A 135,542-nucleotide genomic window follows, 5' to 3' on the forward strand; every position below is an offset into this window, starting at 1 on the left:
AAAGCTCAGATGGACCAATCAGGAATCTTCTCTTTATGAGGTCATAAGGAGCAAGGTTACCTCCCCTTTCTCTGCTTTGCCCGCCCAGAGAATGTGGCCCACCAATGAGAAAGAGCAAAGTGGCAGAAGGCCACACCTCCATGGCAAATATTCACATTTGAGAAGCTGGAACCAGAGAATGACCAAAAAGTTCAATTGATACATTTCTAACTGAAAATAAGTGTTAGTTTCAGCCCATATTTCCTCACATTAAGGACTGATTGAAACATTACAAATGTAACAGATGGAGTGTAATAACACACTTTATTAAAACATGCTGTAAAAAGAAATCTGAAATAAATTAAACCCACAAACTATAACAGAATATTGCACATGAATGAAAAAGAATAAAAAGTGAGCTCACACAAAGTCAAAGTGCTTCATCTGCTCATCGTGTACTGAAAACATGTCGTGTGATAAATCAAAGCTTTTAAAAACAGATCAAACACTTTGACGACAGAACACAAGAATGCTGGTTAACTGGTCTGAACACGACGACAGCACCACTTTAATGTCCGTCTATAAATAACGATCAATATGACCAATACTGTACACATCATGTCACATAGTTCAGAGGATAGATGGTACACTTGACTCACTACAATGACACAAAGACTCCCCTTCTTTCAAAACCAAATCCAATAAAAAACAGGGGGCACGAGATAACAGTTAAAAGACAAAATCATAGAGATAATGTTTAAAACATTAACCTTTTGAAAACATCAATATTTGATGGAGGCCATATGTGGTGGACAATTATCCAGGACATCTGCCACTAATTTAACTGGTTATTTTTTAATTCATGGTTTCAGCAGTGAGTGCACTTAACGGTCACCTTAACTGAAGTTATTGCTGGTTAAAAGTAGTGAAAAATAATAATAATAAAATTTAAAAAAACATTTTAATTGCATAATATTTCCCTTTTTAGTTGATATAGTGCACACATTTCACAAATCAGGGTGAGATCCTTAATAAATGTTTAAATGTGTGAAGAGAGTGGATCTTTGTACAAGCCAGTGAGCAAACAGCAGATACAGCAACACATGACATATACAGACAGACAGGGACCCATAATGACCGAGGATCGGGTCCTGGGGTGATAGTACATCAATAACGTTTTACAATATTTGTCTGAGGCCTTCTCTTTTTATAGATGTGATTTTCCATTTTAGGAGTTGGGGTTACCGTCACACAGCGAGGGGCACTAAGCCTGGGGAGGAGGCAGCAGGAGGGGCGGTGATGGCTGTCAGGGTTCCAGGTTTCAGTCCGTTCACCGTCCTGCTGCAAAAAAAGTTACAAGAGTTACATTAAACCAAGCAGCGATGTGCCCAGATTAATACATGAATTAACCCACGACCAGCCAGATATACTAAGAGAATGTATTGGAGTAAGTTGAAGATAAAAGCCTTCATAGAATTTCATTGAAAGCCACTTAATTAAAGCAGCAATAATAAAACAAGCTGATAAGTATGGAAGCCCATTTCTGCCAGGAAAAAAAGTTAGGAATGACAAAAAATATTTATGGTAAATCAAAACTATGAGATACATTTTTACACAAAACTAAAAAAAGTTTGCCATTTCTAAAAGTGGATCATTAAGTCCAGATGCTTATGATAATATGGAGATTCTGGGTTAAAATCACAAGTATTTTCTCATTGCTAAATTCGATTCAAAGTATAAATTTGATTTGGTCATTACTGCACGGCAGAATACTCGGCATGCAGCAAACTTCTGTGTTGTGAAGAGGTTAATCCAACCTTATTTTTTTCTCGTAAATGTATGCCTTTATAATCTCAAATATTTTTTTTCTCATAAATTTAAGACTTTCATCTCGGAATGTAACCCTCCTTCCTCAGCTCTGTCATTTATTTTTTACATGCAATGTCCTAATACGCTGTCGCAATAATGAACCATCAAGCTCAAAAAAAAAAAAAAATGAACATAAACCTTAATTAAAAATCATTTCGTTACTTGGGTTAACAAGTTTAATTTTATTTAATGAATGAATGAATGAATTGTCTAAAATATTACAAATCTTTGATATTAACATTTGCTTATAAAGTCAGCCGATCTACACTCTATTTTCTATTTAACTCCTTTACCATTAACTCTTTCTTTAAAAAACAAATATAATGATGAATGACACTGTGAATTACCATATTAGGTTACCTTTCTTTTCCTGGCAGTATTGGACTCCCATAATAAAAGGTATGGAAATTGGAAATGAAAGAAAAAAACTGCTCAAATTGTCAGATAAAACTCTTCATCCTCATTATTAGCATCATCACCTCATACACAGAGGACGCTGCAGCTACCAGACAGAGATGACGTGTTTTAAACAATGTTATGCGTCTGTTGCCAAAAATGGAACTTGAAAGTGGGAAGGAAGTTGCTGAGTTATCCTGAACAACTGGTTTCTCTTGTGGGTCATAGTCCAACTATGATCAGTATCCCTTGTTTGGTTTAGGCCTGAGTCATGACTCTGGAAAGCACCGCTCAGAGTATGAATGAAAGACTGCTTTAGTACAATTCAAGAAAATGTCAAAGAAAGCAAATTCTCAAGCCAGGGCAAAACAAAATACGTAAGTTTCTGAATCGATACCCAATACATTTTAACTTTTGACACCTTAGTTTAGGGAAGATAAACATTTTAATTCCTTATGATTTATCAAAATATGCCAAACTTCTAAATGCATCAGTGTTAAATAAAAGTTTAAAAGAAAAAGTCTAAAAATGCAGAGAAGTTCCCTGTTTTAGATCAGGAAATATCTGATCAATGAATACGTAAACAATTTGGTGAGAATCAAGGTTTAACACTCAGCTCTATTCTCTATCACCGGCAGTGAGACAAAATGCCTGTGGCTTCTCCAGACCTTCCTGAAGGTGAACGGTGTGCATAACTAACGCCCTGCTCTGACACCAGAAGGAACAATAACCTTGTTGCGTTGCATCTCGATATGCAGCCTCACACAGCAGAAACACACTGCCAGTCTCTGCTCGCGCCACCAGCCTCACACAACAACAAGTAACTGCTGTCAACACAGAGTGATGCAGCAGAAAAAGTGACAGAACGAAATACGATTGACTTTTAAAGGATCAGTCTACTGATATTCTACAATTCCTTTATGCCAACAAGATGCAGTATATCTCCTTCCTTTATTGCAACAAGATACAGTATATCTCCTTCCTTTAGGTCAGCAAGAAAGATCTTCTTCCTTTATGCCAACGACATATATATTCTTCCTTTATGTCAACAAGATACAGTATATCTCATTTCTTTATGTCAGCAAGAAAGATCTTCTTCCTTTATGCCATAACATAAATATTCTTCCTTCATGCCATATAACTTGATTGGTGTCCAGAAACTATTAAAAACACACACTAGTTTATTTTGACTCAATCCCACACACACACCGTCCTGCTGCCACAAATACTCACCTTTGTGACTCTGAACTTTTTTTCTGTAGCGACAACAGCAGGTTTCATTTACTTATCCAATGAAATACATCGATATTTACTTGATGAATTGGCACAATTCAGTACAAACATTCATGGTTTCCAGATGATGAATCACACTGATTTTGGTGATGCTCTAACTTTCCCTCCAGCGCCACCATGAGGTTAATATTTGTGCTTTTGAGTAATATTAACATTTTTTCTTATCCAATACTTTGATTTATGACTAAATACCTGCAAAACTGACCCATCAGCCTCAGCGGTACTTCGTGTTTAGTGCTAAGTGTTAGCATGCTAACACACTAAACATTAAACCTGCTAAACATCAGCATGTTAGCACCGTCATTGTGAGCATTTTAGCATGCTGACATTAGCATTTAGCTCAGCACAGCGTCACAGAGCTACTAGCATTGCTGTAAACTCTTAATAAAAATGAAACTAAACATTTGTGAATAATTTTTAAAAGGTTTGCATCTTCTGTCGAAGCTAATGGGCTTGGAGCAAAGTGCCACAGACAGAGCAGGGAAGTCAGAAAGTATTAAGAGACGCACACTTTTTTTTTTTTTTAATTTTGTTTCTGTCAGTAAATTTAATTTTTGTCTTCAAGTTTCTCTTCTGACAAACGTTCCCGACGTCATTCATAAGATGAAATACAAAAAATTGCTTTAAACTTCACTTTGTTAGTTATAATTAATGGTTTGATCTCGGGCCAAAACAAAAAAACACAACAACTCACACTAGTAGGAAAGAGGTCTATGGAGGTCAGCTTAAGAGTTAAAAAGACAGCAGGAAAATGTCCAGCACCATTAAACCACCACGAACCCTTTAGCAGTTAGTGGCTGGGACGTCATCTAGCCCACAGTTGGTTATTTCTATGAGCTCTACATGGAAAAAGAGGCCTGGCTAAAATAAGCAGCAGCATGCATGAATGCTCCCCAACACTCTCAGTAACAGAAGGAGCTGCGATTACCCAGAATCAATGCGGGGAATGTGACCATCTCTGTCCTGCTGGGAAGAAATGCACACAGGTCACAAACTCTCCTCCCGAATCATCCACCACATCAGACACAATACAGATCACATAACCTTCGCTTTTACCACACCGAACGCATCTCGTTAACACATCTGACTGGAATCAGACGGTGACATAACATCACAAGAGTCATTAATCATTCCTCACTGAGCACTAAGACATGAAAGACGTTTCTAAGGCAGTAGGGTTTTAGGTTTCACTTACGCTTTGTCAAAATATGATGTGTGGAGTGATTGCGAGTAGTTTGCGGTGTTTGCGTTGAGCACGTTGCTGTTGTCGAGAGAGTACGCCTTCCTCGCTTTCTGGTCCTTGGCAAAGTTCCTGCAAGCGGCGAGCTTTGACTCCAGGGCCTGCGGTGGACACGTAAACAAAAGATGATGCAAAGACAGGGCAGGGACTTTCTACATCAAGCTTGTGATGTAGTGAGAGAGAAAGGGAAAGACATGAAACCTGGAAACAGAAATTCAGAAGGAGTGACTCACCCCAACTTTCCGGAGTAAATCACTGACGATGTTGAGGGCCGATATTCTGGCGGAGGGAGTCAGCGGGGAGTTGCTGCCAAAACCGTTTGATAGGACTGTACAGGAGAGAGTGAAGAAAAAAAAAAAACGTGTCAATTTGCATTGAGTTTTTATTTTACTACATATACATCTCATCAGTGGATGGATTACTGAACAGGCCTACCAAGCCCGGGGGCCCAAAGTGTCAGGGGCCCCCTGACCTTCACCTGCAAAATGTAATTTCAAGTGACACATTCTGACCATGAAGAGATGCAAAATGACCACAAAGAAACATGATAAATAACTACAGAGATCACAATGAGCAACAGCTTTCTCATACAAGTAGATGTGAGGTCCATTATGAATATAAAAATATTGATTAAAGCTGCTTAAAGAATGAAAAAGCCTTAATTAAATATGGTCTAATACATTACATAAAAGGAGGAATAGAAGGCAAGTGTACCGATACTAAACATGTTGAATAATGTACTATATTTGCCCAAATTTATCAAATACTTTTTGTGTGCCTGACATTACATTATTTTTATGCCACATCCTCCTAATAGTTAAATGCATACTTTTGTCCCATCTGAGAGCACCAGAAGACAGACACAACTGAGTGTCCCTGCATTAAAAAAAGAAAAAAGAAAGCAGCAGAATGCTGCAAGTGGTTTTAATAAAGAACTCCTCAGATTTCCCCGTCTGTATTTGCATTATGAGAAGGGGGGAAAAAAGCCCTTTAGGGACAGCAGGCTGCAGCTACCTGTTGGGTTGGCAAAGGCGTTGTCCAGACCTTTGCTCAGTGGTGTAGCAGGGAGAGAGAGGGAGGCCTGAACAGCAGTGTCCATCTTCTCATTGTCCTGTGTGGGCGAACTCGGAGCGGACATCCTGGTTACATCTGACTGCCTCTCTCGTACGGCCAGCTCCTGCCGCAGGTCTACAAAAAAAATAAAGGAACATTTTGTAGCTCTTCCTAGAGATCAGGTAAAGACACACACCGAAGAAACTCCTACAAATCTGTGGGAAAATGGATATTTTAAATCGTTTGAGGGGATCTGCAGCAGCTGTATGCTAATGAGCTGCAGCGAGTGATCGACGGCGAGGCTCTTTAGTAAAAACCTAGTCAATAACCACCTCTGGCTTCATCCTTTAATCTTTGCACAGACTCCAAAAGCGACTCCTTCTCATCCAGCTCGCTCTCCAGGAAGGCGTTCCTCTCGATCGCCTGGTTCAGACGCTGCTCGAAGTTCTCCAGGGACACGATGGTAGCTCTGAGGAAGAAAGAACCACTGAGATTGACGTTTCTTTCATTAAATATCTTCTGGGGGATGGCTGCCTTCTGTAGGTCCTATCTAATTAGTAATGATTATTCAAGTATGAATAAGGGATCAATATCTGCAGCATTGATTTTAATCTAACTCAATGAAAGCAATTAATTAAATTTGAGCCATTTGCTAATTGCAACAAATTTCCATTTAGATTAAACCGGGATCACAAAGTAGCTGAATTTAACGATAAAAAAAACCCACCTTTGCATCTTGTGGGAACATTTAGTTTACAATATTGTCCATCCTATATTATCCTTATTATGAAAATCTTTAGTGACAAAAATGAGATTTGATATAGCATACACACTTTCAATCCATCTTATTATTCTTAATTGTTATCAGTCATTGTTGTGTGTGTGTGTGTGTGTGTGTGTGTGTGTGTGTGTGTGTGTGTGTGTGTGTGTGTGTTATATATATATATATATATTTTTTTATTATTATTATGCGTTTTATCCCTTAAAAGGCCTAAAATTAAAAGTCCAGATTAAAAAAGTCCCATACACATAGCATCAGTTGCATTTTATTTAAATGTAACAATGCCTTTGTGTAGTCCTGGTCAAATAAATGAATAAAACTAAAAATATATAAATAAATCTCGTCTATCCTGCATTATCCTTATAATAAAAGAAATAAATCATTTAGCGACCCATAAAAATGAGCTTATCTCACATGCAACTCAGCAACATCAAACTCTTAGTGGAGAAACCATAAAGACAAGAATGAAGTGATGCATTTTATTTTGGCGAGCATTTAGAGCCCATTCAGACCTTTTGGCTCTCTCCAAGTCGTCGTTGGACTGTTCCAGCTCTCGGACGTATTTGTGGAGCTGCTCCTTGATGCTGCGCGTTTGGCCCAGGTCGTCCTCCAGCATGGAGATCTGCTTGTAGCTCTGAGTGTACTGCTGCTCAACCCTCTCCTGAAGAAGAGGAGGAAGAGCGAAGGACAGGATGAAGACAGACACAATATTGATCACACGCGTTTAATCTAAGACACGCTGGGCGGCAGAGCTTTGTGGACATGATTTAACCGCTCCCAACGCACACAACCTACATGTTTTCATCCATTTTTCAGTGCTCGCCTCATTTTTCCTCCCCGGCATGGTTAGGGAGCGGATGTGAAGTGTGACCTATATATCCACCAGCTCCGGGACATTCAGCTCAATAAGTACCGCTGGGCCCGTCTGCATGTCTGACCTATATCTGCTGTAACTGTGGCGTCTGACTCAACTGCGGTCACGCAACCCTCTGTGTGCTCCCCAAAACTCATTCAGCACATCCCGTTAACATGATATTGAAATATATAACAGTTAAAACTGTTTTAATGCTGTGATGTGATGTTTGTACGGTGGCCTTGAGGTGCAAAACACAAACAACATTGAACATTTTTGTTACCGTTTGATTTGTTGGTTTATCTTTGTATGAAGTTGTAGACGTAGTTTTGAAAACTGTCAACAAAGAGTGAACGTATCTAATCAACACGACAAAAACAGAAAACCTAACCATTTGCCCAAGTTGTGTTTTGTGTCGGTTTTTCCTCTTCTTTTTCTGAAAATAATGTTTGCACCGAAGACCGTCATCAGACTGAACAAACACTATTCTATCATGACGATCAAAAAAAAGCAATGCATCCACTTGATGTGTGGAACCTAAAACCTGACAGACACTTTGGCACAAACATCTCATCCCTGCTGGAACCACGGACACATAAATGTGCCTCCCGCCTTTCGGTAATTATGGAGCGAGAATGAGACTGAGAGACAGAACCTGATGCATTATGGATGAGAGTCATACAGATCAGCTGTGTCAGAGTACAGCCAGTTTAGGACAGAGCAGGTGTTGGTTGGTAAGTGCAAAAAGAGGGGTGCATCAGCATCTTCCAGAGATGAGATTTACATTTAGATTGCACATGAATTCATGGACTGTATCAAAACTCCAGGACTTCAATCCTCCCTGAGGCAAAAAACAAATTATAACTGTCTGATTGAGATTCCTGCTGTAGTATTGTGTAAAATTGTGTTCTGTATATTGTATGTACAGGTAGCATTTTTGTACTTTCCCCAACTGGGATAATAAAGTGACTGATTTATTTCATTTATTTATTTAAAAAAGGGACAATGCTCATTAATCAACAGCAAAGCAACTGTAAATGAGCCAGAGTTAGCTCAGCAGGCTAATTTGCATCTGTTGTCCCTGGCCAGTTTGAAAATGGCAACCTAAAAAAAATTAAAAAACAAATACTATAAAATGACAATACAGTCAACACATAAAAGCAACATACATGATACATACATGATAACTGTTGGGTTTCTGATCAAGAACGTTTAGAATACGTTTATATTAGAGTTTCAAGTGGTTTGCTTGTGGATTTGTTAGCCGGAGAAAAAGTTAGTCACACAATGAGTAAAATGTGAGATAATCATGGCTCTCATATACATAATAGCAGTTTTAAAGCGGAGTGATTGTCTGATAAATCCAAAGTTACTCAAATCAAATCTAATTCTTTTGCATATACTTTTAACATGAGATTTGAGATTGAGAACTTTATTCAGTTGTGCATGGGACGCGGTTTGATCTCAATAATCCTGTGACCTCTGACATATAACCAGAGAGGCAAAGCTGCAGACCCACAAGAAAAAAATAAAAAGACTGATGCATCCTGTGGAGCAGCAGCTGCTACAGCGTGACTTCACGTCTTCTCACAAGAGACTGCACTCAAGGACGAGTGGTGACATAAGAAATAAAAGCATCAAATATTAATTTCAAGGGGTCACATGGAGACACGCCATACTAGCTTGGTTTAGAGCTTACTGTACAGTACAGTGAGGTATCCGATTCGAGATAATGATAAGTTGGTCTCGAAAAAAGTCACAAGATGGTGAAAAATGTGGATCAGTGTTTCCCAAAGCTCAAGATGACGTCCTCTAATGTCTTGTTTTGTCCACAACTCCAAGACAAAGATATTCAATTTACTGTCACACAGGTCACATTTAAGAAGCTGGAATCAGAGAAGGTTTACCTTTTTCCTTAATTGATGGCATTTAATTTAATAGTTGACAACTAATAGATTCATCTTTGGAGCGCTAGTTAAGTTTAATAATCGTTTGGCTAATAACACTGATATTTTCTCTCTTAACATCAGATCAGAGGCACACATCAATAGACTAAGTCTGAGTCACAGATCGTTTCATTTACCAAACTCCTGCACTTACCTTGAGCGTTTCGACATCTTGCTTGAGTCTGTGGTTCTCAGACTGCAGGTCCTTCATACGAGTCTCGGCCTGGCCCAGCTGTGCTTCCAGCTCGGCCTCCAGCTCCCTGCTCCCCTCCTGAAACTCCAGCAGCTCCTCGCGAGCCTCCTGGCACCTGGCGGCCGACAGAAAGACGAGAAGCCATTAGACAACAAGTCGAGACAGAACGAGGTCGCTGTGCACGGGAGGGAGCATGCACCATATTTTATTTATTTTTTTAAATCTTTATTTCATTTGATTATCTGGCCACTGACCCAGATAATATTCCATCTACGGTAGGATGTCGAACGGCTGGTTCAGAGGATTTGTAATTGTCATAGTTTTACTATCGATGTCCAAATTTTAACATCAGCAACACTGCAACTGATTAACTGATAAAATAAGCTCCACCTCAACCAGCTATAACATTAAAGTACTATTACATAATGACGTCACACTGACAGAGTCCATTCTGACAAACAAATACTTTTACTTATGATGAATAAGAAGAATACATGTTTAAAGATTTTCAGAACAGCAACCAGAGGAATTTCTTTTTGCAGAAAAATGCTTGAGACAAGTGGACATTTTGACCTGTTGGTGGCGAGAGATGAAAAGTCAGCGGATCACTGAACTCATTGTTTGGACCTGAATGTCTGCAGCATATTTCACAGCAGTCCATCCTGTATTTGAGACATTTTACTCTCCATCCAACAGCAGAAAACAACAACTGAGAGACTGACCGACATTTCTGTGCATTTAGTTTGATGTCTGACTTTGCATCCAGAACAACCACATGAGATGTGCGGTCACTGAACAGCTTTACCACAAGTGCTGGTTATGTAACCGACACACACACACACACACACACACACACACACACACACACACACACACACACACACACACACACACACACACACACACACACACACACACACACACACACACACACACACACACACACACACACACACACACACACACACACACACACACACACACACACACACACACACACACACACACACACACCCTCAGGTAGCAGAAGAACATTTCAGGAGATGAAAATGCTAATTTCTGCTTATTTAACACAACTTTTCTCACATATCTGTTCTAGTTTGTTGAGGTTCTTATGGTTTACAAAACTAAAAACCTATTGAATGAAGTCTTAGGGAAGAAATCCTACCAGAACAATACAATATCTTGTTCTTTTCTTACTAGAATGTTAAATCTGTAGATGAAGATCGTGCAATATGATCGAAAGCTCCAGAACAGCTATCAAATGGACCTTGAGAAGGCCAACTGCTGTTTCCAAGGTACAACCAAGAAGAAAACACTTGTATGACATACTTTCCAGGATGTAGCCTGGACTTTAAAGGAAGCTTATTGTCTACAGACTCTTACATAACTGGGTGTGGGCCAGACTTTGTTTCCATTAGTGTTGTGATTTTAATCTTAATCAAGGGATGTGTTGGAAGATAAGATTTCTTAGCTCTTAGTAGGAGCTAATCTATGTTGCCTTTATAAGAAAGAATATGTTGAGCAACAGCAAAAACAGCTTCTGCATCATTACACGAACCCTTTCAAAAGATGAGAGGACAAAGACACGACTGTCTTATATTCACTGTGAAACATGAGCCGTCGCTTTGGTAAACAAAGGGAGAGGTTTTCACTGGAGCTTTCACTGCTTGTCCCACACATTAAAGTGTCACTGGATATGCCGACGCTGGCTTTTTTTTTTTTAAAGAGTGAAGAATGGGTGACTGAAACCCAATGACAAGACAGGAGATCAAACATTCGTCAGCTGATGTATTCCTGCGGTCGTTCCCACAGACACAAAGAGACTGTGCTGTCTCTAGCCGAGCTTGTGATCGATGACAGTAACTCGGTGGCACAAACTGGGATTCAAAATGTAGTTCCATTTCATCCCAAATGTGTTGGGTGGGGTTGAGCTCACAGCTCTGTGCAGGACAGTCAAGTTCTTCTACAACAAACTGGAAAAACTGTTTCTTTATGAAGCTGGCTTTGTGCACGATTATCGTGTTAAAACAGGAAAGAGACAAACAAACTGTTGCCACAAAGCTGGAAGCACTCGTATCGTTGTAGCATTTGAACTTTTATCCAGTAAGATATGGTAATTGGGGGTAATTGGGGGTTAAAATGGCCAATTATTCCTACAGTTAAAGAATACTCTAAATATTTCTTATGATCGACAATAGCATGAAAGGACAAGATGTTATTCTTTTAGAAATGGTCACAAATATACAGTATAGTGTGGCTTTTGCTGCTCAGACAATACTGGTCAGTAGGAGACATTTGTTGTTGGTTTAGGTCTTTAAATGGGAGTTGTTGACAATAAGACAAAAATATAGAACAATGTCAGCCTGAAGGAGAGAAAGAGAAATAGTCACAATATGAGCCTGTTTACGTACCCTTCCTTGTACTTGAGAGAAAGAGCCTTCCAGAAGTCAATTTCCTCGTCTTTTGAGGAGAATTTTGGTATCATATCCGTTTCCATGGCAAACTAAATCTGGAGAGGAACAAAACAAGAGTGATTAGAGAGAGATAAGCTAGAACGAATGACAAAAAAAGGAAGTTTTCCCTCACCATTCAAGGTTTCTCCTTCAAAGGGAGTTTTTCCTTGCCACTGTCGCACTAAATGCTTGCTCTTGGGGGAATTACTGGAATTTTTGGGTCTTTGTAAATTATAGTATCTGTAAAGTGTCTTGAGATAACTCGTTATGATTTGATACTATAAATAAAATTGAATACAATAAGAGGGCAATTCAATCTGTTGTTCTGAAACCAACTCACTTAGGGTTTCTTATAGTCTGACATCTTAGTCCATAAAAAAAGTCACAAGTGAGGAACAGATTTAAAAATCAGTGATTTAAATCACAGCTGGGAATTAATCATCAAATAAGCTCCCTCTTGACTTCCAGAAAGAAACCCTGAGGAGAGCCACATACTCTTCTCTCCAGAGTTTGAACAAAACGAAAGCATTTTCGATTTGATTAGTGGCCCTCTTCATCTTAGACTGACATAAAATAAGAGCCTCCAGACATTATACAACACTACAAATCTGTGGTTTAAAATGCAGCACACGATGCTTTATTTCAAGTTAGTGCTTGATGCGCCTACATACTAAAGTAAAAAAGTAAAAAGAGTACCCAGAAGACACTCTGTGACAGGAGCCTTGTTCATCACGGACTCATTAATAAACCCCTGAACACCAAACTAGTGAGCAGCAGCAGCAGATGGGAAACCAACCGAGAAACCTAACTGAAAAACTAGTACATTTTATTCAGTCCACATTTATACACTCCCTCTCTGACTTAAATAGGCTTCAGATAGAGGGAAGCTCATGACCCAAACAATGTTGGACAATAGATTAGCTCAGGAGGGAACCTGTAAACCCAACAGTCAGTTGGCATTCAGTCAGTAGCCACACTTTAACCCTTTTAAAGTTGTTCCTGTCTATGTTAACCTGCCTAATTTGGCCCATAATTGGTGCAATTCCAAAAATGCCATCCAATTTATTTTTCTTATGTAGTGGTTACCAAACTCTTGGCACATTGATGAAAAGAGGCATTGAACTAAAGGTTACAAGAGGAGGAACACCATTTTCCTAAACTCTAGAAAGCAGTAATGTAGCCATCGAGAATCACGCATAATAAGGGTTTCCTTTTTATGTAACCATCTCAACGCAAAAAACAAAGTCTGAAGCTGGTTTTAAAGAAATGGTTTGAGATTTAGAGAAATATTTGCTTTCTTGCCAGAGTGCATGATAAGATAGATATGCCTTTCATGTGGCGGGGGGTGTCAAAGGGTACAGATGACCCCCAGCCTAGCCCAGGGGGGGCCCATGCAAAGGTCTACAGAGCTGGAGTGGGTTGGATGAAAGACACAATTTGGAAAATGTTGTCCCCCCTGTCCATAATTTCTGACAGCAGGCCTGTAGGACAAAAATTGAAGCTGGAAATTGAAGCTATGTTGAATTGGTACAGGTCAAAAATACCTGGTGTCTTTACTTGAAATTGTCAAAAGTGCAGAAATACTTGTGCTGGAAAATGATCATCAATATAAACGGTGAGCGAGAGGATTAAACGTTATGAGAAAATAACAGAGACAGAGAGGGAGAGACAGGAACAAGGTCAACAGATGCTGCTCTTGTGTCAGTGTCACAGTAAATCATGCTGACCTCTTCTCTAGCATCAAGTTAAAGAGGCACGTGTCTACTTGACAATTCTTAAAAACTACCAGCGATGAGAAAACACAATCTCAATTCAACAGCTAAGTCAAACAGAAATCTTAATAACCTTAAAGAGAGCTTGGCTGCTCTTGCGGTCAATGACTCTACTTTGCCCTACAAAAATCTCTTTCTGTGAACCATGAATAATTCATCATCTTCAGATTATATTAAAGCCTAGAGGGAAACTCAAATGTTATTACAGTAGAGGGAAATGCAACACTGCCCATTTTAGTGGGCCTGCTATGCATCATAAATTAAAAATTAAAAAAAAACAATTAAATAATCTGAAAAATCACTTTACCTTCATGTAAACTGCATGAGCTTGATCATTCATTTATATAACAAAATTCATATAAACTATGTTTTGAAATGTGGAATAAGTATAAATGAAGAAAACTCCTGAATATGTTTTACTAGACTACATTACATTAATTCAATACTTAATGAAAATGGCCATGGTATTCCAGAAATAAATAACATTTTCAAACTATATAATATAGCTAATTAAATGCACTGTCCATACCTAAAATTGGCATTGACTTATAACACAAAACAGGACCAGAAATGACACCGAGATTAGCGACTGAAAGCAGAAACATGATGCTGAGCTCAGCTGTCAAATCTGGGTGTGCAAACAAGCCTAGAACCGAACAAACAACCAGCCGAACCCGACGACATGCTGGCTCTAGTATTTTAGTTTTACTGGTTTCACAACACATATAAAAGGCAAGACATTGTAATGAATTAAGTACCTGAACATCGCCCCAAACAGTGATGTTTATCAGTCCATTCTGCCCGCTGCTGAGAGCTGCTGAGGCCGAGCTTCTCCTCTGATGTCTGGTGATCTCTGATGGCTCCTCTCCGCGGGGCGTTTAAAGGAGAGTACACCCTAAATATGAATATTATCTCTTCTGATATATGAGCTTCAAGTTTAATTAAAGTGTCAAATATTGAACTATTTAATTTTGTTTCCCAGCTTGGGGGAAATACGTGGATAATCACAATAAAAAGTAGTTAAACACCACAGTGAACACAAACAGATGTTAGGGTGGAATTTCTCTGTATTCACGTGTTCTGTTGCGTTCACGAGCTCCATTGCTGCACACAAACTGCGCATGACAACATAATTTTGGCACTTAATGTTAAATTAGCACCATCTGCTGGCTACAACAACGTTTAGAATCACTGAGTTTAATTTTCATGATGTTGTCAGGGACAGTTTCACAATAAATGGATTCACAAAATGTATAAATAAATAAAGTCTAACACTAGAAAGAAATTAAAACAGGTTAAAAAAAAAGTCAAATGCTATCACAAAATTAAGTAATAAATAAAAAAAATTGGGATAATCCCAGTACATAAAAAAAGATGTTATCAATGAGATGCAGGTAGAGTATAAATGTGTGGAAGCCCATTTACAGTAAAATAAATAAAAAAAAAGATTAAAAGTCAGTCTCATGGTAAATAAAGATCAGGAGTCGAACTCACCTACATTGCCGGTGACGTCAAACGCGTCTTGACCTACTTGTTGCCATGGTAACTCACAGAGAGCGAAGGGGACCCCCCAACAATCTAGATTAGCTAAATTGAGCCATGGCTACTTCACAGAAAATCCAAAACTTTTCTTGGGGAAGAGGAGACTCAGAGGACGAGGAGAGCAGCAGGATGACCATGTTTGATGTGCTTCACGGGGAAATGAGAGAGGTTTGTTCTGGTCCGTTTTCACGGTGTAGCTAGCTAACCTTACAGTATGGTAGAGTATGGTAACGTTAGTTAACAGCTAGCTACGAGAGTTAATTGAGATAAGTAGCTAGCTATAGCTCACGACAGGCCGTTTTCGTGTTCATATCATCCAGATCCAGACGCGAAGGTGTTGTCCATATGAACACCAAGGTGCCTATAGGGGCAGAGCTGACGGATTGGTTCATCATTTATGACCTCTGATACCCTCTGACCCGAGTCACGACTATGGATGCACCGATTCAACTTTTTCAGTCCCGATACCGATGCCTGAGCTTTGTGTATCTGTCGATACCCGATACCCGATAACGATAGCGTGGTTGAATTAATAAACTGTATACCTTCCTTCCACCATGTGGAAGAGACTAACGGCACCAGACTTTCCTAACTTAACATTACTTTCCTAACTAAGACAAAATAACATTTGTAATGTATTGAATTATTATGTATTTGTGCACTCAACTCTTCCAGCATGCGACACAAGTGTGGGGAAAAACAAAACTGGATCGGCCCGCATCCAGCTATTTTGTCAATATCGGGACCACTATCAGATCTTAATATGGGATCGGCAGGGGCGTTGCACAAGATCCTAGGCCCTATGCATAGGCAGTCCTGATGGGCCCCCATGTTCCTCACCCTCCCAAAAAAAGAAAACCAATCAGATCTTATCTTTCTCTATGAAGGATACATTTGATATTAACCTCTTATCCTTATTGTAACATAATATAATAAAACACACTAAGATGTTAGTGTTACTTAAAGAGCAATGTGCAGGTTGAATTCATAACTGAATTAATACTTAATGTTGTCTGAAGAGGTCTTTTAAAAACACATAAGTAGAAATTGCTATGTTACACAAACCCTAAAGCAGAAACTTTGATGAAAGGGTGCCCATTTTTAAGCTAGGCTCTGAAATAGCCTTTCCCGCTAGCAACGCGTCATATGACGTAGGCAGAGGTAAACAATAGGTTTCTTCTCACGCTACAGTGGTGAGAGAGAGAGAGCTATAGAGAAAGTTTATGTAAGTCATAATGGTAAATTATTGTGTTTGTGCTGGTTGCACCAGCCTGTCAGGAAATCGTGTACATAATTTTCCTTGTAGGAAAAGCAAGGTTTTTCGTTTTTGGGTGCGTTTTGTGCAGGTGAAGTGAGCAGACTTCACTGCCGCGTCTGTCACCACACTCGGTCGTTTGTGGTGCTCATTTCACTCCGGAGAGTTATAGACCTGGAGATTTGTTGGAGTCTCGGATGGGATTTTGGAGTAAGGACAATGTGAGGCTTATTACCGATGCTGTTCCCTCGGTGCACTCGATGGAATCAAGTCCACCACCATCAAAGCTTTCACCTGAATCTGGCGCGGGAAGACTGGAGGACCAAGTGCTAGCACTTGCAGAAATTCCATGCACCGAAAAAGAGCTCCTAGCAGAGTAAGTCTTACTTTTAATTCTTGTAACTCTTAATTTGGCTGATTTCGTAATGTTTTAGTCTAATAATTTCAGAATAAAGAAGTGATTTGAGCGTGTATGTATTGGGCAATCCACCATCTAACTAGTAACATACGTGTTAGCTTGGCTATTGCATTAGCAAACATTTGGTAGCTGATGATTTGATGACAGCTAGCTAAAATTGCGTCTGAAATCATTCCCTCATCTGGATTAAAAATGCGCTGACTGCAAAATCCTAGCATCAGGGCTTCAGTATACAGAGAGAGGGAGAGACTGAGCTTTAGAACAGGTTTTCGTAATTGTCTGCCTTGAAATCAATGCAGTTTGCATTAAGCTAGCTGTGAGCTGTTGGCAGCTAGCTAGCCCAAACACCCCCGTTCTCCCCTCATTTTATTAAGCTAGCTGTGAGCTGTTGGCAGCTAGCTAGCCCAAACACCCCCGTTTCTCCCGCATTTTATTAAGCTAGCTATGAGCTGTTGGCAGGCAGCTAGCGGGCACAAAACTCCAGTTTCCCCTGCATTTCAATTCAGACCATTCTCCTGCACGATTTTGTATCCCAGTAGGCTACTCTCTGGTAATTTACAAAGTCCAAAATAATATATTAATCAATATGCTGAAATCTCCTAGATTTTGCCACTAGAGGTTTTGACACGTCAGAGCTGCTTTGGTTTTATTTCTCTTTTTTTATTATTACTGATCCAGTTGGTAACTGAGCTTGTATCCTATTTTTGTGAGTGATTTTGAACCCGTGCGTTTTTCACATTTTGGCAGAGCGTGCAGCCAGTAATGAAGGGATAGATGCACCTGACAGAGGGCTTCTCTCTACAGGATCCTGGGCCATTAGTGCTTCGTCGTGGGTCACAGTGCAACATCAGATGTCTGAAAAGCTCATCAGGTAGTGTAACTTGTATCTATCATTAGCTGTATATGACACAAACATTTACAAATTACTTCTAATGGTAGGAAGAAGACATTTCATACTGGACTGTATTAGGTTGTATGTGTTGTGACCACTGACTATGTGATGTTGTGCAACTCATTTTTTTTTTTTTTGCTTTTCTAGCAGTTTTCCTTGGACTAGGGTGGCCCCTAAATCATGGCTGCAGCTGTCGCCGTGGTCCTGCTATGCACGTCCTGCTACACCATGAACTACTGCAACTACTATTTATACTCGTAGTTCAATTATCTTTATTGTGACTATTATCGCCACTGTTCATCACACCCCCAACCGGCACCGTCAGACACCGCCTACCAAGTGCCTGGGTCTGTCCCAGGTTTCTTCCTGAGAGGGAGGTTTTCCTCGCCACTGTCACACTGAATGCTTGCTCTTGGGGGAATTACTAGAATTGTTGGGTCCCTGTAAATTATAGTGTAACATCTCCAAATTATAGTGTAAATTATACCTACTCTATTTGTAAAGTGTCTTGAGAGAACTCTTGTTATGATGTATTAAAGTTGACAAAGATGAGACTTTATTGATCTGGTGGTGAAATTCACAAGCTACCTGCAAAGTCAAACTAAAGTAATGCAAAGGTAGTGTAAAGCATTACAATTCAGAGACTGTAATATAACTAATTACTCTGAAATGACAATAACTAGTAATCTATAATGAACAACATTTTGGAAGTAACTTGCCCAACACTCCTAGTTACTATCAATGAAATTATGAATACATTTTATACAACAAGACACTTTGTGATTGTGTTCATTTTTTGAAAAGAAAATATATTTATTGATTGCCTCCCTTCCTCTGGAAACTGCCTCCTGATTGCGGCCACAACACAAGCTGGTATTGCCTTCCTGATCTCCCTGCCCAGAAACCCATATGTCTATCGGACCACCTGCCTGTAGGCTGTGTATCGGAATTGCCTAGAGAATGATATGGGTGCAATGTTGATATTGATAATCCTGTTAACAGTCAATATGATCAAGAGTGATAGACTTATTTGATGTAACATTTTCAGTTATTCTATTCCATAAAGGTATGTATGCACATCAGAGTTTAAAAATCTGCTAATCCCTCAGCATCAAAAATGCACATTAGATTAGATTATACTTTATTGTCATTGTGCAGAGAACAAGTACAAAGACAACAAAATGCAGTTTGCGTCCAACCAGAAGTGAAACAAAATCAAATATGTATAAGTGTAAGTAATGAACATGTACAGATATGTGCAATGTAGTAGGAGTAACATAGTAGTAAGAATATAGATGTATATGCAGGGTATTAACAGAATATATTATAAGAAAAACGGAATAAATATGGATATTCAGTATGAACCATATAGACAGATATGTGCAGTGTGGTAACAGTACCATTGTAGTGCAGAAACGGTAACGTAAGAATAAGTGTACTGTATGTGCAGGAGGAATAGTATGAAGAGCAGTAGAATATGGCTATATATAAGTAGTTACAGTATGTACATTAATTATTTTTGATAGTTTATTTGTTTAGAAAACTGACGACTATAATAGAAGTGTATAATAATATAATAGTTTTATAAATTACTCTGATCTAAACATACTCTGGTCTGTTGGCTTGGAGATGGCCATACTCCTGCCTGAAGTTGAGGTATGCTACCTGCAGCGAGAATGGGTTGAGGCAGTAGGCATCAAAGCCGGGATGGAGCGTCAGGCAGGTAATGTCCGTGGCCGGGACTAAACCCTCAACTAGTGCCCAGTAGGCATTCACCTCTCGACAACACATGCTGTCCACCGCCGACGCCATAGCCTCACAATGTCCGCACTAAACACCTAGCCAACAAAACGACTATGTGCTAGTGCTAACCTGCTTCTCTTAATACATCCTTGGCTCTGATGGACTCCACAGCTGTCTGAGCATTAAAATCTTAGGTTGTAGAATATCACAAGACAAAACATTGCTGGCTTAAATTAAGACAATCTACATGTATGTTTAATCTAAAACATGGTCGAAAGTATGTTTGCTAAAGCAGATTTTTTGTATAACACCGATGTACTAGCCTAGATGAACCAGAGTTAGCCACCATACTACACAGTAACTCACAAAGTCACTTGCCCTATTCGCCACTGGTTCGCAACTCTACTTCTCTCTTCTGCCCATTTTTCCTCCCCCTGATCTCCCCCCTTATCTCCCCCTGACCTCTATCTCTTCTAGGAGGCTCATAATTATAGGCCTGTGTGCCATCATAGGCATGCTCGCCAACGTTGGAGAGCTCGGTTTCTTCATCCACGTCCATTGTAATTTGAGCATGAACTTGACCAGACTCCCTCGCGTTACGTCACTTCCGGTCAGTGATAGATAGATGCGGAAGTTATTTTATCACAATTTTATCTCAAAATATCGTTTATGGCGATTATATATTCCTCCAGTTTTGAAAATATAGTTGTTTATCATTAATATACACTATGCTGTATAGGGGTGTCCAACCTGCACATTGCTCTTTAACACCTTTCAGTCAAAATGGCTAAACATGGTTTGCTTTAATTTTGATATAAGCTCCCCTTGGCTCAAATCCAAAGAGGAGGATGAGGGGTCTGTTGCTACTCCACTCCCTGGTGGGACACCAATTTTGTCTTCTCCTGTCTTTCCTTTCGGTAGCATGATTCAGCTTTCTTTGAGAAAGACATTTCTCAACTGAACTAACAAAATGCAGATGCACTAAACCATTTAGCACATCATCAAGGGGTGGGTGAGACCTTGGATAGTCTCTTGTAGACAAAAATGTAGTCAACCCTGTTGTTCGGCCAATACACTAACTTTACATTTCATCTGACATGAATTATGAAATTTGATTAGAAAATGAAAATCTCCAGGTAAAATAAAATATATTCCAGACTTTTCAAGGGCCCTGGTAATCAGTTTTGGTTTTACCCCCGGTCCAACGCCCCTGGTGAATCAGTGCACCTCTAGTCACGACCAAGGGGGGGGGGGTAAGAGTCTAAACATCCTGTAGCTTCTATCGCGCCATTGATGCCTCAATGAAGAGTCCTTCTGTAGACCGTGGCTGCAGCATGGAGAGGTGTAGTCTCGTCTCCATTATAGCAGCCACGTGTGTGACACACGCCGAACCGTACAGCTGCCAGGACACAGACAAGCTGCCCCAGTCACTCACTGGAATAATGATTGAGTGCAGGTCACTGCAATTACACAACTCAGTTAGTGGCAGTCTGTGAGCCAATGAAATCCCTGGTTTATTAACATCAGAACAGGGTGTTGATTAGTGGCCTATTTTAATAAAGCTCCATTTCAGAAACACAATTCAATAAGTTTATTTCATGTCAGAATCAGTGGTTGACAAAGGATTCACACTTGTTTTGAGAAAGTGCACTTGGATGTTGCAAAGAGTAATAAACCGTGAAGTGGCACTTGAGTTCCTGAAATATAAAACGCAAACAATTAGTGCATCATGTTAAACATTTGACATAGATGTACTAGGGCAGACAAGTATTGGGCTTTAAGGTTTTTTTTTGTTTTTTTTTCCCCCTGAGTTTCATGCACAACCTGAAATCTTAAACTTGCCTTGGGTTCACAGTGGAAATCACATGAATCGTTAGCAGTGTTGCCTTTCTTGGTTGTTGTACATCGCAGGTGCATTTCCAGGATGTAGTTAAATGCTGGAATAAATGCTCGAATACTCTAAAGTTACAGGAAACAGGACTCATAGGCATGAGGTTTATCGTAAAATGTCATTGAATATTGAAGAGGATCAGGGCCATTGTCAAAAATGTATTGGAGTTCTGAGATTAAAGTCACAAGTTTAAACTTAAATACATTTGACATTGGCCCTAATCCTCCTCCGTACTAGAATAATAAGGTGTAACGTTACCTGAATTTCAGCAGATGTTATTTTCACAATTTCGTAATCAAACATGTCTTCTGTGTTGGCTTTGTTGAATTCAGCCACAGCAAACCGTGCTGCATCTAAAACCTCAGGGTCGTTCACCGGGACTTTTTGTGGGACACCGAGCAACGGCTGTTGTTCAGTTACAAAGCGACCGGTCAAAGCACAAACGACAACACAAAGCCAGACAAACATCATGAACCAAACAAGTTGTTCTGCGGTAGCTATTAGGAGTCCTGTTATCGGTTCTGAGTGGCCTGGTTCCCCTTCACAGCCGAGTTAATATACTATGTAGAGCAACATACACACACCTGTTTCCTATCTGTTGATGAACACATGAACGTCTGAACTGAAAGGCCCTGAACACCACACAGGTGTTTTCAGTTAATCTGGCTGATTAGACCTAGTCCCAGGACTCTGTGGGTGTCTTTAGACTGACTGATCCTCATCTTTCTGAATCTCTTGTTAGCTCAGCTGCACCTGTTAGGTCAGGACAAATGACACCTTTACCATTCTTATTGGTCAAAAAGATATGTGACATGTGGCTGGGTTTGCTCAGTGGGTAGAGCAGGTGCACATATACTTGGAGGTTTATACCTCGATGCAGTGGGCCAGGGTTCAAATCTTACCTTTGCCAATTTCCTGCATGTTTTCCCCCTTTCTCACTTAGCTGTCCTGTCAAAATATAGGTGGAAAAGCCCAAAATATAATCTTAAAAGAAAAATGATTTGTGAAATAAGACATACCAATCAAACCTCTGGCCCCTCTACACCTTGATGCAAAACTACAAAAACAATTTGTTTATAATATTTCATATTTTTGATTGTAATTTAAATCAGTGTGTTTAAATGTGTGCTTGAAACAAGCAAGAATAAAAATAACATGTTGCTGCATTAGAACTAAGGAAAATTAAACTTGATTTTTCGAAAATACTTGAAACAAGTTGATTTGCATTGAAAATAGGTTTTAATATTCTTTTTTCTAGTTGTCACAATCAAAAGAGTGTAATGAAATGTGTTTGAGTACAGTAGATCAGTGGTTCTCAACCTGGGGGTCGGGACCCCCAAGAGGGTCGCAAATAAATTTCCAGGGGATCGCCAGATAGTTGGGGAGAAAAATTAATGAAATAACATATTCTAGAGTGAGGAATGGTTTTGACATTACCGAGTGAGTTTGGCACCTGGAACACAAAAAAAGGGTCTGAAGGTGGGTCGGGTAGAGAACAAGTCACAAACCATAGAAATACAATGGATAGAAAGGCCATTGAACTGAAGTATTAAAAAAAAAAGTATTAGTTGTCTGGACAAGCCCTGCCTCAATGAAGAGTCCTTCTGGAGACCGTGTTGCAGCGTGGAGAGGTGTAGTCTCGTCTCCATCATAGCAGCCATGTCTCAGACACAAGCAGAGCTTTACAGCAGACCTTCAAGGTCCTGGCAGCAATTATAGCAGGAGCCACTGTTAGCATGTTAGCGACAGCCAGACCCCAGCATGCACCTCTAGTTCACGAATCATCTCAGGTGTGTATTGATTTGGGTCACAGCGTAGTTGCCGGGTGGGGCATTAACAGCCAAGTAAAGTAAAAAGGTAAGCCTAATCACAGTAAAAGCACACAAACATGACTTTTACAGTAGATGTATAAAGTGTTACTCCATGAAATCCCTGGTTTATGAACGGCAATACAGGCTGTGGATAGTGGCCTATTTTAATAAAGCTCCATTTCAGAAACACAATTCAATAATAAGTTTATTTCACATCAGTGAGAATCCGTGGTAGACTTTACACTCAGATTGGGAAAGTACACTTGAATTTTCCCAAGGGATTACACATTTGAGGACGTCATCTTGGGCTTTTGGGAAACACTGATCCACATTTTTCACCATCTTCTGATGTTTTAAAAACCAAACAACTAATCGAGAAAATAATCAACAGATTAATCAACTATGAAAATAATCGTTAGTTGCAGCGCTATAAATGGTAACCACATAATAATGAGTCACTCAGCAGAAAAAAACATCAGCAAGGCAATAATCTATATCGATTTCATTGCCGGGATAGACTATCTGTAATATTTTAAAAATATTTTAAAATCAAAGGATGTTTTTTTTTTTTTTTAAAGAAGCTTTGTTTTATGTGTAGGGGAGTTATCTGAGTTCACCAAAACTGGTTTGACATGAATAGGTCAAAAGGTCAGGCCGCATAATAGATTTATAGCATTTCTTAATATTAAAAAATATTTTAAAAATCAAAGGATGTTTTTTTTTTTTTTTTAAAGAAGCTTTGTGTTATGTGTAGGGGAGTTAGCTGAGTTAAAGTGATGGTTCGGAGTAATTTACCCTAGGGTCCTTTGCACCATGACCTCGAGCCAAGCTTTTTTCACCTGGGTCGAACATTGGGCGAGTTAGCGTAGAGTAGCGCTATCAGCTGAATAGCTTAGCGCAGGGGCTAACGGACCCACGTTTGTATCTTGTAAGTTACCCCACTAATAATGCCCGAAATGATACCAAACATCTACAAGTAGTACAAATAGGTTATGCTCTCATAAAACGATGGATTGGAAAGTTTGTAAGTACACCAGAAGTTTATGAACACTTGCCTGCTCTCCTCAGCTCTCTGTTGCTGCTGTTAACGCGGGCAGCGTCTACAAATTACTACACCGAAAAGAGATACAACAAAAATATTTATTAATTCAATGATTACATAAGGTAATGTCTCCAAACTTACCTCAATTATTACTTGTCTCCTGCTAGTTATACTACAGCACTTACTTAAAAAAAAAAGTTAAATTAATAAATATTTTTGTTGCATCTTTTTTCGGTGATGTAATTTGTAGACGGCCCTAAGCACTCGTCTTACAGCAGCAACAACAACAGCAGAGAGCAGAGGGGTATTGCACAAAACCAGGATAAGGGATTAAGCCGGGATATTCAGGTTATCCTGGATGAATTTAGCTTTGACATGGTTGCACAAAAGCAGGTTGAATTAAACCCAGCCAAGTAACCATGACGATTTATTCTTTGCAGCTAGCCTGGTCCAGAGCAGGCTAACAGCCAGGCTAAGATTAATCCTGGAGTCTGATGTGTTAAATCAGCTGCCGCTCTGATCCGAAATAAACGTGTTCAACAGTTATTCCGTTGTCTTCTGAATGTGTTCTGCTTCATTTTATTAACATGCATTCTTGTCACTATTGTTGTCACGAGTTTGATTTAAATCCTACTACTGTTGTTGAGATGGTAATGGTAAAAAGTGGGACGATACGGAGGAAATGGGCTTTTCCTCCGCTGCTGTCCCCGTGAAATGTGGCCCCGCCCGTGCAACGCGGGGAGGCAGGGGGATCCTCCCACACCGTGCAGCGGACTCTAAAAGCGGACTTTTTGCATCAATAACGACGACAATGGCACCTGATCAAACGTCCTTTTTTACCGAATGGGAGTGAGAATGTGTTGGAATGCCACAAAGCTTCTTAATCATTTTATTTTGGGGCTGTCACTTGTCATCTTGAAGCTTGGGAGTGAGAAAAAAAAAAACATGAATAATAACAGGCTACATTGTTTTACAGAAATGCTTACTTATTGAAGTCACTTCTTTTTCTAGTTTTTGTCCAGTCATGCTTGTTCTGTATGAACATATATTGTAGAAAGATATTTAGAATTAGACATAGCTTATGGAGATCTGTGCATATGCTTGTACAACATATTCTCGCATTATGAATAAGCTTTGAAATTAAGCCTAGTCCTTATAAATTTCCCAGGAATGGTTTTTTTTTTTTTATTTATATACAGCTTTACAGGCAATAATGTGTTTCACATCATCATACTTCCACAAGAAGCTACTCAAAGACACTTTACACTAAAACCAGCACATTTAGCGCATAAAAACAGATACAGCAATAAAACCAACACATAAAACAAGCATATTAAAGCAATTAAAACGTGGAGTGACTAAGTAGATTTTTTTTTTTAAATCCATTACGTATTCAGTCGGTCCGCTATTGTCTGTCGGGCTTTTTTTCCCGTTTGATAACAGCCGTATTTCCCTTTTTGCATATTATGTTTCACCTCCTCGTAAATTTCCATTAGAAGCTGCTGCTCAGCGGGTGAAGCTGCACACGTCTTTTCCATTTCTGCATCAGTAAATCTGTGATCGATACCGTGGTCTATTTAAGAAATCCGTGAACGTGCACTTATCCCAGCTACGTACACCGGGCTTGACATAGCTTCACCTACTTATCCTGGTTCGGCAAATGTGCAACCGATTGAGCCACGATGAGTGGATCACACTAAGTCAAGCTGCGCTATTTCACTTATCCTGGATTTCTTTATTCTACTTTTGTGCAATAGGCCCCAGAAGCCAGCAGGCAAGTGTTATTTACATAAACTTCTGGTGTACTTACAAACTTTCCAATCCATCGTTTTATGAGAGCATAACCTATTTGTACTACTTGTAGACGTTTGGTATCATTTCGTGCATTATTAGTGGGGTCATTTACGAGATACAAACGTGGGTCCGTTAGCCCCTGCGCTAAGCTATTCAGCTGATAACGCTACTCTACGCCAACTCTCCCAATGTTAGACCCAGGTGAAAAAAGCTTCTGGGGGGTGTTTGGCTCGAGGTCATGGTGCAAAGGACCCTAGGGTGAATTGCTCCGAACCATCACTTTAAGCTGCATTTTTTAACCTTTTCCCCAACATGTCACTTTCTTTAAATGTTATGAAATTGAATAAAACACCCACATTCAATGAAAGTAGCCTAGTGAACTGATCATTTTCCTTGAAGAGCGTTGTACGCAACCATCCACGTTATTGACAATTTGGTTGAAAGAACCCCACATTTTAGACTTTGACCCGAGGACAGCGGGTTAAGTCGTAACAGCAAACTGTACATAAGTATAAAAGAAAGAAAAAGTATTCCTTGTCTGGGTAGTTGAATCTGTAAGGGTGCTGACACACACGGCTGATTATCGGCCATTTGGACAGTCTGGCGAGGTCAGCGACACGAATCTGTTCGGTGTGTCCCGTGCCGTCGTCAGTCTGGGGGGCTGTCTGCGTTCATTTTGGCCGACCTGACATGTTCAGTCGGCGGCAGGGCAGTCGGGACTCACCCGGAAATGACGAGCAGGATGAACGTGACTAGAGTCTCTCAAAATCTGACAAATCTCTTAAACTGACCTTTGTTGATCAGAAATGACGACAGTCAGCAACTGCATGCCTTATTTTTCTTAAAATGTTTTCAGAAACATGTTTCAGTGAACTATTTTAGTACAATATGAGATCGTATTCTGAACGGCCACCATTACAGTCTGGCCTTGACTTTCCAGAGAAACCCATGTGATGCGTTCATCCAATCAGCTGCCGGTTTTCATTTCCTGGGCAACAATACAGATTAGCACCACCTGCTGTTAGATGTATTACATCTCATCTTTTTGGTGTGTTCTGTAGCACTTTTTGGACCAACACAGGGAGACTGATCATTTCGACTGTCTTTTCTGTCAATTGTCGGCTAGGTGTGTAAGCAGCCTCAATGAGTTCTGGGACCATGGTTTTAGTGTGGAGAGGTGTAGTCACGTCTCCATTCAGCGGCCATGTGTGAGACACTCACTGCCCCAGTCACTCACTTGAACAATGGGTGAGTGCAGGTCAATGCACTTCCTCAACTCAGTTAGAAGCGGCATATCTGTGAGCCAATGAAATCACTGATTCATGATTGAACATCAGTACAGTGCGTTGATAGTGGCCCATTTTAATAAATCTCCATTTCAGAAATACAATTCAATAAGTTTATTTCACACTAGTCAGAATCAGTAGTAGGCTTACACTCATTGTGAGAAAGTACACGTGAATGTTCCCAAGAGACTTCATAAACCGTGAAGTTGCACTGAAGTTCCTGAAATACAAAAAAGGCAAACAATTAGTGCATCATGGTAAACATTTGACATCGATGTATTGGGGCAGACAAGTATTGGGCTTTAAGGTGCGTTTTTCAGAGTTTCATGAACGACCTGAAATCTTAAACTTGCCTTGGGTTCAGAGTTGAAGTCACATGTTTGGTAATCAGCGGCAACGTTCTCGCTAGCAGCAGCGGGCCAGTGGTGGCGCGCCCCCGCCAGCAGCATAGGTGGTGCCGTTCCCGCCGCCAGCGCTTCGCTATCAGCAGCGGTGCCGTTCCCGCCATCAATGGCGGCGGTGCGTGCCTCCGTCAGCATAGGTGCTGCCGTTCGCCAGCAGCATAGGTGGTGCCGTTCCCGCCATCACCGGGCGGTGGTTGTGCCGTTCCCGCTATCAGCATAGGTGGTGCCGCTTGCCCCAGCAGCATAGGTCGTGCCGTTTCGCCAGCATACACCTGTTTCCTATCTGTCGATGAACACATGAACGTCTGAACTGAAAGGCCCTGAACACCACACAGGTGTTTTCAGTTAATCTGGCTGATTAGACCTCGTCCCAGGACTCTGTGGGTGTCTTTAGACTGACTGATCCTCATCTTTCTGAATTTCTTGTTAGCTCAGCTGCACCTGTTAGGTCAGGACAAATGTCACCTTTATCATTCTTATTGGTCAAAAAGATATGTGACATGTGGCTGGGTTGGCTCAGTGGGTAGGGTAGGCGCACATATACTTGGAGGTTTATGCCTCGATGCAGTGGTCCAGGGTTCAAATCTGACCTGTGACAATTTCCTGCATGTCTTCCCCCTTTCTCACCTATCTGTCGTGTCAAAATATAGGCGGAAAAGCCCAAAAAAGAATCTTTAAAAAAAGAAAATAAATACGATTTGTGACATAATACATACCTTTCAAAGCTGCGGCCCCTCTACACCTTGATGCAAAACTTATACAACAATTTGTTTATAATTTTTAATATTTTTGATCGTAATTTAAATCAGTGTGTTTAAATTTGTGCTTGAAACAAGCAAGAATAAAAAAAACATGTTGCTGCATAGGAAAATTAAACTTGATTTTTCGAAAATACAAGTTGATTTGCATTGAAAATAGGTTTTAATATTCTTTTTTTCACTGATAAAGATTCATTTTAGGACTTTGTTATGGACTAAATGACTTGATGAGAAGGGGATTTCGTGCACTGAACGATGCTTCATATTTTATAAAGTGATCACATGTTTTGTGTGAAGCATAATAACTTTAGTTGTCACTATCAAAAATGTGTAATGAAATATGTTTGAGTACAGTAGATCAGTGGTTCTCAACCTGGGGTTCAGGACCCCCATTGGCCTTTCTATCCAAAATGGATAGAAAGGCCATTGAACTGAAGTATTAAAAAAGAAGTATTAGTTGTCTGGACAAGCCCTGCCTCAATGAAGAGTCCTTCTGGAGACTGGCAGCAATTATAGCAGGAGCCACTGTTAGCATGTTAGCGACAGCCAGACCCCAGCATGCACCTCTAGATCACGAATGATCTCAGGTGTGTTTTGATTTGGGTCACATGTGTACCTGCCGGGTGGGGCATTAACAGCCAAGTAAAGTATAAGTTAAAAAAAGTAAGCCTAATCACAGTAAAAGTACACAAACGTGACTTTTACAGTAGATGTATAAAGTGTTACTCCAGCCCCTGGTTTGCAGTTTGTGCACTCTTCTTCAGTGATCCAAAAGATTTACTCATATTGGTTTCAATATTACAGAGTAGAAATTATCCTACCAAGTGGTAACTTAAGGTGGTAACTACCAAGTGGTTATTTAAGTGGTAACAGCAAAATGTACACAAGGACATTTGTCTGGGTAGTTGAATCTGAGCCCTGGCTCAATGCAGAGTCCTTCTTAGGACCGTGGTTGCAGTGTAGAGGTGTAGTCTCGTCTCCATTTAGAGGCCATATGTGTGACACACAAGCAGAGCTTTACAGCTGCCAGGACACACACACACACACACACACAACACACACACACACACACACACACACACACACACACACACACACAAGCTGCCCCAGTCAATCACTGGAATAATGAGTTACCTACTCAAACTCAGTTAGAAGTGGCATATCTGTGAGCCAATGAAATCCCTGGTTTATAAACGTCAATACAGGCTTTGGATAGTGGCCTATTTTAATAAAGCTCCATTTCAGAAACACAATTCAATAATAAGTTTATTTCACATCAGTGAGAATCCGTGGTAGACTTTACACTCGTTTTGACAAAGTACACTTGAATTTTCCCAAGGGATTACCAGAGGTGGGTAGAGTAGCCAAAAATTGTACTCAAGTAAAAGTACTGTTACTTCAGAATAATATGACTCAAGTAAAAGTAAAAAGTAGCCATGCAAATAATTACTTGAGTAAGAGTAAAAAAGTACTCAGTGAAAAAAGTACTCAAGTACTGAGTAACTGTTGAGTAACTTCTGATTTATTTTTTAACATAAGCATTCAATCAGACGGACAAAAATACTAAATAATCATCTTTAGGCAAATTATAGTTCATCCAATCAGTAAAATAAATAAAAATTAATTAATTACAAAATAGCTTACATTAAAATAATCCAGGTAAATTCAAGTACTTAAAAAATAAAATCCATAAAATAATAATACATAAAAATAAATAAGCACAAGTAACACAAATTTCCAAACCTACTTTTTTTTTACCAAGCTCTGCAGGCAGAACTAGAATAAGGTAATGTAGCTGCTGTTTGGCACTTTTACTAAGGTAAACATGCTTTCATTATGAGGCCAGAGGCCTGGACTACGAAGCAAGATTTGGCGTTAACAAGCTAACTTCAGGTTCACCAGGGTTTTCTGTATCGAAGGTGGATCACTTGATACCGGGTTCAATCGCCGTGGTAACTCATGCTGGACGCCTAACCTGGTCGGGAGCAGGTTATGTTGGAGATCAGAGATCAACGGGTGTAAAAGCACCACCTACTGACCAATCAATAGGCCTACTCGATTGATAACGGCATCACCGTTCTTATAGAAGATCAGGCGGAGCTCGGTGCGGAGAGGGAGAGAGAGAGAGAGAGAGAGAGAGAGAGACGGGGGAAGAGTGCGCTCATAAAAGTTAAAACATTTAGAGACCGACAACGCCGTAAACATTCCCTGATGGGTATATTTATGAAATATATAGATTTGAATGGGAGGGAATTACATATCGGCTATTTATCTGCTTCTTGAGCCAATGTGCACAGCGGTTTGAATTATGTTTTTTATATTTTTTATTTGCTCTCACGATCGCTTCCACTGGCAGGATTGCAACTGAAATAATAGGCTAATTACGACAGTTTATGGAAAGGACGAGTGTAATTATGGTCAGATCTAGGTCCTGACTGATGGGGAAGTGATATTGATAAGTGTTGATTTATGCATCAGCGTCGCCTATTTTTTGTTGCCAGCTGACGAGACTGGACAACTACGTTTGATTGGTGAACAGTCACGTACGTGGTAGAGCCTTTGGCGGAAGTCTCTCTCTCTCTCTCTCTCTCTCTCTCTCTTTCAAAATAAAACATTAAAATGAGGCATAAGCGGGGGGAATACAAACAATGACGCGTAGAATACCAAAGAGGTAAAAAGAAAAGTAACGAGCTCATTGTAGCCTAATGTAGCGGAGTAAGAGTACAGTTTCTTCTTCACAAATCTACTCAAGTAAAAGTAAAAAGTATAGTGATTTAAAACTACTCCTAGAAGTAGAATTTTTTCAAAAACTTACTCAAGTAAATGTAACGGAGTAAATGTAACTCGTTACTACCCACCTCTGGGGATTACACATTTGAGGACATAATCTTGGGCTTTTGGGAAACACTGATCCACATTTTTCACCATCTTCTGATGTTTTAAAAACCAAACAACTAATCGAGAAAATAATCAACAGATTAATCAACTATTAAAATAATCGTTAGTTGCAGCGCTATAAATGGTAACCACATAATAACCAGTCACTCAGCAGAAAAAAACATCAGCAAGGCAATAATCTATATCGACGACATTTCATTTCCGGGATTGATCCGTTGCCACCGGAAAATTCTGCAGAATGTCCCTCATTTGGGCCGGACGTCCTCTGTCTCTGTGTTGGCGTTCTAACCTCCGGTGGATTTGTGAGGACTATGGTTAGCTGCTCCTCAGATCTCTGCAGGGTAAATCCAGACAGCTAGCTAGACTATCTGTAATATTTTAAAAATATTTTAAAATCAAAGGATGTTTTTTTTTTTTTTAAAAAGAAGCTTTGTGTTATGATTAGGGGAATTAGCTGAGATCACCAAAACTGGTTTGACATGAATAGGTCAAAAGGTCAGGCCGCATAATAGATTTATAGCATTTCTTAATATTAAAAAATATTTTAAAAATCAAAGGATGTTTTTTTTTTTTTAAAAGAAGCTTTGTGCAATGTGTAGGGGAGTTAGCTGAGTTCATCAGAAGTGGGTTGACATGAATAGGTCAAGCCGCATAATAGATTTATGATGATTGGCATGATTTTTCGAATGTGTCGAATATCCAATGTCCAATATGAAACCGGTTCAACTTCACAGCTCGTTCAGTTCAACATAGAACCAGTCCCGGGTCTCTCTGGTCCCACTGGGCTCCTGAATATGGCCATACCTGAACCGGTTCTAACACGTTGAGCTGAATAAAGCTCTGCGGTCACAACTGGGTCACATCATTGTCACAAACAGCAGAAAAGTTTCTCAGCAAATCCCCCGCCGCTGCAGGACCCACTGTTAGCATGTTAGCATCTTAGCATAATGGCATGTCAGTGAGACCTTATATACTGTCTATGGTCAGACCCTAGCATGCACATGTAGCTAGTCCACTTTACGATATCATCTTTTATGCCGAACTTTCAAGCGACTCCACCGTCGCAGACTGGAGTCTTGCTAGAGTCGGGGCGCTGCCGTCGTCTCCATCGTTTGGTGTCATAAAGGTGGTCATAAAACTTAGTCCGAGAGTCTGTCTTTTTCCCGTCTGGACGTTCAGACAAAATCAAACGTGTTTGATATTATCGTAAGTCTAGGTAGTGAAGTTAAATCATGTGAACATTGTCTTCAAGCAATGGGTTCTAAGAAAAACTGATTTAGTAAAGATAACTTAGTTTATCTTTGCGCAGAATCGATCACCGGCGATCGGCGCCCAATGCATGCCGGTTAGATTTGTGTCCGACTTGATCCCGACTTGCTCTGACGTCATGCACACGTGGGCAACGATAATCTCACGAGACCAAGGCGGCCGCAGTTCTGAGACGCAGGCAGCGCAGTCGCTTTCCGCCGACTGCAAGACCCCAGGCGGGCCCAGGGCATGCTGGGAAACGCCTGGTTGGTTCAGAATCGACTCAACATGATGACGTTTTATATAAACCTTTTATTGATTTTGAATCGGAGGGATTTTAACTGCGATTTGTCTGATTTAAAAGCTGATTCCTTACAGAACACATGTTGTGAGGCTGATAGTTGTGTTTAGAAGTCAGAGAGACTAAATCTGTTCAGATTACAGATCACCTACAGTCTGTTGTTAATTAAAATCAGCAACAGATCGCATGTAGAGAATTTTGACAGCTACTCTGTCATAATAAAACCAACTGGAGACTGTGTAGGAGCTGATATATGGGTCTGATAACATTTTATTAAATCGGAATCGGACCCGAACGGACCACAGTGTTTGTGTCACTTCCTGTTCAGCCTGAAGGCTGCTGGAGTCAGCTGGAAAACTGTCCGACTTGAGAGCGGACTTTTGTCGCTGCTGCCGCCTGCTCTCGTCTACTTTACGGGCGAGGCGCAGTTCATCTCAAACGAGCCTACTAAAAAAAGAAGAAGAAGAACCAATGGGTGCACGGTGCGCTCATAGGCAGTAGGGTTCTGTTATGGTATGGTATGATATGGACTGTCTATGCTTAATACCTCATGCACCAAACAGGAAGCAGCAACAAACGGCTACAGCCCATAGACTGCATGTAGGCTACGGGACGAGAAGAGAAAATCGCGGTAGCTAGCTAGCTTGGTTACATTTTTCAAAACCTTTAACATTAGATGTGAGATGGTGTCTGGTGATGCCTTCTGGTTCCCGCCTTAATCAGCCATACGTCAAAACAAATAGATATAAATTTTCCTTTGTACCCTCTGCTCTCTCTTTGATAAATTCTGAAAAAAAGAGGTAACATCTGCACTGAACTGAATTTTGAATTTAAATGTTAGTGGTATTAATATATCAATTTGTCGGATGTGTATTGTAAATTTTAATGATGTTGAATGTTTTTTATCATGTATTGTTTGGGTACTACTAAAATTAATTGCCCTTCGGGGACAAATAAAGGTCTTGAACTTGAACTTGGACTTTAGTCTTTTCAGAGTCTTCTAGTGTATGGTAGACATTAGGTGTGTTTGATTTGGGTCACTCAGTGTGCCTGCCGGGTGGGCCATCAGGCAGACAGACCTGCAGCTGATTTATTAGGCCCCGAGCACGAAAGAGCAAGGCCCCAACGGTGCCTTGCACTGAAAGTGCGAAGGAACCTATTGTTTTTCGTCAGATTATTTTTCCGAGTCCATCGTCGCATTTTTGAGGGGGATAGCATGCACGAAAACTCACAACAATTTGCAAACATGTCACAACTGGTGAAAATTGCAAAGATTCAAAATAATTACTCATATGCACCACTAGGTGGCGCTATTGCAGAAAAACCCGCGTTTGGCCCTATAACTCCCAAGCCGTACATCGCACATTCAAAAACCATATATCTTCGCATTCCCTGGATCCAGCTGAATCTCCTGATATAGGCCACGCCCATTTCCGCCTAGACTTTTATGCGTGAAAAATGGCAATTTATTGAAAACCTAATTGCCGAACTCCTCCTAGACCGTGCGACCGATCTGCATGAAACTTGGCAGGTAGCATCTCTAGACGGACCTGACAAAAAGTTATCCAAAGAATTTTTATAGGATAAAAATTGCACATATTACGTACAAACAAATGTGTGTAGCTAAGTATGAAAACACCAACTTTGCCATATCTCAACCAAAATAATTGCTATTAACGCAAAACTTAAGATTCTTGTTTGCCATGACCCTCTGGAGGTGCCCCACACATTTTACGAACATTGGCCACTAGGGGGCACTACAAGTACATAAAGTTTATACCTCATGAACTGCTCATCCGATTTTTACAAAATTTGATGGGTACCATCTAGGGCCACTCATGAGGCCACCCCTATAGTAAGGTACGGACTGGTCAAAGTGGGCGTGGCCTATGTGACCCTAATTGGTTTTAGCCCTTGGGCACATTTTTGACAGCCTCAATATATACAAAAACTCACAAAAATTGGCGCCCACATAAACACCTGGGGGCTTTGCGATACTGTACAGCGATTTGGCCCATACCTGTAAGCGGGCTCCACAGCGCCCCCTAATGCGTATAAGGCCTTAACTTGGACATAGTTGCTCCGATCTTCACCAGATTTAATACCCATATTGCTCTAATCATTGCAGACATATTTTCCATTTACATTCATTAGCTCCGCCCCGGCAGGCGCCATTTTTAATTATGCATTTTACATTCTTTCGAACTCGTCCTAGGCCGTGACTTCAATCTTCTTGAATCTTTGCAGGAAGTATCTGTTGACCCTCATAATGAAAAGTTATCCAGAGAATTTTGATAGTTGAAAAAAATGCGGAAGTTATGGTGGACCAACTTCCTGTAGGGGGCTGTCGAAACAGGAAGTTGCGTATCTTAACAATCGGCCATTTGGACAGTCTGGCGAGGTCAGCGACACGAATCTGTTCGGTGTGTCCCGTGCCGTCGTCAGTCTGGGGGGCTGTCTGCGTTCATTTTGGCCGACCTGACATGTTCAGTCGGCGGCAGGGCAGTCGGGACTCACCCGGAAATGACGAGCAGGATGAACGTGACTAGAGTCTCTCAAAATCTGACAAATCTCTTAAACTGACCTTTGTTGATCAGAAATGAAGACAGTCAGCAACTGCATGCCTTATTTTTTCTTAAAATGTTTTCAGAAACAGGTTTCAGTGAACTATTTTAGTACAATATGAGATCGTATTCTGAACGGCCACCATTACAGTCTGGCCTTGACTTTCCAGGAGAAAACCCTGTGATGCGTTCATCCAATCAGCTGCCGGTTTTCATTTCCTGGGCAACAATACAGATTAGCACCACCTGCTGTTAGATGTATTACATCTCATCTTTTTGGTGTGTTCTGTAGCGCACTTTTGGACCAACACAGGGAGACTGATCATTTCGACTGTCTTTTCTGTCAATGGTCGGCTAGGTGTGTAAGCAGCCTCAATGAGTTCTGGGACCGTGGTTTTAGTGTGGAGAGGTGTAGTCACGTCTCCATTCAGCGGCCATGTGTGAGACACACACTGCCCCAGTCACTCACTTGAACAATGGGTGAGTGCAGGTCAATGCACTTCCTCAACTCAGTTAGAAGCGGCATATCTGTGAGCCAATGAAATCACTGATTCATGATTGAACATCAGTACAGTGCGTTGATAGTGGCCCATTTTAATAAATCTCCATTTCAGAAATACAATTCAATAAGTTTATTTCACACTAGTCAGAATCAGTAGTAGGCTTACACTCATTGTGAGAAAGTACACGTGAATGTTCCCAAGAGACTTCATAAACCGTGAAGTTGCACTGAAGTTCCTGAAATACAAAAAAGGCAAAACATTTAGTGCATCATGGTAAACATTTGACATCGATGTATTGGGGCAGACAAGTATTGGGCTTTAAGGTTCGTGGTTTTTTCAGAGTTTTGCGAACGACCTGAAATCTTAAACTTGCCTTGGGTTCAGAGTTGAAGTCACATGTTTGGTAATCAGCGTAACGCGTTCGCTAGCAGCAGCGGCGGCAGTGGTGGCGCCGTTCCCGCCAGCAGCATAGGTGGTGCCGTTCCCGCCAGCAGCGTTCTCGCTATCAGCAGCGGTGCCGTTCCCGCTATCAATGGCGGCGGTGCCGTTCCCGCTGTCAGCATAGGTGGTGCCGTTCTCGCCAGCAGCATAGGTGGTGCCGTTCCCGCCATCACCGGCGGTGGTTGTGCCGTTCCCGCTATCAGCATAGGTGGTGCCGTTCTCGCCAGCAGCATAGGTCGTGCCGTTCTCGCCAGCAGCATAGGTGGTGCCGTTCCCGCTATCACCGGGTGGTGGTTGCCGTTCCCGCTATCAGCATAGGTGGTGCCGTTCTCGCCAGCAGCATAGGTCGTGCCGTTCGCCAGCAGCATAGGTGGTGCCGTTCCCCTATCACCGGGCGGTGGTTGTGCCGTTCCCGCTATCAGCATAGGTGGTGCCGTTCTCGCCAGCAGCAGCACCGCCTGTCTTGCACGTTGTACGTCCCAGGGTCATTTCCAGGATGTAGCTCAATCCTTGGACAACCTAAAGTTACAGGAAACAGCAGAGGTCTGTACTATGAAGCAGGATATGTGTTAACGAGCCAACTTCAGGTTCAACCCAGAGTTTTGTATCACGGAGGGAATTAACATATAGGCCATTTGTCGGCTTGTTGAGCCATTTGTTGCAATGCGCTCATCGGTTTGAATTATGTTGTTTTTTTTGCTCTTATTGCCTACCACTGCCAGGGTTGCAAATGAAATGAAAGGCTAAAGCAACCAAAGAAAGCCAGGGCATGATGATCTTGATTTGTAGTACAGGCCTCAGGACTCCAAGGGATGAGGTTTAGCATAAAATAAAAGTACATCATTGAATAGGTTAGAGGATTAGGGCCAATGTCAAACATGTATCTCAGTTCTAAAGATTAAAGTCACAACTTTAAACTCAAATACATTTGACATTGGTCCTAATCCTCCTCCGTACTAGAATAAGTAGTAACGTTACCTGAATTTCAGCCGATGTTATATTCACAATTTCGTAATTAAACAGCTCTTCTGTGTTGGCTTTGTTGAATTCAGCCACAGCAAACCGTGCTGCGTCTAAAACATTGGGGTCGTTCACCGGGACTTCATATGAGGCACCGTCAATCGGAGATTGTTCGGTTACAAAGCGACCGGTCAAAGCACAAACGACAACACAAAGCCAGACAAACATCATGAACCAAACAAGTTGTTCTGCGGTAGCTATTAGGAGTCCTGTTATCGGTTCTGAGTGGCCTGGTTCCCCTTCACAGCCGAGTTAATATACTATGTAGAGCAACATACACACACCTGTTTCCTATCTGTTGATGAACACATGAACGTCTGAACTGAAAGGCCCTGAACACCACACAGGTGTTTTCAGTTAATCTGGCTGATTAGACCTCGTCCCAGGACTCTGTGGGTGTCTTTAGACTGACTGATCCTCATCTTTCTGAATCTCTTGTTAGCTCAGCTGCACCTGTTAGGTCAGGACAAATGACACCTTTACCATTCTTATTGGTCAAAAAGATATGTGACATGTGGCTGGGTTTGCTCAGTGGGTAGAGCAGGTGCACATATACTTGGAGGTTTATACCTCGATGCAGTGGGCCAGGGTTCAAATCTTACCTTTGCCAATTTCCTGCATGTTTTCCCCCTTTCTCACTTAGCTGTCCTGTCAAAATATAGGTGGAAAAGCCCAAAATATAATCTTAAAAGAAAAATGATTTGTGAAATAAGACATACCAATCAAACCTCTGGCCCCTCTACACCTTGATGCAAAACTACAACAACAATTTGTTTATAATATTTCATATTTTTGATTGTAATTTAAATCAGTGTGTTTAAATGTGTGCTTGAAACAAGCAAGAATAAAAATAACATGTTGCTGCATTAGAACTAAGGAAAATTAAACTTGATTTTTCGAAAATACTTGAAACAAGTTGATTTGCATTGAAAATAGGTTTTAATATTCTTTTTTCTAGTTGTCACAATCAAAAGAGTGTAATGAAATGTGTTTGAGTACAGTAGATCAGTGGTTCTCAACCTGGGGGTCGGGACCCCCAAGAGGGTCGCAAATAAATTTCCAGGGGATCGCCAGATAGTTGGGGAGAAAAATTAATGAAATAACATATTCTAGAGTGAGGAATGGTTTTGACATTACCGAGTGAGTTTGGCACCTGGAACACAAAAAAAGGGTCTGAAGGTGGGTCGGGTAGAGAACAAGTCACAAACCATAGAAATACAATGGATAGAAAGGCCATTGAACTGAAGTATTAAAAAAAAAAAGTATTAGTTGTCTGGACAAGCCCTGCCTCAATGAAGAGTCCTTCTGGAGACCGTGTTGCAGCGTGGAGAGGTGTAGTCTCGTCTCCATCATAGCAGCCATGTCTCAGACACAAGCAGAGCTTTACAGCAGACCTTCAAGGTCCTGGCAGCAATTATAGCAGGAGCCACTGTTAGCATGTTAGCGACAGCCAGACCCCAGCATGCACCTCTAGTTCACGAATCATCTCAGGTGTGTTTTGATTTGGGTCACAGCGTAGTTGCCGGGTGGGGCATTAACAGCCAAGTAAAGTATAAGTAAAAAAAAGTAAGCTTAATCATAGTAAAAGCACACAAACATGACTTTTACAGTAGATGTATAAAGTGTTACTCCATGAAATCCCTGGTTTATGAACGGCAATACAGGCTGTGGATAGTGGCCTATTTTAATAAAGCTCCATTTCAGAAACACAATTCAATAATAAGTTTATTTCACATCAGTGAGAATCCGTGGTAGACTTTACACTCAGATTGGGAAAGTACACTTGAATTTTCCCAAGGGATTACACATTTGAGGACGTCATCTTGGGCTTTTGTGAAACACTGATCCACATTTTTCACCATCTTCTGATGTTTTAAAAACCAAACAACTAATCGAGAAAATAATCAACAGATTAATCAACTATTAAAATAATCGTTAGTTGCAGCGCTATAAATGGTAACCACATAATAACCAGTCACTCAGCAGAAAGAAACATCAGCAAGGCAATAATCTATATCGACGACATTTCATTTCCGGGATTGATCCGTTGCCACCGGAAAATTCTGCAGAATGTCCCTCATTTGGGCCGGACGTCCTCTGTCTCTGTGTTGGCGTTCTAACCTCCGGTGGATTTGTGAGGACTATGGTTAGCTGCTCCTCAGATCTCTGCAGGGTAAATCCAGACAGCTAGCTAGACTATCTGTAATATTTTAAAAATATTTTAAAATCAAAGGATGTTTTTTTTTTTTTAAAAGAAGCTTTGTGCAATGTGTAGGGGAGTTAGCTGAGTTCATCAGAAGTGGGTTGACATGAATAGGTCAAGCCGCATAATAGATTTATGATGATTGGCATGATTTTTCGAATGTGTCGAATATCCAATGTCCAATATGAAACCGGTTCAACTTCACAGCTCGTTCAGTTCAACATAGAACCAGTCCCGGGTCTCTCTGGTCCCACTGGGCTCCTGAATATGGCCATACCTGAACCGGTTCTAACACGTTGAGCTGAATAAAGCTCTGCGGTCACAACTGGGTCACATCATTGTCACAAACAGCAGAAAAGTTTCTCAGCAAATCCCCCGCCGCTGCAGGACCCACTGTTAGCATGTTAGCATCTTAGCATAATGGCATGTCAGTGAGACCTTATATACTGTCTATGGTCAGACCCTAGCATGCACATGTAGCTAGTCCACTTTACGATATCATCTTTTATGCCGAACTTTCAAGCGACTCCACCGTCGCAGACTGGAGTCTTGCTAGAGTCGGGGCGCTGCCGTCGTCTCCATCGTTTGGTGTCATAAAGGTGGTCATAAAACTTAGTCCGAGAGTCTGTCTTTTTCCCGTCTGGACGTTCAGACAAAATCAAACGTGTTTGATATTATCGTAAGTCTAGGTAGTGAAGTTAAATCATGTGAACATTGTCTTCAAGCAATGGGTTCTAAGAAAAACTGATTTAGTAAAGATAACTTAGTTTATCTTTCGTTCTCACTCCAGTCCAGTTATTGGCGGAAATGCACCTTTAAGTTTGTTTGCCAACCGCCAATAAAACATTAGGCTCGTTCGAGATGAGCCAGATCTGCGCAGAATCGATCACCGGCGATTGGCGCCCAATGCATGCCGGTTAGATTTGTGTCCGACTTGATCCCGACTTGCTCTGACGTCATGCACACGTGGGCAACGATAATCTCACGAGACCAAGGCGGCCGCAGTTCTGAGACGCAGGCAGCGCAGTCGCTTTCCGCCGACTGCAAGACCCCAGGCGGGCCCAGGGCATGCTGGGAAACGCCTGGTTGGTTCAGAATCGACTCAACATGATGACGTTTTATATAAACTTTTTATTGATTTTGAATCGGAGGGATTTTAACTGCGATTTGTCTGATTTAAAAGCTGATTCCTTAAAGAACACATGTTGTGAGGCTGATAGTTGTGTTTAGAAGTCAGAGAGACTAAATCTGTTCAGATTACAGATCACCTACAGTCTGTTGTTAATTAAAATCAGCAACAGATCGCATGTAGAGAATTTTGACAGCTACTCTGTCATAATAAAACCAACTGGAGACTGTGTAGGAGCTGATATATGGGTCTGATAACATTTTATTAAATCGGAATCGGACCCGAACGGACCACAGTGTTTGTGTCACTTCCTGTTCAGCCTGAAGGCTGCTGGAGTCAGCTGGAAAACTGTCCGACTTGAGAGCGGACTTTTGTCGCTGCTGCCGCCTGCTCTCGTCTACTTTACGGGCGAGGCGCAGTTCATCTCAAACGAGCCTACTAAAAAAAGAAGAAGAACCAATGGGTGCACGGTGCGCTCATAGGCAGTATGGTTCTGTTATGGTATGGTATGATATGGACTGTCTATGCTTAATACCTCATGCACCAAACAGGAAGCAGCAACAAACGGCTACAGCCCATAGACTGCATGTAGGCTACGGCAGAAGAGAGAAATCGCGGTAGCTAGCTAGCTTGGTTACATTTTTCAAAACCTTTAACATTAGATGTGAGATGGTGTCTGGTGATGCCTTCTGGTTCCCGCCTTAAACAGCCATACGTCAAAACAAATAGATATAAATTTTCCTTTGTACCCTCTGCTATCTCTTTGATAAATTCTGAAAAAAAGAGGTAACATCTGCACTGAACTGAATTTTGAATTTAAATGTTAGTGGTATTAATATATCAATTTGTCGGATGTGTATTGTAAATTTTAATGATGTTGAATGTTTTTTATCATGTATTGTTTGGGTACTACTAAAATTAATTGCCCTTCGGGGACAAATAAAGGTCTTGAACTTGAACTTGGACTTTAGTCTTTTCAGAGTCTTCTAGTGTATGGTAGACATTAGGTGTGTTTGATTTGGGTCACTCAGTGTGCCTGCCGGGTGGGCCATCAGGCAGACAGAACCTATTGTTTTTCGTCAGATTATTTTTCCGAGTCCATCGTCGCATTTTTGAGGGGGATAGCATGCACGAAAACTCACAACAATTTGCAAACATGTCACAACTGGTGAAAATTGCAAAGATTCAAAATAATTACTCATATGCACCACTAGGTGGCGCTATTGCAGAAAAACCCGCGTTTGGCCCTATAACTCCCAAGCCGTACATCGCACATTCAAAAACCATATATCTTCGCATTCCCTGGATCCAGCTGAATCTCCTGATATAGGCCACGCCCATTTCCGCCTAGACTTTTATGCGTGAAAAATGGCAATTTATTGAAAACCTAATTGCCGAACTCCTCCTAGACCGTGCGACCGATCTGCATGAAACTTGGCAGGTAGCATCTCTAGACGGACCTGACAAAAAGTTATCCAAAGAATTTTTATAGGATAAAAATTGCACATATTACGTACAAACAAATGTGTGTAGCTAAGTATGAAAACACCAACTTTGCCATATCTCAACCAAAATAATTGCTATTAACGCAAAACTTAAGATTCTTGTTTGCCATGACCCTCTGGAGGTGCCCCACACATTTTACGAACATTGGCCACTAGGGGGCACTACAAGTACATAAAGTTTATACCTCATGAACTGCTCATCCGATTTTTACAAAATTTGATGGGTACCATCTAGGGCCACTCATGAGGCCACCCCTATAGTAAGGTACGGACTGGTCAAAGTGGGCGTGGCCTATGTGACCCTAATTGGTTTTAGCCCTTGGGCACATTTTTGACAGCCTCAATATATACAAAAACTCACAAAAATTGGCGCCCACATAAACACCTGGGGGCTTTGCGATACTGTACAGCGATTTGGCCCATACCTGTAAGCGGGCTCCACAGCGCCCCCTAATGCGTATAAGGCCTTAACTTGGACATAGTTGCTCCGATCTTCACCAGATTTAATACCCATATTGCTCTAATCATTGCAGACATATTTTCCATTTACATTCATTAGCTCCGCCCAACCGGAAGGCGGCCATTTTTAATTATGCATTTTACATTCTTTCGAACTCGTCCTAGGCCGTGACTTCAATCTTCTTGAATCTTTGCAGGAAGTATCTGTTGACCCTCATAATGAAAAGTTATCCAGAGAATTTTGATAGTTGAAAAAAATGCGGAAGTTATGGTGGACCAACTTCCTGTAGGGGGCTGTCGAAACAGGAAGTTGCGTATCTTAACAATCGGCCATTTGGACAGTCTGGCGAGGTCAGCGACACGAATCTGTTCGGTGTGTCCCGTGCCGTCGTCAGTCTGGGGGGCTGTCTGCGTTCATTTTGGCCGACCTGACATGTTCAGTCGGCGGCAGGGCAGTCGGGACTCACCCGGAAATGACGAGCAGGATGAACGTGACTAGAGTCTCTCAAAATCTGACAAATCTCTTAAACTGACCTTTGTTGATCAGAAATGAAGACAGTCAGCAACTGCATGCCTTATTTTTCTTAAAATGTTTTCAGAAACAGGTTTCAGTGAACTATTTTAGTACAATATGAGATCGTATTCTGAACGGCCACCATTACAGTCTGGCCTTGACTTTCCAGAGAAACCCATGTGATGCGTTCATCCAATCAGCTGCCGGTTTTCATTTCCTGGGCAACAATACAGATTAGCACCACCTGCTGTTAGATGTATTACATCTCATCTTTTTGGTGTGTTCTGTAGCACTTTTGGACCAACACAGGGAGACTGATCATTTCGACTGTCTTTTCTGTCAATGGTCGGCTAGGTGTGTAAGCAGCCTCAATGAGTTCTGGGACCGTGGTTTTAGTGTGGAGAGGTGTAGTCACGTCTCCATTCAGCGGCCATGTGTGAGACACTCACTGCCCCAGTCACTCACTTGAACAATGGGTGAGTGCAGGTCAATGCACTTCCTCAACTCAGTTAGAAGCGGCATATCTGTGAGCCAATGAAATCACTGATTCATGATTGAACATCAGTACAGTGCGTTGATAGTGGCCCATTTTAATAAATCTCCATTTCAGAAATACAATTCAATAAGTTTATTTCACACTAGTCAGAATCAGTAGTAGGCTTACACTCATTGTGAGAAAGTACACGTGAATGTTCCCAAGAGACTTCATAAACCGTGAAGTTGCACTGAAGTTCCTGAAATACAAAAAAGGCAAACAATTAGTGCATCATGGTAAACATTTGACATCGATGTATTGGGGCAGACAAGTATTGGGCTTTAAGGTGCGTTTTTCAGAGTTTCATGAACGACCTGAAATCTTAAACTTGCCTTGGGTTCAGAGTTGAAGTCACATGTTTGGTAATCAGCGGCAACGTTCTCGCTAGCAGCAGCGGCGGCAGTGGTGGCGCCGTTCCCGCCAGCAGCATAGGTGGTGCCGTTCCCGCCAGCAGCGTTCTCGCTATCAGCAGCGGTGCCGTTCCCGCCATCAATGGCGGCGGTGCCGTTCCCGCTGTCAGCATAGGTGGTGCCGTTCTCGCCAGCAGCATAGGTGGTGCCGTTCCCGCCATCACCGGCGGTGGTTGTGCCGTTCCCGCTATCAGCATAGGTGGTGCCGTTCTCGCCAGCAGCATAGGTCGTGCCGTTCTCGCCAGCAGCATAGGTCGTGCCGTTCCCGCTATCACCGGCGGTGGTTGTGCCGTTCCCGCTATCAGCATAGGTGGTGCCGTTCTCGCCAGCAGCATAGGTCGTGCCGTTCTCGCCAGCAGCATAGGTGGTGCCGTTCCCGCTATCACCGGCGGTGGTTGTGCCGTTCCCGCTATCAGCATAGGTGGTGCCGTTCTCGCCAGCAGCAGCACCGCCTGTCTTGCACGTTGTACGTCCCAGGGTCATTTCCAGGATGTAGCTCAATCCTTGGACAACCTAAAGTTACAGGAAACAGCAGAGGTCTGTACTATGAAGCAGGATATGTGTTAACGAGCCAACTTCAGGTTCAACCCAGAGTTTTGTATCACGGAGGGAATTAACATATAGGCCATTTGTCGGCTTGTTGAGCCATTTGTTGCAATGCGCTCATCGGTTTGAATTATGTTGTTTTTTTTGCTCTTATTGCCTACCACTGCCAGGGTTGCAAATGAAATGAAAGGCTAAAGCAACCAAAGAAAGCCAGGGCATGATGATCTTGATTTGTAGTACAGGCCTCAGGACTCCAAGGGATGAGGTTTAGCATAAAATAAAAGTACATCATTGAATAGGTTAGAGGATTAGGGCCAATGTCAAACATGTATCTCAGTTCTAAAGATTAAAGTCACAACTTTAAACTCAAATACATTTGACATTGGTCCTAATCCTCCTCCGTACTAGAATAAGTAGTAACGTTACCTGAATTTCAGCCGATGTTATATTCACAATTTCGTAATTAAACAGCTCTTCTGTGTTGGCTTTGTTGAATTCAGCCACAGCAAACCGTGCTGCGTCTAAAACATTAGGGTCGTTCACCAGGACTTCATATGAGGCACCGTCAATCGGAGATTGCTCGGTTACAAAGCGACCGGTCAAAGCACAAACGACAACACAAAGCCAGACAAACATCATGAACCAAACAAGTTGTTCTGCAGTAGCTATTAGGAGTCCTGTTATCGGTTCTGAGTGGCCTGGTTCCCCTTCACAGCCGAGTTAATATACTATGTAGAGCAACATACACACACCTGTTTCCTATCTGTCGATGAACACATGAACGTCTGAACTGAAAGGCCCTGAACACCACACAGGTGTTTTCAGTTAATCTGGCTGATTAGACCTCGTCCCAGGACTCTGTGGGTGTCTTTAGACTGACTGATCCTCATCTTTCTGAATTTCTTGTTAGCTCAGCTGCACCTGTTAGGTCAGGACAAATGTCACCTTTATCATTCTTATTGGTCAAAAAGATATGTGACATGTGGCTGGCTTTGCTCAGTGGGTAGGGTAGGTACCTGTATGCGGGCTCCATAGCGCCCCCTAATGCGTAGAAGGCCTTAACTTGGACATAGTTCTCGGATCTTCACCAGATTTAATACCCATATTGCTCTAATCATTGCAGACATATTTTCCATTTACATTCATTAGCGACCCAACCGGAAGGCGGCCATTTTTAATTATGCATTTTTCAGGTGTTTTACATTCTTCGAACTCGTCCCTAGGCCGTGACTTCAATCTTCTTGAATCTTTGCAGGAAGTATCTGTTGACCCTCATAATGAAAAGTTATCCAGAGAATTTTGATAGTTGAAAAATGCGGAAGTTATAGCAACTTACTGTCTAAACAGGAAGTTGCGTTATCTTGACAACAATTATTCCGATTGCCCCCAATCTTGACAAGGATGTTCCTCCTGGCCTTTTTAGCAACTGTGCCAAAGTTGGCTGCAATCGGCCATTAGATGGCGCTGTTTTAATTTTTTTTATTTAATCATCAAAATATTGACATATGGGAAGCCTACTTTGTCTAACTACTCCTGGGACGTGAGTCCGATCGGCACGAAAACTTGCATATACACTCGGAGGACCCTCGTGACAAAAATGTATCAAAAGAATATTGATAGCTAAAACAATGCGCAAGTTATGGAGGACCAACTTCCTGTAGGTGGGAGTGGAAACAGGAATGGTTATATCTTGCCAACGGCTATTCCAATGGACACAAAACTTAAGAAAGTTGTTCCTCATGTGACAATGAGGCTGTTTGCCAAATATGTCGTCAATTGGCCTTTAGATGGCGCTGTTAGAATTTCTTTTATTAATTATTCACATCGCGATATATGGGAAACATACTTTGTCTAACTCCTCCTGGGCCGTGAGTCCAATATGCACGAAAACTTGGATATAGACTCGGTTGACCCTCGTGACTAAAAGTTATCAAAAGAATTTTGATAGCTACCACAATGCGCAAGTTATGGAGGAACAACTTCCTGTAGGTGGGTGTGGAAACATGAACGGTTCTATCTTGGCAAAAGTTTTGCGATTTACATGAAACTTAGAATGTGTGGTCTACATGTGATGTTGCATTTGCCAGTACCCCCCGGGGCAAGAAGCGAGGGCCCGTCATCGCTGCTTGCAGCTTTAATTCATTTTCTTTTGGGTGTTTTTTCGGTTTATAAAGTACACAAACATACGACTTTTTTACAGTTATGAGAGTAAATGTAAGCTATCATTTTTTTCACCCCTGGTTCGCCGCTTAGTGCACTCCCTTCTCCAGTGGTCTAAGATATTTACACATTTAAATGTATTAATACCACAGAGAAATAATCCTTGTAACAATACTGAAGAAGTAGCAGCAACATGTACATGAAGTTAAAAAAAAAAAAAAAAAAAAAAAAAAGTATTAGTTATCTGGACAAGCCCTGCAATCAATGCATTCATAAAAAAAAAATAAAAAAAGTAAAATTACTTCAAGTAAAACCATATATAAGAAACAAGCCAGACAGAGCGGCGTCAATCTCGCCAGCGTCCCCGTTACTAGGCAACTTTTATTTGGCATTAACAGCCAAGTAAAGTAAACAAAAACAGTAAGCCTAATCACAGTAAAAGTACACAAACATGGTTCTTACACTACATGTATAAAGTGTTACTCCAGCCCCTGGTTTGCAGTTTGTGCTCTCTTCTTCAGTGATCCAAAAGATTTACTCATATAGAGGTTTCAATACCACGCAGTAGAAATAACCCTTCTAACCGTAGAGGCTACTTAACCCTTGTGTTGTCTTCCTGTCGGCCATGCAACTTTGTTTTTCTGGGTCAAAATTTAAACCATAAGAAGCTTGTGTCGCTTTTCCCAGTGTTTTGATGTTTGTTTAAAGTGATGGTTCGAAGTAATTCACCCTAGGGTCCTTTGCACCATGACCTCGAGCCAAACACCCCCCCAGAAGCTTTTTTCACCTGGGTCTAACATTGGGAGAGTTAGCGTAGAGTAGCGTTATCAGCTGAATAGCTTAGCGCAGGGGCTAACAGACCCACGTTTGTATCTCGTAAGTTACCCCACTAATAATGCCCGAAATGATACCAAACATCTACAAGTAGTACAAATAGGTTATGCTCTCATAAAACGATGGATTGGAAAGTTTGTAAGTACACCAGAAGTTTATGAACACTTGCCTGCTCTCCTCAGCTCTCTGCTGCTGCTGCTGCTACCTGCAGTTAGACGAGTGCTTAGGGCCGTCTACAAATTACTACACCGAAAAGAGTTACAACTAAAATATTTATTAATTCAATGATTAAATAAGGTAATGTCTCCAAACTTACCTCAATTATTACTTGTCTCCTGCTAGTTATACTACAGCACTTACTTAAAAAAAAAAAAGTTAAATTAATAAATATTTTTGTTGCATCTTTTTTCGGTGATGTAATTTGTAGACGGCCCTAAGCACTCATCTTACACCAGCAGAGAGCAGAAGCCAGCAGGTAAGTGTTATTTACATAAACTTCTGGTGTACTTACAAACTTTCCAATCCATCGTTTTATGAGAGCATAACCTATTTGTACTACTGTAGACGTTTGGTATCATTTCGTGCATTATTTGTGGGGTAATTTACGAGATACAAACGTGGGTCCTTTAGCCCCTGCACTAAGCTATTCAGCTGATAATGCTACTCTACGCTAACTCTCCCAATGTTCGACCCAGGTGAAAAAAGCTTCTGGGGGGTGTTTGGTTCGAGGTCATGGCGCAAAGGACCCTCGGGTGAATTGCTCCGAACCATCACTTTAAGCTGCGTTTTTGAACCTTTTCCCAACATGTCACTTTCTTTAAATGTTATGAAATTGAATAAAACACCCACATTCAATGAAAGTAGCCTAGTGAACTGATCATTCATTTTCCTTGTAAAGAGCGTTGTACGCAACCATCCACGTTATTGACAATTTGGTTGAAAGAACCCCACATTTTGGACTTCGACGCGAGGACAGCGGGTTAAGTCTTAACAGCAAACTGTACATAAGTATAAAAGAAAAAAAAGTATTCCTTGTCTGGGTAGTTGAATCTGTAAGGGTGCTGACACACACGGCTGATTATCGGCCATTTGGACAGTCTGGCGAGGTCAGCGACAAGAATCTGTTCGGTGTGTCCCGTGCCGTCGTCAGTCTGGGGGGCTGTCTGCGTTCATTTTGGCCGACCTGACATGTTCAGTCGGCGGCAGGGCAGTCGGGACTCACCCGGAAATGACGAGCGGGATGAGCGTGACTAGAGTCTCTCAAAATCTGACGAAAATCTCTTAAACTGACCTTTGTTGATATGAAATGAAGACAGTCAGCAACTGCATGCCTTATTTCTCTTACAATGTTTTCAGAAACATGTTTCAGTACAATTTGATTAAGCTCAGTTGAGTTATGTTTAGGGGAGCGAGCATGTTAATTTTGATTTATCTCGATGCAAGATTTTGTTGGATTGTTTTTTGTGTGTGTGTGTGTGGGCGCGTGCGGTATGTATGATGGTTTGCTCTCATATTGTCCTTTCCCTAATCACTTCAATTATTGTAAATCAGCCATGGCCAGTTGACTTTATTTTGGAATTTGCTTCTCAAACTGTAAGCAATGGGTAAAGGTCTTCATGTAATTCATTTAAACATTCGCAGTTTAGTTCCTAAAATTGATCAACTAAGGGCATGGCTTGTTTATAATAATCCTAATATTATAACATTATCTGAAACCTGGCTAAATGAAAATATTGCAGACTCCAATGTTAAATTGGACAACTACATCATATACAGGTTAGATAGAGGATCCAGGGGAGGCGGGGTCGCCACTTACATTTCATCAAATTTGAAATCACAATTAATTATTCCGAAAGTGATTCCTGAGCTTTTTGAAGGTATCTTTGTAAAGGTTATTCTTCATGCAAACAAACAATAATTGGCAATATATATCGCCCACCTACATCTCCTAGGATGGAGTCTGTTCAAAATATCCTTGCCACTGTTTCATCGCTTAAGACCTCAGAAATTGTGCTGTTGGGGGACTTCAATTTAAATTGGACTGATCCTTGTACTCTGACTGAGCGTAACCTGTTCAATGGTTCAAATTTTACACAAATTATTAAAGAGCCTACAAGAATCAGTCCAAGTAGTAAAACTCTTCTTGATTGGATATTAGTCACACACCCCAACAGAATAATAAAATCTGTTGTTCTCTCGGACTGTTTCAGCGACCATTCAATCATATATTGCATTTGGAAGATTTTCTCCTAAATATATTAGGATCTGTGACAGGAAATTATTTAACAGTGATTTATTTATAAATGATGTGAGTAGGATAAATTGGAATAGATTTTGCCTAATTCCTGATGTGGAAGCTGCATGGAATTTCTTTTATACAGAATTTATGCAAGTTATTGATAAGCATGCCCCATGGACAACTATTAAGGTTAAAGGTCATCATCTACCTTGGGTAAATGGGGATCTTATCAGTCTGTTTAAACAGAGGGATAGGGCTTGGAATAAACATAAACATACAAAACTTGCTAGTGATTGGGAGGAATACAAACGGCTACGAAACACGTGTACCACCCAAAGAAGAAATGCTAAAGCCAATTACTACAGAAATAGTTTGTCCAATGACTTCAGTAATCCTAAACAATTTTGGAAAAAAATGAATACCTTACTTGGTAAGTCCAACAGTACTACGAGTAACATGACAATCAATAATGAAATTGTTAATGATCCAGCAGTGATCCCCAATGCATTTAGTCTGCATTTCTCCCAAACACCGCAGGTACAGTCATCGCTCTATCTTTCAAAGTCAACTGTTAATCCTCAGCCCTACGATAGTTCTTTTACATTTAAACAGGTTAGCTCAGCTGATGTCCAGCGGGCCATTAGCAAGCTATCCTCTAGTAGTGGACCTGGCCCTGATGGCATTGAGGGTAGGTTTATCAAACTTTCTTCACATGTCCTATCTTCTCCATTGGCTGAACTCTTTAACTTGTCATTTTTAACTTGTGAAGTGCCTCTGGCATGGAAGTGCGCAAAAGTCATTCCATTACATAAAGGAGGGGACACCCTAAATATGAACAATTACAGACCTATCTCAATAATTAATAGTATCGTAAACATTTTTGAGAAAATTATCTTTGATCAATTATCTAACCATTTGTCTCTTAATGATTTACTATCTCAATGCCAGTCAGGGTTCAGGAAACATTTCTCAACTACCACTGCTCTTTTGAAATTTACAAATTATATTTTTTTATAATATTTTTTCTAGTTTTGATAATAATATGTGTACTGGTGCCATCTTTTTAGATCTTACAAAAGCATTTGATTTAGTTGATCATTATCTGCTTTTGGATAAACTATATTCAATTGGCCTCTCCCGTACATCTCTTCTTTGGTTCAACTCCTATTTTCATCATCGCCGTCAGTGTGTGTCCTTTGGGGGTAGTCAGTCGAATTTTACAGGTATAGATAAAGGTATACCCCAGGGTTCTGCACTTGGCCCTTTATTATTTTCCATTTTTATCAATGACTTGCCACTCTGTTGTTCAAGATGTGACATTCATCTTTACACTGATGATACAATTATATAATGCTCTAAACCAAATATATCAGACATTAATTATTCTTTACAACATGACTTTGATTCTGTACAGCAGTGGCTGTCATTTAATAAACTCTTGCTGAATAAATCAAAATCTTACTGTATGCTTTTCCAGAAGAAAGATAGAAATGATCTTAATCTTCATTTTTTGGATTCTTCTCCACTTGAGCCAACCAAAAAATTTTAATATCTTGGTGTTTGGCTGGAAACTGATCTTTCATTTAAAGCTCATGTACATGCGCTTAACAACAAACTTAGCTTTCGGCTTAAAACATTATATCAATCAATAGGCTGCTTTAACTATCAGGCTAGGAGAAGAATAGTTTCTCAGTTGTTGCTACCTATTCTGGACTATGCAGATATTATATATGCTAACACTACTGCCACTTGTCTACATTCTCTTGATGTGATAAACAACAGCCTGTGCCGATTCGTTCTTTGCTGCCCCTATAGGACACATCATTGTGTAATGTATGAAAAGCTGTCCTGGCTTGCACCCTCAGCCAGAAGAAAATATCATTGGCTTCAGTTCACTTTTAAATGTATTTACTTTCAATATCCATATTATTTCTCGCAATATTTAGTGCCTTACAGTTCACAATATAGCCTTCGTCACAATGGACAGATCTTCTTTACTGTCCCTAGAGTAAATAGAGAAGTTAGGAAGTATGCTTTCTGTGTTAGAACTCCTTGTGACTGGAACTGCCTTCCTGCATCTATTCGCTCGCTTACGTCTTTTCCTCGGTTCCGAACTGCTCTGTTAACACATCTTCAGAATACTTGTCTGTTTCTAGATTTTCAGATTTGTAATTATGTGTTATGTATTGTATGTGTGTAGGCTATATATGAATGAGCTTATGTACATAAATGTCCATTGTAATGTCAACTTTGTGAGTTATATGTGGGAATATTGTGTTGTTAAATTAGTCGTTTTTCCAGACATTCTACATGTGATAGGGATGGGGTTAGGGATATTATTGAGAGCTTATGTGTGTAGAGTGTGCATGCATGTTTTTTTTTTTCCTATTTGTATCTACTCTGTTCTGTTGCTGTATACACGATCCAGAGGACCCCCATGAAAACGAGATGTTGCATCTCATGGGGCTGATCCTCTAATAAATGTTCATAAATAAAGAGATTGTATTCTGAACGGCCGCCATGATAGTCTGGCTTTGACTTTCCAGAGAAAACATACCAATGTGATGCGTTCATCCAATCAGCTGCCGGTTTTCATTTCCTGAACAACAATACAGATTAGCGCCGCCTGCTGTTAGATGTATTACATCTCGTCTTTTTGGTATGTTCTGTGGCACTTTTTGGACCAACACGGGGAGACTGATCATTTCGACTGGCTTTCCTGTCAACGGTCGGCTAGGTGTGTAAGCAGCCTCAATGAGTCCTGGGACCGTGGTTTTAGTGTGGAGAAGTGTAGTCACGTCTCCATTCAGCGGCCATGTGTGCAACAGCTGCCAGGACACACACAAGCAGTCACTCACTTGAACAATGAGTGAGTGCAGGTCAATGCACTTCCTCAACTCCGTTAGACGCGGCATATCTGTGAGCCAATGAAATCACTGATTCATGATTGAACATCAGTACAGTGTGTTGATAGTGGCCCATTTTAATAAATCTCCATTTCAGAAATACAATTCAATAAGTTTATTTCACACTAGTCAGAATCAGTAGTAGGCTTACACTCATTTTGAGAAAGTACACGTGAATGTTTCTGAAAGTCTTCATAAACCGTGAAGTTGCACTGAAGTGCCTGAAATACAAAAAAGGCAAACAATTAGTGCATCATGTTAAACATTTGACATTGATGTATTGGGTCAGACAAGTATTGGGCTTTAAGGTGCGTTTTTCAGAGTTTCATTAACGACCTGAAATCTTAAACTTGCCTTGGGTTCAGAGTTGAAGTCACACGTTTGGTAAGCAGCAGCGGTGTCGTTCTCGCTAGCAGCAGCGGCGGTGGTGGCGCCGTTCCCACCATCAGCGTAAGTGGTGCCATTCCCGCCAGCAGCGTAGGTGGTGCCATTCCCGCCAGCAGCGTAGGTGCCACTCCCGGCATCAATGGCGGCGGTGCCGTTCCCGCTGTTAGCATAGGTGGTGCCGTTCTCGCCAGTAGCATAGGTGGTGGTGCCGTTCCCGCTATCAGCATAGGTGGTGCCGTTCTCGCCAGCAGCAACGCCGCCTGTCTTGCACGTCCCAGGGTCATTTCCAGGATGTAGCTCAATCCTTGGACAACCTAAAGTTACAGGAAACAGCAGAGGTCTGTACTATGAAGCAGGATATGTGTTAACAAGCCAACTTCAGGTTCAACCCAGGGTTTTGTATCACGGAGGGAATTAATAAATAGGCTATTTGACGGCTTGTTGAGCCATTTGTTGCAATGCGCTCATCGGTTAGAATTATGTTTTATTTTTATTTGCTCTTATTGCCTACCACTGCCAGGGTTGCAAATGAAATGAAAGGCTAAGGAAACCAAAGTAAGCCAGGGCATGTTCTTAAACTTGCCTTGGGTTCAGAGTTGAAGTCACACGTTTGGTAAGCAGCAGCGGTGTCGTTCTCGCTAGCAGCAGCGGCGGTGGTGGCGCCGTTCCCGCTATCAGCGGCGGTGGTGCCGTTCCCACCGTCAGCGTTCCCGCTGTCAGCGGCGGCGGTGCCGTTCCCGCTATCAATGGCGGCGGTGCCGTGCTCGCCAGCACTATAGGTGGTGCCGTGCTCGCCAGCAACGGTGCCGTTCCCGCTATCAGCATAGGTGGTGCCGTTCTCGCCAGCAGCAGCGCCGCCTGTCTTGCACGTTGTACGTCCCATAAATAGGCTATTTGACGGCTTGTTGAGCCATTTGTTGCAATGCGCTCATCGGTTAGAATTATGTTTTATTTTTATTTGCTCTTATTGCCTACCACTGCCAGGGTTGCAAATGAAATGAAAGGCTAAAGCAACCAAAGAAAGCCAGGGCATGATGATCTTGATTTGTAGTACAGGCCTCAGGACTCAGAGGCATGATGTTTAGCATAAAATAAAGTACATCATTGAATAAGTTAGAGGATTAGGACCAATGTCAAACATGTATCTCAGTTCTAAAGATTAAAGTCACAACTTTAAACTCAAATACATTTGACATTGGCCCTAATCCTCTTCCGTACTAGAATAAGTAGTAACGTTACCTGAATTTCAGCCGATGTTATATTCACAATTTCGTAATCAAACAGCTCTTCTGTGTTGGCTTTGTTGAATTCAGCCACAGCAAACCGTGCTGCGTCTAAAACATTGGGGTCGTTCACCGGGACTTCATATGAGGCACCGTCAATCGGAGATTGCTCGGTTACAAAGCGACCGGTCAAAGCACAAACAACAACACAAAACCAGACAAACATCATGAACCAAACAAGTTGTTCTGCGGTAGATATTAGGAGTCCTGTTGTTGGTTCTGAGTGGCCTGGTTCCCCTTCACAGCCGAGTTAATATACTATGTAGAGCAACATACACACACCTGTTTCCTATCTGTTGATGAACACATGAACGTCTGAACTGAAAGGCCCTGAACACCACACAGGTGTTTTCAGTTAATCTGGCTGATTAGACCTCGTCCCAGGACTCTGTGGGTGTCTTTAGACTGACTGATCCTCATCTTTCTGAATCTCTTGTTAGCTCAGCTGCACCTGTTAGGTCAGGACAAATGTCACCTTTATCATTCTTATTGGTCAAAAAGATATGTGACATGTGGCCGGGTTGGCTCAGTGGGTAGAGCAGGCGCACATATACTTGGAGGTTTATACCTCGATGCAGTGGGCCAGGGTTCAAATCTGGCCTGTGTGAATTTCCTGTATGTCTTCCCCCTTTCTCCCTTAGCTGTCCTGTCAAGATATAGGCAGAAAAGCCCAAAAAAGAATCTCAAAAAAAGATTTGTGACATAATATATTACTATCAAAGCTCTGGCCCCTCTTAACCTTGATGCAACAACAATTTGTTTATAATATTTCATAAATTGTCGTTTTCCGCGCAAAATATGCGGGGCTTGCATGATTTCATAATCCCCGCATTTTCGTTACAAAAAAGTCACATTTTCCCCTGTTGCCATGGGAATGTTATGAAGTGACGTAATTACGCGACGTGAACATCATTGAAAAGCAGGGTGGTGGGGGGGGGTCACTTTTTTTTCTTTTTCATCAAACCGCAATTTTTGCAAGTTCCCGCAATTTCATCGCATAAAATTGCTTAAATATCATATAGCATATTCCATGGCATTTTTTAAGAAAACGTGCCACATAATCAAGGATTTTTGCCCGCAACAATCACAAAAAAACTCTGGAAGGACTGTTAAATCAGTGTGTTGAAATGTGTGCTTGACACAAGCAAGAATAAAAAAAACATGTTGCTGCATTAGAACTAAGGAAAATTAAACTTGATTTTTTGAAAATACTTGAAACAAGTTGATTTGCATTGAAAATAGGTTTTAATATTCTTTTTTTCACTGATAGAGATTAATTTTAGGACTTTGTTATGGACTAAATGACTTGATGAGAAGGGGATTTCGTGCACTGAACGATGCTTCATATTTTATAAAGTGATCACATGTTTTGTGTGAAGCATAATAACTTTAGTTGTCACTATCAAAAGAGTGTAATGAAATGTGTTTGAGTACAGTAGATCAGTGGTTCTCAACCAGGGGGTCGGGACCCCCAAGAGGGTCGCAAGAAAATTTCCAGGGGGTCGCCAGATAGTTGGGGAGAAAAAAATGAAAAAACACATTCTGCACTGGGGAAAGGTTTTGACATGACTGAGTGAGTTTGGGAGAAAGGCCATTGAACTGTTTCCCGTGGTCATTTAATTGGTACACAACAAAATGGCGATTGATGTTAGTTGTCATAGTGACAGTACGCGTCAGTGGGGCTGTAAACTGTGTCGCAGCTGGCTGGGAAGAGAGCCACCGACGCTCGGGAGATGCTCTCGGAGTTGCAGGGAGTGACGAGGGCCAGTTAGACCCAGCGGCAGTAGGTCAGGGGACCGCTAACATTAGACCCAGCCCGCTGTTCAGCTCATTCTCTGTAACCGATGCAGGGCCATAGCACTAAATTCTGGGCCCTGTAGAAAGGCTTTGTAGAAATTTTCTATGGGCCCCTCCCCGCATCCACAGCTATGGACCTTTTTCACAGCAGACATTTTGACTTGTCATAATAGGAAAAGCACAGCTGAGATTGATAACCTTAACGATGGCTCAATTCCATCAAGTGTCCCAGTAAGATATTTCAGTGAGTCAGCATGCACAATACCAGGACCTCTCCTAAGTGGAATGCAGCCATCAGTAATGGTTTAATACCAGGGCCTCTCCTAAGTGGAATGCAGCCATCAGTAATGGTTTAATACCAGGGCCTCTCCTAAGTGGAATGCAGCCATCAGTAATGGTTTAATACCAGGGCCTCTCCTAAGTGGAATGCAGCCATCAGTAATGGTTTGAATACGCCTGTGCTTTTCCTACTATGACATGTCAACATGTCTGCCGTGAAAAAGGTCTGTTCATTCTAGCATCTTTTTGGGCCCTCCTCACATGGGTACTCATGGGTACATGGGCCCTGGGTACTCAGTCCCCTTTTCCCCCCCAGTCCGAAGCCCCTGAACCGATGCAGCATAAAAGCACGGCGGAGCCAGCCAGCCAGCCAGCCATCCGGTGTTAGTTGCTCACTCCGCCCTAATGTAACCCCCTCGCCACATGGTTCACAGAAAACGAGCCGCAGCTGGACAGTACGCTCAGCCATCACCGGAAAAGTGCTTTGAAAATTGACTTCACTGGTCTCCATCGAAGTCTATGGCATCACTGTGTCCATTTCTTTCACTTTCCATGATAATAATAGGCACTTCATGTTAAGTTAGCACCATCTGCTGACTACAACGACGTATAGAATCACGTTTAGAGTTTAATTTTCATGATGTTAGGGACAGTTTCACACTAAATGGATTCACAAAATGTATAAATAAATAAAGTCTAACATGAGAAAGAAATTAAAACAGATAAAAAAAAAAAAGTAAAATACTATAATAACAAAATAATAGTAAATTGTGATAATCCCAGTACATACAATTTTTTATCAATGAGCTGCAGGTAGAGCACGGATGTGTGGAAGGCCATTTACAGTCAAATAAAAGTTCACCCAGCCACAGGTGCACACTTGAAGTGAAAGTCAGTCTTATGTTAAAAATATATATGCTCATGGTAAATAAAGATCACGACGAGTCAAACTCACCTACGTGGCAGGTGACGTCAAACGTGTCTTGACCTACTTGTTGCCATGGTAACTCACAGAGAACGGAGGGGACCCCCAAACAATCCCCCAAACCTCCTTTGGCGCCATTTTGATGCTAACAAGCCATCACCCGCCGTTAGCATTCATTGACTCCCATTCATTTTGACGTCACTTTGACAGCGAATAACTTTACATCTGAGGCGTTTAAAGACTATTTGTCCATTCTTCATTACTAAAGAAACACGACAATGTATAAAAGGCTCCATTACCTTGTACCTCACGTTATGGCTCCGTAGCAGACGCTTTTATAAAAATAGGCTAACGGTTGGGTCATAACCACGAGACTAACTGTCGCACAGTAGAGGAATTATCGTATAGTACAGGAGAAGCTCTCAGGCAGTTTGGACTTCCATTAGCTGTTTAGGTTTATTGACTAATGTTAACTAGCATGTTAGTGATCAGTAATTAGCCTGTGCCTATGTTATCTCCTTACATATACCTACGCTCTCCGTCTCTGTAAGATTGGGAATGATTGAGATTTCTCTCGGCACAGCTACCAGAAGACTTCACACTTTCAGACAGGTTGCTCACGTCACATCTACGTCTTCAAGCTCAGTTGGAGGCTGCTCAGTAACGCTCAGCCAGCACCAGGAAAGAGACTTCTGATGTCCTTCACTGGTCTCCGTCCAGAGCAACAGGATCTGTTGGTCAATTTATTTTACTGTCTATGATTATATCACGGCTATGAACCAATCAGATTGCTAGATTTGATTGCTAGATTAAACAGCCTCCTTCAACAATTATTGAAGTAACGGTTTGCCATATTGATCACATTAAATTATTATTTTATGAAATAGCATAACAGTGTCCTTATATATCAAATAAAATAAGATTGAAATCGGTAAATAGAGCACGTTTTCACTATTTTGGTAATATAGTCAAAATGTTCCAACATGGGTGTTTTGAACGCATAAAAGTCTGTTTTTTACACTCACAAAGAGACCTCCTAACTACATATTTTAATGTCAGTTCTTGTCTACAATTGTAATTGAATTAGTTTTAATAGGAAATGTCCTATATGAGTGTAGTGTATATGAGTGAATATCTAGCAAGTAATGAGTATAGAGGCTGACACGACGAACTCACATAAAGTCTAAGGGTTGGACTTGGATGACATTGAAATCAAATTGTGTTTAGACTAAACCAAATCAGAAATTAGAACATATCAAACACATCAACTATCTTAGCATGGGAAGAGACCAGCTAACAGTTTATGACAGGAATACAATTCATCATGTGGATGCTGTGTCCTCTGCCATCCCCATATGTACACTGCCCACTCCTATTGGCCTTCATTACATGAAATACAAGGCTGTCCTGGCCTGGGATTGGCTCCTGTGTTTACCGTCTATATATATATATCTGTAATTGCATCAGAGTGCAGCAGGCTTCGTTTTATAGCATCTGGGGAACAATGGGTTTCTAGGGTATAAGCTTTTACAAACACTGCCGGCACGCAACTCGCTAAAGCTTCACTCACTCAGTGCCTGAATTGGACATAGAGAAAGTAAGATGGAGGAAATGAAAGCAGAGGAAGAGATAGAGGATGAAACTGGGACTAGTTTATTTCATCAGCTTACGGCGCAGAGAAACGATCGGGAAGAAGATATGGTTTGTATTACATTACAGACAAGAGATGAAACTGAAAGTTTTGTTAAGTTAATGTTAATTGTTTTGCTATTGAATTCACAAATCTAAGATAAATAAATGCAATATACAATATTTCAAAGAACTATATGTATATAGAGTATACATTGAAATCTATCCTCATCCTTCCTTTATGCATGTATGTTCCTACCTGTATGTGTGTAGTGTAATTTGTGACAAAGTGCTCTGCAGGACTTTCTCTGCAGGACACTCTGCATGTTTTCTAAGACTCTTCTTCATTGTGTCATCTACAGAAGATCGTGCTACAGCGGCTGATAGTGATTGCTCGGCTCCCCCGCGGTCTTGCTGACAGGACAGAACTGGGAGGTCAGCCAGCAATTACCTTTAGAGCTACAAGGACCGAGAGCACAACAGCTCAGTGCAAGATAATTGCTATTCCACTGACAAGATCCCTTTATTCCAATCAATTATCTAACCACCGTATATACCAATTTCATCCAGTTTTCCTTCTGGGGAAATGAATGATGATAGTAATTGATGCTAGAAATGTATAGATCTACGCTATTTACTACCGTACAGTAGAATGTACAGAGAAAACATAAATTTTCCAACACTTAAAATCACAAAGATGTGCAACTGTTGCCATCATAGCAGCGAAAGACTGTCTTCTTTTCCTTGTTTGAGTGTTTTTTATAGCTTTCACACCTCTTTATGTGAATAAGTGTGCCTTGTCAGAGCTTTTTGTGGTTGCTGTTCAAGGAATTCTTCGACAAAAAGTCCACAATAAAAGCCCCCGGGAAGGCTGAAACTGTGTGTTGACAACAGAGCTTCCAGGTTGTTAGGCGACTCGGTTTCTCAATTGTCTGCAACAAACTGTTGTGTTGTTTGTTTCCACGCAGCTTATTATGAAAAACTCAACTTTCAGCTAAGCAAACAGTATATATGGGATCATATGACGGGGCTGCTGTTAATTTATCCATCCTGTCTGCTGCATATCATTGAAGTAAGTATGATTGATTTATGTATGATGAATAAGTGTGATGTGATATTGTGCTCTTGAACTTTTCTGTGTGGCTCTCCTTCAGTCATCCAGGGAGGTTCTGGTTTCTGTTCTGAAAGACCTTAAAGACATGCAACAACAGCCAGACGGGTAATAATGCTTTCTTGTTCTACACCAGAGAATACAGAAAAGTCTAAAAATCCATTACAATCCAAATACATTCAGCCTGTTACGGTTATAAAATGTACACAAAACCATGCACATTATTTTTTACATCCCTTTTTTAGTACCTTGCTGGAAGCTGCCAAGGTTGTGTTCATGGCACATAACCCTCCAAGCAGGCTGTTCCAACAGTGGAGCTACAAGGTTTGATTTGTATCGTTGCTTGTGGTCTTTGAGGTTGCATTAATATGAGGCAAATACAGATGGCCGACAAATTAAAGTGCATTCATTAAGTTTCTCCACGCATTTATTCAGGTATACCATCTAACTTGTCACCCGTCTGTGTGTTTTCCTTATAAATTATAATCTGTATGCATGAGTATTGTTTGACTGTTTGATGTTGTTGACTGAAGGTGCTCAATGCAGATCAGGGGGCGGAGGACTCTGTGACTAAGGGACCAGATGAAGAGGAAGAGAGCACAGAGACTCTGGTTTGCACTGTCCTGTGTGCGCTGCAGAAACTGGGCGAACATCTTAAAATATCTAAGGTGTGTTTACTTTTAGAGGTTTAGAATGTCTCTGGGGATTCATAGATACATTTTCTGTTTTATAACCATAAAATAAAGGAAGTTTAAGAATAGTATTTTCTCTGAATGTACTCTAAGGCTGTTCCTGGGTCAGGGCTGGATACGTCTCCGGAGCTGATCGTCTCTCAGGAGGTTCTCAACAAACTTTTGGCTCGAGAGGAGCTCATGACTCCGCACCAACACCTCCAGATGTACAACTCACCGTTACACATCAGCATGGACTTTGGTAAGAGGCGTATGCCCACTCAGAAAGCATTCCAGCTGAGTTATCAAACATCTTATCAAACATGAATCTTAGAAAAAGATTAGTGACTTTATGATGATTGTGTTCATTTCTGCGATGTATCAAGTCATTGGGAAGAAAAAAAGCAAAAGGCCGGTAGAGCTACACAAAGTCACACTTTGCTATGTTGTATATTCTGATCGCTCAATAGGACAAGTCATGCGAAGCAGCTGCCTCACTACAGTTTAACACTTTGGACAAAAGGTCAAAGGTAAGGAATCTCATTATCAAACCTACATTATGCTTTTGTTGCCAAGCTAGTGTGTCGTCTTAAAGGTGCTCTAAGTGATGTGACACGTTTTTTAGGCTACAACATTTTTTGTCACATACAGCAAACATCTCCTCACTATCCGCTAGCTGCCTGTCCCCTGAACACACTGTAAAAAAAAATAACGCGGTCTCTGTAGACCGCCCAGGCTCAACAAACGGCAACAAAAACAAACTGGCCAACCTGCACCACCAAACATAACAAACAGTGTTCCAGCCAATAACCGACAAGAAGGAGTTGGTTGAGTCATGAACGCACATTGTGGAAGTAGCCTACGTGCTAACGCTGCTGCAGTGGTGGCTCAACTGCTATTGGCTGGAACTTGTTATGTTTGGTGGTGCAGGTTGGCCAGTTTGTTTTTGTTGGCATTTGTGGAGCCTGGGCTGTCTACAGAGACCGCATTTTTTACAGTGTGTTCAGGGGGCAGGCAGCTAGCAGATAGTGAGGAGATGTTTTTTTACAGTGTGTTCAGGGGACAGGCAGCTAGTAGATAGTGAGGAGATGTTTTTTACAGTGTGTTCAGGGGACAGGCAGCTAGTAGATAGTGAGGAGATGTTTTTTACAGTGTGTTCAGGGGGCATGCAGCTAGCAGATAGTGAGGAGATGTTTTTATTGTGGGTTCAGGGGACAGGCAGCTAGCAGATAGTGAAGTGAGGTTTTTTTACAGTGTGTTCAGGGGGCGGGCAGCTAGCAGATAGTGAGGAGATGTTTTTACAGTGTGTTCAGGGGACAGACAGCTAGCAGATAGTGAGGAGATGTTTTTACAGTGTGTTCAGGAGACCGCGCGCTAGCAGATAGTGAGGAGATGTTTTTTACAGTGTGTTCAGGGGACAGGCAGCTAGCAGATAGTGAGATGTTTTTTACAGTGTGTTCAGGGGACAGACAGCTAGCAGATAGTGAGGAGATGTTTTTTACAGTGTGTTCAGGAGACAGACAGCTAGCAGATAGTGAGGAGATGTTTTTTACAGTGTGTTCAGGGGACAGACAGCTAGCAGATAGTGAGGAGATGTTTTTACAGTGTGTTCAGGGGACAGGCAGCTAGCAGATAGTGAGGATATGTTTTTACAGTGTGTTCAGGAGACAGACAGCTAGCAGATAGTGAGATGTTTTTACAGTGTGTTCAGGGGGAGGCGCCGCTAGCAGATAGTGAGGAGATGTTTTTACAGTGTGTTCAGGGGACAGACAGCTAGCAGATAGTGAAGAGATGTTTTTACAGTGTGTTCAGGGGACAGGCAGCTAGCAGATAGTGAGGAGATGTTTTTTACAGTGTGTTCAGGGGACAGACAGCTAGCAGATAGTGAGGAGATGTTTTTTACAGTGTGTTCAGGGGACAGGCAGCTAGTAGATAGTGAGGAGATGTTTTTTACAGTGTGTTCAGGGGACAGACAGCTAGCAGATAGTGAGGAGATGTTTGCTGTATGTGACAAAAAATGTTATAGCCTAAAAAACGCGTCACATCACTTATAGCACCTTTAAGTAATGGCAATGATTATAATCAATCCAGTCCTTTTTTCCACTTGCCAAAAACGTGATTGCAGCTTCAGGCGTCTTGTTACACCTAAATGGACTGTGTTTATAAAGCGCTTTTCTAGTCTTAACAACTACTCAAAGCGCTTTTACACAGTACAGGAACCATTCACCGTTCACACACATTCATTCACTAGTGGCCGCGGCTTCCGTACAATGTGCTCAGGAGATAAACATTCACACACATTTACACACCGATGGCGCATCATCTATCAGCAATTCAGGGTTAAGTGTCTTGCCCAAGGACACTTCGACATGGGACTGCAGGGCCAGGGATTGAACCACCAACCTTCCGATTGGCCACCACTTCCCTCTGCGTGCTCCAATCTTTGCATGACACGCGACGTGTTTTGAATGGGACCAGTGTATGTTTGAGAGATTTTAGGGTTGATGTCAGGCAGGATGCTTGGTGATCACAGAGGTCTATCTGTCTGCACGCCAGGTGCATTCCAGCGCCGTCACTGTCGGACACTTGATATTGTGATTTACTTCCCCACTTCACAAATGTAATTGAATGTTTTATGCTTCCGCAGGATGTGTTTGACCTTCGCTAAAGCACCTTGGATGTGAATGAAGGCTTCCTAGCAGATAGAAATCACTGCGACAGTTTTATACCAACATTTAATAAACTGCAGCACTTCTTTTTTTTTATGTTCTTCAATATCTTTCTTTCTTTTTTTCCAAAATTATTTAATATATCAAATTTGTTTGAGTGAAATAACATTGAACACAATTTATTTAAAAAGCACAGAAAATCCAAGTAATATAAAAACATTTTTAATAGTTTCAACATTCGGATGAGGTTAATTTTATTTCTATCTTACTGTACACTGTGTTCCACTTGGTGACTGGGAGATAGCATGTCCAAGAAAAGGCATTTCCTCTTTACTCCAAACTTTAAAGAGTCCACAGTGTCACGACAGTTTGACACAAAGAACTTTTAAGTCTAAAAAGTTTCCTTGATCACTCATGTGTTCCCTTTTTATTTTGGCCCCCATTACTTGGAACTTAAACTTAAGCAACAACAAAAAAAGATGACTGGAGATGTACTTGCAATGGCTGCATGCACCACAGTGTATTCTACAAACTGTACGAGGAAAAAGCAAACCTGTACGCTTTTGTCTTGTTTGCTGTAGGATTTTCAGTGTAAAGTCACAGGAACTTTTCAAGCTATTTGAAGTCCTTAAAAAGCGCATTGATTTCCTGACATTGTTCTCTGTTCGGAGCCAGATGTGCTTTTCTTATTTGCTATATATATATAAAAAGGGTGAAACGTACTGTATCAATGGAACACAGAAGATACATGGTGAAAAAAGCAGTAAATCATGAATGTTTTAAACAAACCGTTGGCAGAGTCGATGGAGAGTTGGACTAAAAAAGGCCGAGGGCAGAACTGAATTCTTCTTCTTTTATAAAGGTCAATCTGTTTGCTTATAAAAAATAAATACAAGCACATTTATAGAGGACCAAAGATGAGACATATTTCATAGGCATGGTTAAAAAGCATGCTGCTGAGTTTCACACAGGACAATGTCGAATCAAACACCCCCTCGACTCCCCTCCCTCCCTCCCTAAACTTGGTCATAACACTCTTTTTATCAAATACCCCACCACCGTCTTCTACTTGAAACTATGTCCACAACACACACAATCCACCTTCATCACGAGCGATGAGGTGAACGTCGTCTATCACCGATACATTCCACCTATTCATGTAAAAAAAAAGGCCTTCGTATTTTAGTGCTCAAAGGTCATGCTTGCAAAAGCTGTAATACTGGAAACTGTCTCTGGAATCTCTCTCCCGACTGTCTCTGCTCGACAGGGCTATTGTTAATAAAGTTGTGTTTGACGAATACTGTATGTACAAGCCTTATTTTAAACCCTTTAGTACAAAACGAAGAGCAGCACATTGTAACACAGAAATCCAGACAAAGACAGGACAGACCATTCACCTCAGCACAGCCAAATTGCAACAATAACTTTTTTTTTATAAACTGTTTTTTGGTCAACATAACGTGTTTTGCTTCTTTTTTTTTTTTTATAATTAAAATCATAATACTGGTGATAGCATTTCATGCTGGGTTGATTTAAACTCAGCTGGATCGGTATGAACTAATCAGTATGAATTGCAGTAGAGCTGAAACGTTAAGTAGATTAAAAGGAAACTATTTGGATAATTGATTTATTCTTCTAATTGTTGAAGCAGAAACGACAGGCATGTATGTGGGCTATAGACCAGGCGATTAAAAAAATCATCAGCTGATTAATTATGAAAATAATTAAAAAGTCGCAGCCCTAAATTGTAGAAAAGATCCAAATTGTCCTGCAGTTTTTCTGCTTTTTTTTTTTGCATGTTCTAATTTTAACCTTTCATGCTTTATTGAGGAATTTTATGTACAAATGTACCGGTATGTGTTGCTGAACTGGTTCCAAACATGTAATCATAATGGCTTTAACTGACCCCACACAAAGGGACACAACGTACACTTCTTATTTTTTGGAAACACTGGAACAAATGTCTCTGTGTTTTAATCACTTTGATCTTAACGTGTAGAACTTTTGTGTCGTTGTGATATATATTTTATACCGATATGGATCTGTGTGTCTGAAATAAAGTTGAATTACGTTCTTTAATATTGATCTTGTATCTTATAGAGGACATGACCGTGTCGAGTTTTGTTTTCAGTCATGTTGTGAAAGCGAGGAGATCTGCTGTCTAACGGTCCAACTGAAAGACAGCGATGCAGCGGTTTCCTTTGCAGAGTCTCCTTTAACCTCTTGAACCCTGCTGGATCTTGGGATTGATCCATCATTACAGCTGCAGGCCGTGTGGACCAACGTTGTGCAAAACCACGGGAAAAAAAGTATCTACAATTCTAAACAACTTGCCAACATTTTCAGAAATAAAACTAGCCGCGTTGCATCGTTGGAAAACATGTAGAATGGGGCGTCCGTGTAGCTCACCTCGTAGAGCGAGCGCCCACATAAAGAGGCCTTTAGTCCACGACGCAGCAGCCGCGGGTTCAACTCCGACCTGCGGCCCTTTGCTGCATGTCGTCCCCCCTCTCTCTCCCCCTTTCAAATCTAAGCTTTCCTGGCAGAAATAAAGGCCTAAAATGCCCCAAAAAGTAACCTTTAAAAGAAAATGTACAAAATGATGCACAGGACATCTGGAATTTTCCATTAAATGTAATGTAGCATCATGTAGCTGCGATAGTGTGTTGAGCAAGCGTATACACAATAAAAGAAAATGCAATATTATATTATATTATTTTTTCTAACTGTAAAGCTAAATTCAGGGTTCAAGAGGTTATTCTTAGTCTGCAACACAAGCACTATCAGCAGTTTCTATTATAAAATCTACAAAATAGATTTAACCTTGAGCCTACAGTACGTCAGTAAAGTCTTTTACTGTACGAAGTCTACTTGATATTATTTTGTGTGAATGTGGCAATATTGTGCTAGAACCAGCAACATTATAATATTATATGTACGGTATAATGTTATAATGTTCATCGTCATTTATATTTCTCCATACAGCATATTTATATATCTATATATATATATTTAAATTTCTCCCCTGTCACTATATACACAACATGTATGTGCAGAGGCTCCAGTATTTACAAAAGTCCTGTGAATAATAATATCGCACTTTAAAGAAAGAGGACGGCAGAGCAGCACAGTGACTTTGAGGCCAAGCGTCGCGAATGTTCTCAGGACGAAATGGAAAAGTCTTTCAAATCCGGATGGGTCACAATAAAACCCACCGCAAGGCAAATATCAAACTGCTGCTGTCGTATGCAAACCTTGTTACTCCAGTTTTATTGATTTTCAAGTTTTTCTCTTAAACCTCCTGATTCCTGAAAAGGTTTCGATGCGACAGCAGGGAAATTCTGGTCCCGTGTTTGAATGCATGTTGTTGATTTTTTTTTTTTTAGATGAGATTCATGTGTAGTGGAAACAATCACAACTCTTCAGTAAAAAGTATTCAGAAATATATCTGTATAAATACTCTCATCAAAATAAACACATATACACATATCTTTGCACTTGCCTCTGGTTCACTTATATAGACTAAAAATATCAGCATCATCACACAGGGTTCCTATAAACTGCAATGGAGAGGTGGATGGAATACGACTGTCAGAAAGAAAAGTGTGCTTGTTTTTTGCAACTGAGGCTGCAGCTTTTTTTTTTTTTTTTTTTGACAAAAATAGCACCTTTGTTCCTGGGACTGTGACGGTTTTCAGTTCTTTGTTATGATATGACAGGAAGTCATTATACCTCGGGGCAGGAGGACTACTTCTTGTGCCTGCATGCTCTCGCCCAGCTGAACGACGCCTTAATGCCAGGGATGGCTCTCCAGATGTTTGGAACGCGCGGTCCCATGTGGAGCCTGAAGTGTGCCATCAGAGTAATTCGAGTTTTAGTTTCACTTGTTTAATTAGAATCATTTAAAGGGACACGCCACCGTTTGTTGAAATAGGGCTCATCACGGTCTCCCCTAGCTGTAGATAGGTGGGCCAACGCATTTTTTGTGCATGCATTGTTTTAGTCCGGTGCAACACCGGCAGCGCCGCCGCTAGTTAGCTTAGCGTAGTGAATGGAATCCTATGTTGCCGGTTAGCATGTTGTGAGTAAAAGTGAGCCAACAAAAGACAAAAAAACAACCTATTTACTTGCACTGAGACAAAAAATGCATTGGCCCACCTATCTACAGCCAGGGTAGACCGTGGTAAGCCCAATTTCAACAAACGGTGGCGTATTCCTTTAATACGCTGTTTTGGTTTCAAGCCTAGTTTCAAAACTATGTCGCTCTGCTTCCCTCTCGGAGCTCTTGTAGAGTCGTTTTCGGCTGCAGCAGGCTGCTGTTTCCAGTGAAATACTACGCTGTACATTACCTGCTCAGCAGCAAACAGCAGACAGACACCGTTGAACGCAGAGGAGCATTTAGCAGCTAAAGAGACAGACGTTTCCCTCAGGGGTCGGTCGAGCCAACGATCATCTCTAAACAAGAGACGTACCTCCGAATGAAGGAAGATGTTGCTTCGTGTCTGCTGCGTGTGTAAATTGCTAACACGTTCACCGCGTCAACTTTAAAAGGCAATACTGTGTCAGTGTTGTGTTAACAGCTTGGTTCACTTGTTTACCAGGCTCCTTATTTCGCTCCTATTCAAATTAAGTCTAAAAAGGCTCTTTTTATCATTTTACATTTTGTTATTCAAGTTTTGTCTTTCTATTCTATCATATTCCATCTCACATTTCGTTTGTTTCTTGCTTCAACATTTGCAATTTCCATTTTGTGATCACTAAAGCGCGACTGATGGTCCTGCGGAGGCTCCACGCAGAGCTTTGTGGCCTGAAGTTTATTCTTGTGCGGTGGTGTGTGCGTCGATCTCTTTAAGACAATAGCAGGGCTGAGGTGTGTGTGTGTGTGTGTGTGTGTGGTAGAGTGAGTGAGAGAGTGACGGGGATTATCTTCGGAGCGAGCAGCGACTCTAGAGTCCTAGTGAGAGAAACAAAGTGTCTCTCCTGACCTTTCTGACCGCGGTGGGAAAATGTAGCAGGAGAAGTTAACCCTCTCCTTGATTTCATGTTGTTTATGGAGAAGGAGAACCAGGAAATGAGTCGGGGGGGCCTGAGTGACGTGTGTTGCTATGATGTGTAGTTACATTTTTCAAGAGGTGCACGTCAGGCTATGGCGTAGGGTCTGTGTCACCACTACGTAGCCAGGGCAAAGATGTGGCTCTATTTAATTGTCATGTAAGCAGTACTGTATGACATCTTAACATTAAAGGTCCAATATGTAATAATATGCGCTACAGCTGTAACGGTAGTACAGCCATGAAAGCAGCACACAAACGAACAGGATCAACGGAGATAGATTCTACCCGACCTAAAAAAAAGAAAACAGCATGTTTCTAACAGTTGCGTGACCAGAGACGTAACAACCCCCTGGTAAATAATGGAGATGTATTTGAAAGATGGAGACAGCTTAGATCCCAAAAGGACGCAGAATTTCCTCCTCAACAGGTAAGCATTAGCTTCAGGCTAATTTATCACAGCCACTAGAGACGGGCATTTTATGTCATTTCAACATTTGTGTACTCGCATTGAATTATATAGCTAGAGTACCGGAGTTGGTTACTCGCAAAAACAATTGAGACACAGCCAGTAAAGTGATCCCGACTGGTCCTGGCTAACGCCGCCATGCTAACCCTTTTAACTGCTAACGTTACCGGGGGGACCAGGCAAGCGGGCCATGGCTGTTTACAACGGGTAGTTCAGCAGCTGGAGCCGACAACGGTGAGTTATTTTAAGTCACGAGAGGGGGGCTGTAAATCGGAAAGAGAGGACTATGCTATTCTAAGCCAGTGAAGTGTGTTCAGTCAGCATGGTGGTGGTATTTTTAGCGTTTCGTATTGTAATTCTAAGCCGAGGAAGTGTGCCTGCCTGGCGTGTGGAGAGGACGGTGAGGTTGTTGCGTTTTTAGCGGTTCATACTGTAATTTTAAGCCGAAAAAGTGTGTCTGTCAGTTGGTTACAGAGCTCCGCGTCGTGTATATATCTACAGCTCGCGTGGCGCACGGGCTTTTATGACTGTCGATATAGCCAGCATCTACCGTTAGCTACTCTGCTGTGCTGTGGAGTAATGTCTGGCTATGTGAGAAAAGCGTCTAGCAACGTTGTGGATGCGCGGTTTTCAGCCTGGCAACCCCCGTGAACTTCGAGTCTGGGCAGGAGGGGGGGGGGGGAAAGACTCTCCAGTATTTTGAATTGGTAGTGCAGTAACTATTTTAACCGCTAGCTGCCAGTATTACATACAATATTACATATTGCACCTTTAAAAGGTATCCTGTGGAGTTTTGACCACTAGCAGCGCTATGGAGCAACGGTCCGAGTGGGTGATGCAATTTCGGTGGGACAAAAGTTACATCCTGCTGCCGATTCCGTGCTATTCTGCCGATCCACAGTTGGTGGCAGTAATGTGCAAGGAAGTATAGCAACGAGCCCTCAAAAGCAGAGAAGTAAAAGACTGCAAGCTACCAAACTCGGATCATGTAAACAATGCACCATTCAAAAGATTTTTTTTGTTTTTTTTTTAAATTCTGCTTTGCAAATGTTTTATGGGGAAGAAAATACATTCAAGATATTTGTTCTCTTGAAACACTGAATGTAAACATAACTTTTGTTCATTTATAAGAAAACTGCACAGGGCACCTTTAAAGAAAGTTCAACCCTCAGAGCAGCAACAGGAGCTCCGATTGGCCACACTCCAGCCAATACAAAACAGCTGGACAATTATTAATAATTATTAATTCGAGCATATGTTCTGTTGGCACACTTCAGGCATCAAAGTCTCTCTGCGGATTCAGCTCCACGTTCACGAAAATCACTCGACATGGGAAAATGAAAAATCCCACGTAAACTTGTAAGCTTGCTGCCAAAATAATCATGTGTAATCACATGGAGGTGTTAATTCCCCAGCTTACTAGACCTTTTGCATTTTGTACCTTTCATAAACTATGTATCTCATGTGTTCAACAGCTCCCTGGCAGCATCTACTCAATTCTATCTGGCAGAAACTGTGTCTTCATAGCTCTCCTGTAGATACAAAATATGATCTGATTTGATTTAAAATGTTAATTGTATCATATATTCTGAAAATGTACAATATAAACAATAAATATTCAGTGATTCATATCCTGATTGTGGGATTGAGCGTTTAACCTCTTTGCAACCTGGGAGTTATTTTCCTAAATCTCTAAAACATGCATTCCTGTTTATGCTCCACGACGCCAAACAGTGCAACATCATAAAGTACAATTACCAAACACATATAAACACACACACACACACACACACACACACACACACACACACACACACACACACACACACACACACACACACACACACACACACACACACACACACACACACACACTTTCCAAAACGACATACTGGCACACTCACAGTGAACGCTCAGGTGGGACAGAAATTCAGGGGGGGGTTGTTGCCACCACATGCCTCAGCGAGGCATTTCAACTGATACCCCTGAGGAATGAAGGATGGTGGGAGATAAACAGAAAGAGAAAGTGTTGGCAGGACAGATGTACAGTACTGTTATCCTTCCTTCTCTAAAATGAACTCACGAGAAGCAGCGGCAGCAGCAAAGAGCGCTCGTTCCTTCCAGTCTCGTGTGCGAAGTTAAAGGCAATATTGCAAGTGAATCAAAATAAGGCAGAAAGAAACATGAAACATTAAATAAAAAGAGCCAACATTAAAATGTCAAATTGTGTGTCCGATCAAAAGTCCCCTGACAATACTGTCGCTAACGCCTCATGAGATCAGGATTTCTTTTAGGTGCGTGTTTTTTTTGTTATTCTCGAAAATGTTTTTACCAGTCGACCTCTCTGGATGGAGTGCAGGTGAGGTGTGAGGATGAGGTCCAGAGGGAGGCTGAAGAAATCCAGCTGGAGAGGTGAAAGGTCAACGATTGAGCGTGTGGAGTGTTGTTGTTGTTGTTGGTGTTTGCCGAGCGAGACGGTGCAGCGGTAGCGTTTGGGTTTTCATTTAATCAGCTGACGGGTGGGGGGGGAGGGAGGAAGGGGGACTCAGTGGCGTCATAGCACTGTACTCTCGGACTCTTCCTCCGACTCGGCTCTGTCGTTGGACGACTCAAACGGTGCCACTGAGTTCCTGAAGGGGGCGATGTGGGGCAAGTCAAAAATACAGTCCAGGTCCACGTCAATGATGGGGATGTCCAAGTTGCAGAGAGAATCTGGCAGAGCAGAAACACACAGACGGAGGTGAGGGGAACAGAACATTCCAGATGTGGTTTCATCGATGCTGGGTGATGTAACAAACAGCAGGTGGGTCATAATTAGTTCAAACCATTCATTACGGTATGATAAATAAAAACGAATGCATGATAGGGGTGCACGATACACAACGTTCAAAGTATGCAAACGGGGGTGTTGGCATACATACTTTTGGCCATGCACTGCATTTAATCACAATTTAAGACGCCCTTTTATTCTCTGGCTTTTTAATTGTGTTTAACTTGTTTTTCCCTTTCTTTTCTTTTTCTGTTTTTATCTGATTTCATGGGTTTTAATTTGTTTCTATTTAAATCTTATATTTCCACCACATCCATCCATCTATCTATCCATCTATCTATCCATATATACATATATATATATACATAAAATATATATATATATATATATATATATATACACACACACAGTTGTGCTCATAAGTTTACATACCTATCCTAAAGTTGACTAAAAAGAGGAATAAAAAAATCATCTTTTGGAAATTGATCTTAATGCCTTAATTAAAAAAATGAGGAAAAATCCGACCTTTTAAGGACACCAATTTTCTTTGTGAATGAATAATGTATTGTAAATAAATAAATGTTCTTCCTTAAAATACAGGGGGAATAAGTCAGTACACCCCTATGTTAAATTCCCATAGAGGCAGGCAGATTTTTATTTTGAAAGGCCAGTTATTTCATGGATCCAGGATACTATGCATCCTGATAAAGTTCCCTTGGCCTTTGGAATTAAAATAGCCCCACATCATCACATACCCTTCACCATACCTAGAGATTGGCATGGGGTACTTTCCATAAAATCATCTCTCAATGCAAATCAAACCAGCTATTAGACTAACTGAAATAAAACCATGCCAATCTGTCGGTATGGTGAAGGGTATGTGATGATGGGGGGCTATTTACAATTTACAATACATGTATTACAATACATTATTCATTCACAAAAAAAATTGGTGTCCTTAAAAGGTTGGATTTTTATCGGATGTGTGTGTGTGTTTTATGCTTGTACGCAAACGTGTTTGTCTTTGTGAAGCACTTTGGTGCAAAACTTTTTTTGCTTTTAAAGTGCTATTTTAATTAAATAAACTTGAAACTTGAATTATAAGTTCACATGTCATTCCTACTTAAATGTGGCCGATACTAGCCACTTGTGAGAGCATGGTGTTTTGATTGTGTTACAAATACTTGTCTTCACTCTGAGAAATACTGCGTCAATGATCTACCAGCTGCAGAAAAACAAAACATTTAAATTGGTTCTGCAGAGGCTGAAGTACCCGGACTTTTAGTCTCTATAGCATGTGTCAAGATTAAAAAACCCTATATCCTACAATTCCCATAATACAACTGAGTAATTTATTAATTTATTGAATCTTTCCCTGCTCTTTCACCCCGAGTCAATAATGCAGATTTTTTGATTTATCAATCTGAAATCAATTTCTTCGGACTTAAAAAAAAGCTCCCAGAGAACAAACAGAATAATTATTAACTGTTTTCACAGGTTGAGTGATTAATAAACGTATCTTTATGTGTGAAATCTGTGGAGTGTTCTGTAAAGCGATTAAATTACAAATATCTATCATCATCAGTATGGTTGCATCGTTATTGGATGCAAGAAATCATTAAATCAATAATAAATAAATAGCATTATCAATATGGTGCATCCCTACTGCTTACACCTGATTCAGACGTGATCGATGACTAATTAATCCAGTAAACACGGTCAAAACCCCAAACCACGGGATCATTGTAGTTAGTTATACTCATATATAAACTAATATTCTGACCTCAGTTTGATGCAAATCCAACAACATCCACAGTGTGACGTGTGTGATGAACAACTGCACAGACAGGAAGTATGCTGACTGGGGAACAGCAGTGGGCGGTGAGGCAAAACATTGTGGAGTGGAGCAGAAGAGTGTGTGTGTGTGTGTGTGTGTGTGTGTGTGTGTGTGTGTGTGTGTGTGTGTGTGTGTGTGTGTGTGTGTGTGTGTGTGTGTGTGTGTGTGTGTGTGTGTGGGCAGCTGGAGCAGGGCATTATGGGTGGGAATCCTAAGGCCAGAGAATGTTGGAGCAGGGTACCCCCAGGATTCTACAAGTTAAATTTAAGACTTTTAAAAGATCTTTAATACCACCTCGGATGAAATGTAACGCCAACTTCCCGGCCATATAATGGAAAATCAGTGTGGATTTAAATCCTGAGAAAATATTTATTTAACAAGTAACGTTACCTTAATTGAACAAAACATTTTATTATAATACTCACATTCATACTTAAAATACAATAGCTTTGTACTCATAATATGAATAATATTTGTCGCATTAAGAACTCTGAAACTGAAAATACAAAACAAAACAAATAATAAAAAATTAAACTAGTGCAGTAGCAGTTGTTACAACTAGTTCCACCTGGGAAAGATGCAATATGTAATATAATGTAATAAATATATATATATATATATATAAATATTATATATATATATATATATATATATATATATATATATATATATATATATATATATATAAATATTATATCCCAGATGCTTCAGTGATGGTTTTATCCTGAAAAATATACTGTATAAATTGAATCCTACGAAAGGAAAATAAATTTTTTTAGACTATTGTTAATTAAATATAATACTTTTAAGGCCTTATTGTTTGGAATATTAAATTTAAGAACCCGCGGGTACCCTGTTGGAGGTTTTTGGCGTCCGCCCCGGTCTGTTTAAGCCATGCATCGCATCAGTCTCAGCCACCATGCAAAGGCCAACAAAACGGGTTAAAGCTGGACTGAACACAGCCGCTCGGTATAATGAGAAGTCATGTGTCGGCACGTAAGGAGAGGCTCTAGAGTGAGGCTGCAGTAGAGCGGTGAATCAGATAGAAATCTGATCCAAAGTCTGCGTCTACTGGCAACCTCACCCGACTGTGAGCTGGCTCCATGTTCGGCTGAGATGGCAGAGGGATTGGAGGGGTGGGGGGTGGGGGCGGGGGTGAGGCTTTAGCACAGGAACTCCTGCTTACCCTAAAAGTCCCTCTCACACACTGAATCACACTGAACCTCTCGGCTCATACCGCTGTAAGTGAGACAATAAGAGCAGTCGACAGAAGCGGAAAATTAGACGAACACATACTTAGAAACAAGTACTGACGTTGAGGTATATACAAAGATAAAGAGAATATTCAGTTCAGGAATAGCCAACACAAAATAAACATGTTTTAGTGCAGATTTATGTCTGTGTAACTCCATTCAGCCTGATACAGAATAACATCCTGTAAATGAGCTCTTTACCGACCAGCAGTGGTGTATAAAGTACAGCATTTGGTTACCTTGGCATGCAATTATTCATACACTGCTGGGTGGAAATCTGTTAGGAACTTGAACCGCATCTGTTTTCAAATGTTTATGCTAACTAAGGGCCTTGATACCATGCCCTGTTATCTTGTAATAGCTGCTGGTCAAACAAGCTCTGAATGTTTTCTTGAAGCAAACAAACTTGAATCGTGAAAATAAATTACATTTCTCAAAATACATCAATCTTCTAACCGGTAATGAATGGGCTCTGATAAACGCAGTGGAGTTAACAGCTAAAGTAAAAGTACAAAGATAAAAGCTATACTTAAATTAACAGCCGAGTCAAGGTGTGCACGCGTAGTGATGTGTTGTAACACCTTACCTGTGGACATGCTTTCCCCAGGAGACAAACCGTCCAGGAGGCCTGTGGAATGGTCCAGAGGCTGGGGGCTGGTGCCCGGCGTGCTGGGGGGCTGAGGAGGAGGTAAGCTGGGCCTCTGTCGAGGCGGCTTCGGGGTCGGCCGAGTCTTGGTGAGAGTCCCGGCCAGCGAGGGTGGAGAGGAGAGACACGGGGTGGTGGCCATCTGGATCTGTCCCGGGGAGCCGATGGTGGCGTATCCCTGCGGGTAGCTGAAGCTGTATGGGGAGGGCGTGCTGGGAGGGGTGGGCGACAGGCTGACAGGAGACGGCTGACCTGTCGACTGGTCAGACATGGCTCCTGACTGGCAGTACGGGGCTTTAGGTGGGATCGGGGCCAGCTTCTTAGCTGCAGAGAAGGGGACAGTGCACATTATTAAGACGCATTATAATACATCGGTTAAAAATGCAAGAATTAGCCAAAAGGCTATTTTTCATCTGTGGTTCCCTGGCTTCAATGTTAAAACGGCTTTTTAAAATACACATAAACAAGAAAGAAAGACAACACGAGCAGAGCAGAACGTAGCACAAAACAAGACACAGCACAGAAGAAAAAGATTTCCAAAAAAATAGTCTCGCACTGCCAGACCTTCCTCCACAGCGCTGCGGAGGAGGGTCTGGCTAGTCCATACAAGATTCCGGGAAGGGAGAAAAACGTGCTCTGGTTTATTGGTATTTCTTTAAACCAATCACAATCGTCTTGGGTGGCGCTAAGCGCCGGACGGAGCCACGGCGCCTCTGCAAAATAGCCTCTGGAAGGAACTTGTTTTGGTGGAACGTGTGTACGTTCAAAAGTTATTTTAGTCGTGCAACAGAAAGCTCAGATTGGACAGATAGTCTAGCTAGCTGTCTGGATTTACCCTGCAGAGATCTGAGGAGCAGTTAACCATAGTCCTCACAAATCCACCGGAGGTTAGAGCGCAAACACAAGGAGCGATTTTAGGGATGGGGGAAGGGTAAGGCAAAAATAATTTTTTATTTTATTTATCTATTTATTTATTGTTTTCTTCGTTCAAATTTCTTTTGTATTTTTGAATGTACATTTGTGAATATATTCATTTAATTTATAGGCGATCAACTTGTAACCTCAGCCAATTTCAATTTTTTGTAAATACCAACAAAAAATGATAACAAAACATAATAAATAGATCTCCGTTAGATAAATATTACAAAACTGCAGTGATATTTTATACCTGTTGTACAAGATGGAGCAGAGTCACTGCTGGAGAACAGCGGGGAGCAAGAAGACTGTTCTCAGCTCTCTCACAGGCAGCACAAGGGATACATTAAAACCCTTATTTTAGGAGATACATGACTCTTTGTGTCTCTGGCTTAATTAAAGAGATACTCAAATTATTTACTGTACTACAGTTAAATTGGGAGGCTTGCAAGAGACTATAAATTAAAGAAAAGCGAAGCGATATCCTGACTTTTAGTCTTGAGTATGAGTCAACCTTCAGAGATGCTGGCTCCTATAAATCCCATAATAGTGTCTTTCATTAGACCTTCCGTGCTTTTTAAATGCCTCATCTTTCCAACTCTGTGCTTCTAACGGAAGCTGCCTTCAAGTGGGGTCAGGAAATGTCGAGATCTATCAACGATCTGACAGAAAACGATACTTGTGAAGTATAAAGTCTATGTCTATGTGCTACATTGTGGGGTTAAAGAACACAACAGGAGGACGTCACACAAATAGGTCATTTGACACCCCCACCGCCGCACAACCCTGCGGTGAATCGCCAGGTCGCTTATTCTGGTCTGAACGGGCCCTAATGCCTGGCCTGCCCAGGCTGGCCAGCCTCATTACCTCTCCTCAGGGTGAGTGGGCTGTGATCAGACTGTCCACTAGAGGTCATCGTCCCCTGGAGTCCCTTCTGTCCGATCACTGGAGACAGCTCCTTGTTCTTTAGAGTACTGAGGACACAGTGAAGGAGAAAAAAAAACACACAGGAATTACAACCTGCCCCATGCATCTCTCTTCCCTTTAATAACATGGTCCGCCCTGTGTCCATAAATCTCTTGGCATATAAAGAAAAAATATGAGAGCGCCCATAATTCAATGTCAAACTGCCTGAGTGAACACTGTTGCAGGCAAAGATGTAGTATATACAGCCGCGCAGCAGAAGCACTTCAAAAATCCCAAATAAACCCTGATGGCTTAATGGATTTTTCTTACTTTTACAGCGCCGTGCAGCCAGAATGCCAATGGGAAGATGGCCTGAAGGTCAAAACATAACCAGTTTATACTCTCACTGACTCTCAGCAGATGAGGCATGAATGGATGACTGAAGTTGCCGGGATTTAAAGACGGAGTGGAGCGATGCAAATAAGCATCTTTGGGCTCAATGACATCAAATATAATAATGTCATTAAAGGGTAACTCCATTTTTTTTTCAACCTAGATGTTTTTACCATCTCTGCGTGTCTATGGGGCTGATGGGAACAACAATTGTTGAAATTGCTCCAGCATTAAGCATGACAAGCTAGAATGTAACGCTAATGGGCAATCACGCACCTTTAATTTTACGTCCACTAAAAGTGCTGTTTTTCCGCTGACATGCTCAGATTATTATTCTGAGTGTCTGACAACATTATGAAAATGATCCCTACAGAGGTAGACCTTTTTGTTAGAGTAAGATCCTTTTTGTTTAAACTAAACAACAGCCACGAAATAGCCAAAATCACCAGACTCCATTTAAATAAAGAGTAATTTTATCATCGTAAAACACACTTCATTCAAAGTTGACAGAAACAAAATAAAACTATTAAAAGCGGTCTTGGTTCTTTTCACTGTTAAAGGTCCCATGACATGGTGCTCTTTGGATGCTTTTATATAGACCTTAGTGGTCCCCTAATACTGTATCTGAAGTCTCTTTTATATAGACCTTAGTGGTCCCCTAATACTGTATCTGAAGTCTCTTTTATATAGACCTTAGTGGTCCCCTAATACTGTATCTGAAGTCTCTTTTATATAGACCTTAGTGGTCCCCTAATACTGTATCTGAAGTCTCTTTTATATAGACCTTAGTGGTCCCCTAATACTGTATCTGAAGTCTTTTTTATATAGACCTTAGTGGTCCCCTAATACTGTATCTGAAGTCTCTTTTATATAGGCCTTAGTGGTCCCCTAATACTGTATCTGAAGTCTCTTTTATATAGACCTTAGTGGTCCCCTAATACTGTATCTGAAGTCTCTTTTATATAGACCTTAGTGGTCCCCTAATACTGTATCTGAAGTCTCTTTTATATAGACCTTAGTGGTCCCCTACTACTGTATCTGAAGTCTCTTTTATATAGACCTTAGTGGTCCCCTAATACTGTATCTGAAGTCTCTTTTATATAGACCTTAGTGGTCCCCTAATACTGTATCTGAAGTCTCTTTTATATAGACCTTAGTGGTCCCCTAATACTGTATCTGAAGTCTCTTTTATATAGACCTTAGTGGTCCCCTAATACTGTATCTGAAGTCTCTTTTATATAGGCCTTAGTGGTCCCCTAATACTGTATCTGAAGTCTCTTTTATATAGACCTTAGTGGTCCCCTAATACTGTATCTGAAGTCTCTTTTATATAGACCTTAGTGGTCCCCTAATACTGTATCTGAAGTCTCTTTTATATAGACCTTAGTGGTCCCCTACTACTGTATCTGAAGTCTTTTATATAGACCTTAGTGGTCCCCTAATACTGTATCTGAAGTCTCTTTTATATAGACCTTAGTGGTCCCCTAATACTGTATCTGAAGTCTCTTTTATATAGACCTTAGTGGTCCCCTAATACTGTATCTGAAGTCTCTTTTATATAGACCTTAGTGGTCCCCTAATACTGTATCTGAAGTCTCTTTTATATAGGCCTTAGTGGTCCCCTAATACTGTATCTGAAGTCTCTTTTATATAGACCTTAGTGGTCCCCTAATACTGTATCTGAAGTCTCTTTTATATAGACCTTAGTGGTCCCCTAATACTGTATCTGAAGTCTCTTTTATATAGACCTTAGTGGTCCCCTAATACTGTATCTGAAGTCTCTTTTATATAGACCTTAGTGGTCCCCTAATACTGTATCTGAAGTCTCTTTTATATAGGCCTTAGTGGTCCCCTAATACTGTATCTGAAGTCTCTTTTATATAGGCCTTAGTGGTCCCCTAATACTGTATCTGAAGTCTCTTTTATATAGACCTTAGTGGTCCCCTAATACTGTATCTGAAGTCTCTTTCCCGAAATTCTGCCTTGGTGCAGAATTACAGCCACTAGAGCCAGTCCCACAATGAGCTTTCCTTAGGATGTGCCACTTCTGTGCCTGTAGCTATTGAGGAGGAGAGAGGGGGGGCAAGGTGGAGGGTGGGGGTGTGGCCTTGACTAACTGCCACTTTGCTAATTTAAATTTGCATGATGCCTCTCTCTCTCTCATGGGTGGGCCAAATTCTCTGGGCGGGCAAAGCAGAGAAAGGGGAGGTAACCTTGCTCCTTATGACCTCATAACAAGCAAGATTCCAGATCGGCCAATCTGAGCTTTCATTTTCTCAAAGGCAGAGCAGGATACCCAGGGCTCGGTTTACACCTATCACCATTTCTAGCCACTGGGGGACCATAGGCAGGCTGGGGGAACGCATATTAATGTTAAAAAAAACTCATAAATTGAAATGTTCATGCCATGGGACCTTTAAAACAATCACCACTCTGGTTTTGATTGAAATACACCCTTAGTTCAACCATTTACATGTGAAAAATATGCTGACTCTATACATGCTAATGTATTTATTTGTGTTTATTTAAATAGAGTCTGGTGAGTTTACCAGTGACGATTTTGGAGCTGTTTCATGTTAAACAAAAAGGATTTTACTCTTTAACAAAAATGTAGGGAAATATTTCCACAATGTTGTCAGACACTTATTAATAGACACAATCTCAGTGGCAAAAACAGCACTTTTAGTGTAGTAGTTTTCCAGTTACAGTGTTTGTGCTCAATACTGGACCAATTTTAAAGATTTTTTTTCAGTTATTTACACACAAACGCATGGGAAAATAGGGTCCCAAAAATTACCCTTCAACTGATTTCTGTGTTCTTTGTGTCGTTTCTGTTCATTTTTAAGCTTCTGATCTTGCAGTGTACCACTCAGGGCTAACTGGGCCCACTGGTATGACTCATTACCGCCCACTTTTATAATGGTATGCACTGAAAGCTTTGAATTTCCTTTGTTGCCTGGCAACCGCCTCTTGAATATCCTGGCAACATGGAAAGTTATGGATTGCACTCATGGCAATTATATTAAAATGGATCTGATAATGGAGTTCCTTAAGAGCAGTGATTCTCATGAGAGACGGATACACAACCAAGGGAATAAATAAAATAAAATAAAAAAGAATAGGGAGGCGCTGTTGGGAGTATCTTAATCTCACCCCTCCCCTTTTCGCCTCACATCACCCCTCTCTCATCTCTTCATTTGTGTGTGAGTTGGAAGTACGAGCGAGTTGAGCAGGGTTCTGTATTTACCTAGTCAGCTTGGCTCCTCTCTCCCGGCTACAGGCACAGGCTGCCCATGGAGGGGGAGCAGATAGGGGGGTGTTGGGGGGTTTGGGGGAGCCCAGGAACAGATCGTGACGAGTAAGAACGAGCGGGGGTTTGATGTAAAGGGTGGAGCCATTCGTTTCGGACGGGGCGGCATGCGAAGCATCGGACAGGGAGGCCTGTTTGGGCAGGTGCAAGGAATTTGGTTTGGGGTTGGAGTTGACGTCAAGCTGCTGAGGGGACGGGCAGAGGGAGTGTGGGGGTGGGGGTGGGGGTGGGCTGTAGCCACAGCGGCGGGTGGGAGGTGACGGGCCGGGAGGCACGGATTCGGGATTGGGAGCGACTGGACGCATACCCGGAGGTGCTCGGGTGTAGAAATGGTGGTGAGGGAGCGAGTAGGAAGAGCAAGAGGAGGAGGAGGAGGAAGATGAGGAAGAGGGGTAAGGGGGAGGCGGCCTCTCCTCCTCAGGGGAGGGGTAGGCGTAACCGGAGTCCGACCAATTGGAGGATGCATCATCCGAGCTGCAATGATAAACATATCAATGTTTCATGGGGAATTGAGCCGGTCTCCAGAAGCTGAAATGCTGTTAAAGTGGAGGAATTTGTTAGTATCTAGAGTTTAAGAGCAGGGATTATTGATTAATAAGTTTAAGTTTGGGAGGAAATCAGGTGGATATTAATTATTGTGTCAGAAGGGAGAAGTAAGGGCTCCAAGAAAGGTTCAAGGGAACAGCTCTGAGGAAAATAAACAGTAGGTGCTCCATGGTTTTCAAATCACAGAAATTAAATAAAACAGAAAAGTCAATCACCTCATCCATTGCAGGGCCTTGCGACAATGGACTGTTATGCTTTTAATGATGCTTGGACTAATGACAAAAACAAAACAGATACATAATTCGTGCACATGCAGCAATGAAATACAGAACTATGGATGAACTTCTCTGAACTTCTTCCACGTTAACAGGCCTATGTAACAACCCAGCCTAAAGATGTACGGAAACACAACTCAGGCAGAAAAAATGAATTCTCCAACACATGGCTAATACAAATTCAAGGATGAAAAAAAAAAAACGAAACAAAGAAAGAAACTTCAATCACAAAGTTTGACACGACATGCTTCATCAGAGGTGAGACAGCGGGGGTTCACGCGGAGGTGACGATGAGCGTTTCTTTGGGGAATAAAAAATCAAGAACACACGAGAAAACATGGAGCAGACAGCGCTGTTTGGGCGCCAGTTGCAGGGCGCAGCAGCACACGCGGCAGGGGAGGGGAGGGAGCAGCAGCAGGTGGGAGGTGTGTGAGGTGGTGGTGGTGGGTGTTGGGGGGGGGGGATGTGAAACAGGACGGGGGGCACGACAGCCTTACCTGGCTCGGTCGCTGTTAGTGGGAGGAGGGGGTGGGGGGGGGAGGCAGAGAAATCCCCAGGCTGCTCGGGGATGAGAGCGTCAGTGGGCGGGACAGGGGGATGCACGCTCGGTGGCGTGGAAGAGCTTTTACGCGTAGAAGACGAGCCCCTGCGTGACACCCAAGTAGTGTCCATCACCCTGACACCCATGCTGCAGTGGGACAAAGATGCACAGCCAATCAAACCAAGGGAGTGTGTGTGTGTGTGTGTGTGTGTGTGTGTGTGTGTGTGTGTGTGTGTGTGTGTGTGTGTGTGTGTGTGTGTGTGTGTGTGTGTGTGGTTCAGGGGGGGGTCCACACCCTAAACAGATCATCAGGGCTGCTAGAAAAAGGATAAGCTTCCCTGTCCATCATCTGTAGGCCTATTGACAAAGACCTGACCCTGGATCAGCTTCACTCTACTCAACCCACACAGCCTTGCTTGGGTGTACTTACGATCCTGAGCATGCAGCAACAGACAACAATATTTTATCTTACAATGTCTCGCTTAAATGTATAATTCCCTTTTTTTTATGACGATGTATGTACTGTATGTATGAGGAAGGTGAGATGGTAAAACTTCTGATAACTGCAACACAAGAGCAGTTTGGATGAAATAGACACGGAGAAGATGAAGACGTTATGTTCTCTTTGTTATTCAAAACAATTATTAAAAGGAGTAGTTTGACACTTTGGGAAACGCATTTATTTTCTTTCTTGTTTAGATGAGAAGACTGCAACCACTCAAATGTCGTTGCATTCAAAATAAAGCTGCAGCCAGTTAGCTTAGCTTAGCTTAGCATAAAGACAAAAAAAAAACAGGGGGAAACTGCTAGCCTGGATCTGTTCAAAGGAAAATAAAATCCGCCAACCAGCACTTCTAAAGCTCAATAATTAGGTTAGATAGATTATCATAGATAGACTATAAATAATAATAATTTTTTTCGGGTAGGGTTGTCCACTGGTTTGTTGGTTTGTTTATTTGTCTGTCAGCAGGATTTGCATTAATGTGGTGTGGGAAGAAAATGAAAGAAAATGTATACTGCATCAACATTGTGAGATAGGGCACATCTTATCTGCTCTCTACTCCTATCTTGTTTGTTCAATCTGTACAAAAATTGACATGTAAAAACTACAAGCTGTGGTCTTCAGCTGTGGCTGAACGTTATATTATAAAACAGGTTCGATATTTGCTAAAATGCAGGTGCGAGGTGATCACGAGCAGCAGAAGTCCACCTTCACAACCCAGTACATTCCCACTTCTGGAAGTTAAAAGACAAAATAAGTCGGAGCACTTCCAGAGGAAAAGATTTATGCTGCAGAAGTATAACTGGATATTACTCAACGCTGCAGTGGTTTGAAATATTTGTAGGCAACGAAGTAGAATGCATGTAAAACTCAAATGTTTAAAGACATTGAACAAGATACATTTTGAAGAATGACAGGTAGCTAGTCACGGTCATGTTCTGTGGCCAGGGGCCTTCAGACTTTCTGCTTATGTAACTTTATTTGAGATATATGATAGTATTTGTTTCTTTGTCTGTTCATTTATTGTGTGAGTTTTCTGTGCTTGTCTGTACCTTGTGCCCCTGTAGCCCTGCCCTGCATGGCTACCATGTCTTTGTGTTATCAGTCCTCGTTGTCTTGTTTCCACTATCATGTCATTTAGTTTCCTGTTTTATTAAACCTTAAAATCTTCCTGCTGCCTCCTCGTCTCCAATCTGCATTTTGGGTCCTAGCCTACTAATGCACAAACCCTGACAATTCCGTCCTAATTAGTGAGCTTTCGAGGTGCTGATTTTGGGAGAGGCTAGCAGGCTAGCAGCTTTCCCCATGCTTCCAGTCTTTATGCTAAGCTAAGCTACCTGGCTGCAGCTTCAAATTTAAAGGGATACGCCACCGTTTGTTGAAATAGGGCTTATCACTGTCTCCCCTAGCTGTAGATAGGTGGGCCAACGCATTTTTTGTGCATGCATTGTTTTAGTCCGGTGCAACAACGGCAGCACGCTGCTAGCTAGCTTAGCGTAGTGAATGGAATCCTATGTTGCCAGTTAGCATGTTGTGAGTAAAAGTGAGCCAACAAAAGACAAAAAAACAACCTAATTACTTGCACTGAGACAAAAAATGCCCACCTATCTACAGCCAGGGGAGACCGTGATAAGCCCTATGTCTGTATGTTAAATTCTTTTAACATACAGACATTAGCAGAAAGTGAATAAGCTTCCCCCAATGTTAAACTTCCTCACTTATTGAGGTAGTTGGCTGAGACTAAACAACAAGAGGCTGTTGTATACTCGCAGGCTGAACAAGTTTATCCAGCGCCAGAAAGGTGCTACTTATGTAAACACAGAAAGAAAGGCCTGCTTTGTCCATGTCACCCCTCTCTGTTGGAGACACTGAACTATAGGGGTCCAAGTGTGCCACTTCAGGCAGACCTGACTGGAGCATTAAACACACACACACACACACACACACACACACACACACACACACACACACACACACACACACACACACACACACACACACACACACACACACACACACACACACACACACACACACACACACACACACACACACACACAACAAATGGCCCGACACTTCCGGTCAACGTGCAGCTGAGACAAAGAGAATGAATGAATAGACCGATGACAGGATGACTCGGGAGGGAAAATGATCTATACTGTACCTTTGTATCTTCCTAATGCTGCGTAGTTAAAAACAGAGACAAGCACAATGAGGACAGGGAGTAAGGATCATGGAGGAGAGACGCAGTCTCCCCGGGCTCATTAACAGCACTGTTATCAAAGCAGCAGAGGAACTTTGGCAGGAGGAACTTTTTAAGACGAGAGCCAAGATGGAGGAGCAAATTTGGGAGGCTGGCCTGACAGGGGATAAGAGTCCCGCTGAGTGTAATGAGGAGAGCGATTTGAGAGGAGAAATGTGCTTTAACCACACCAAAAACCCAGAGAGAAAATTATCGTTCCATTAAATGTGCTAATTAGGTCAAAGTTTCCCTAAAGTATACAAGAAAATCCCCCAAATATTAAAGACAAATGTGAGAGGTTTCTCGCCAATGCAGTGTTGTTAGTTAGTCTTAGAATTTCATATTCATGGTACAACTTCTTATCAATATTTTGGCCAAAAGTAAGTTGACACTCTTTTTTTATGTGCTTTTGGTCTTAGGCTTCTCTTCATCGTTTGGGCCCCAAAGTTACAATGAAAGAAAATGTTAACGCTACAGCATACAATTATATTTTTTAGACAATATTGAGCTCCAACTTTGTGGCAACAGTTTGGTAAAATAAAAAATAAATAAAAAACATTCTCGTTTCAACGTGGCAATTCCCCTCTGTGCACAAAGCCAGCTGCATATGGAAATGTTTTTCACAGTTTGGGGTGGAAGAATTAACATCTCATCTAACATAATAAGCTTCCACATTGTTGTGTCCTTGGAGCAAATGTTTGTGTCCTTGGAGCATTAAAGGTTTAAAGTTATATTACCTAATTTGTTAGTGCAGCAAAAATGCTGCCCGTTTTTACTCTGCTATAATCTCTAAAAATAAACTGTCACACTATGCAGTTTTTACCTGCCTTGCATATGTAACCTTGTATGTCCAGAGACTACCAATAAATTATTCTCACTGGCCAGATTAATGTAGAGGGTAAGTGCAGTGTGTGTCCAGGTACAAGGAATGATGGGGAATTATAACATTTTTATTATATACAGATCCCCTAGAGCAGCACATTTAAGTGTCTCTGAACGTAAATTAACTTTTAAAAAGGGTTGAGAACTACGTACAATTTTTAAATCCAACTTTCACAACTGTAAAAACCGAACCAATACTAAAATCTTTTGTACATAAAAACCTCTTTCAAAGGCTGCCTCACTGTGCTGATCCTGCTGGATCTGGAGAGTTTCTAATGAAAGCTGAGCTCTATTGATCAGATCCAACACACACACACACACACACACACACACACACACACACACACACACACACACACACACACACACACACACACACACACACACACACACACACACACACACACACACACACACACACACACACACACACACACACACACACACACACACACACACACACACACACACACACACACAGTCCAGGTTTAATTAGCTGGGCTACTTGTGGTCCCAGTGCTGCAGAGCTCAGCCGCAGGGCCTGAAAAGACCAAGGGTGTATTAAAGCATTAAAGAAAGAGAAACAGAGACAGACAGAGAAAAGAGAAAGAAAGCCACTGACTGGTTTTCAGCTAATCCTCCGCTACAGCTTGAGGATTGTCAGATTCCTCATTTCACGGACTAAATGTCATCTCCTTCTTTCTCCTCTTTTTCTCACTAGGCTGCAGATAAAGAGCGATACAGTATTCTCTCTGTCCACCTCATAGTGAAACACTGACGTCACCTCTCGCATGAAACGTGTGTAATCAGTGGGGAATTCTTTCACTCTTACATCACATGTCCGACCCTAGTCACGATGAAGACTTTTATGTACCTCAAAGTAGCCTTATCTAGGATTTATTTTGTCAGTTAGGATACACCCTGAATGAAGCTGTAGGGACACCACAGAGGCAGAGACAACTGCTGATTGATTCAGAGGCAGAGCGACATGAGTGCGTGTGGTATCACTGGGAGACTTTTTGTTGGCTTGTTGGAGCAGTTTTTATCTCACAGATCTGGTTTAACTGTCATCTTTCACGTTTTACAAGCATATTGAACTCTTGTTGGCAGCTCATTTGGAAGTGGTAACGGCAACAGTTGACAAAAACTACTCAGGCAAAAAAAAAACTGCTCATTTTGGGACATATTAGCTTTTTTGGCGAGAGTTAGATGAGAAGATCAACATCACTCTTTCATGTTTGTCTGTTGAGTACGGAGCTAGAACCATTAGCCTAGCTTAGCACTTTCTGGAGTAAGAAACTACAAACTTTTTTTTTACATTTCTGTTTCTGTAGGGATTAAAGAAAATTGATATAACATGGTAATTAGTGAGCTGTATAGGTGCTTGTAGGTGGTGTTTGGTTATGTCTGGATAGAGTTAGGCTAGCTGTTTTCCCCCGTTTCCAGTATTTATGCTAAGCTTAGCTAACCTCCCCCTGGCTTTAGCTCCAAACTTAACACACAGACATGAGAGTGGAATCAATCTTCTCATCTAACTATTGCCAAAAAAAAAATGTGTCCAGTGGTGGTGGTGGAAGAAGTATTCAGATTCTTTACTTCAGTAAAAGTACTAATACCACACTGTAAAAAATACTCTGTTACAAGTAAAAGTCTTGAATTGAAGATGTATGTAAGTGTCATCAGGAAAATGTACTTAAAGTAGTAAGAACTCGATGCAGAAAAATCCTCAACTTTTAGAAACTGGAAACGAGCCAAAATAGTTCTGTCACTCAACTAAGTGTTTAATGGTCTAATCATGTCAGCTGTACTCGTAGGCCGTTATATTGTTGGATAGTTTAATTTATAACAAAGCATCAGAGTTTATATACTACATGTGTTTTGTGTGCAGAAATCTTAATGTGTAAAGTAACTAGTAACTGCAGCTGTCAGATTAACGTAGTGGAGTAAAAAGTACAATATTTCTCTCTGAGATGTAGCGGAGTAGAAGTAGAAAGTGGCATGAAAAGAAAAGACTCAAGTAAAGTACAAGTACCTCAAATTTGTACCTAAGTAGTACTTGAGTAAATGTACTTAGTCCCATTCCACCACTGAATGTGTCCCAAAATGCCAAACTAAATATTTGAACCTGCTGACTAGTTGATGCTAAAACTGATCAATGAAATGAAAATCTAAACACTTACTCCACCTTTCTATCTATCTGGAACTGCTTTATATGAGCCTGTACTACGCTAAATATGTTTAAATGTAATCCCAGTAGAGATAGAGGGGTCGTACCCGTCCTTCTTGTAGAACTCCAGCATCATGTTGTCCGTGGCGACGCTGAGCGGCCGTCGACTCTGGTCGTTCTGCTTCCGCTCCATCTGCTCCATGTCCGGAGACGGCATCGAGCTGTAGTTGGAGTTGTGGTTGGTGTGGACCGGGCTTCCGTAGTTGCCTGTGACGTTGAACTCGATTTCTGAGAAAAAGGACAGGATACAGAAACGATTAAAAGAAGAAGTCGACTGGGAAGAAGTCGACCCTCCTTTTCTATTTCCTCTTGTGTTATCCCTCCTCACCTCCAGGGAAGAACCAGTCGGCGTGCTGGATGATGGGCTCGATGATGCCGACGATCTGCAGGGAAACTGTGGTCATCATCTCTGGGATGTTTCTGCAGCGGACAGAGAGGAGACAAAGACTTTTTTTATGGTGGGACTTGTAAGGATTTACACTCAGGCGTTGATTAGCACATTTTCACGATATTACAGAACCATTAAAAGGAGAAAATTAAATAACACTTCAGAAATGTTGGCTATTAAAATACTAATTAAAAGTTAGAGAGGGATAAAGAGTTTGTAAGATTTACACAGAGATATAAGGGAGGTGTCCTTCACCGTTTCCAAACTGCTCACTAATGATCATCATGAGTGCACTTCATGATAAAAACATCTCCTGGAGATGTGTCGGAGCCTTGTGCCTATTGGTCATTTTGCTAATAGCACAGCAAAATAAAGCGAGCTGCGATGAGCGAATGCCTGTGGATACAGAGTCCTTCTCTTTTCTAGATTTTCTTGCGGAAGAAAATATCTTTGGCTGTCTTCGTTCCCCTCAAATTGACCCCGATTAATTTCACTGAAATGACGCAGGGTCATACAAAACAAGCAGCTCCTATATAGTGCAACCGAACCCTCATAATTCAATTAAATTCTAGTGGAGATCCCAGAGTTTCAAAAGATAGCAAATATGTTAGGTTGGATTTAGGAGAAATGTGTGTAAAATTACATTTGGACTATTTATTTTTGATTGAATGGTGCAGTTATAAAAAACGGCGTTTTCATATCATCATATAGCTTCCATCAAAAACAAGTTGATAGACAATATATAATGATACATATAACCTTTATATAAGCAGGTAATCTCATTAAGATAAAGATCTCTTTTGCAAGAGAGACCTGTGGACAGCAGAGGGAAAGAAAAACAAATAGAGACTTAATAAAGACGGCTGTCTTACCCTTCGTTGTGCATCCACAGCAGGTTCGGTCCGAGGACAATAGCGATGTTTCCAGGCGTCATCTTGTTCACATCCTGGTCTTCAGTCAGTTTGGAGAGGAATTTGATCAAATACCTGTTAATACAGATACAGGAACTCGGTCAGTCGATGAAAAAACATTACTTAAAAAGGACTTAAAAGTATATTCAACTTCTTTAGGAAGAAGAAAAACATCCATAAGGGTTCAGTGCCTCAGCTCAAGTGATTAAAATTTTCAGTCACAGTCAGAAAATCTGACCAGAAAACAGCGGTTTTCAGCTTTGTTAGAAGAACATATTTTACAGGAAAGCCAATGTGTTTTTAAATGGTTTATTTAACCTCAGAAGTAGTCAAGTTCATCTGAAAAATACAAAATGAAAACAATTTGGAGCAACATACAGTAGTTTGAAAATGCGTCAGTGCAGGAAGCTTAGCAGCTAACAGATATGGAAGAAACTTCGGGAAATTTAGCAGATCCTGCTTAGTTAGTGAGATCACTGTCCAGGTTAAAGGACGGTAGCTGTTGATACGGAGCCAAATGTAAAGCCACATTCCCACAGATCTACTTCATCTTTGTCATGTTTTCAGTAGGCTATATGTGTGAAAATGAAGTGTTTAAAATAAATAACTTGGAAAGTAACAGAGCTGTAATCCAGGCCCTGATTTCTTTAGGTTTAAATAAGATGAAATCCAAGACTCAATACATGACGCATACGGACGTTATTATTACAGCAAATTATTATCACTCTGTTTCAGTCAATTTTTTTAAGATTCCAAACTGTGGCAGTGTGTTTCTGTGGCTCTGCGAGAGCAGCCGAGCTGAATGACTCATCCTGAGGTTGAACTACAGTTGAATGAACACGAGGCAGCTCATTCCAGCGAGCAGCGATCATCTGGACAGGTCTGACAGGTCTTCTCAGAGGAGGACTGTCTAAAAATACGCCCTATTTGTGCGATTCGATGATGACACTGACAAGTGCTGCAGTATCTCTGCTCATTCAATTTCTCTCCCGCCCCGTCTCTCTTCCTCTTCTACCTCGTCGTGCCTTTTGATCAAGAGATAAACCCTTCAGCAAATATCCGCAGGTCGCCTTAATCCAGCAAGAAATACAGCAACGCATCGGCCTTATGGCCTCTTTCTCACACTGAAGTTTTCTTTCTGACAGGTGTCAATTAGAAGGAAGCTTAGAGTTTCCATGGACCAATGGCAGAGTGTATTTCTATAGCCCAATATCACAAATGCACAATCTGTGCAGCATACGACACCCTCCGCCCTTGAACCCTTGTTTCAGATAAGGAAAAACTCCCCCAAAAAAACCTTTAACAGGGAAAAATTGGAAGAAACCTCAGGAAGAGCAAAAGACCAGCGATCCCTCCCTCAGTCCCTTAAAAAAAACGGCTTATAATTTATGATTTCTTAAAGGTCCCATATTCTAAAAAGTGCGATTTCCATGTCTTTTGCTATATATATAAATACCGTGAAAGGATCGCTCAATCCACAGAGAAATGCACACAGCCCGTATTCAGAAACTGTGCCTTTAAACGAGCCGTCAGGACTTCCGTACGGTTGTGATGTCACAACTTTACTATATACTGTATATATTTATATATATGGTAGAAAGTGTTGCTACAGTGCCATTACAGTCATTCCCCTGCTGCAATGACCGCAGATGCAGAAGACCCGGAAACGCTGACCAATCAGAGCAGACTGGGCTTTTGCGGGAGGGTGTCTTAAAGAGAAGGAGCGTTTCAAACAGACAGTGAATACAGGTATATATTCAGACAGACAGTATGGGAAAAATAAAGTGTTTTTTGAAGATTAAAGCATGTAAACATCTTCTAGTAGGAACTTAAAATACAACTATGAACCTGAAAATGAGCAGGATATGGGACATTTAATGACGTGGAGCGAGAAATGAGAAGGGAAAGGCCATTGGCAGTCATTCGGAAACTATCGGGAGCATGACTGATGTGTGAGTATTGAGTCCTGCCACATTAAGATGCCACGGCATCTCATCTAATTTTATGCTACCGTAAGTAATTTGTCTTGTTGCAGTGAAATGCCAACTGCAACTACAGAGTGAACAGAGTGGAACAGTTTGACTGGGCTTAGTCAGTCGTGTTTTATACTTTGAGAAAAGGACCACAAGGAGTGAAACACAGAAACAGCGACTCACTTAAAGTTGTTGTTGTTGGCTGGGGGTAGTTTCTCACAGGCGTTGAGGAGAGCCTGCAGTCTCTTGTCTTGATCTTGAATGCTGCAGAAAAGAAAACGGAGGTTGAACACGTAAAAACGTAAAGATAAGGTTCAAATGAAAAGCACCAGTGATGTAACAACAACATGATGAAATGAAAAGATACAGACTTGGAGGCCTGGATCCAGTCGTTGTAGAGCTCGTATGTCATTAACGGCTCAGGGAGCTCCCGCAGGTAGGACTTCAAAGCCCCTGGAGAGAAGAAAATAAGAAGATGAATGCATGGGACCAATCGCTCCCCAAAACGTCCCAGTTAGATAGTAAATGCCGTAAACATATTCTATGCAAATCTTTACAATGATTCCCCGAAAGAACCATTCAGGTCTGCCTTGGTGCATGATCCACATTTTCTTTCAAACTTGCCATTTTCAGCGTGTAGCTTGTTAGCTCGAAGTTTGTTGTTGCGGAGGGGATTTTGAGAAGGGGTTTTGAGAACAGCAACACATGGAGAGCAGAAGGTGAAGGGGCAAAGAAGGCTTTATCCTGGAAATCTACTTCCGTTGATCCAGACTATGTTGTGAGTGACGACTCTGTGCTGTCCGTGTAGTTATTTTGATGCCGTCATATTGTTTAGCTGTTATTTACTATGTTGCGAGGGCATCATCAAAGTTGTTTGCACAAAAATATAGGTACGTGTGACTGTAAAGTTGTGGTTTTATTGGCTGAATTACAAATACACTGAATGCATAAATTGGCTTAGTAAGAAAATCACATACAAAAAAATGTTGTGAAAATAGTGTCATAATGCGACAAATGCAGCCGCTTCTCACAAAATTTCAATTAACTACTTGGTCAATTTCACCCGGAATTCTGTCCAACAATATAATTCAATAAAATGATTTTGCATAATCAATTTTAGAAATTAATTAAAGCTTTGAAAAGTGCCAACATTTGGGTGAGCTTTCCTTTTGGAAGCACAGTATTCATGTTAAAATATGTTTTTACCACTCGGCCCTGCGGTGAGTATCAGGCTGTGCCTTCTGACGGGGGACATCAGTCTCTAGCTCTGACCTGAAGTATTCAGTATTCACTTTGTCATTTCACTGAGTACTTGAAACAAGAAATTGTTTCTTTCAGTCAGTTTGTCATCAGTGCAATCAATAAAAACAAATGTTAAAATTATATCTAAAATCAGGGTTCAAAATTAACACCGTTTCCCAGCCAAATGCTGGTGAAATATGCAAGTGGCTGCTGGTAGATTTGCTTCACTCACCAGCCAAAAAACCCAATGGTAATCTATTGAGTGGTTGGTAATATCTGAACATTCACTAGCCATTTGGCTGGTTGACGAAAACGTTAATTTTGAAGCTTGTCTCAAACCAAAAAAACAATTCAGACAGAACCATCAATCCATAACATAGGAACAAGTATTAACCTAAAGCTGCCTATAAATCCTATTTCCAACTAAAGCAAAGAGCAGATACTCCTCAGCATGACCCAGCCTTATATCTACATTGTATCTGCTCAGGTTAAAACTACAGTTTCCCAAATCACTTGATAGGCAACTTCATCTGAATGCGATCATACGCTCATACGTTTTGCATCACTGTTCATCTATTAACAGCCAAGAGGATAGATTCTATCAAACACACATAAAAATGAATTAAGAACAGAATATATTTTTGTTTACTTAAATTAAATTATTACTTGCATGATAATAATTTCTCTAAAATATAAAGTTTATGCGCACAATTGATTCCATAACACTGCTATAAAATAGCATTCAGGCTGAGCCACTCTTATACAACACACGCTTAAAAATAAACTATCTCTGAACACTACTGGATCAGAACTAGTGGGTGGTAGTGTAATTTTCCAGTGCTGAGGAGGACGGCGACGGCTGACTGGGCTTCTCTCTGACTCGTCTTCTTTTTCTCGCCGGTCTGCTGCGTTCATTTCCCCCGGGAGTGCGTGGGATGGATGACAAACAACAAAGTCAGGGCATCCCTCACAGGGAGACAGCTTGGAGGCTGCTGTCGTTCTGTCTGAGTGTGTATGTGTCTGTGTGTCGGGATCGGTGTGTATACGGGTGTGTTGTCGCTTGTTTGTGCTAAATAAACATATTAAATGTGGAGGAATAATATTGAAACTACAGACCGCCTCCTCCTATTTACAAAGAAAAGCCTGCTGCTTCTGATTGATGCCGATGGAAGATGAACCCCCTGCACACTCCCACCCTCCCACATCATGACCACCATCCCCAGTGGGACATGCTCACAAATTAGATCTGCTGTTGGAGCTAACCCACTTTAATATGGGATCATTAGAGAGGGATGCGGCCTCGACTGGGATTCATCTCTTTCTTTGTCCACATGCTCCAGTGAACACAGCTGGCTGTCTTTGATATTTAATATTTAATGATGGGTCAAAACATTGGATCTCCAGATGGTGTGGTTTTTATCGCTGCACTGAGGAAGTTTCCAATGAGTTTTGCAAAAGAGCAAACTTGAGGAGCAGGACCGGTCTTGTATAAAGTACTTGAAAGCAATTTTTTGAGTAAAAGTACAAGTATGTTACCAGAGAATTACTTTGGTAGAAGTTAAAGTCACCTTTTAGAATACTACTTGAGCAAAAGTCTAAAAGTATCTGATATTTACTGTACTTAAGTATCAAAAGTAATTTTATAATATTAAATGTACTTAAGTATTAGAAGTAAAAGTAAAAAAAAAACATTCATTATGAACTTTATTATGGCTTCCTCGTAGTGAAGCAGAATATTCAGGGCTTCCACGCCTCCTTAAACATCAAGTCTGACATCAACAAGGAGAAAAACAGAAACAGAATTGAATTTTTTTGTGAGGAAGAATCTTTCACTCCCAACGTACGAAAACATTTCTTGCAAGTAACGAAGACGCTGAGGGGAAATGTATCGGACTAAAAGTATACATTTTATTTAGGATATGTAGTGGAGTAAAAGTAAAATCTTCCAGAAATATAAATAACAAAGTAAAGTACAGATATGTGAAATTCTACTCAAGTACAGTAACAAAGTATTTGTACTTTGTTACATTACAACACTGAGCAGTAGTGTGTGGAGTTTTGATTAAAAAGCATTCATTCAGGTTTCATAACTGGGAAATTGGGACAACGGGTAGAAATTAATAACCAATTTATATTGTGGTGCTGATGGTGCAGTGGATATGACAAGTGCCTTTGGTGTGGAAGACGTGGGTTCGATTCCCACAGGGATACATCAACCAATGTGTCCCTGAGCAAGACACTTAACCCCTAGTTGCTCCAGAGGCGTGCCACCTCTGACATATATAGCAAGTGTAAGTCAATTTGGATAAAAAGCGTCAGCTAAATGACATGTAATGTATTCTTATTTTAAAGGTTATTTTCTGTGAAGTTTGTTTGTGTTTAAAGTCATATTCAGCAAACTCTTTTAACAACACACACTTGTCTTGAATCCCATCGATCAGTTTAGCCTGATGAAAGTCACCCAGAAGGCGATTCGAGGGGAGATGCCACCCCCATCCCCAGGTCTGGGTACAGAAATACACTCCAAACCCTCAATTGCAGTGCTTTATGTTCCTCTTTAAATGTTTTTTTTTCTATTAGATGGTCCACAGTTTGCTTTGTGTTCAGAGAGTCTTTCCCTTTAGGCGTCTTTGTGTGCGTCCTATGGAATACCAATCGCGTTGATATAAACCACAACGGTGGAGTTAGAGTTGATTGATTCTCTGGTTGCATCGGTTTTGAAATGAAGTAATATTATATTGTTGTAATGAAATTGGAGGCATGAGCTGGGAGTTAACTTTACAGTAATTATTCTGTTACGGTTGGAAAAAATTAATTAGTTTGGCAGATTTCAAAATGCATTCTTCTCAACTTTTTCAGGCTCTATGGAAAATAGTTTTAGCTTGTTATTATTAAGGTTTTCATCTGACAACAGTATTACGCAGCAGTCGGCTCCAGTAAAAAGACAAGCGCCATCCTGGAATAAAAAAAAGATCAATAACAGCACCATAAAAGCTTTTCTTTCTTTTGAAGTCTGTCGTAACTCTGATTTAAAAGCACCTCAGTACCAAACAGACAGATTGTTTGGCACAGAATATGAGGAATCTGTCTGTCTGTACTCCCAGTTATATATGGAATTTATCTCCAGACATGTTTGTGATATTTTATTGAATATCAACAGAAATACAACTACAAAATGTTTGCTTTTCTTGCTGCTGACTCTCATGTGTAGCAGCCAGAGGAGCAGACTGAATCCTATTCAAGACCTAAAGGACAAATCTGAAAAATGAACCTAGGGGTTAATAACACAATGTGTAGGCCTACGGAGTGGACCGTTCTTAGTTTTTAGTTTTCATGCTAATCGAATGTGACCAGTTTTATCGCAAACTAAACTAAAGGTAATTACCTTATAACGCTACTCGTCGGGGCACGGATAAAGTAAAAAGAAATCACTATTTCTACACCACTAACTCAAAATAGCACCACACTTCCACGGTAGCATAACGAGGGTCTCCAGTCGAACGACGAACGCTGTGCAACGTGAGCTGAACTGAATGCACGTTGCACGGCGTTCGTTGTTCGACTGGTCATGACTGTTTTCCCAAGATGGCGCCCGCCTGCATAGGTGAACGGTACTGGTACTTTTTAATAAACTGTCTGTACACTTTCTAAGTGTGGTGATATTTTGAGCCTTGTTAGTGGTGTAGAAATAGTGATTTCTTTTTACTTTACCTGTGCCCCGACAACTAGCGTTATAAGCTAATTAGCGGTTTGAGCTAAAACTGGTCACATTCGATTAGCATGAAAACATATCCCAGAGAACGGTCGACTCGGTACACGTGTGTTATTAACCCCTAGGTTCATTTTGCGCCGGATTTGTCCTTTAAAGTCAACTTTTCACTCTCATAAGACTTTCAAATGAACCTTTAGCATGAAATTCACTGCTGAGGTTTACAGATGACAGCTGCAGAATATGTAATGTGTGCAGGAGGAATTAACGTCACAAACACAATATATTAAGGCATGACTTTGAAGCAAGAACCCACCGGATCACTCAGCAGCTTAGTTATGATGTTTGAGTGGAAGTGAAGGTGGCGGGGCAGACGTCTCAGTCACACACGGAGATGCACAGAAATTAGGATTCCTAACGAGCAACGGGTGCCAACTTATAAATCTACCCCTGCAAGGCGAGTTTCACATCCTAGACGATGGTAATCAGCTAGGCAGCTAGGAGACAGGAGGAGGAGGAGGGGTGGGTAGGGCTGCACGATATGAGGGAAATATGCGATAACGTTGTTGAACATTGCGATAACGATATTACATGCGACAAATAAACCGATATCAAAGTGTACTCTGTTCAGCATTTTAGTATTCTGCTAAAATACAACAAATAGCTTGTTGAATTTAACACTCTGAGGTCTAAGGGCATTTTTAGATATCTTCTTGAATTGTCCTTTTTAATTTTTTTTATATTTTTTTGGGCATTTTAGGCCTCTATTTTTATAGGACAGCTGAAGACATGAAAGGGGGGAGAGAGAAGGAATGACATGCAGCAAAGGGCCGCAGGTCAGAGTCGAACAAGCGGGGAGTGAACCTCTATGGGCGCACGCTCTACCAGGTGAGCTACCCAGGCGCCCCCTTGAATTCTCCTTTTAAGGGTATTTGCATATTACCTGATCCCCGTGTGTTTCATATCAAAATGTTCAGAACAACCTCAGCTTTTCTGTACAGCGATGCCCTAAATTGTTCCAGAGCAATATGTAAAGAGATAATTTGGCCCTAAAGCTGAAATATTTTTCAAAACTCTTGTGAAAACATACCTACACTCAATTGTTTTGGTGCTTGAAATTAGTTTACAAAAAAAAATGTTTTGTTCACCAAAGTAGCGTAATACAGTATATGAATTGAAGTGTTGTTAAACATTGCTTGGACTCACTGGTGCGTCTTTTGTCCTTAAAAACAAACTCAAACAAATTCTATTATTGAACAAATTGAACATTGAATAGAATATAAAAGGCACCACTAAAAAGAGAATGACAGCTACATTTTAAAGTGCAGTTTTCTACTGATATTTTCTTAAAGTAACACAAAAGAATCTCTGAGTGGGGTGCCCGGATAGCTCATATATATAGAGGTTTACTCCTCAACGCAGCGGGCTGGGGTTCGACTCCGACCTGCGGCCTGCTGTATGTCATTCCCCCCTCTCTCCCCCCCCTTTCATGTCTTCAGCTGTCCTATCAAATAAAGGCCGAAAATGCCTGAAAAAAAAGAAATCTCTGAGTGTCTTCCGCGATATGTCGCAGCCTTGTGTAACTGTGCCAGTAGATATCGCGTTGACGTTAAAAAAAATAAAAAAAACAATATATTGTGCAGCCCTAGTGGTGGAGGTGTTGCTGTGGAGCGCTGACCTGCGATGGCGTGAGGGTCTGCAGAGTACTCCTGGACATCCATCACGCCGCAGTCCAAAGACGCCTTCAGCTTCTTCAGTTTGGAGGCCGACGGAGCGATTCTGAACAAACCCTGAGACACAAAGCATGACCACACGAGTTCAATTCTCCACTCAACTCTCCCTCAGTGACAGACAAGAAATGGAAACCTTAAAATAAAGGCGGGATTACTGATATACAAGGGCTTAACACCTCTGATTGGTGGAGCTTGTTTTGAGCCTAAAAGAATAACCTGCTTCAGTATCTCGTGCCCAACTCTGTTTTTATTTTTATCGACAATGTTTCAACCAGAAGAAAACTATTTGTATCATGTAGCATTAACATGACAACGAGTCTACAGCTTTGAATAGGACTACTTTACAATATTCCTAGATAGTAAACTTAAATTAATCGTTAATTAACTTTATAAGAAATCATTTTTGTGTGTTTTTAGGGTTTTTGATGGTAAGTAACTTAAGTAACTTCTCAAGTACTGTACTCAAGTAGAGGAGACCGGGGTTGGTTGCAACAGTTATTTTCAGTTTTTTTAAAAGGTTATTCTGGAACCGGTATTATTCACACTGTTGGAAAAGTCCGTAGAAATACGGGCTAACATAATAATAATTATAATTAATATGAAGGAATTTGGTGATTTTTCACAAGTGTTTTTCCCGTATTTTGATTTAAAATACTAAACTAGTATAATGTAATACTAAAAATTAAACTTAAAGCTATAGTGCGTTCACATTCATGGTAAATTTTTACTTCACAGAGTAGATATCTTTGTCTATCATTAGGTGAAATCCTTGTGGATCGTTTGTTAGAGAAGTTCCAGTAGAAATTTCTCCGATTGTTGCCGTAGAGCTTTAGATGAAATCAACAAATATTTCTCTGCACCACATCCCAAAACATTATCCATAACGTTTAACCATCACCGCATCGCGTCTAATGACTGTAGAGTGGGAATTAAGTTATTCATAATGATATATTTGTGCTTTTCTTTTAACCTCATAAAGATGTTTGTGGAAAACATGTACCGTACGCTCAATATGTCTCCATTAAACAATCGTTACGGGCCGAGCAATTAAAGCTGCACGGCTCACTGGCCTGATAACATTATAAAATGAGGACATTTCTTACCATCACACATTAATTAAACAGTCAAGGATTATTTGTTTCAGCTTTAAGCAAACTGCTTTGAGGAAACCAAGTGACTTCATCTAATTCTGCTACATTTCTCTTCAGTAAACGTGTTTACTGTGTGTCATGTAAAAGAGAGTATAGATGCAGTTTGTGTTGGCTGCGGAGTCTGACCTCCTCCTGCATGCCACACTCCAGCAGCATTGTGACACAGGCCTCGATGGGGAAGGCAATATCTCTCCCACTGAGCGCTAAGTGCTCCTCTAATGGTTTCCCGTAGCACGGCTTCTCCACCCAGGTCTCTGTTAAACACACACAAACAGATAAAAACACACAAAAACATGCATGAAATACAGAACCAGCTACAGATGATAAACATTTTCTCCCAGGCTGCAGAAAGTTACCAAAAACAAACAGGTTTTTGGGGCCTTTAAGGTCCTCCAAATATATTTCCTATTTTCTCATTTAGCTTTCTCTCTAAACCGGAGATATTCAACAGGGGGTCCTCAGAGTAAGTCTAGGGGGGCCACCATATTATGTCTAAAATGTTTTTGAAAGTTTCTTTTTTCAAAAATTCAAATATGTCTGAAAATATACAATAATATGACTCCAACCTTTTATTAGGAAAGATAAATTGGCCTATTTGTGAAAAGAAAACCATTTCATTTACACACTATAACATGATGTATAAATAATATATCTCTATTCATTTTCATCCAGCCCAGTTTAACATGCAACTCAATTTTATACAATATATGTACAGTAGTAGGGGGTCCCTACTCTGTCTCTCTTTCAGCTAAGGGGTCCTTGGCCTAAAAAACGTTGAAGACCCCTGCTCTGAACCATGGAGTCCTGAATGAACACTAGTATCTGTCAAAGTAAGAAAGACACTGGTTCTTTCACAGAAAAGATTTCCTGTTTTTTTGTCGGTCTGCCGTGGAGCAAACTCTAGTCTTTTTACTAGTGCCTTTTGGTCAATGGGGCACTGACAGGAGCACTGACCTAACATACATGTTTTTGGGGTTGGGAAGAAACCGGAGCACCCGGAGGAAACCCATCCGAACACGGGGAGAACATGCAAACTCCACACAGAAAGGCCCGCCCGGACCGGGGATCGAACCAACCACAACAATCATTGTGCAATCCTGTATCGTGTAATGACAATAAAACTTTGGTTGTTGCTTATTTATTCACAATACTCCATGTTAGGTGAGATTTTAAAAACATGTTGGCTGAAGAGGAAGGATATAAGGTCAAGAAGTACTTTCACTTGGATTAATCAGTGACCGTCCTCTTTTTGAACGGCTCCGGTTCCCGAAGTGAATTTTCCCATTCAATTAATCTATTGACGTTTCATTAAAGGTCCCATGGCATGAAAATTTCCCTTTATGAGTTTTTTTAACATTAATATGCGTTCCCCCAGCCTGCCTATGGTCCCCCAGTGGCTAGAAATGGTGATAGGTGTAAACCGAGCCCTGGGTATCCTGCTCTGCCTTTGAGAAAATGAAAGCTCAGGCCCGCCCATGAGAAAGACAGAGACATCATGGCTTGCAAACAAGCAAAGCATGGCAGTTGGTCAAGGCCACACCCCCACCCTCCACTTTGCCCCCCCTCTCTCCTCCTCAATATCATTTAAAGCAACAGACACAGAAATGGCACATCCTAAGGAAAGCTCATTGTGGGACTGGCTCTAGTGGCTGTAATTCTGCACCAAGGCTGAATTTCGGGAAAGAGACTTCAGATACAGTATTAGGGGACCACTAAGGTCTATATAAAAGAGACTTCAGATACAGTATTAGGGGACCACTACGGCCTATATAAAAGCATCCAAAAAGCACCATGTCATGGGACCTTTAAATGCTGATATAAAGAGTTTTAAGTCTGGAACCAAGCCAACCAGCTACGAGATGAATCGTGACAATAAAACTTTTTGATTCGGTGCAAAAAAAACGTTTTGAAAACTGAAAAAGACTGTGTACAGAAACAATCAGAGACTTCAATAGTAGCAGCTTACTAGTCATTTTTGTGGGTTCAGTTAACTTGTCCATGGTAACAGCGAGCTCCAACAATCAGATACGTCGCTGTTACTCTTAGGATTTTGGGTGGTGTAGCACTTCTCCATGACATCGCGAATAAAATCACGGTTGACTTCATTCAGACTTCTAGCTTCTACGGGAGCAGAAACCTTTGTTTCACAATCTCGCAGCTCCTAATCAATCTACCTCGGATGGTGTAGACATTATGGCTGATAATCAAACTCCTTATGGAGAAAATTAACAGGATTTTAACTTCCGGAACCACACTGTTGAGCTTCACTAATGCTGAGGACTTAATACGTAAAAGCTGTGTCAGCAACAGTTGAATTTAAATGTTAAAGCTTCAATTAAAACTACATTTCAACAACAGGACCCCGAATTGTTCATTAAACACGTGCAAACTGACACACGTGGACACTGCAGCAGAGCCTGAGCACGATGACAGACAAACACAGACTCAGTGTTGGTCTGAAACTCACCCTGATGAGCTTTGATCTGAGGCAGCACACTCTGAAGCAGCTCTAATGACTTCCTGTGGTACTCTGCCTGGACTTCTATCAGCTAGACAGAAAATAGATCAGAGAGTCTGTGATGGACGACAACAACATTTCTGTTTCTTCACAGTCGCAGCAGAGATGTGGTACTTACTGTCTGGAAGTAGCTTGCATAGTCCATTTCTTTGGCCACAAAACTGTACATGTCTGCCGATAGCTGATCCTGGTGAAGACAAAGAAAGAAATAAAACAAACAAAATAAGTCATAATTAAAACCTAAAATGTGTTTAGCAGAGCTTTTTTAAAAGCAGACATTCAAGAGAATCGCGGGATCACATATAACACAAAAAATCCATCTTGTCAAGCTTCAAGTAATGCGCTTGTGTCCGAATAGCAGCGGACCGAAGCAGTCAGGCGAAAAATATAAAATATATATTGCCTCACAGCTGTGCTCACAGCTGCTCTTGAAGCCCCAGCAACAAAATATTTTCCATCTTTCCCCGCTCTGTCCTCCGATCAGTTCAAATGTCAATCTGATCGTGTCAAAACTTTCCTTCATTTTCTTTTTTTAAACTTGTTTTTTGTTTTTTGTATTGTCTCAGGTCTGCCCTGTAAGGATGAGGATTTATCAGCTGATATCAACATGAAATCATCATTTCTGTCATGAATTTGAATGAGGAGGGTCCGTGTCTACACGTAATAACGAACGTAGCCACGGCCTAGATTTAACGCGGACGCATAAAGCACGCTTAAAAATTATAATGGTAGGGAAAACCTTGGAATATTTCACCGTTTGAGACAGTTGTGTTCACATCCCATCAAATATTTAGGCCAGATTCAATAATAGGACAGGAGGAGAGTGACCAACACAGATAATAACTGATAATTCTCTTACGTAAACATATTGATTAGAGCAGCTTTAACCCTACATTAAAGAATAGCTGACTGAAAAAGACACCGATTTATATAATTGTGGGAATAAACAGTGTTGCACACAACTGAGGGTGAGTAAAAGTGAGCACTGACTCGACAGATCTCCATGCGGTTGGCTGCCTCCTCCATCTCTTCCCTGAGGTGGTCGGCCTTGGCTCCCGTTGGCTGCAGGTTGCTGGACAGTCCTGAAGACTTTGTGGACTGATAATACCTGAGAACAAAAACACTCCTCTTTTCAATATGGTTTTGTATAGTATCCCTTTCTTCAGTAAAGTTACTAAAACCACACTTTGAAAGTAGTCCTGCATTCAAAACCTTACTGAAGTCAAAGTATGTATCAGCAAAATGTGTAGCGCAGTAAAATGTCCCCCGGTCAGTGTTCAAACACTTCATTACATTGTCACAAAATGATACGTCATTTTACAGCTCATTGCTAAACAAAACATTCTGTGTTCTCTCCCAAGCTTGGCAAATAAAATGTGCTACAAAAAGAAGCACAATTTAAATTTTTCATAATCAGCCAACCAGAAGACATCCTCCCAAATAGAGGTAATTTCAGTAAAAAGTACATCCTGTAAGTCCTCGTAAACAGGACAATAAAACCAAAAATAAAGCTCACTCTCAATTTTAGCTAGTTCACATAAAAAAACGATGTCTGTCCTTTTTTTTTTTTTTGGGAGGAGTAACTTTCCTGCATTCTAAACTTGACCTAAGTAAAAGTATGCAAGTATTATCAGCATATTTCACTTTAAGTCTCATTCTTCAGTAAAATGTTTCCATTATATCTGATGTTTCTGGATTAATATTCCTGCTGCAGTAATGTGTATGTGGCATTTTACGGCTGTAGATGTTTAAGGTTGTGCTCATTTTAACTCCTTTATATATAGGAGATAAGATCATCATATGTTTGTAGCGTCGCTGTCCTGTGAGAACCAGGTATGCCTAAAAAGTTTTAAAACTTTTCATGGTGTCAGAAAAACAGCCCCGTTTCCAGCTTTGTGATGATGCATTTTCCAGCTGATCCAAGAGGCTTTTTAAATATTTGATTTAGCTTAAGAAGTAGGAGCATGTTCTTAACACATTCTGAACACAGCTTGTTAAACTAAACAAAGACATTTTTATTTGCCTACAGCAGCTTAATTCTTTTGTTTTTGAGAGTGAAAATCATTGACAACAAAATCTGACTAACAAAATGACTCATGGAAAACCAAACTTGATTATCTCAATCTATATATATATATATATATATATATATATATATACAAACATACAGTTAATTTAACTGAAGCTATTTTCTCTTCTAATTCAATCCCTCCTCTTTACTCTCTGTCTGACTTTCTGTCTGCGTAGACTCTCTGGGTGGAGATAATATGTCGCGCTGCCAGAGGAGCTCAGCACACAGCGGGATGATGGGAAAAACTGTCTCAGATTTGGGTCACTAAAGAAAACGGACTGGGCTGCAGTGAGGAAAATCACATTTTCTCTCTGTGTCACTGCTCAGAGTGGCTCTGAAACGACGGTGAATCAGCACAAAGAAAGTGTGGTGATTGTACGCGTCTGCCATCAGAAAACAGCTTCTGATTGGACAGGAGAGAAATCTGTGCCGATGTGATGATTCAAACAATTCAGGAGGTCTAAAGTTTAAAAATAACAACCTATTTAAGACTGAAAGATGGTAAAAGTTTTGCAGCTTTACAGCCAGAAAAAAAGCCTATAATAACGAGTGTTGTTTACTTAAAGGTGTGTCGGGAACACTTTTATAATACAACCGGCGATTTACAGTCTAATCCTCCGGCTCGCAACTCCGCCGGATGTTTCATGGGATTTGTTGACAGTAATACAAATATAAAATATCCCCTTTAGCTTTAGTGTGTGACTTTTGATATTAATGAACATCCGTTACATTCAAGCCGTTGCCAAATGAGTTGCTACAAAGCTAATTAAGACTAACAGCTCCACACATCTCTCTCTGTAAGATTGTGTCGTCCGGTGACTTTCCCGCGCAGAAGCTCGAGTGAAGATAGTTACCTCTTCTGAAGAGTCTGTCATGTTTTTTAATCCTCCGTGTCCTCCTTGGCTACTAGCAACTGTGTGAAGGGGGCGTGGGGGGGGTGCGCGATCATGGAAGGCTTGTATCATGTGGACGTGCCGACAGCTTTGTTGTCATTACTTAGAATTGCTCATGGGGGCGACAGAAACTACGCACTATGGCTTTAAGGGGAGACACTACGGTTGAATATGGGAAAACAAAATCAACCAATAATTAAGAAGACAATTCTTTGTTTTTGTACTACAAGTTCTCTGAATTGTTATGTTTAAATATGCAATTGAGACATTATCTAATGCTAACTTTTGGTGAATTTTAGGAGAAATCTACATCTCTACATTGCAGTAGCCTGGCTCCGCCCTCCTACTCAGTTTTCATTTTCCTTCAGTACTCCTTCTGGGTTTGCGGTATATTCTTGGGTTTCCTCCGGCCAAATATTTGGCAGTCCAATCAGAACAGAGGGAGTGGCTGAGAACGATGACGTTGTGGACGTGCGCTAGAAAGATGCGAGCGAAGCCATTCGGTCCGTTGTGGCAACGCTGCCGAATATCCAGAAGTTAAAGCCCGAGCGAGAACAATCTTTGCTGAGTTTTGTTGGTGGCCGTGATGTCGTGGCCCTCCTCCCCACAGGGTTTGGGAAAAGTTTGATTTTCCAGCTCGCTCCGTTAGCGGTGAAGGAGTTGGCTAAGGCTAACGCTAGCGATGCTCACGACCAAACGTTAGCGATTGGTTCTGGCAGATCCAGAGTGGCTCTGGGCAGATCCAATAGTTTTAAACTTCAACAGAGTACCCGCCTTCAAGGAAGTTAACACCTGTTAATGGAGAGATGCCAGACTCTCTGGACCAATGAGATGGACCAGAGTCTGGTAGGACCAGGCTATCATTGCAGTGCATTAAAAAAAAAAGTGTGGTTTTCTGTTGTCTCGCCTTAAGCAAAACTAATGAAATATGCATTACGAAATGTTTTCATACTCCAGACATTCATGGTTACAACTTCACTGTGTGTAATGAAATCCCAGTGGCATTCAGTGGGAAGCTTCAGGACCAGTCCACTCACAGGGGATGGAGTTTCTCACATCACATCACAGCCTCTTTTATAACACGTACCTGTAGTAAGGGACTCACCGTGTGCGCGCTGAGTCCATGTCCAGGACCAGCTTCGCTAAATGTTTCCTTTGTTTCTGGATATTTGGGATTTCCACCTGAGAGGACGGAGCAGAGGGTTGTTTGTTTGGTTGTTGGCGTGAAAGAGGAAACAGACTCGGCATTGTCAGAGGCTTCGCACCTGTTTCTTGGTCTCGTGAAGATTCTTTTACTGGCTAATGTACAGAGTAATCATGTTCAGTATGTCCTGTATTAAACAAACGTACAGTGCAGGTTTTTCTGAGAAGTTTCAGGAACTATTAAAGAGCTCAAATCAACCTTGTCTCTTATTAACCCTCACGTTTTGATTAGTCTGGGTCTAGTCTCGCATTGCCAGACCTTCGTCCACAGCGCTGGCAGAGAAGGGTCTGGCTAGTCCCAACCCGGTCCCAGGCCAGTTCGTGAAATGGTCACGTTATTTAAATGTATTGATTTGTGTACAGGTCACGATTTTCGCGATTATTCTGTGTATAGGTCACGATTTTCGAACGTGACCATTTCACGAACTGCCATGACACTGGGCTGCTCTGGGGGACGCAACAACGGGGAAATGAAACGCCACACGCCGGCGACAACAAAGGGACGGACCGCCACACGCGGGACGCGAGCCCCGGGCGCAGGGACACGATCCGCGGTCTCTGTGGCACGCAACAACGGGGACATGAATCGCCACACGCCGGACACAACAACGAGACGGTTGTGGTTAGGAAAATAACAACGGGGAAAGGAACCGTCACACGCCGGAGACGCCAACAACAACGGGACGGTTGTGGTTAGGAAGAGAAAGGAACTGCAACACGAGGGACGCGATCTCCGGTCTCCGGGGTGAAAGTCCAGTGTTGTTTGACCCGTCCACCACCCCGACCAACCTCCCTGCGCAGATTTTCACCTTATCAATACTACTCGCTACCGTCATCGTTCTGTGATCACGAAACATGCTTCCCATTGAAATACTTTACTTTAAAATTCGTGCTCACCACACGAAAAATAACGACATTAAGATGTTCAGTACACAAATCGATAGATTCAATAACGTGACCATTTCACGAACTGTCATGAGACTGGACTGCTAGTCCACACAGCATACACAACAAACTATACTTGGATTTTAATTTGCAGAGGAAAGCACTAGTTAGTTTGATTTGAGTCCATTAATGACACAGGCCTTCACACAGTGCGCTTTCCGTACCTCCGCGAGGTCGTAGAGAGGGTCGACGACGTCCCTCTCGATGGTGAGCTCGAACAAGATGAGCTCGTGAGCGAGTTTTTCCTGCGTCTCGCCGCAGAGCTTCAGCATCTTCCTGCAACAGACCACAGGACCAGAAATCATCAGTGAACAAATCAAACAAAGAGCACGAGTCAGGCGCTCAGGTTAACAGAGGTACAACAAGAGGGGACTGGATCATTCCCACTCCAAGAAGTGCTTTTGGTCAGTCAGTGTTCTCTGTAACAGCATCTAAAGGCTGAATATATATCTTCTATTTGTTTACTTTGCACTATAAAGTCAGGACAACAATAACACAAAAAAGTTAAATAATAAAAAAATAAAGATTGTGCAGGTGAGATTAAGAAAACCCCTAGGGGCGTATAGAAGGAGTCTCACCTAAGGAAGACAGGAATTATATAGGTAATGAACAATTACAAGTGTCCTAAACAAAAAACAACAAATCAAGCACTGAATTATAAAAAATATATAAAAATAAAATAAAAGCATAAGGTTGGCTACGTAAACATCAAAGGCATAAAATAAATTACAATAATATAGATAAAATGAGGTTATGTGGACTGATGTGTGTATGTGTAAGTAGAAATGACAGACAGCAAGGCCAAACTAAATGTGATATGAATAGTTCAGATCAATACGGATAGTTAAGTTTGGTTAATCAGACCTTAAGCCTCTTTTTATAATTCTTGACAGAAGTTGAGTGAAATGCAGTGTTAATATACCTGTCCCATAGCTGAGCTCCTCTGTATCAGAGAAATGACAGAGCCTAGTATGGAACTTTGGGAGATGTAAATATTTGTATTATTGAAATGGAAGCTGGCTGGTGCAAAAAAAAACACAAGTTTGGAACTTATTTATATTAAAGATTGGTAGAATCTTGAGCTCTTTAAAGTTGCCAATGTAGATAAGAGAAGTTAATACTTATCGTTCTTTTACTGGTCAGCTGAAGAACTTTTTAATAATCAGATATGTGCACATTAGACTGCTGACTGGACCTGGTGACTTTGGCTGCCTGTCTGCAGATTTTTTCGTGTCTTGTTGCTGTCTGTGTGACGTGTTGTGTTCGTTACTTGTTGTTGTGCATTGTGCCTGTTTGAATGTTGGTCTGTGTATGTTGTTTTTACATGCTGACTGTCTTAAGTCATTTTATTGTATTTTATTTTTTTTAGGTTGCCATTTTCAAACTGGCCAGGGACAACAGATGAAAATTAGCCTGCTGAGCTAACTTTGGCTCATTTACAGTTAGTTACTTTGCTGCTGATTAAGGAACACTGTCCCTGTCAAATGAACAAATAAAGTCACAATGTGAGGTTTTCTCTACCACAGTTCTCCTGGAGGATAATACAACGATTTCCTTATGAGCTGCTGATATTTATGCAACTCTCTTTCAAAACTCTTACAAACAACAGTGATGCCTTTACATAAATTCATGCAGCGAGGTGATGTAACACAGTGTAACTCACTACATCAACACGTGCACATAAAAGCTTTTTATTTCCTGTGTTTTTCTGAATCTGAAATAAAAAACACAACCGGATGATTTATATGTGCAGATGCTTTTGTGTTTGCAAAAGAGTTTAAAAATTTATTCCAAAGGTTTTTTAATTGTCATCCAGACCTTGTTTAATCTTAATGAAGCGATGGCACAGAGAGCTCAATATACTCCAACTTAATAACCCACACAAAGAAACATGATACATGCAAATAGATAAAAGTCGCGTGAGACAAAGTGAGACTAAATGAGTTGTGTTTTCATCAGCTGTTTATCATTTTGTCTCTATATGTTCTGTCAAGTTGCAGTGTGTTGAGCTCTCAGGGCCACTGTGTAAAAAGGCTTTCCTGGTTAAATAAAGGTTGAATAAAAAAATAAATAAAGTAGTTCACATTTTACAGTAAAAAATAAGGTTTGTCCTCATCTGACTGTATGTCTGGACATGAATGTAAAATCAGTTCTGGGTGATAAAAACATTCCTTTTCCTGTCACTGTCTGTGTGTGTGTGTGTGTGTGTGTGTGTGTGTGTGTGTGTGTGTGTGTGTGTGTGTGTGTGTGTGTGTGTGTGTGTGTGTGTGTGTGTGTGTGTGTGTGTGTGTGTGTGTGTGTGTGTGTGCGCGCGTGCCTGTTTCAGTGCGTACTCACCCTAGTAGAGACTCGTCCCCGAGCACAGCCGCCCCCTCCACCAAACATTGTGCTAGTGTTGTAAGAGGAAGCTTCTTCTGCGCAGAATCACACAAACAAACACACACACAAACGCACAAACGATCGATGAGTCAGCCAGTCTGCTAAATGTGTCACGCAACACTGGAAAAACAAGTGAAATGAACCACACAGACGAAAAAAAACAAACAGACATGTTGCAGGACACACACACAAAGACACAAACCTGAAGGACAAATGCTTTTATTCTCTCAAACCGATGGCTATCATAAATTTGTGTGCTGTTAACCGGGATGAAGGAGATGCTTTGCAATTAACATAATTTATTTTTTAAATCACATTTTACATTAAGCTTGTCGTTCTCACTTTTCCCCAGCCAGCCTTAGCTGCTCCTACCACTGACACTTTCCTAACCTCCATCAAGGAGATTATCGCTGCCATCTCATGTTGCTTAAATTGCCTCCTCAAGTCCTCCACTTGCCTCCCTTCCTCGCGTCTTAGTCCCTCCCACCAAGGAGGCACGGGAGAGACGCGAAAGAAATCATGGGAGGAGAGAGGAACCAAGGAAATGTGGTTCTGTCCCTCCTTGGTGAAGGCCGTCTCAAAGCTCTTATTTCTGCCTCGAGGAGCGAGCATCGAGGAGGGATCATGGAGGAGCTATAGGCGAGGATACACAAGAGCAGCCTTCAAGGAAGCTGTGCAGCTGAAGGAGTTGCTAACCCCGCCCAAGCAGCTGACGAATTCATAGAGGAAAGGACGCCTCAACCCTCTAAAACACATTTGCTCGTCGCCTCTCACCTCCGATGATTTCCTGTGCCTCCTTGGTGGGAGGGGACTAAGACGCGAGGAAGGGAGGCAAGTGGAGGAGTCGAGGAGGCAATTTAAGCGACATGAGATGCAACTCTTGATGATCCCTCCTCGATGCTCGCTCCTCGGTCCAGAAATAAGAGCTTTGAGACGGCCTTCACCGAGCAAGAACAGAACAAGTCTAGGAGCTATCAAATAAAGGACATGGGCTGTACCCTGTGTGTTCAGGTCGGTCCGTTCGTTTGTCTGTTTGTCCAGGGGCGTATAGCACAAAATTCTGGGCATTCTCTATGGGCCCCTCCACACATCCACAGCTATTCATTTTAGCATCTTTTTGGGCCCTCATTAAATGAGGGCCCTGGGTACTCAATCCCCATGTGTCTGTCAGCAGGATTACTGAAAAAACTACCAGCCCGATTTTCATTGAATTTGGTTGAAAGGTGTCGCAAGTGCCAGTGAAGAACCCATTACATTCTTGGAGCGGATCTGAATCATGGTGCGGATACACAATTTATTTTTCCCTTTTGTTACATTTTGAGACAGGGCGTTTGGCCTTGGCGGAGGCCTTTATTTAAATGTTTTGCGGGTTGCTTCTCACCGAGGGCGACCTGACAGACTTCTTGTCCACGTCCACGCCCTGCTGGCCCTGCAGACAGGCGGTCAACTTCTTGTGTGTGCTGTGGGAAACCTGCTTGACCAGCTCCAGACGTTTCTCCACCTGACACAGAAAGAAAGAAAAGCGAGCTGCAAAGATTAATCGATTCATCGATTTGTTGTCAACTATTAAATTAATCGCAAACTATTTTAATAATCGATTAAACGGTTTGAGTCATTTTTTTCTTATAAAGAAAAAGGTTTGAGTCACACTCTGGTTCCAGCTTGTTAAATGTGAATATTGTTCTAGTTTCTTCTCTCCTCTGTGACAGTAAACTGAATTTCTTTGAGTTGTGAACAAAACAAGACATTTGAGGACGTCATCTTGGGCTTTTGGGAAACACTGATCCACATTTTTCACAATTTTTTGACATTTTATAAACCAAACAACTAATCCATTAATTGAGAAAAAAATCAACAGCTTAATTAACTATGTCAAAAATCATTCGTTGCAGCCTTAAAAGAAAAGACATGAGACAAGATAGCACGTACTCGTGCACAGATTAGGTACGTTTCGGGACATCCTCAATCAAGTCAGTTACAGACAGGCACATGCATACATACATCCTGTCTGCCTGGATTCAAAAAAAGGGCCGAGGCTCATACGACACCATTACCTGTCTCACTTAAATGCTTCTCATTTCATTATTAACCCAACTCAGTGGAACCGACGTCGCTGATCAATTACAGTGCCGCACTCCGAGTCAATCAGCGGGGACGTTCGGCCTTTTGTCTCACAAAGAGGTTCAATTTCAGCGCTCATTAACGTCGCCTGAAGGCAGTTCAGAAAGCCATTTGAAAAAGTAATTTCATGCACACTGAATACTTTGAGCTGATGATGATTTTCTTTTTCCTGTGAGAGGCAGCAAACATCATTCAAAAAGACACGCTTAATTGATTATTACCTGTAGTAGATCTTCACTTAATACTTCTGTTTTTTCAGCCCTGGAAGACAAGAGAAGAAGAAAAAGAGAAGGCTGTTAGGGTGGATGGGGGAATTGCGTAATTACATAACTTTTTGCAGAGGGAACTGGGCAACATATACACATATAGGCTACTACTCAATCAATGTAATTACACCATTTGCTGAACAAATAATAAATGATATTGCAGTTGCAGCCTGGAGCTAAAATAAGTAATGTTCATATTTCAACTGTTTCAAGGGGCTCGAGCTAATAAAGAGGAAAAACTACATAGTCTCAGGCAGGGGCGGAGCGGGAAGGGTGGCTTGTGGGGCTCCAGCCCCAAATGTTTTCTCAAAAAAACCCAAATAACTTCATCTTCATCTGTCATTTCCTCTCAGTTTCTCTGACTCGACCGGAAAATGAAATGAAACAAAAGTTCTATTACTGGGGAAATATCACCGTTCATTCTGTAAACTCTACTGAAAATAGGTTTCAAGATAAGTAATGCTGTTAGGCCGACCACCTACTCTACCTATGTTATGCAGCTTAAACACAGTAACCTCATTCGTTCCCCTCTCTTTAGGTGTCAGGAGTGAAAAATTAGTCATCCTGAACATTTGTTGTGTTTTGGTTTCAGAATGACAAACAGGATCTCGGCCTTAATTCCGAGATGATTCGTTTCTAGATTTTTAACTTTCATGTTTTTCCCCAAATGATGCACAGATTTTTAGGCATCTTATTATCTCAAATGGTTTGAAAAATAGTGTATATAGCTGCCGTAAATGGAGCATGAGCCCCAAATGTTAACAACGTCTGGCTCGCCCCTGGTCTCAGGTTGGAAATCTGACAGAAAAAAAGAGCTTGAATGTCACTCAGGATGATTTTTGGATGTTGAGATCAACAACAATCTATATGACACCAAATGCATGCCTATCTGTCCTGGAAAAGGGATCCTGCTCTCGCCCTTTGCCTCAAGTTTCTCCCTTTTATCCCTGTTGAAGAGTTGGTGTGACGTGTTTTTTTTCTTTTCCTGCTTTTCCCTTTGAGGCAAATTTGTCATGAATAAAACTTTATTAAATTAAATTTACAGTATTGAATTAACTGTTTCACAACGTTACCTCAGCAGTCAATTAAATTAAATTTTATTTATAGTATCAAATCATAACAAGAGTTATCTCGAGACACTTTACAGATAGAGTAGGTCTAGACCACACTCTATAAACTCCAAAACCCCAACAATTAAAGCAATTCCCTCAAGAGCAAGCATTAGCAGTGGCTGTTGCGACAGTGGCGAGGAAAAACTCCCTTTTAGGAAGAAACCTCGGCAGACCCAGACTCTTGGTAGGCGGTGTCTGACGGGCCGGTTGGGGGTGTGATGAACAGTGGCGATAATAGTCACATTAAAGATAATGGAACAGTGACTTCGAAGGTAGTCGTGGAAGTTCATATCATAGCAGGGCACATCGTGTCACATCGACTCAACATTAACACAATTAAAGCTAATTAATGTTTAATCCACCACATGAAAGCTAATCTCACTGCACACAACAATAAGTTAATGGAATTACTTGGCTAAGTATGATGAAGCTCGGACTCTAAACTAGATGAAAATATGAGAGAGCTTGTTGATTAACTTCCAGACAATGTAATTAAACAGTTATCATGAAACGGGAGTCTGCAACCCTAGCAGCTCTGTGAGGCTGTACAGCAGTGCTACTGTACGAGCTAAATGCTAACATGCTCAAAATTACAATGTTGCTGTTACTCAAACAGGAGGAAAGTTGCATTTGTTGGGGACTATTTTCAGCGGCGGATTAATCCACATGCTTTACAGGTCAGTTATAGACCACTTTAATTCATTAGGTTTATGTAGCCTATTGTATTCTGTATTCTTATACCGTATTGAATGTGAAACTGTATGTTGTCATGCACGCTTATGCCTTTCTTGGCCAGGTCGCCGTTGCAAACATGAGAACCTGTTCTCAGCGGCCTACCTGGTTAAATAAAGGTTAAATAAAAAAATATAGGAAGATCCGTCCAACAACTGTTTGACGACTTACTCTCTTTTTAAATAATGCTGCATCTGGTAACAAAGCTTACACTTTATTTTACCGTAATTTCCTAATAATCTTCTGGGTAATTTCCCGGAAATAATTCCTATAAGTTAGGATTAATTATAGGATAATTAAAATAGATTAGATATACTCACACATACATTTAAAGAGAGTTAAAAACGGGATAAAAGAAGCATATCTACAAACAGCACAGCACAGTTCTGATCTGATTGGGCAGAGGCCTTATAAAAGCTGCCTTTTTAGAAAATCAAACCAAACAAGAAATTCAATTATAATTAATTCTTTGCAAAACTGCAAAACATGCTATAAAGTGCAGGTGCAATGAATCCAAACCCTTCATTTTAGCAGGAGCAAACAGGCTTATTTATCAGTTTTTGAGAATCAAAAACATACGAAACTCACTTCCTGAACAACACAGACAGCTCATCCTCTCAGACTGAATCCTGACACAGACAGACTTTACATTTACATTTAGTTGAGAATAAAAACACCCTTGCGGTTCCCGCTGGACTTACAGAGGCGTGCGGTTCCTGCCTAAGGATCTAGTCCTGCTGATCTGCAGCTTTCTCTTCCACATCCCCCCTGCTAACAGCAGGCAAAGCACCTGTTTACAGGCAGGAGCCGAGCGACAATAAGAGGAGGAAAGTGAAGTGACAGAGGGAGGAGGAAGAGGGCGTGAGGCAGGAGGGCAGCCTGAAGAATGAGACCTGCTGATCTCGTTCTTTCACTCTTTCTCTCATCACCCACCAATCTGTTATCGCTGCTATACATTCATGTCTGTCAACAGGCTGGACTGCAGAAAAACATGTTTGCCATTAAGAAAAGGATATAAAACATAAAAGACAGTTTGATCCTGATATTTTAAACCCAACAAAACACACACAGACAGACACACGTCACACACCTTATTTCTCATGGCTGATTATTATTATTCATCTGGCTGAAGCGGAACAGCTGGAAGCAGGAGGACAAAAAGGAAAAGCTCATTTCTTTCCACGGCTGGTGTCTGTTCGGCTGTGAGCCTCAGCATGATACAGTATGTGTTTTTTTTTTTTTTTACACAAAGCTCTTAGCTAATGCTGCTATTTCAGCACTGTGTGGTGCCTTTCTGCGTATTAATCCACCCAAAAATGAATCTTTTGACCGTCAAATACCATCTGTTGCCTCAAACGGTGCAGTGGTTGAAGCTTGGACTCAGTTCATTACGAGCTTTTGTAAAATATCAAATAAATTATGTAGTTCAGTTTATAGTTTTACTACAAATATCAAAGCCAATGTGTAACTAATATAGCAAAAAAACAAACAGGATATACTATATTAAGAGTTGAAGTTTCAAACCCATGGAAAACAAAAAGTTTTAGCCCCCTAAAAAAAACAAATTAGCTACCGGTTGAGGTTGGATATTTTGTGTTATACCTTCTCTGTTTGTAACTCACTGCTGCTGCCTGTAGACGCCAAGATACACTTGAAAAAATGGGATGGGAATGTAGTTAATTTTGCAGGTGTTTGCTTACAAAAGGAAGGAACATTAAAGGTCCCATGACATGGTGCTCTTTGGATGCTTTTATATAGGCCTTAGTGGTCCCCTAATACTGTATCTGAAGTCTCTTTTATATAGACCTTAGTGGTCCCCTAATACTGTATCTGAAGTCTCTTTTATATAGACCTTAGTGGTCCCCTAATACTGTATCTGAAGTCTCTTTTATATAGACCTTAGTGGTCCCCTAATACTGTATCTGAAGTCTCTTTTATATAGACCTTAGTGGTCCCCTAATACTGTATCTGAAGTCTCTTTTATATAGACCTTTAGTGGTCCCCTAATACTGTATCTGAAGTCTCTTTTATATAGACCTTAGTGGTCCCCTAATACTGTATCTGAAGTCTCTTTTATATAGGCCTTAGTGTTAAAAAATTTAAAAAAAGTTTTGGTCCCTTATAATAAAAAAAAAAAAATTTTAAAAAAGACCTGAGCGCCCCCCTAAAATGTAAAGGAAAACCTTAAAAAAAAAAGGGGCCCCCCCTTTGTTTCTGGAATCTCTTTCTTTTTTTTTTTTTTTTTATTTTTTTTTTTTTTTTTTTTTTTTTTTTTTTTTTTTTTTTTTTTTTTTTTTTTTTTTTTTTTTTTTTATTTTTTGTTTTTTTTTTTTTTTTTTTTTTTTTTTTCCCGAAATTCAGCCTTGGTGCAGAATTACAGCCACTAGAGCCAGTCCCACAATGAGCTTTCCTTAGGATGTGCCATTTCTGTGTCTGTAGCTATTGAGGAGGAGAGAGGGGGCAAGGTGGAGGGTGGGGGTGTGGCCTTGACCAACTGGCACTTTTGCAAACAAAATATGCATTTGAAAAGCCATGATGTCTCTCTCTCTCTCTCATGGCTGAAAATTAAGACCACACAGATATTCATCCTAACAGCCGCAAAGCAGAGAAAGGGGAGGTAACCTTGCTCCTTATGACCTCATAAGGAGAAGATTCCTGATTGGCCCATATGAGCTTTCATTTTCTCAAAGTCAGAGCAGGATACCCAGGGCTCGGTTTACACCTATCACCATTTCTAGCCACTGGGGGACCATAGGCAGAGTGGGGGAACGCATATTAATGTTAAAAAACCTCATAAAGTGAAATTTTCATGCCATGGGACCTTTAACATTAGACCTGATGATGGATCAGAGAGGAAACAAGAAAGTTAATAAGCACTTAATCAAAGTGTGTCCATCCTGAGGGGAACGTGAATGTGAGCACCAAATTGCATGACAATCCATCCAATAGTTGTTAAGATATTTCACTTAAAACCTCATGGTGGCGCTAGAGAAAAAGTCCTCCTAAAAGTCAGTAGGATTCATCTTCTAGGGAGCGTAAATGTCTGTACAAACTTTCATGGCAATCTATCCAACAGTTGTTAAGATATTTCAGTCTGAACCAAAGTGGTGCACCAACCGACATCAACAGCCACCTGCATTAGATCGATAGAAAGAGGATTTAATCTAGTCTTTATCTGTGTGGCTTTGTGAGTGTGTGTATAGCTTTAGCAGAATGACTGTTTCTGTTAGCACAGTCACAAAGGCTCCGTCTCTGTATGTTGATTTAACCTTAATTTATTTCTGACACACTGTGTGCAAATCACGGCTGGTTTGAAGTAAATCACCGACTCTGGATCCATTTCCTCTCTGACAACAAGGACAGCAAGCAAGCAAGATTTACTGGCTCAGTGAATTTAACTACGAGGGGATAATGATACACACACACACACACACACACACACACACACACACACACACACACACACACACACACACACACACACACACACGAGTGGTTAGCGGTTATTCGACACCAGTGCTGCTCTTACACACACACACTCAGACAAACACAAGTAATCCAAACATGCTCACAATGCAAAGGACTGTTTCCCATTTTGCACACATACACACACACACACACACACACACACAGACACAGACAGGTATAATAAACAAGGCTTTAACACAAGCTAAAACAACCCGCTGTCAGCTGTTTTTTTCCATCCTGACGACGAATCCTCTCTGACTTTTTCTTAACCTCAAAATCCTGCTTGTATTATATTTGCAAATGTACCTGCATAATAACAGAACACAATAACGTCTGCAGACGATTCATGATGTCTCGAGTTTGAATTGTCATGTCCTCAATTACCAGCAGGAGGCAAGATTCGAGAACGTATGAATGTAACGTTAACTGTATTTTAAAGCTGTAGCTGCAGCAGCATAATGTACCTGCAGTGCTGCTGGATGCATGAATGTCACATACTAGAGAATGTGTGCACACAGTGGCTATCAGAGCACATATTCACACACAGGGCACACTATTCTGATGTAAAAAATAGACAATTTTGTAAAGTAGTATGCATTTTAAACCATTAATATCTTCAACTAAAAGCTTTTAATGTTCCTTTTCGTCTCGCTGTGCCTGAAAAATGTTTCTTTTTTTAAATAAAGCATGCATGCAGACAACATTTCCCCGTGTTTGGCAGAGTCTCTGCATGTCTGCACGTGTTAGGAGAGGAGAAGGTCAGCTGTTAATATTGTTGTGCTGACGTTTCCCCTCAGGGGATTTGGACGTCATAACGCAGAATGACGGGAGGTCACAGCTGAGGAAGGGAGAGGCGGAACAACACATGGTTCATATTTTAGGAAAAAGATCAAAATCAGAGGGGACAAAAGCAAACACTCGCAAGAAACGGAACATTATTTATGGTCGCTTTTGAGTCAGAAAAAAAGGGGGAAAAAAGACTCTATCAAGAATATAATTGGAATATGCTCCATCTGTCTCCTCTCTCTCTGCAGCTTTTTGTTACTTGTTTGACACATCAAGGGCGCTAAAGCATCCCGAATCAAAGCCTCAGCAGCCGAGTCAGGACTCTACTGCAGCATCAGCTTCTGTCGTCACACCCGGGATTCCCACCGGCACAGAGAGAAGAGAGAGAGGAGGCGAGGCAGTGATGAAGAACACAGAAGCAGCGGGAGAGAAGACGATAGAAGATAATCGATGTGTGAAAAGGGGTTTTACAGGGATAAATCTTTTGAGAAGATTTGGAAAGAGAGCTGGTGAGAAAACACATGGTTCTTCTTGTAAAATGACTCAGCTCTCTTTGAAAAGAGAGCCTAAAAAGGGTTCAAAGGCCGCTTCCTCTGTTCAGAAACTGACGCACCAAGACTGCAAGCCTGGCAGTCGACCCTGAGGAGTGTATACAGTCACATTTGGTTACTGCGAGGAAATGAATAGCTGTGCACTAGCAGTGTTTCCCATACATTGATATCTTTGTGGCGGCCTGCCACACAATCAATGTTGACTGCCACATACTGCTGTATCTGCTCTCAAATTTTGTTTTCAATTTTGTTAATGTTCAAGTGTTCAACAAGTTAACAACATATACAGCATGAACAGCATCCGGCTGTTAAACAGAATTACAACTTGTGGTGTCTTTTTTTTTGTCAAAGAGCAAATGTATGTGTTTTTTTGTGTGTGTTGAAAGATTACATAGTGTGCTGTAACTGCCCCTGCACCCTTATAGCCATGAGGATGGGACTGTGGGCAGCTTGTCTATTTAAGCTGTTATACAAAGTTGCCAAAAATATTTGCAGTACAATTAATATAAGAATTCTGCACCTCTTTCCACGCGTGGACCCCCCCCCACCTCCGGGTCAGCTACCACCACAAATATGATCTAATTCCGTGGGAAACACTGATAGCTTAATGAAGATACACACTTTATAAAGCAGTGCTATCTAATGCAATCCAACACAACAGATCTGCCATTTTACAAAAGTTATAAATTTTCAGTTTTTGCTGAAACTGTCAGAAAGGTGATAATGTTTATTATTGAGGTCGTATGTGTTTCTAATATTATGTCCAGCCCATTTACGTACATGATAGGGGTGTCACGATTCTCCAAACCATGATTCAATTTGACTTTCGATTTTAAGTTGTCAATTCAATTCAATTTTCAATAAAAAAAAAAAAAAATGGGATGACAGTGCCACAATAAAAGCCACTAGATAGCAGAAGGGAACTTAGCAACAACAGTTTGAGTTTCTCAGCGTTTCGGAGGCACAATTGAATGCACCATTAGCTTAACAAAGTGCACCTGAAAGCACAATGGAGTCTCGTCGGAGCCAACAACTTTACCTTCGTTGTTTGTTTACATAACTCACTCACAGGGAAGGCAAACTGTTGCCACACCGATGACTTCAGGGAAGCAAGAGGATTTTCCAGCTACCGCTAGGCTAACATTAACATGTGTCTTTAGCTGCATGCTACCAGCCGGTAAACTATGCTGTGTCTGTTGTTGTTTTCTTTGGATGTGTGCAAGTTGGCAGGGGTGGAGAGAAAGAAATACTGAGGGAATCACCAATCCTAATCACTAAAAATTCATAATCACAATTATTTAACAGGATTACTCGTTGACTTTTGGAAAGATGTTGCAATTATTGAACATAACACAGTGAAACAGTTAAACAAATCAACAGTGAAAACACCTTATTACCTTACCTTATTAAAATAAATAATATAAAAAATATATTCAAATGTTGGCTGAGTGAGTTTAGTCTTCGGAAGGGGCAAAAGTGCGAATGTCAATTTAGAACACAAGACAAAATAAGAGTTTACTTGTTTGTTTTCCTCGATTACATTGTTTTTGTGATCAGTAGGAGCCGAAATTGTGATCAAAATTTTATTAATTGCACAGCCCTGCTTGTTAATGCATACTACATTTTTTAAGTAGTTCCATAACGTTTAATACTACTTCTATCAATTCTCCACATAACATATGCATTGTTCCCTTTTTAGTCATTCATTTGAGAAATTTGCCATTCATTTCCTGGAAAAAACACTGAAAAATCCTGAAGAAAATAAAACAATACAAACTGCCTCTGAGATGTCACAGCTCTTACTCAAACTATTCAATTCTGCCGTTATTCTCTCCGCCCTCCTGTCTGCCATAAGCTCCGATCAATACAGCAAAGATGTGTATTTGCAGGAGACGACAGACCTGAGAAAGCCATTATTTGTGTGCTTTGATATATTTATTATATGTCTGCAGACTGGCCATTTAACCCAGACTCCCTGGAGGCAAAGAAAAGAGTGATATGTCTTGTAATATCACAACGCCAGAAGGACATACTGCACTTCGACTGCATTAATATAATATGTAGGCTTAGATATGAGCAGGTCTTCTGTATTGAATATGTAATTAAGTCCATCTTAAGAAGGGGAATTGGTATATGATGAGGAAAAAAATGGTTCAAGGACAGAAAAATCCCCCAGGAGGAATGTTCCAGGTGAAGTCAGATTACCCAGCATGCCTCTCTCCCACCACTAAATGAGGAGAAGAGTGGGGTTTGGGGTTGCTATGGCAGCAGGTGTTGCAGCTACGGAGCAAATGGATGGATGAAACGTCGAAGTGGGGAAGGCTTGTGAAGATGAATGAAGCGGAGGAGTAAAGTGGAGTCACTTCTCCAAACAGCAGCCTGAGGCGTGACGCCGGCGGCCGAGCTTTCATTTGTCACAGCAGCAGAAGATGAGATCTGTATCTTCATCTCTCTCTCTCTCTCTCTCTGTGTGTGTGTGTGTGTGTGTGTGCGTCTCGTCCTCACATCTTCTTTTGGTTTCAAGGTCAGGTCTGTGTGGAGTGGGGGTGGAATAAGAAATCATCATGGAGCCTTAAAAAAGCGACCTCACTGAAATGTAAATCTGTGCACATATTTGTGATGGACTTGTCAAGTGTTCCTTCCTTTGCACATGAAAGAAGTATTTTTTCCACTATATTTTATTCATAGTTTGAGCAATATGAGCAATTTGATCAACGCTGAAATAAAAACAGACATAAACTGCAGACTGTCAGTACAAACAACTAAACTGCTGGTGGAACTGAACAATAAAACACTGAGCAATTAGTGAAATACAGGCCCAGCACGGTGCACCGCATGAGGCGTTTTTACGGCTTAATGGAAAATGAAAACATACTGTACACTGTCGAGAGTTACACGAGAAGACTGATACCACTCTCATACCTGTGTGTCAAAACACACAGCTAGAGACGGGAGGCATTAGCTTAGCTTAGCACAAAGACTAGAAGCAAGGGGAACCAGCTAGCCTATAGGTTGTTTTTTTTTTATTTATTTTAATTATTTTTTATGGGCATTTCCGCCTTTAATGATAGGACAGCTCAGACATGAAAGGGGAGAGAGATGGGGAAGACACGTAGGACAACAGTCACAGGTCGGACTCGAACGCTGGACCTTCTGCATCGAGGAACAAACCTCTATAAGGAGAGTCAAACTGGGTCCTTTTCAAACACAAACTTAAAGACTCTTCTGTCGGCTTCTGTCGGCTTCGTTGTTATTGTGTTATACTGTATCGTTATGTTTATTTTAACTATGTATTGTTGAATTTTATGTAAAGGCCCACTAGGGACTGACATTAAGAATTAGCTTTGGCTAAAATGTTGTAGTATGTAACATGAGTTTATGTAACATACGTCCCTATACAAATAAACTTAAATAAATAAAAATAAATATATGTGCGCCTGCTCTACCAACTGAGCCAACAGGCCACAAGCCTATAGGCTTTTAAATCCGTATTTCATAGAGAATGTAATCATAGATAACAGATGTACAGATGGTTTTACGGGGAGTAACATGCTCCCAGCTATTTATTGTCAAGGGATTTCAAATGTAGCGCTAATATTTCCTTTATTTAACATTGTAGGTGAATGATGAGGGCCATCTTCGCAAATTCAAACTGAAAAAAAAACGAAGGGAGATGGACGTTTCAAATGCAGTTTGAATCGGTAAAAACCTGTTCAGCCACGGTGGAGATATCGATGTCGAAAGTTTAACAATAATGTCTTTTCCACAAATGTGATGGTGTATTGAGGAGGATAACATCAGTAGGCTATAAGCTGTAGGTGAATGGTCTAGGGAACCAGGGAAACTTTGAACATTGAACATTTGACCTTGGGAAAAACATGCTGGGAACATTTCAACCATTTAAAAGGTCTTCTTAATGTGTCATATAAAGAGGATATTGAGGAGCTGGGGAACACAGGACCCTGGGGACATAGATATACACTTAACAGACGGTGTTTTGCAGTGCTCTTGAAGACCAAGTATAAGTAGCACACCATTTAGCATCTAAATCAAATGCTCTTGGCATTTGCAGGAAAGTTTTTTTTTGCTTTTCAATATGCTAACTGACTAACAAGCTATCTGAAGTTAACTAAGCAGCACAGTTCCCCGGTGAAACGAAGACATGGCTACAAAGCTAACGCGGGTTGTGTTTCAAAGTCTGTAAAAAAAATGTAAAAAAAAATGTAGATCTTGAAATTCACCAGGATGCCTTTTAATGATCAATTACATTTTGAATTCCTTCTTTTGGGGTTCTGAGTTTTCTCTTAAAAGAGAGAACAGGATGTAATTTACAGAGCACATCTGAATTCTGAAGCTGCAAAAATCACGCAGTTTAATTTAAGGAGAAACAGTCATATCCACCTGATTAAAAACATAATTTAACCAGGTTTAAATGAACATTTCGGTTACTCTTCTAGGCAAAATCATTCTTTTGTTTTCCTACAAATGATACATAATCGTAGCAAACAAGTTGTTGCATCTGACAAAGAAAACTGTCAAAAAGAGGTATTTAATTGTATTAAATGTATTTCAACATTTAATACAATTAAATCTCCCTTTTTGTGGATCCACTCCAGCACTCAGACAGATACTGTATTGAGCTTTGTGCTTTTCACAACAGACCACCTTGATTCTGGTGTCCATGCAGAGCACATGCTGCATAGTAAACAGCCCCAAAACAACACAGCGCTAGATAACAAAACACAACCGGGGGCTAAAGATTCCGCCCCAAATCAAAATGCTGCTCACAGCCAAAGGTTTCGAGCATCCAGGTCCAGCTCTCCGGAGAATTTTCTATTTTTCTCGAGGAGCACTAAATCCCACAGCTTTTCTCAGCTGAATGCAATGAAATGGCCAGACTCATTCCAGATTCACCCGCAGTACCTCGGCCCCCGTTGGCCCTCACGATTAACAAGGCAACAAAACACAGCAAAGCTTGGAAAAATAAAAATCTACCGTAGGAGGTCGTGCACTTCTCAAAAGCCTCCAAAGATTCACTTTCCACCTCCTGGGACTAAACCGTGCTGCCTGGAAAAAGCACAGAACTCTTCTGAATAACAAGAAAAGACAAGTATGTGTGTCCAGCTTTAGAGCTGAAAGACCAAAAGACCTTTTATATAATGTATCATAACAAAGATGGATTCATTTGTCTTGTATATTAAAAGGTGTCAGTATGCCTCAAAGGAAGTCCAAAACAAACAAGACCGGCTTCATGCAGCTCTGTTTTATCATGAGATCACAAGGGGACACATGACAGTGCTAGTAGGGCTGCACTATATATCGTATTTTTATCGCAATCGCGCTATGATCTGGCGCAATAACCATATCGCGAAAGACACTCAGAAGTTTTTTATGTTAGTTGAAAGAAAATACCAGCAGAAAACTGCACTTTAAAATGTTCTGTCATTATTTTTTTAAAGATAATCTTTTGGGCATTTTAGGCCTTTATTTATATAGGACAGCTGAAGATATGAAAGGGGAGAGAGAGAGAGAGAGAGAGAGAGAGAGAGAGAGAGAGAGAGAGAGAGAGAGGGGGAGCGACGTGCAGCAAAGGGTCGAAGGTCAGAAGGTTACCTCCCCTTTCTCTGCTTTGCCCACCCTGAGAATTTGGCCCACCCATGAGAGAGAGAGAGACAAACGAGCAAAGTGGCAGTTGGTCAAGGCCACCCCCTCTCCTCCTCAATAGCTACAGACACAGAAATGTCACATCCTAAGGAAAGCTCATTGTGGGACTGGCTCTAGTGGCTGTAATTCTGCACCAAGGCTGAATTTCGGGAAAGAGACTTCAGATACAGTATTAGGGGACCACTAAGGTCTATATAAAAGAGACTTCAGATACAGTATTAGGGGACCACTAAGGTCTATATAAAAGAGACTTCAGATACAGTATTAGGGGACCACTAAGGTCTATATAAAAGAGACTTCAGATACAGTATTAGGGGACCACTAAGGCCTATATAAAGAGAACTTCAGATACAGTATTATGGGACCACTAAGGCTATAAAAGAGACTTCAGATACAGTATTAGGGGACCACTAAGGCCTATATAAAAGAGACTTCAGATACAGTATTAGGGGACCACTAAGGTTTATATAAAAGAGACTTCAGATACAGTATTAGGGGACCACTAAGGTCTATATAAAAGAGACTTCAGATACAGTATTATGGGACCACTAGGGCGCTATATAAAAGAGACTTCAGATACAGTATTAGGGGACCACTAAGGTCTATATAAAAGAGACTTCAGATACAGTATTAGGGGACCACTAAGGTCTATATAAAAGAGACTTCAGATACAGTATTAGGGGACCACTAAGGCCTATATAAAAGAGACTTCAGATACAGTATTATGGGACCACTAAGGCATATAAAAGAGACTTCAGATACAGTATTAGGGGACCACTAAGGCCTATATAAAAGAGACTTCAGATACAGTATTAGGGGACCACTAAGGTTTATATAAAAGAGACTTCAGATACAGTATTAGGGGACCACTAAGGTCTATATAAAAGAGACTTCAGATACAGTATTAGGGGACCACTAAGGTCTATATAAAAGAGACTTCAGATACAGTATTAGGGGACCACTAAGGTTTATATAAAAGAGACTTCAGATACAGTATTAGGGGACCACTAAGGTCTATATAAAAGAGACTTCAGATACAGTATTAGGGGACCACTAAGGTCTATATAAAAGAGACTTCAGATACAGTATTAGGGGACCACTAAGGCCTATATAAAAGAGACTTCAGATACAGTATTAGGGGACCACTAAGGCCTATATAAAAGAGACTTCAGATACAGTATTATGGGACCACTAAGGCCTATATAAAAGAGACTTCAGATACAGTATTAGGGGACCACTAAGGTCTATATAAAAGAGACTTCAGATACAGTATTAGGGGACCACTAAGGTCTATATAAAAGAGACTTCAGATACAGTATTAGGGGACCACTAAGGCCTATATAAAAGAGACTTCAGATACAGTATTAGGGGACCACTAAGGCCTATATAAAAGAGACTTCAGATACAGTATTAGGGGACCACTAAGGTCTATATAAAAGAGACTTCAGATACAGTATTAGGGGACCACTAAGGTCTATATAAAAGCATCCAAAAAGCAGCAGGTCGTGGGACCTTTAAATTCTTCAAGCAGTTCGTTGTATTTTAGCAGAATACGGAAAGCAGCAGAAAGGCAGATCTTAGTACACTGAGTACAGTTGATGTATCGCAAGTAATATCTTTATCGCAATATTCAACAACGTTATTGCATATTTTCCTCATATCGTGCAGCCCTAATTGCCAGGGCTGTCCTTGACCTCGACTAGAGAGACATTCTTAGTCGACTAACACTCGTACAATTTTGTCGAAGTTGATTTAATCAACAGATCTGTAAAACGGAGTTTCACAAACAATCATGCAAAAGCACCATTTTAAATTTTGCGTTAGATTAGGGCTACACAATTAATCGCAATTTTATCGAAGTTGCAATATGGTCTACTGCAATATCCAAATCGCAGAGGGGTGCAATACGGTATTTGTTAAAGGTCAAATTTGTGTCAAACCATTCTGTCTATACGGTAATTCCTCTACTGTGCGACAGTAAGTCTCGTGGTTATGACCCAATCGTTAGCCTATTTTTACAAAACCGTCTGCTACGGAGCCATAACGTGAGGTACAAGGTAATGGAGCCTTTTATACATTGTCGTGTTTCTTTAGAAATAAACAACGGACAAATAGAGTCTTTACACGCTTCAGATGTAAAGTTATTCGCTGTCAAAGTGACGTCAAAATGAATGGGAGTCAATGGGATGCTAACGGAAGGTGATGGCTTGTTAACCTCAGAATCTCCCCATAGGAGGTACACTTTCCAGATGCTCACTTACCCCCTTGGAGGCAAGGAAGCTATTTCCCGTTGCTAGGTAACTACATGCTGTTATCTCATTGGTTGCGCTTTCGAAAGGTCAGCGACAACTAGGTCAAAGTTTAACTAATTTGAACTTTGAGCGCAAAGTGGCAAATCCCTCTCCCCCCCTGTAGGAAATCAATGGAACAGCCGGTGCAGAACGGTTTTGCCGCCTATCATGTGTAGACAGCTTAAGACCAAAAACTACAGATTAGTCGACTAACCAACTAGGGGGCAGCCCTAGAAATTGCTCTAAATAACTTGAATTGATTGCTTTTATTGACAGACACCTCATACTGCGATATATATATTTAAATCTTTACTTAAAGGAGCCCTTTACTGCCTTATCTTTGCCTGATGTTCAGTTATAAGTCTTCTTAGGAGAATATTGTTTGTCGGTTAGTTTTTTTCCTTCTGAAAAACATGCAGTGGGCATGAGGGCAGTCGTATTATTTATTTCAAGCGCCACAATCTCCACCAATAAGAGAGAGTAGCGTGTATTTGAAAGCAACATTTTTAATCAACTCAGGTCTTTTCTGGACAATAATAGCACACTATTTAGAGAGGCTTTAGAGTAAATCAAACTAGATCTTGTAAAAGTGAAGGGGAAATCCTCATGCAGCAGAAAATGACCCCTCTTACGTCACAGAGTGCCATGAGAGGCCAACTGATCTCCCAACAAATGACAAAGGAAAGTCTTGAGGAATGAGGAAGAGCTGAGATCTGATTTGAATGTTTCTTTAAAAAGGACTGACTCCGGCAGCTCAGACTGAAACTTTAATGCCTCATGGTTTGATGGTATTAATATTTCAGCACAGCTAAAAATAAAAAGTGGTTTCAACAATATTGTAAGAATGGGAAAGGTGAGTGCTCTAACGGACAGCTGCAACAATGGGCCTTTTTCACAGCAGACATTTTTGACTTGTCATAGTAGGAAAAGTACAGCTGAGATTGATAACCTTAACGATGGCTCAGTTCCATCAAGTGTCCCAGTAAGATATTTCAGTGAGTCAGCATGCACAATACCAGGACCTCTCCTAAGTGGAATGCAGCCATCAGTAATGGTTTAATACCAGGACCTCTCCTAAGTGGAATGCAGCCATCAGTAATGGTTTAATACCAGGACCTCTCCTAAGTGGAATGCAGCCATCAGTAATGGTTTAATACCAGGACCTCTCCTAAGTGGAATGCAGCCATCAGTAATGGTTTAATACCAGGACCTCTCCTAAGTGGAATGTAGTCATCATTAATGGTTTAATACCAGACCTCTCCTAAGTGGAATACAGCCATCAGTAATGGTTTAATACCAGGGCCTCCTAAGTGGAATGTAGTCATCAGTAATGGTTTAATACCAGGACCTCTCCTAAGTGGAATGCAGCCATCAGTAATGGTTTAATACCAGCCTTTCTAAGTGGAATGCAATCAGTAATGGTTTAATACCAGGACCTCTCCTAGTGGCTCAGTAATGGTTTAATACCAGGACCTCTCCTAAGTGGAATGCAGCCATCATTATGGTTTAATACCAGGACCTCTCCTAAGTGGAATGCAGCCATCGTAATGGTTTAATACCAGGGTCTCCTAAGTGGAATGCAGCCATCATTAATGGTTTATACCAGGTCTCTCCTAAGTGGAATGCAGCCATCAGTAATGTTTAATACCAGGACCTCTCCTAAGTGGAATGCAGCCATCATTAATGGTTTAATACCAGACTCTCCTAGTGAATGCACACGTTGGTTTATACCACTCTCCTAAGTAATGCAGCCATCAGTAATGGTTTAATACAGGACCTCCCTAAGTAATGACATTATGGTTTATAACTCTAATACTTTTTTGAATACACCTGTGCTTGTCCTACTATGACATGTCAACAGGTCTGCCGTGAAAAAGGTCTATAACTTTCATTATCAGTTACTCTGCTGATTATCTTCACCATTCATATGGTTGTTGTTTTATTTATAAAATGTAAAACAATGTGACACCTTTAAATGTCTTGTTATGTCTGATCAACAGCCCAAAATATTACATTTATATTCAAATGTTTCTGCTTGAAAAGATGAATTGACCGATCCTTTCAGCTGAAGTCTAAATATGTGCATTACATCAGAGACGGAAAGTAACTAAGTACATTTACTCAAGTATAATATTGAGCAACTTGTATTTATTTTAAATTATGTATTTACTTATTTTATACTTCTACTCCACTACATCTCAGAGGCAAATTTTATTCCATTACATTTGTCTGACAACATTTGCTGATTTAGATTATTGAAACAAATTATAAACCAACTAATAAAATATGATGAATTATTAGGTTAAACTACCAGGCAGAACAAAAAGTAATTAAAATGAGCTCCACATTTACCAGCTGCAACAGTGACGACATTAACACATTAATGCAGCAATAATTACTGTGTAATCCAGTAATATAATAATATACTGTGGTATTGATACTTTTACTTCATCTAAGTACTTCTTCCACCTCTGGACAAAAGTATAAGTAAATGGTCTTTTATTATGTATGTGTGTGTATCTTCTGTCCCTTCCAAACAAACACTTTACTTAATATAAACACACACACATACACACACACACATAAATACATACAAACACATGCACAAACAACACACACACAGTGCGAAAACAACAACAAAAAAACACAAAAAAAATAAAAAAACACAACAAAATAACATTACCATAATTCCTCTCTCCATCACACACACACACAGACACGCACAAACACACATACATACACTCACACACACACACACAGACACGCACACACAAACACAGACGTATGCACACGCACACACACACACACGTAGACACACACACACGCACACACAGACACGCACGCATGCACACACACAAATACACACACACACGCACACACACGTACACAAACACAGTAACCAGCGCTGCCCTTCTCACCCCCGCTACGCAGCCTGTCGAGCCCTCCGCGTGGCGACATGCGATCCGACGCCGTGGCTTTATCTCGGGGTCTTCACGCAGCTGGCCTGAACTAGGAACCAGACCGGCGGTCCTCCTCCACACCAGAGACCCTGGAACATGTCGAAATGTTCGGGCTCAGGACAACGACCCCAGATCCACTGACTGGACACCTGCGTGCTGACGTCACTGCTGCTTTTTCTCTCACACACATACAAATACCATTCGTTGTTCATTATGGTCCGTGGGGGGATGGTTTCTGTTGTTTAGTTGGTCACTTACGTACAAACAGACACATTTAAAATCATCTGTGCTTTCCTTTACGGGAACGCTTCCAAACCCTTTTCCCTTGTGGCCCTTTAAAATGAAGTTTATGTACTTGTCATATGAGTTGAGTGATTTTTCCTTCTCAATAAGGTTTCATTTAAGGTACTTTTTGAAGCCTGAAGAGGTCAATATTTCCAGTATTTTTGCATCATTTTAAGCCTCTATCATAGACAAATAGATGGAAAATGAATATCATGCCATCATTGATCAATTGTCTGCGTCAATTCAAATCCTTCAGTTCCATCAGCCTCTGAGTTGAGAATAGTTGCTGGTCTTCTATGAATGCAATACTACTGCTGTTACTAATGAATAACTATGATTGGCAGTTTTGTGTGTGTTTTTTTTTTTCTTTTACATTTTATAACTGAGAAGATGGTTGAAAATGTTGCTTTAGAGCAGTGGTTCTCAACCTCTTTGGGAACAGCGCCCCCCCCCCCATCAAATAAGATGTAGGCTAATTGCAATGAATATTAATGATTAGGTCCTATTATTGTTATGATAATTATTATTGTTGTTATTAGTCCTATTACTATTGTTACTATTGTTATCAAAAATCCTCAAAAAATCATATAATTGAATGAAAAATGTTCCACAGCTATGTTAAATATAGACTTATTAAAAGATAAATGATGTTAACGTTTAATATAGACTATAAAGTTCACGACAAGACTGATTCATAACGCTGCAGTATGGAGTTTATATAAGGTGATACTCTGATGTCCCGTTCCCGTGAAGGCAGCACAGAGCTGCACCACATAAAGAAACACGAAAGAGAAGAAGAGTTGGGATCCACCGTCTCGTCCAGTCGCAGTGGCGTAAACTGCCCGGTTTTAATGTTGCAGACTGCTGTTTTTTGCAAGTAGTTTAACCCTCATATTATGTTAAGGGTCAATTTGAGCCATTTCCGTTTTTTGCATTGACCAAAATACTGGTTAACCTATCTTTCTCTTCATGAAATTTTATGACATTTCCTCATTTAGGGTGTTAAATCAGAACACGCTGATGTGTAGTGGAATATCTATTCAGAGTCTCCATTGGAAAAAAAATGTTCGTGATGAGGAAAAAAACATTAAATAATTGCTAAATATAGTTTTGGAATTAAAAATGTATGGCATTTCTCCTTTCTAAATGTTCATATAATGTAAAATAAACTTCTTTTTGGTTTTACCTTATTCTTTGACTGTTTTGAGTGTATTTACACCGTCATTTTGACCCGTTACATCATCAATGCAATTTTTTTTCAACATAATATGAGGGTTAAAGTGTAAAGTCGTATTGCTGTGAACCTTTGGTGTAAACTCACCTTAAAACAAACGCCCCCCAAAGGCACCTCAACACCCCCCTTTCTACAATATTGCTTCCAGCGCCCCCCTGTCATCCTCTGAACGCCCCCCTGGGGGGGCTGTACCACCCCCCGTTGAGAAACACTGCTTTAGAGCAACAAGATCATAGACATTTAAATATTCAGCGACTTGGTTTATATCATGACTGTGCAGGTAAAACCTTGTTGGGCCAATTAGCCGGACGCTAAATGCAAATCTGTGTTAATAAATTCTGCAGGTCCCGGAGAAAACTGAACATCTGGCGAAAGTGGCTGTTCTTCAACCAGCTACAGACATGCTGTGTTTATCCAGCCCTCTCCACCTCCACCTCCACCTCCACCTCCACCCAGCCCTCTCTCCTCCACAGGAGTTGGGTCAGAGCCAGCGATGGGGTGTGCGAGGATCTCACACTTTTTGGCAAGCCGTTGGGAGTCTCTGACGTTGTTTTTCCTTCATTCCCTCTGTTGTTTTTTTTATCTTCCTTTTTTGTTTTTTCTTCTTCTGCATCTCCGTAAAATTCTTCCGTCTGGGCCTCTCGTCACTCGCTGTCAACCTTCCCAGCTCCGTGTAGCTGAGGAAACACACAGCGATCTGGCAGCCGGGCCGAGGACAGCTCATTGGACTCGTCTCCGCAGGAGGAGCACTGGGATGGGGAGGCTTCTCTCCTGCCAAGTTCTCATCATACTCAACAATTACACAGAATGACTAATAGCTGTGAGAAGAGGAGGAGACCAAGGAGACAAACAAGCAGTTCCCAAAGTTAGAAAACACACCAAGGGTGAGACACAAAAACGCCTTTTATATTCATGTTGGCATTGCCGGAGCCGTGAAATAACTCAAGCAGGTGACAGGCGGCGTGAGACAATATGGTGCAGGGCCCTGGAGCAGCGACAGCATTGTCAGACACAGGGTTTGCAGAGCAGGTTTTTGTTTTTTTTGTTCTTCCCACTGAAGGCTAACAATACCAGTGATCTGTGGGAGTAGTTCCATCCTCGTCTCTCACATCTTTCTGTTTCTGCCGTGGCCTCCGAAAAAAGTGAGGTTAGGCTGTCGGAGCTTCGCTGCTCGCATCAAGAGCCTCGGACCTTCGTCCTGAACGTTTCCTGGAGTGACATTTCATAAGGAAAGTCACTTCTGAAGGTTCATCCAGACAGCTAATCCTGATCCAGGACAGTCATATTTCAGTTTGACTCTGCAAAATCGAAATGTGTCTGTGTATATAGCTTGCCTAAAACAGGACTTGTATGATGTTGATTTTTTTTCCCCTGATTTTGAGTTGATTACAGGGTATTCTTCTCAGCTAGGCTACTACTGTGTTAGATTTTTATTTATACCATGGGTAATATGAGTATTTGTTTTGAATATTTATAGTATGAGTAATGTGTATGTGGTCATGAGTGAGGTGTGTGGGTGAGAAGTATGTGCATTTATTTCATATTGTATTTTAATGCTGCAAACTGGAATCCTCCAACTAAGTTCTGTTGTGTAAATATATGCAATGACAATAAAGATCTATCTACTGTCAATTTCATTGACCTCTGGATTCCCCTGTGTTTCCCTGTCTGTCTTTCCCTCGGTCTCCTCCCCTGTGTGTGTGTGTGTGTGTGTGTGTGTGTGTGTGTGTGTGTGTGTGTGTGTGTGTGTGTGTGTGTGTGTGTGTGTGTGTGTGTGTGTGTGTGTGTTCATCAGCAGGGGCGTGGCTCTACAGTTGTACCAGGCACACCTGACTTCCATTTACCATCAAGCTCAGTACAAGAAACCCAGCTCTCCACTCACTCGTCGCCAGATTGTTTTCCGTTCTCCATGTGGCAACTCTTGAGGCTTAAACCTCCAGTGAATAATCTGACTTTGACCCATTGTTATGACTGAAAATAATCTCACCTGTGTCTCTTCCATCTCCAGCACCTGCCTAAGATGAGCCTGCCTTCCTGCTCATCCTCTGCCACACCACCAGATACCATCTACTTTCACCAGGATTGCCACCTCACCACCTTATTTTACTTTCTTTACATGCACATACCGAGATAAAATAAAACTACTAACTCCAATCTATTGTGTCGGAGTCTGAATCTGCTTCTGGGGTCCAAACTAGGAGCAAATCGTAAAAGAAAAAGGACCAAATATCTAATTAACAAGACATTCCTAAAGCAACTTCACAAATTAGTCATGATCTTCAGGTGGAAAAAATTAAGGTATAAAGTGACACTAACTATATTACAGAAATATGGTAGTCTCCTTTATAAATCGTACGGCAACCAGCTGCAGGCCTTCAGCCACAATTTAAATTGAATTTAACTCTTAAATGCATCTTCGTTTTTCCAGATATTCAGAATCACCTGGGACCTGTTGCTAATGATGTGTCTCACAGATTGGGATACAAATCCAAATAATATTGCTTTTCAACTTTGTAGAACCTTTTGGAACATAGTATAATAATATAATTTATAAAAATAAATGTTGAAAACTGTTGGACTTTGGACTTCTTTCTCTCTTTTTACGTTACACAGATAAAACGGCACCAGTGATTAATTTGCGTCTGTGTCTGTATCTGTTTTCACTTGAACATATGTAACTGTCAAAAAACACACACACACACAGGCGTACACGCACATGCACACACACACACACAGACACACACACACACACAGCAGATGTAAACATAAATTATGAGTCGACACACACAAACACAAACATGAGAGACTCCCACAACAGGGAGGAGACAGCAGATGTGAATCCAGGCATTACTGTACCACTGATGTCACGTTTCACTGTCAGATCAAATTAATTAGTCCAACAGCTGTTTCCAGCTCAGACACAGAGTCATGCTAATGTGACAAGCGCTCAAGTCCAGACGGATCTTTCATAAGTGAACTACTAAAACCTGTGACTCATATTCTCATAACTTTTCTCTCAAAACGTGATGACATTAATACGGATAATTCCAGTTTATTTGAGTCTTACTTTTTGTAGTTCAGTTTACAGCTGAGATTTGTGAAAGCAACGAGGAACAGGAACAGTCAGATAATCAGACTGTCTGGTTGGTTTTAAATGAGGGGATATCTTAATGTTACAGCAAATAATGATGTTTTAGACAATAGTGTACTTTAAAGGCTGCAACTAACAACTGTTTTCATTATCAATTAACATGAGCTGCAAAAGATGAATCAATTAGTTGTAAACTATTAAATCTATCTGCAACTCTTTTGAGAATCAATTAATTGGTTAAAAATTCTCTGATCTCAGCTTTTTATAAGTGAATATTTTCTAGTTTCTTCACTCCTCTGTAACAGTAAACTGAATAGCTTTAAGTAGTTAGTTAGTTAGTTGCAGCCATATCGAATAGTCAGACCTATCTCCACACTGTCTTTATACCACTTTATACGGTGGTTAAAAAAAAAAAAAAGAGAGAGCACCCAAAATGTCAATGAACCTGAAGTGCACAGCAAAACTGTGTGCGTACAACTTTAGTATGTACAGTAGGTCAAAGTTGAACTCAGACGGACAGTTTGGTGATAATTTTACCGGTCACTTTCTTTTTCTCTTCCAAAATAAAGCTTTATTTATACTTCTGTTTTGAAGGGTTATGCTGTGCTTATGGCAGCTATGTGCCAAAACTGAAGTGTGGAAAGAGGGACTTTATACAGTATATGATAGTTTATAGTTCTCATTTTAATTAATCGGTAAAATAATAGGATAATTGATAATGAAAAACAATTATCATTTAAAAGGAATACGCCACCGTTTGTTGAATAGGGTTATTCACCGTCTCCTCTATATTTATATAGATGGGCAAACGCATTTTTGGCTCAGTGAATGCATTGTCTTAGTCCGGCAGCGCCGCCGCTAGCTTAGCTTAGCGTAGTGAATGTAATCCTTTGTTGCCGTTAGCATGTCGTGAGTAAAAGTGACCCAACAACAACAAAAACAAAACCTAATTACTTCTTGTGGCCTGCGTGTTCACAATGAGTACAAATAGCAATGCAGATTAAGACTAGACCATTTCCTAGGAAGATATTGATTTGGGACTATATTGGGTGGAAGTAGGCTACAGCCGAAGCACTGCTACTTGGGTACAGAGATATCACAGCACCTGAAAACCCCCAACTTCCGTCAACATACCGGCGTCAATATTAGCTGGCTATTTTTCCTACAGTAGACAGTGAATGGCGATGAACATGGCGGATTTTGTGAGAGACGAAGAGGATGACTTCTCAGACAGTCAAGATCCAGAAGCATACCTCTACGAACCAGA

At 41.0% G+C, this 135,542-nt stretch overlaps 5 protein-coding genes across 22 annotated transcripts; 2 read left to right on the plus strand and 3 right to left on the minus strand.

Annotated features, from left to right (window-relative positions):
* Positions 1-284: 284 nt before the first annotated feature.
* Positions 285-14,713, minus strand: ndel1a (nudE neurodevelopment protein 1-like 1a). 4 transcript variants are annotated; one of them, XM_039788358.1, is made up of 10 exons: positions 14,590-14,713; positions 12,018-12,115; positions 9,565-9,718; positions 7,124-7,272; positions 6,163-6,299; positions 5,792-5,965; positions 5,011-5,105; positions 4,733-4,878; positions 4,466-4,500; positions 285-1,317 (listed from the first exon to the last, which is right to left on the minus strand). In XM_039788358.1, the coding sequence occupies exons 2-10, from the start codon at positions 12,101-12,103 to the stop codon at positions 1,310-1,312; spliced, it is 984 nt and encodes a 327-aa protein (XP_039644292.1). In that variant the 5' UTR covers positions 12,104-12,115; positions 14,590-14,713; the 3' UTR covers positions 285-1,309. The 4 variants fall into 4 exon arrangements, with proteins under 4 accessions (XP_039644292.1, XP_039644291.1, XP_039644290.1 ...); XM_039788357.1 differs by having other exon boundaries at positions 285-1,320; XM_039788356.1 differs by lacking the exon at positions 4,466-4,500.
* A 622-nt stretch (positions 14,714-15,335) lies between these two features.
* On the plus strand, positions 15,336-65,912 carry LOC120551157 (testis-expressed protein 47). Of its 2 annotated transcripts, none has more exons than XM_039788360.1 (9): positions 15,336-15,541; positions 59,745-59,931; positions 60,351-60,454; positions 60,537-60,601; positions 60,739-60,817; positions 61,027-61,161; positions 61,279-61,426; positions 61,635-61,694; positions 63,812-65,912. In XM_039788360.1, the coding sequence occupies exons 1-8, from the start codon at positions 15,431-15,433 to the stop codon at positions 61,670-61,672; spliced, it is 867 nt and encodes a 288-aa protein (XP_039644294.1). In that variant the 5' UTR covers positions 15,336-15,430; the 3' UTR covers positions 61,673-61,694; positions 63,812-65,912. The 2 variants fall into 2 exon arrangements, with proteins under 2 accessions (XP_039644294.1, XP_039644293.1); XM_039788359.1 differs by having other exon boundaries at positions 59,745-59,817.
* LOC120551160 (cystatin-F-like) lies at positions 21,258-22,072 on the minus strand. Its single transcript, XM_039788366.1, has 3 exons — positions 21,831-22,072; positions 21,524-21,640; positions 21,258-21,378 (listed from the first exon to the last, which is right to left on the minus strand). Exons 1-3 carry the CDS (start codon positions 22,041-22,043, stop codon positions 21,289-21,291), a joined length of 420 nt encoding a protein of 139 aa, XP_039644300.1. The 5' UTR covers positions 22,044-22,072; the 3' UTR covers positions 21,258-21,288.
* LOC120551158 (circumsporozoite protein-like) lies at positions 36,561-54,373 on the plus strand. 5 transcript variants are annotated; one of them, XM_039788361.1, is made up of 4 exons: positions 36,561-36,909; positions 37,018-37,049; positions 44,513-44,707; positions 54,297-54,373. In XM_039788361.1, exons 1-4 carry the CDS (start codon positions 36,578-36,580, stop codon positions 54,356-54,358), a joined length of 621 nt encoding a protein of 206 aa, XP_039644295.1. In that variant the 5' UTR covers positions 36,561-36,577; the 3' UTR covers positions 54,359-54,373. The 5 variants fall into 5 exon arrangements, with proteins under 5 accessions (XP_039644295.1, XP_039644297.1, XP_039644299.1 ...); XM_039788363.1 differs by having other exon boundaries at positions 44,597-44,707; XM_039788365.1 differs by having other exon boundaries at positions 36,561-36,803; positions 37,023-37,049.
* A 4,107-nt stretch (positions 65,913-70,019) lies between the features above and the next one.
* Positions 70,020-114,753, minus strand: LOC120551161 (rho GTPase-activating protein 44-like). 10 transcript variants are annotated; one of them, XM_039788369.1, is made up of 22 exons: positions 114,647-114,751; positions 112,057-112,096; positions 111,096-111,215; positions 109,673-109,746; positions 107,500-107,611; positions 106,293-106,369; positions 103,214-103,331; positions 102,342-102,410; positions 102,173-102,254; positions 99,832-99,959; positions 98,500-98,611; positions 92,242-92,323; positions 92,054-92,134; positions 89,859-89,972; positions 88,927-89,018; positions 88,646-88,826; positions 85,412-85,429; positions 82,145-82,201; positions 81,321-81,857; positions 77,642-77,748; positions 75,800-76,183; positions 70,020-72,065 (listed from the first exon to the last, which is right to left on the minus strand). In XM_039788369.1, exons 1-22 carry the CDS (start codon positions 114,706-114,708, stop codon positions 71,908-71,910), a joined length of 2,805 nt encoding a protein of 934 aa, XP_039644303.1. In that variant the 5' UTR covers positions 114,709-114,751; the 3' UTR covers positions 70,020-71,907. The 10 variants fall into 10 exon arrangements, 8 of the variants coding, with proteins under 8 accessions (XP_039644303.1, XP_039644302.1, XP_039644304.1 ...); XM_039788368.1 differs by having other exon boundaries at positions 109,673-109,749; XM_039788370.1 differs by lacking the exon at positions 85,412-85,429 and having other exon boundaries at positions 109,673-109,749.
* Positions 114,754-135,542: the final 20,789 nt, after the last annotated feature.

Source organism: Perca fluviatilis, chromosome 21, assembly GCF_010015445.1.
Source record: "Perca fluviatilis chromosome 21, GENO_Pfluv_1.0, whole genome shotgun sequence".
NCBI classification, from domain to species: domain Eukaryota; kingdom Metazoa; phylum Chordata; class Actinopteri; order Perciformes; family Percidae; genus Perca; species Perca fluviatilis.

Bases quoted from the DNA above. Each gene is read 5' to 3' on its own strand.
- ndel1a (XM_039788355.1), bottom strand. From the start codon at position 12,103: ATGGAAACGGATATGATACCAAAATTCTCCTCAAAAGACGAGGAAATT. The intron at 7,273-9,564 runs GTAAGTGCAGGA...CCTCTTCTTCAG, and splicing joins AAGATGTCGAAACGCTCAAG to GAGAGGGTTGAGCAGCAGTA. The intron at 1,321-4,732 runs GTAAGTGAAACC...CTTTTTTTGCAG, and splicing joins ACATCATATTTTGACAAAGC to CAGGACGGTGAACGGACTGA.
- LOC120551157 (XM_039788360.1), top strand. From the start codon at position 15,431: ATGGCTACTTCACAGAAAATCCAAAACTTTTCTTGGGGAAGAGGAGAC. The intron at 59,932-60,350 runs GTATATACCAAT...GTTTCCACGCAG, and splicing joins CAATCAATTATCTAACCACC to CTTATTATGAAAAACTCAAC. The intron at 61,162-61,278 runs GTGTGTTTACTT...ATGTACTCTAAG, and splicing joins AACATCTTAAAATATCTAAG to GCTGTTCCTGGGTCAGGGCT.
- LOC120551160 (XM_039788366.1), bottom strand. From the start codon at position 22,043: ATGATGTTTGTCTGGCTTTGTGTTGTCGTTTGTGCTTTGACCGGTCGC. The intron at 21,641-21,830 runs GTAACGTTACAC...CTGTAACTTTAG, and splicing joins TAACATCTGCTGAAATTCAG to AGTATTCGAGCATTTATTCC. The intron at 21,379-21,523 runs GCAAGTTTAAGA...TTTATATTTCAG, and splicing joins ATTTCCACTGTGAACCCAAG to GAACTCAAGTGCCACTTCAC.
- LOC120551158 (XM_039788361.1), top strand. From the start codon at position 36,578: ATGTTTGGTAATCAGCGTAACGCGTTCGCTAGCAGCAGCGGCGGCAGT. The intron at 36,910-37,017 runs GTGGTGGTTGCC...CCTATCACCGGG, and splicing joins GCCGTTCCCGCTATCACCGG to CGGTGGTTGTGCCGTTCCCG. The intron at 37,050-44,512 runs GTGGTGCCGTTC...CTGTCAGCATAG, and splicing joins CGTTCCCGCTATCAGCATAG to GTGGTGCCGTTCTCGCCAGC.
- LOC120551161 (XM_039788368.1), bottom strand. From the start codon at position 114,708: ATGTGGAAGAGAAAGCTGCAGATCAGCAGGACTAGATCCTTAGGCAGG. The intron at 111,216-112,056 runs GTAATAATCAAT...TTTCTGTGTCAG, and splicing joins TAAGTGAAGATCTACTACAG to GTGGAGAAACGTCTGGAGCT. The intron at 89,019-89,858 runs GTAAGACAGCCG...TGTCCGCTGCAG, and splicing joins CTGTGGATGCACAACGAAGG to AAACATCCCAGAGATGATGA.